Source organism: Typha latifolia, chromosome 7 (genome assembly GCF_019914945.1).
Source record: "Typha latifolia isolate L0001 chromosome 7, TyphaL0001v2, whole genome shotgun sequence".
Lineage (NCBI taxonomy): Eukaryota > Viridiplantae > Streptophyta > Magnoliopsida > Poales > Typhaceae > Typha > Typha latifolia.
Genome location: NC_133092.1, coordinates 10,299,583 through 10,443,761, shown reverse-complemented (window position 1 = coordinate 10,443,761; position 144,179 = coordinate 10,299,583). Strand labels below are relative to the sequence as shown.

At 38.0% G+C, this 144,179-nt stretch overlaps 4 protein-coding genes, 1 long non-coding RNA gene and 1 pseudogene across 9 annotated transcripts; 3 read left to right on the top strand and 3 right to left on the bottom strand.

The window, feature by feature from the left end:
• The first annotated feature begins 5,419 nt into the window (after positions 1-5,419).
• LOC140793006 (uncharacterized) lies at positions 5,420-5,775 on the top strand. Its single transcript, XR_012109858.1, has 2 exons — positions 5,420-5,476; positions 5,588-5,775. It is a non-coding gene; the product is annotated as an uncharacterized lncRNA (long non-coding RNA).
• Positions 5,776-19,108: 13,333 nt separating this feature from the next.
• On the bottom strand, positions 19,109-21,259 carry LOC140792244 (small ribosomal subunit protein eS8-like). Its single transcript, XM_073143110.1, has 5 exons — positions 21,133-21,259; positions 20,981-21,053; positions 20,497-20,833; positions 19,580-19,755; positions 19,109-19,495 (listed from the first exon to the last, which is right to left on the bottom strand). The coding sequence occupies exons 1-5, from the start codon at positions 21,134-21,136 to the stop codon at positions 19,408-19,410; spliced, it is 678 nt and encodes a 225-aa protein (XP_072999211.1). The 5' UTR covers positions 21,137-21,259; the 3' UTR covers positions 19,109-19,407.
• A 23,436-nt stretch (positions 21,260-44,695) lies between these two features.
• On the bottom strand, positions 44,696-48,131 carry LOC140792580 (small ribosomal subunit protein eS8-like; annotated as a pseudogene).
• Positions 48,132-60,780: 12,649 nt separating this feature from the next.
• LOC140792527 (DNA topoisomerase 3-beta) lies at positions 60,781-106,703 on the top strand. 5 transcript variants are annotated; one of them, XM_073143595.1, is made up of 15 exons: positions 60,781-60,937; positions 61,020-61,076; positions 68,993-69,096; positions 71,665-71,753; positions 76,065-76,176; positions 76,891-77,134; positions 78,308-78,470; positions 78,562-78,681; positions 86,474-86,553; positions 88,361-88,639; positions 94,240-94,408; positions 94,565-94,693; positions 94,855-95,067; positions 104,970-105,149; positions 105,783-106,703. In XM_073143595.1, exons 3-15 carry the CDS (start codon positions 69,087-69,089, stop codon positions 106,422-106,424), a joined length of 2,430 nt encoding a protein of 809 aa, XP_072999696.1. In that variant the 5' UTR covers positions 60,781-60,937; positions 61,020-61,076; positions 68,993-69,086; the 3' UTR covers positions 106,425-106,703. The 5 variants fall into 5 exon arrangements, with proteins under 5 accessions (XP_072999696.1, XP_072999695.1, XP_072999694.1 ...); XM_073143594.1 differs by having other exon boundaries at positions 60,791-60,937; positions 71,660-71,753; positions 76,065-76,164; XM_073143593.1 differs by having other exon boundaries at positions 60,791-60,937; positions 71,660-71,753.
• A 21,825-nt stretch (positions 106,704-128,528) lies between these two features.
• LOC140792828 (uncharacterized) lies at positions 128,529-130,081 on the top strand. Its single transcript, XM_073144047.1, has 3 exons — positions 128,529-128,678; positions 129,085-129,358; positions 129,471-130,081. Exons 1-3 carry the CDS (start codon positions 128,529-128,531, stop codon positions 130,079-130,081), a joined length of 1,035 nt encoding a protein of 344 aa, XP_073000148.1.
• A 5,361-nt stretch (positions 130,082-135,442) lies between these two features.
• Positions 135,443-138,891, bottom strand: LOC140792885 (small ribosomal subunit protein eS8). Its single transcript, XM_073144111.1, has 5 exons — positions 138,746-138,891; positions 138,555-138,627; positions 138,073-138,409; positions 135,951-136,126; positions 135,443-135,868 (listed from the first exon to the last, which is right to left on the bottom strand). The coding sequence occupies exons 1-5, from the start codon at positions 138,747-138,749 to the stop codon at positions 135,781-135,783; spliced, it is 678 nt and encodes a 225-aa protein (XP_073000212.1). The 5' UTR covers positions 138,750-138,891; the 3' UTR covers positions 135,443-135,780.
• Positions 138,892-144,179: the final 5,288 nt, after the last annotated feature.

Here is a 144,179-nt window from a genome sequence, read left to right as displayed (position 1 = left end):
CTGTAAACACATAAGAGAGCTTATTAGTATTGTTTGGCGGTGAAAGTAGAGCTCTTTCCAGAAAATATTAAAAACCCACTTCTAAAGTTCCATAGTGAGAAGGAGGAGAGAGAAAATTGACAAGATAAAAAAATAAACATTAGTAATTTTAGGGGTAAATTTGAAATCCTTTTGAATTCGAACTTAGAATTTTTTTTCTTTCTCCTTTGTTGGAGAGTAAACTTAATTGGAAATAAAATAGTGTTTAATTACTATAACAACTAGGGTCTTTGACTAAGTTCAGGGACTAGCCATAAAACTCAAACCAAACACCAACCACATTTTGTTTTACCTTCTCTGCTAATTGGTTCAATTGAGAAGATACCCTTCTGCATCCTGTCATGGTGGCATATCCATCACAATTGTCACTTGATCATAAAAGGCGTGATTGAGTGAGTTGGCATATGTGTTGATGCTGCAACTTGGATGGCCGAATATGAATTTATGAAGCAATTTCAAGTATTTTAACTTTGATGACAAAGTGAATGAAAGCATGGTCGAATGATGCATCATTTCTAAAAGGTTGCTTGATTTATATTTAGCAATTTGTTGCATTGTCAATTTGAGCTTAGCCATGTTAAGTCAGTGGACCCTATTGCTGTTTTGCTTTGCTATGTTGGATTGAGTCCTATGCTTGTTTAGGCTTCTAGATCTTCTTATCTTTAGCTTCTTTATATATAGTTGTAAAGAGCACATATTGACATAGAATAATATTATTATTTTCTCTCTCACTCTCTCTCTCTCTCTCAACCCTTCCTCATTTTGGTGGCAACTATGGGGCAAACCCTAGGCGTCTCCTCCCTCCCTTGCATTGTCAGCTTACCTCAACAACCAATGACCCTCCTATGTTAGAGGTATATCGGTGCCAAATCCCAACATCTCTTTAATTGCATTTTTTTATTACCTATGAAGCACTTAATCATTGTTCTTATGTAAATTTTTCCCTAACAAAATATGTTGGTCGGTTAACTGACATCACACCAAGCTAATGAATTTCTCATGGATGTTTCCTTTTTTATGGTACCCTCTATTACGGTATATGCATATATAACAGCCTTTTACTGCTCTTACAATTAACAAATCCATCATTTCGGTCTCCAAGGTACTTTTGATGAAGAGAGGCATTGCAAAAGACTTTTAAAAGTCATTGAGTTTGAATAGTTCATTGCCATTAAAATATATATGTACTAGCATGGGACCTCACCAACATGTGATCCCTAACTTAAACTTATCAAGTTTATATCCAAGCAATAATAATTTACCAAGATTTATATGCATATATAACATCCTTTTACTGCTCTTAAAATTAGGGGTATAATAATTTCCTACAACCACATATATATATATATATATATATATATATTTAAAGTATTCATAATTGTAATTTCATGGCACACAAATTGATTGCAGCTTGAGTGGCATATGCATATATAACAGCCTTTAACTACTTGTCCAATTAACAACTCCATCTTTCTGGTCTCCTAGGTATTTTATACGAATAAAGACATTGCCGAAGACTTCTAAAAGTCATTGACTTTGAATAGTTCATTGCCATTAAGATATATAGGTACTAGCAGGGAACCCCACCAACATATTATCCATAACTTAAATTTATCAAGTTATATCTAAGCTAGAATAATTTCACCCAAATCTATGTCAACCCAACCCCAAGATTAGAGGAGAGTGGATTCTCTAAATCCTTGAGTGTATAATAATTACGTATTCATAACCGTAATTTCATGGCATGTTATAACTGGATGTATTTTAATTGTTAGCAGAATTCCTAAAATTTGTTGGTAGTTGGTTTGGTTGTTGAAATTCCTATTCTGTAATTGGAGTCTGACAGACTTGTGGATTAATCTCTTTTGAGGTTAATTCTGTTTTAAGTTTCAATGAAACGAGGGCTAGGGCTTGTTTGTAAAAAAACCTATAATTTCATAGCATGCGGATTGGTTGTAGCGTGAGCTGCATATGCATATATATAACAGACTTAAACTATTCGTCCAATTAACAAATCTATCTTTCCAATCTCCAAGGTATTCTAGACGAAGAGAAGTGTTGCTGAAGAATTTTATAAGTCATTGACTTTGAATAGTTTATTGCCATTAAGATATATAGGTACTGGCAGGGAACGCCACCAGCATGTCATCCCTGAACTTAAACTTATCAAGTTCATATCCAAGCCAGAATAATTAAGCCCATATTTATATCAACCCAACCCCAAGATTGGAGGATAGTGGATTCTCTAATTTCTTAGGTGTATAATAATTTCTTACAACCATATATATATATGTCCAGTTAAAGAATTCATAACCATAATTCATGGCACATAGATTGGTTGTAGCTTGAGCGGCATATGCAAATATAATATCTTTTGACTACTCTTCCAATCAACAAATCTATCTTTCCGATCTTTAAGGTATTTTAGATTAAGAGAGGTGTTGCTGAAGACTTTTAAAAATCATTTACTTTGAATAGTTCATTGCCATTAAGATATTCAAGTCAGAATAATTTCGCTCAGATTTTATATCAACCCAACCCCAAGATTGGAGGAGAGTGAATTCTCTAAATCCTCGGGTGTATAATAATTTCCTACAACAATGTATGCATGTCTAGTTAAAGTATTCATAACTGTAATTTTTTGGCACGCGGATTGGTTATAGCCTAAGTGGCATATGCATATATAAAAGCCTTTAATTACTCGTCCAATTAACAAATCTATCTTTCCGGTATCCAAGGTATTTTAGATGAAGAGAGGCATCGACAAAGACTTTTAAAAGTCATTGACTTTGAATAATTCATTGCCATTAAGATATATAAGTACTAGTAGGGGACCCCACCAATATGTCATCCCTAACTTAAACTTATCAAGTTCATACCCAAGCGTGAATAATTTCGCCCAGATTTATATCGACCTAACCGTAAGATTAGTGGAGAGTATATTCTCTAAATCCTTGGGTCTATACTAATTTCCTACAGCCATGCATATATTTCTAGCTAAAGTATCCATAATTGTAATAATGTTATTCGGACTTCACCGAGTCATCTCGAGCATGGATACATCTTATGGGAGTCGTTTCTTATTGTGCTAGTTATTTATTTCATAAAAATAAGGATTTTAAATGCCACGTTCGAACGCGGGAGGGGGGTGCATTCGAACGCCCTTGTGAACGCCTGTAGGCATTCACATCGATAGAGAATGTAATTTCTGCATTCTAACGCGTATACTACGTTTGAACACCCGCGTGAGAATGCATGCATACGTTTGCATCGACAGATAATACAATTTGTGCGTTCGAACACGCAGACCCCATTCGAACGCCCGCATGCGAATGCTTGCATACGTTCGCGTCGGTAAAAAATGTAAAATATGCATTTGAACATGCTTGACCCTGTTCGAACGCGATTGGCGAGAATTCACTATTTTTAGAGTTAATAATTATTATTTTTAGCTTATTTAGTTAGCCTCTTAAGGTGTGGATGACAACAAAAAAGATTAGGATGAATGAATATTGAGTTCTATCCTCTCTTTTATCTCTCTACCTTAATCTCCCTCCCTCTTCATTCAAACCTTAGCCATGTGCCATCTTGACGTCGGTGATCTTCTAACCTCCCTCGTATGTTGAGTCATCCCTCCTCCTTGAGATCTCAGCCCATTCTCCCCCTTCATCCTTATCTCCTAAACTCCACAAACCATCCACCCTCATCTTCAATATCATCTCTAACCTTATCATCACCATCACTTTTTCTTATTTTCGCCCCAATTGTATTCAAAATCTACGAAGGGCGTAAATACTAGAAACATAGATCAGGAAGTTATGAATTGACCACCCCTAGTTTTGTAATATTCCGATTATGATAGAATATCTGGTAAATATTTTCCCTCAGCTGCGTGGGCTACTTTCCTACATCCGATCCAGATCTGGAAGAGGACGTCGGACCATAACACGTGATTCCATGGGATGTGGATTGGTTGTAGCTTGAGCAGCATATGCATATATAGAAGCCTTTAACTTTTCATTCAATTAACAAATTAATCTTTCCAGTCTCCAAGGTATTTTAGATGAAGAGAGGTGTCGCTGGAGACTTTTAGAAGTCATTGACTTTGAATAGTTCATTAGCATTAAGATATATAGTTACTGGCAGGAGATCCCACCAACATGTCATCCATAACTTAAATTTATCAAGTTCATATCCAAGCCAAAATAATTTTACCTAGATTTATATCAACCCAACCTCAAGATTGCACGAGAGTGGATCCTCCAAATCCTCAGGTGTATAATAATTTTTTACAACATGTATATATGTCTAGTTAAAGTATTCATAATCATAATTTTATGACATGCAGATTGGTTATAGTCTGAGCGGCATATGCATATATAACAGCCTTCTACTACTCGTCCAATTAACAAATCTATCTTTTTGGTTTCCAAGGTATTTTAGACAAAGAGATGCATAGTAGAAGACTTTTAGATGTCATTCACTTTGAATAGTTCATTGCCAGTATGATATATAGGTACTGGCATGGGACCCCATCAACATGTCATCCCTAACTTAAACTTATCAAATTCATATCCAAGCAAGAATAATTTTGCCTAGATTTCTATCAACCCAACCCCAAGATTGGAGTAGAGTGGATTTTCTAATTATATTAATTTCCTACAACCATGTATATATGTCTAGTTAAAATATTTATAACCCTAATTCCATGGGACGCAGATTAGTTGTAGCCTAATCAGCATATGCATATATAACAACTTTTAACTTCTTGTCCAATTTACAAATCTATCTTTCCAATCTCCAAGATATTTTAGACGAAGAGAGGCATCGTCGGAGACTTTTAAAAGTTATCGACTTTGAGTAATTCATTGCCATTAAGATATATAAGTATTGTAGGGGATCCCACCAACATATCATCCCTAACTTAAACTTATCAAGTTCATATCCAGGCCAGAATAATTTTGCTCAGTTTTATATCAACCCAACCCCTAAATTAGAGAAGAGTGGATCCTCTAAATTCTTGGGTGTATAATAATTTTCTACAACCATGTATATATGTCGAGTTAAAGTATTCATATTCATAATTTTATGGCACACAGATTGAGTGTAGCCTTAGCGGCATATGGATATATAACAATCTTTAACTACTTGTCTAATTAATAACTCCATCTTTCGGGTCTCCAAGGATTTTAGATGAAGTGAGGCTTTGCTAAGGACCTTTAAAAGTCATTGACTTGAATATTTCTCTGGCGGTAGAATAGGGTATTAGTAAGGATGACAAGTTGAACTACCTTAGTGCCTTTGAATATGTGATCCAAGCCTATATCTATCTATATATACATGTTCGATCAAATTGCATCATTCATATATCCCACGCCACCAAGGGAGAGGCTCTGCGATCGCGATCACCACCACTACCATTGAAATACCGAAGATGGTGAGCTCCTGCCCTCAAAGACAATAACACAAGTGTTTGCTTCGCAACTTATTATGTCTATCTATCCACCTTTGCTGCTATTCTTCATTTCTTCTTCTTGTTGATGTACAGGCAAGAAGAGTCGTCAAGATAGGGCCTTGTGGTGGAATAGGGGGTGGCAAGAGGGATATATATCAAGGTTATTGTCCGCCATGGCGTAGCCATTGATGCTGTCCAATTCATGTATGATTGTAATGGACACTCGGAGTGGAGTGCTTTGTTCGGAGGGATAATGGTAGTCCAACTGAGATATGTAACAACTGCAAACTATAGACATAAATAGATACAAGTCCTACTAATTTATTGGTGGATTCTTTTGTTTCTTGGAATTATGCTTAATAGAAGTGCCTATTTCCTTCTCTCCTTTTTTTTTAAATAGCTCAGTTATATCTTCAAAATGAACACAAAAGTTCCTAAATACTAGGCTTAGCTCTCAATCTCTGCCTCATTTATTTTAAAAATAATAACAATTCTGAAATAGGTATACATCTTTTTTTATTCTTAAAATGATGTCTTTATTTTAAAAATAATTATTTTTATATTCACTTGTATTATACAATAAGAGCGTAATAATTATTTTTAATGTGATATAAAGTGAAATTAATAATTGAGTTAGTACGTGGTATAAATATAATGTTAATAAATAATATTTTTATTTTAGAATAAGATTATTATAATATTTAGCTGTTATTTTCGAGTAAATAATTATATTTTAAAATAAGAAAAAAAATTATTTCTGAAACGAACAGATTATTAAGGGGCTGTTCAGTAAATCGGAACAAGGGATGTATCATAAGTTTCTGGAGTAGAAAAGTAGACTTAATGACACATCAGGATATCTTTTATTTCAATTTTAGTTGGGATAAATATATTATAATATATCACCCAATTATTCTGAAACATAACTAACCACCTGTGGATAATATATTAGAAGTTGGTACTTATATTGCCCAAATTATGGTGAAATAAGTCAAAACCTTTTGTGGCCAAAAATTATAAAATAACCATGAGATGATCAACGCAACCAACAACAACCAAAGCATTTATAATCAATATGATTATTTCGTACCTATATATGCATATTAAAGCAAATTATTTATTATGATCATTTTTAATTCTTATAATCCAATCTTTTCAAAATTACATCTCTCGTTAGGACCCGAATATATATATATATATATATAATTTTTATTTTTTTAAGTGAAATTCATTAAATTAGATTCTTTTTCATTGTGTTGTTGTTTTGTAAGGAACTTAGGCTAATATTTCTGAAGTTATACATTTAGTATTTATAAACTTCAATATGATACTCTTTTTATTTTTCAAAATATGATAATCTTTTTTAATATAAATGACATAATAGCTTTGCCGCTGACTCCACCCGTGCTCTCACATGACTAGGGCTATCAAAAAAACCCGTGGTCTATCTTCATGTCAATGTTTATATGGGTGCTCAAAAAGCCTGTGAGCATAACGCATGTCCATATCCAACCTAATAAAATCATGTCAAAGCTTAAATTCGGATCTGCTTTGAATTCGACCAAACTCAGATTCCCATTAAAGTTGTCCGGTCAAGTCTTATTCAAGCCCGACCTAGTTAGAGTTCGTAGATATTGGCCCGTCTATTTAGGTCTAGCATGTCCATTCTTAATTAGCCACTTGGCCTGACCCATATATGTTAAAATTTACTCTTTTTCTAATTTTCTGTTTTATTTCCTTAAATTCTTGTTTCAATTACTTCAACTCTATACCACTTTCCTTGATGAAAGCACTCAATACGGAAAGCATGCAGCAGTTATTATTATTTTTTTTTCAAATTTTGATTGTTGTTTAACAGATAGAAAAAATAAATTTTCTTTGATAGGCTGTTAGGTAAGATTAGAAAATGGCACATTCCTTTTCTAAAAAAATAATGATGAGGGGTCAATTATGTAATTTGGCCCCTTAGAAAAAATTTATTTTATTTTATTTTTGTTAAGATTTTAAATTAATTGAGATGTTGCCCATCCATTGGGCTAGCCCATTCGTCCGCCCGCAATTGGTTTGCCCAACATCATGGACTGGACCAAGTTAGAGAACCCGGGCACAGTCGAGACTAGTCTGGGGATAGAGTAGACTGGGCCTTGTCTAGACTTGAGCTGATTTGAAACCGGGTATAAAAACTTTTCACCTTTGAAGATACTAAGTTTCTAAATAAAGTCCTAAAAACTTTAAACCCTAAGGCACAATTTCCCAAACCATTGCTTAAGATAAATAATAATGCGAAATAATAATTAGAGAATTAAGTAAAGATGAATACTAAGATATTTTCATAAAAAAACTCAAACCGAGTAAAAAACTACGGATAAACTTAGATCAAACCAATCATTAAAATATTATAGCAGTTTATAAAACTGACTTCTAGACTCTTGTCGATATCCATGACTCTATCTGAACAATCTTGCTCGCTCGAACCTGCGATTCACTTACATCTTGTGAAGGTCTTTCAATCTTTATGATCTATTGAGATTGATCTACCATCTTAATAACTCTTAAGATCAAAACATTTGTTCAATGAAGATGGCGAAAACTCTATATCGATGGAAGTCGATTTTCTTCAATAAAGTCTCTTCAAAGTAATAACTAACAGCTTTTAAGGTTAAGGTATATTAACTCTTATATATTTGTTCAGGAGTCTAAATATATGTCTAACCAAATTTTGTGAAAATTTGCAATCTCGTTTGTACGCAAAAATTCCTATTTGAATGACCTAATTTAAATTTCCTTACCAGTCTTTGTAACTTCAAATGACTGTCAAGTCGTGTTCAAATGCCTAAAAATATTTCTCTATAAATTTGAATGGTTGTCGTTGTGTATTTGAATGATCAAAATTGTGTTTCTATAACATTTGAAAAGCCTTTGAACGACACGACTTAATTTCTTTGAAACTTACAAATTTTCAATCCAAATCTTAAAACCACTTGTATATATGCTCATGTACATAGATAAATATACTTAGAATATTTTGTACATATTTGCTAGAAGTTTAACTATGAAGATATCATAATTAAGCTAGAAAATTTGTAATTATATAGGAATTTGAAAATTGGTTTGAATAAACATCAAATATCTTTCAGGTTCAAGGATTAATTAGAACCAACTCATATGTTTCACAATTCTCTATCTCTATGAATGAGGAAGGACTTACGGTGCATTCGAATAGCCATTCTAGTTCGGACCAAAATATTTTTAGTTTTATTAAACTTGTGCATATGCTCATATAAATAATCTAAAGACAATAACATCAAGAAAGTATTTTAAACACTCATCTAACCTTACATGTATCTAGCCTTACACCAAAATAACTAAAATACCCTCATCATATTTGTTAGAGAAGACATGCAGGTTTTTAAGATAATACTGCTAAATGATCAAAATAGTAGTCATAGCATGACGTTTTTTAAATTTGACAGAAAAATTAACAGTATCACTTTAGTCATAAGTATAAAAACTTATTTGAAACTTATTAAAGTATAAAGAGGTAAAGTACTTTTTAACATAAGTACATGGTATGGTACAATATATTTTTACCCATATTTACGTAAAACGAAGTACATCTTTACGAAAGTGATATTATCATGCACAACTAATGTAATTAAGTTATTTTTCTAAATGCATATTAATCTTGGGCAAGATGAATATTTTCAATCTATAAGTGGCTATCAAAGTGTTTTTGACGGCCAACCCGTCATAAGATCGCTTACAAGCCATATGGTCTTAATAGAGGAGCGAAATTTAATCTTCTTACTAGAGATGGTAAAATTATTGGCCTCCATGCACGATCCAGTAAATATCTCGATGCCATGAGGTTTCAATTTATGGATCACAAATAACTAGACATGTTGTTCGCTAGGCTTAGCAGACGATATACTATCAAATGATGACAAACAAACAATTCAGATATTAAAGTGGTGATTAGAGAGTGGGATAGTGTAGATCTAACGGTACTCGATGTATAGGGTCAGGGCACAATTGTGAGCCGATGGCTCGTGGCTAGCATTAAGATGTGATGCTAACTTGTGGGGGCATTCCACATATGAGGTGCAATGATGATGAGTCGAGGAGTCCTACAAGTAGCATTGAAGTGTAATGCTGACTCATGGTTTTGGTGATGGGTCTATAACTGTTGTCTTTAGTCAAAGTGGGGAGACGATCAGATTATCGAGTGATGGGCATAGTGATTCTACCGCTATAATGCCCTCTTAGGGGCATTGTGTTAGGTGTTTGGGCCTAGTGTAAGAACTAGAAAAAAAATTGGGGGTTGAGAGAGGAGGGTGCACGTGCTCTGCACATGCAACCCCCTCCCCTCTCCCTCTCTGGCACGTGACGAGGTGCAGAGAAGATCTCATCTAATCTAAATCAGATTAGATTTGATTTTCTTTTAATCTATAAATTAAAATCCTAATCCTCTCTCTCTCTCTCTGCTTAACCACCTCAGCCCCTTCTCTCTCTTCTTCCTCCCCTCTTTCGCTTTCTTCTTTCTCACCATCAGAGTCACGCCGTTGAATTGGCCTGCCAGAGCACCGCCAGAGCCAACAGAGACCACCACGTGACTCCTTGGTAAGCCTTCTCCCACTGCTCAAATTTAATTGAAGTTTAATAGGGTAAAACAAAAATACCTAATTTGGGTCCTTCGGCTTCACCAGCAAATCAGGCCGGTCGACGGCTTCGATTCGCTGCCGTTCCATCTGGAAGCGTCTTGTCGTTGGCCTTGTGTCGTGGGCGTTCACCGTTGGAGCCCTCGTGGGTCTGGTCGCCGTGGACCATGAGATCGATCGCCGTTCGTGGGTTCTCCTCCACCTCGAGAGGACGGCAGCACCGTGTGGGCGCTAGGGAGCTAAGGGTGCGGCCGGCAAACCGTCGCCGCGATGGCCGTCGGCGTCTTCCTCTCTCCCTCTCTCTCTCTCTCTCCGGCTTGGAGAAGACAGACTCTGGCAACCTGAGTCTGGCCTTCTCCAATTGGATTCGGGTCGGGTTGGATCCGAATCCAAGGAACCCGACCCGATTCCATTAGTTAATTGGATTGGGCCTTGGGCCCAATCCATTTAAGTGTTGGTTGGGTGGGCTGTGAGCCAATTGCAGCCCAACCCAACTAATATGGGCTTATTTTAGCCTAAATTATTAACTTTTGAGTTAAATTGTAGAAATTTTTTTAATATTTTTTAATTAAAAATGTTATTGTTATTTATTATTAAAGGTGGTGATTTTAGCACGTGAGCTAGGGATTTGTGATTCAGTTGTCTTGCCTAGACTCAGGTGAGTGGGTTCACTCACATATTTATTTTATTATATTTCGTACCTTTGTCAGACCATGTAAATTTTCTGTGTGCAAATTTATTTATTTCATCCGTATGTGCAAAAATTTAATTGTTACATTTTCTGTGTGTATTTAATCATTATACTTAGTGCATCACCATACTTTGTGCAAATATTAAAATTAGAGAAAAGAAAAACGAGACTAGTATTGGTACGACTTAGATAACAGTTTCGGTATAAATCGCTTGCGATTTTCCCTGGTGACTCAAGTCTATCTAGAAGTCTAGGGGAAAGTCCTAAATCAAATCACTGCGGTGACTTTCTCGGGCGACTTTAGTGAGGTTAGGAATAGTCTTAGGATGAATGAAAATTTTCTAGGTGACTCTAACTTCTCTCAATGGTTAGTGGAAAAGACAGAATGTGTTGATCACATAGCGATACCATCTGATGACCCTAACCGGATCAGCTATGAAGAAAAGTCCCGAGCGTCATCTCGAGGTGACTTCTAGTTAATGTGGTTCCATAGGGTTTAGACCCATTGAGACATATAACAGTATAAATATTGAAAAGATGTTACTACATTGAAACTATGCAAGGTTACAAGTTGTGACTCTCTATTGTTATCATTGTCATTATTTAAAGGGCATGTCTAATGCAAATTATTTTGTATACTGTTGCTTTTAGTTTTCTTTTAAATTACTTAGTTTTCAAGTGGATTCCACTCTCTAAGCTATAGTTGTTGGCTCATGAATTCTTTTTTTTTATTCATTATTTATCTCAGGTAATAGTCAGCGGAGCGACTGAGCTAGATATACCCGGACTCCACCTACACTTAGGATTCACCTATTTACTTTTTCGCTCATTTGGATTATTTTTTGCTTTAGATTAGAAGATTTATTTATTTCGTTTGGAGACTCAAAAACAATAACATTGTTTTATACTTATTTGCAATTAGTTTTAAATTTAATAAAGCAAATCTTTATTTCATTTATTTGTTTTGTCATCGTACACGTAGAAAATATTAATAAGGCTTCGTGTATCTCAAGCATATTGAGATGCATGGCCGGTCATGATTCCTATTTCGTGTCGTGACAATGTTGGTATCAGAGCCTAAAATTTTGTCATCCTAAATCACCCTTAGAGTTGTGTGGAGATCCGGTGGTATAAGCTCAAGTTCGTTATGAAAATTTTATTATATTCAGTAAAATTATTCTTATCTCATTTATAAATCTTGAAGGGGCAATATGTATACGCGTCGCCGTCGACGAGGAGCTGCGGCCCATAGTTTATCTCCTTACAAGAGTAAAGAGCAAGAGCCGACTCTTGCTCAAGCGCCAGCTCTTGCACCAACTACTATTCCCAGTTTGGGATCGGTAACTGCTCTTATCCAAGCTCCTACTCCTATCCAGACTTCTACCCCTGCCTAGATTCCCACTCCTGCCTCAGTTCCTGCTACTCATACAATGGCATCAGTGCTACAAACCCTTCTTCAGGCCATTGGAGAACAATCATCGCAGACTCCAGCTACATCAGAGCCAAGGCCCCTTAGTCTAGATAGGGGTACAGTATTTGAAAAAAATTTGAAGGCATCTCTACTTGCCTTTAGAGGGACTACTGATTGGATTGTTTTGATGATCAAAGGGTTGCCTTGACGACCTATATGGTAGCTGATGCATTTTGCATAGTATATTTTTGAGAATCATCGAATCTGTCTCAATCCAGATGTTTGTGATTTGCTGACTCATTATGCCCTTCAAACCTTCTCACACAGTTGTGGCTATAATTCACTCTTCTAATTTTTTATTCTTCATTTTGTTGCTATCGTTCTACTTTTATAAATCAATGACGTAAAAAAAAAATTCAATTGAAATAGCTAAGCATCAAAAATTATAATTAATTTTTTAAAAAGAAAGAAATTTTTGGTGCCCTGAGTAGCTAAAAGAAAGAGACTAACATTTATTTTGCAATATAATTTCAGATTATATTGCATAGCTATATTTATAAATTTTGCAATTATAATTTATAAATTTTACAATTATATTTACAAATTTTATTATTAAACATTAGCGGTAAAAGGAAAAAAATAAAAAATTTAATTGTGTAAAGAATTACGTAAAAATAAATGTGAATTATGTTATTTTTACACAATTCGATATTGGTTATTTTGTCACTAGTTTTTCCTATTGTTGCTAATGTTTAACTTCAAAATTTATAAATACAATAGTAAAATTTATAAATTAACCATAAAATATTTACATATAATTGCGTAGCTAATGCAAAAGTATTCAGTAAAATAAATGTTTGTATTTCTTTTAGCTATCCAAAGCACCAATATTTTCTCTTTTGAAAATGTTGATTTTTTTTTTCTTTGAATACTTTTAGCTCTTTCAATATGAGAAAAATATTATTTCTATTTTTAAAAAGTTATATTAGATAAATGAAAAGTGCTTATAATCACACAATAATTTATTTGCAACACAAATTAAATATTTTTTATAAGAAATGAAGCAATTCGAACTAAGTATATCAACTACGACGTAGATGTGCAAATATTTCTAAATAAATAGAAACTTCCTTAGCAAAGCTTTAGTTACTATCCCAACCACCATTAGAAAAACTAGACAAAAGAAGAGGAAAAGAGAAAGAAGAAGCGAGATAAAAAGAAGAAGAAGAAGCAAAATAGCATAAAGAAGAAAAAAAGAATACGAGTCACTTCTATCTATATTGTGTAAATATAGTGAAGTAAGTTAAATTATTTTTACCTAGAAATTCTAAAACTAATCACGATATGGTAATATATTATAAAATAAAATTTTCAATTAGGAAAAGGGCAGTCAAGTTAATTTGACCATTTTTATCTCTTATCCCAACTATTGCAAACAATTATTATCTTATTTTATATATTTATCCAAACATTTATCTCTCTTTTACTAATCTAACACGGAAGAAATTGATATAAATTTTTTTTTATTCCAAAATAAATCATCATTGTATCCTAGTACCAAATTGTTTTCCTATCCAACAACCAACAAAAAGACCCGTTATTTAGGAATACTATCTTTAACGATAGTAATATTTACCCAACACGATAACCTGGCACAAACCCAGAGGTATTAAGCGTTTGAATAATAAATGAGTTAATTAGCCTAATTTAATTATTAAATGAGTTATGTTCATATCTATTAATTTAATTTGTTTAATCTATTTATGACTCTCACAACTAAAAACCCATTTATGATATAATAATCCGATTATGACTCAAATAACTTATTTATAATACCAAAATGTGTTTATAACCCAAATAAATTTGTTTATACCCAAAATAACATATATAATCATCTAAGTAAACGTCTAATATGTTCGTGTTTAATATTCCAACTCATTTAATGAATCGATGTGCTCCTATTATGTTTGAACTTGGAGTGACAACCCCCATCTAATCCGACCCAACATGAATCCGACACGAATCGACGAGATTAATTACCATCTCTAACTACGATCTTAGGATTTTCAAAGCAAGACGTCAGTAATTAATTACTTAACTAGTAGATATATTATTTCATATGTATTGAAGGCGAAATAGTAATTTACGAGATGAACGCAAACACTTCGAATCTTGTACATTCGAAAGGCCGGAGAGGAGCATCTTCCTCAATTTAAAGCTACCATCTCGGAAAGTTAAAATGAGCTCCGAGAGTTGCATCAAGATTCAAAATCCAAGTAGTTTCTTTTTCTATATATATTCTACGTGAAAGAACCGAAGCAATACGCGTCAACTCCCAGAGACAATCTAGCTTAATCTTGGAGATCTTGCATGCAGCAAATGGTGAGTTCTTGCATGCCTTTCACACGTAGCTAGCTTATCTTGGAGATCGATCGGACAACCTGCCATCAAACTAATCTCCTGACCATTATTATTCAATTAGTTTCTTCCTGCGACTGCGAGAGAGTACGCAGATCATCAAAATGCGCCCTTTACTTTCGCTCTTCCTGCATGCAGGAAATGGGAAAGTAGTTGGCTTCCATGCATACACAATGTGGCGAGTGTATTGAATTAAGCAACTGGCACCTACGACGTGAAGCTATATATATTCTAGTGGTTGATATGCATGCATGCCTACAGTAGTTCAAGTTGCAGTTGATCAATCAACTTGTTTTATGAATAAATCGCTAATTAGTCCTTAATGGAGATGATGTGGAATCTAGTTGTCTAATATCATTTAACAACCCTTTGTATATCTTAAAATTTCCTATATAAACGCCAAGAAACGCCCCAGGAAAAGGAAAACGAAAAGAAAAGTGAAGTGCGAACTATGGATCAATCACCACGTCACCGTTTCCCCACTGACGGATGGCAGCAGGAGGGGAGTAGCTCCAAAGCAAAATTAAACAGAAACCATGTGAATGACTCGTCGCCGTTCCGAGACGCCGCACGCCGCTTGTTCATCTCCATTCCTCTTTACGTGTCTTCTTCCACTGTCTCTATCTCTTCTCCTCGGTAACCGATCCCTCCCACCCACCCACCCCCATGGGCCCCATCCTTGCTTCAGTACAATCGCCACGCACCAATATGCTACGACCTCTTCCAAAATGTTAATTTAATTTGTAGATATGTCGAAATCTTTACCAATCACGCCACGAAACAGATTGTAAGGAGAATCATACAGTCTCGAATGTAGATGATCGCTATCCAAAGTTCTATCTCCCCCTCCCCGCTTCTCTCTATATAAATGCTTCCCTACTTACCGTCTCTCTCAATTCCCCCAAGAAAACAAACCATGGCTTCTTCCTCGACACATACTTCATCACTCCTCCTTCTCCTCACCCTGATCCTCCTCTCTGTCTCGCTCTCCTCCTCCTTCGAGCTCGGTCCTCTCCGCTTCGTCGGCGGCGTAGTAAACGGCGGCGGCGCAGGGAGAAAAGTCGGTGGTCGAACAGATGTGAGGGACGTGGAAACCAACAGGGAGGTCCAAGAACTTGGCCACTTCTGCGTCGAGGAACACAACCGCAACCTCCTCGGCGGCCACGGCGCCAAGGACACCGCCGCCGGCACAGTTTTAACATTCTCGAGGGTCGTGGCGGCGCAGCGGCAGGTGGTCTCTGGGATCAAATACTACCTAAAGATCGCCGCGCGGGAGGAGGACGGAGGGGAGCGGACATTCAACGCCGTCGTCATCGTCAAGCCCTGGATTGAGTCCAAGTCACTTCTCTCCTTCGTCCCCGCCTCGCACAACCTCTAATCCTACCATTGCTTTTTCTTTCTTCCTCTCTACCTTTCTTTTGTATCGCCGTTATGAATGTAAAGAAGATGAGATATGGGAATAATGATGATAATAACACTAAAGGAGGTGGGTGATTTCCATTAAAAATATATAATCTTCGTTTTGTTGAATGTTTTTAGAAGCCATGGAGTAGGGATATAACAAGGATGACATTATCATTATCTTTGAAGCGTGAATTCTCATTTAACTATGGGTATTTTGTGTCTGAATTTTTAAATCTTCGTCTTGTTTTGTTTCTCTTTCGAAAGGAACTGCATGGTTATATGAGACAGTTAAGATCGAAGAAGGCGTCCTTCGGATTAAGATAAATTTTGAAGCTCTTATGATTAATTTGTTTTTGGTGCATGAAGAAATCTTTGAACCATAGTGAATGAGAACGTGACGCAGGCCGGTCGGGTGGTTTGGTTGTAGGGCCGGAAAGAAAATTGATGCGTTAAAACCAGCGAAGTGACGAAAGTGCGAAAGAAAACTCCAACTACATTCATTCTACCCTTAAGACAATCAGTTGTCTAATTGACTTTTCTGTAAATTTCTCTGTAAATATGGTTGACTTTATGATTTTGATAATTGTATGGAGGAGGCCCAGCATTTCAAGAAGCCTAGCTCCATGTTTAGTCTTGTTCGCCATGTTGACCACTTTGAAGGAATTGGAGATCATGAAGTGCTGCGGAAGAAGAGCAGCTTGGTTAGGAGAAAGAGAGGGAGTGTTAAGTACCAGATGTTTTCAAAGATGTGGACTTAAGAAAATTATAGAAAATTTTTATACGAAGATAGTCTCATAAGTTAGAGTTTTAATAAATCTAGTTTCACGAGAATTCAACGACAGAATGATAATTAATCGACGTTGCGGCAGTCGTCGAGGGTGGTGGACGACTAAGAGTGGTGGCAACAGTAAAATAGAGTGGCTACTGCTGGTGGAATGTGGCTAAAGTTTAGAAGATCGGGATGCTTCTATGGCTATGATCTACTATTCCTAGAAAGATAAAGTCAATCTAACAGCTACGGTAAAAAATAAAAAATAAGAACGAAAATAATAACTTGGCTAAACTTAGATTCCTTCAATAATTTCTTCTATAATTATCAATTAGGGCTACATTCTACATATTTATAGAGGTTAACCCTAGACCGACTTTCATTAGGATTTACCTTATTAGCTTATATTAAAGATAAATATAACCTACATATAAATATGACTTAGCTAAATTAGTCTTCCTTATCTTTCTTGTAATATTTTTTCATTCTGCCACACATAGAATCCTAATATGGAGAAACCTTCAATATGAAAAATAAGGTTCGTCGATCTTCTCCAAGTAGTTTTATAATATTTGGATGACTTATGAATATCTGCAGAATATTTTTCTGATTGCACAGAAGTTAACTAAGCTGAACTTAGCTAATTAAATAAATTCTGATCTACTTAGACTCTAACTAAACTACATAATTAGAATAATTAAGATAACTAGACTTGATATATCAGGTCTAGACAAAGTCACAGGATCTTATCATACACCACCTAAAGCAACAATTAGTTACATGTGACGAGGAAAGCAAGAAAGATTAGAGAAAGAGAGAAGGAAAGATGATTACAAATTTATATGGTCCGCCTTCTTTCTCTAATTATCATGCTCATTAGCCACTAAATGAACATAAGTCATGTATTATTTCGAGGTTTGAAAAATTGGGATATGTCTCTAAAAAAAATGATACTTATCGATCGTATCGGTCGCTTGAATCAGATCAGATTTTTTTTAATTACGTAGATTCTAAATATTATTTGTTATAGATTTTTTTAAAAATTTTAGAAAATAAATAAAAAAACTATAGTGTAGTAAAAACTAAAAAGAAAAAGAGACGAGAAAGAAAGGAAGGGAAAGAAAACCAAATAACAGAAAAAAAAAAAAAACTAAGAGACGAGAGAGAGAGGGAAAGAAAACCAAATAATAGAGAAAAAAATAACTATAGTGCAGTAAAAATAAAGAGATAGAGAGTAAGATATTAAAAAACTGAGAAAGAAGTAAATAAATAAAAATAAAAAATTATAAACTGGAGTTTACCGAAGCTATATCTCTCCATAATAAAAACAATAACTATATGATAAGGAGAAATAAAGAGTGAAAAAGAGAAAGTGAGAAGAAAAAGAGAGAATTCGGATCCAGGATCATTATCAGTTTTGGATCCCGCCAACCATGTATTATTCGAAATTGCAAGGGCCAAGACCTCTCTTTTTTCATGTGCTTGGACATCCAGACTAGTTATACCTGGAAGCTAGATGGAAGACCCATCAACCACTAAATCAAGCTTTCTTAATGCAGATTGGAAGGAGGAGAGAAGCATGTGCTTTAAGAAGATTACAATAATAAATCAATAAAAGGAAGAAAGAGATTGTCTACTAGAATAAGAAAGAGATTGTCTACTAGAATAAGTTGATCGCTCATACAGAGAGAGCAACGATGTTCTCTTCCCAGAATCTTATGTTTTCCAGATCAAATCGTTATGTTTCATATTATTTGAAAGATAAATAATACCTGATATGTAAACACAACCATGGGTAGACGATATTATTTCTATTCGACATTAAGTCTATAGGTATGCAATATAATAGTAGTTCAATTGTAGTATCCTGTTTTGTTTATCAATCCCTTGTTTTGGTAAACATTATTGTTTTATTTTTGCAGTGAATTAAATTTTCCTCTTTAATATATATATGCTATTGAAAGTTTTTTTTTTGTACTCAATAAAGATACGAGTCGTTGCTAATATTCAATTAATTCTGACGATTAAATGTCAGTATCTGCAGTAAATATACGAATCTGAACATAGATAAATATGACGATCTTCTGTTATGCCAGCCGGAGTGTTCGTGGCTCGGCTATCAGTAGGAGCATGGGCAATTTCTACATCAACATTATGTTTAACTCCTTTACGATCGAAAGTTCTTTCGTAAAAGGAGCCCTTACAGAAGGAAAAAGACTGAAACATTATAGAAAACCATTGTTGGGCAAACATTTACAAACTCTGAGGAACAAAAATCTGACGTAGAGTAATATATTGATAAATCTACTACAACTTCTTCGTAAAAGACTAATAAAAGATATAGCTCAACATCTTTGTACCCTAAACAGGAGCATTATCTGGAACAACTCAAAACTGACAATTCGCAGAGGAGAACATAACCAATCTAAGTGTTCTTATTACATCGACTAACTAAAGGCGAAATGCATCTCAAAATCTTGAGTCATACAACTTGGCTCTGACTTCTGAGCCCATAAAAAATCATAGATCAGACAATTTTGGACATGACGAACCTGAGTTCACTCAAGCAGCAGCGCCTGCACCACCTTTGCCTTTCTTCCTCTGGATCTTCTTCATATAAAACTCCAGCTCCTTACCTTCCAAGATATATCTGTTCAACAATATCAGAAGAAAAATACAGCAGTCAGTGTGAAATTAAACATAACAGAATAAAGAAAATAGCCATTTTGCTTACCCATCAGATCTTCCACATTGACCCGGACGAGAAGAAATGCAAGCCAACAACCTCCCGGTACCAAACTGCTCTTCAACATGAGAATCAAGATTACGACTCTGCTGGCGCTTCTCCAACTTCCTCGTAACATGGTTGCTCTTCTTTGCTTCCTCTATATTACCATCACCTTCCTGCCCCTGTACAAACAAAACAAGAAGTAGCTATCACCTAGGATGCGCTTCAATGCATACCAAGCAACAAAAACTAACTAAAAGTATTTCCACATAAGTTTAAGAAATAGGCAATTTAGCTTGCCAGTAATAACACTGCCTATGTTTCCTACATGCATATGTTATAGTCGCTTGAGGCTGTTACTTGATGAAGTTCTGCTTTAACAGAGTTAGACAAGAAGCCTATGGTACAAGATACACTGCCTATGTTTCCTCCGGTAAAATATCTTCTCAATGCTGCTTCTAGATCCAGATAAGTATCTTTTGAACCTAAGAAATTGCTTTACCAGCGAAGCATAAGACACTTACCCCAATAATTAGAGATAAATCTGGTCATAGTGGAACATAGTAGAATATAAAAACTCGCATTTGATTCCAAACATTCTTAGGATAAACTTGCTTGAAGAAAATGGAACAAACATTCATATTTTGCAATCGTGTACTTCCATTGTGATTGCACCTTCATCAAAAATTTCTACAGAGGCTCGCTTTTACAAACTATTGAAAACGTATTCATAATGTAAGACCTGGTCAACTTAAAACAATGGCCATACAACAGAAGTGAGGTTATTCTTTTGCATCACTTCCCAAAACACACACTAATAGGAAGCTAATTAAGAGATATATCATAGAAGAAAAATATGAACAAATATGAAATTTTATTATCAAAACAAACACTTTCATAAAGTGTTAGCAAGCAGGAGGTACCTCAGTAGCTTCCTTCTTAGTGGCAGCAGGACCCTTCTTCTTCCTACCAATCTCAACGCCATAGTGCTGGAGGTACCACTGCTTGAAAGGTGCAGCATCCACCTGCACAATGGCACTCTTCACAAGAGTCTGCGTCCTCACAAGCTCATTGTTCGAGGCATTGTACACCACATCAAGGATACGGGTCTTGCGGGTCACGGCTTCGCTTCCCCACGAGTAGTTCCCAGTGTCCAACCTGAGGGCTCTCCATTTCACGTTGCCTCCTCTAACCCTGACCCTCCTAACAGTCTTATTGCTCGATAGTTTCGTGTTCGCAGGCTGCCGACCCATCTCATACCTTCCATAAGCAAGCCCCAAAATCCAAATCAATCAACATCAACACAGCAAGGTTTCAAACTTTCTAATAAAAAACAGCTATGTAGATCGCAATTTTCATATTCTACGATCGGATCTAGGGTTTAGGGACAGAGAGATGAAGGCTTACTTCCTCTTCTTCCTCCAGGCCTTCTTCTTCCCTCCGGTGGCCCGCCTCTTGTGCATGGAGTCTCGAGAGATACCTGCGCGCGAAATAAGAGAACGCCATTGGAGTCGGTTCCGACAAAGAATCGAAGGGGAAAAAACGGGGGTTTTGATTACCCATTTTGCAGACAAGCGGCGGCGAGGCGGGTAGGGATTTCTCTTCCCTGTTGCTCTCCCTCGCGCGCTCCCCTCGTGAGAACCCCTTCAGTAAGAACCCAAAACCCTAAGCCAACCTATATAATTTATAGAGCAATGTATCGAGAGTTTTTTATTTTTACTAAAATACTGCTACAGTTAATTTTCCTTTCCAAACTAGATTGCAAACTATTTTCCAAATTAATACTACAAGGAAATTACTTTCTTGGACAACAACTATAATTCCTCTAATCCTCTAAGTCTCATTTCTAAGTAATTAGCAAAAGTGATTACTTGTCGCTCTAAGAAAAATAGATTTATAAATCATTATATGAGAAAGCGATTCTTTAGAGAGACTTAAACGATCCATCAATTTATTATGTAGCCACACTATGGTCCATAAATCGCTTTTGTAGAATGTGACTCAATAATAGCTTTCTCTAAAGGCCACTTAATGATTGATTTCTCTAAAAGTAACTTAATAAGTTTTCCCAAATAGCAACTTAATAATCACTTTTTTAGAAAGCATTTCTAATACACATATATGCCAAAACCTACAATATAATCTAATATTGTAACATGAAACAAAATGTGTACTAAAAGTTGAGTCACACTAGAAATTGATACTTACAAAATAAAATTTGGATTCAAAGAAAATGACAACTTAATAATCTATGGTCAACTAACAACACATCAACCAATAAAAATTGGGAACTTAACAATATATGAAACTTGCTATTAAACCAAAATAATATTTAGCAAAAAAGTTTAACAAAAGAATACATCATAACACCCTAGATATTTATAATTACAGAGTAAAATTAAAAATAAAAATAAATATCATTGACTATCCTCCTAGTACATAAAAACGAAGGTGTGATGATTTCTTTCTCCTATAAATAATAACTCTTCATGTAAATAGCTCTTATGTCAACTGAAATTAGGGACCTCTATCTTAAAGAGTCTCTATCTCTCGGGATACCTCAATCTCAGAAGGGACATCTAATCCCTCATGTTCTGGTCTAGAAGACTCCTATCATTCTCTTCCTCTACGTCCTCATCCTCGCCCTCTTTTGCAACATTCTATCACTCGTGCATATGGCTCTTGTGTTAGCTGAGATGTGAGGACTCAATCTTATGAGATGTGGTGTCCTCATGAGTTGGAGCTTTAGAATCCTCATGAGCTGAAGCTACAGAATCCTCATGAGCTGAAGCTACAAAGTCCTCATGAGCTGGAGCTACAGCGTCCTCATGAGCAAGATGTGCAAAACGTCGTGACTCATCAATCTTATTTAATTTTGTCATGCATATCTCACACATCTTTGTCATCGTAAGACGCCCCCTAACACTACTCCACATCTGTAGTGCATTCACACCTCTAGTATTAATATCCGTCAAAGTATGAATCTACGAGTAAACCTCAAGTCAAATATACATAATACTATGAATAATAAATTTAGTTGCAAAAAACTATACATAATGTAGTCTCGATGATGCTACCAAATAAATGAAATTTCATTGGGGTCGATCACATAAAGGAGAAAGAAGTCACTGAGTGATCATTCTAAACCACTCCATGTAGAGGTCAGCAAATCCCATCAGTCTAATATGTGGGGCCTTAGTCACTACTGTATCTATCTACTGCTCCCACATATGGATCTATACTGCATGATGTGTCTGCCAGTGATTACTGCTCTTTCCATGCTTATCGACCACATGAGGTGCATCCTCTGTATTACATGTATTGGGATTTGTTGTATGCGACCAAACTGTCACATAACACAATTAGTAAAATACCACTCCACCACATCAAAGCATATGTAAGGAGCTATAGTCTTTCATATGTGACTATCTAATGTACATATTGCAGGTAGAGTAGCCATGACATCATCAATGTATGGCTCCCATTTCATCTGCATTATAATAAAATAATTAGTGAAAAATAAAAGACGTTTACTTTCTATTATTGACTATCAACTACTTGATCATCTCTTTGCTGATCTAATTGATCTCTATAGTATTGCAATACATGTGGTGTCAAATTATGCTCAAAAGTCAAACAACACCATCATTTTGCACCAAGTGGATCTACAAGTAGTGGTGGTACTACGGGTGGCTGGTCATGCTGCTCAATATGATCACCAACTGCTTCAATAGGAGGTGGGAGCCTATCTAATCATCCAACATATAGGTGTTCCTAAACCAAACCTAATTTACTAATATATATATACATATATATATATATATATATATATATATATATATATAGAACAAACAAAATAAATAGAAGTAGATTATACCTATAACAAGGTAAGGAGGCCATCTATCTCTATGTTATGGACCAGATATGGAATGATTCATCCGTAGGATGATTATAAAAATTCTAGAGATAGTCTCATGAGTTAGGGTTCTAATGGCTCTAGTTTCATCTAAATCGGAGGTCGGGATGAAAAGATAAAAATAAAATAGTGAAGATAGGTTAGGGAGGATAGAACGATAATTTTTGACATTATGGCAGTCGTCGGATGGTGGTGGACGAACAAGGGTGGTAGTGGACAGCCGTATAGTAGGATGGCTACTGGAGGTTGGAGGTGATTAGGTTTGGATGCTTGAAAAAGATCTACAGTTATGATTTACTCTTATGAAGATAAAGATAATCTAACGACTAATGTAAAAATGATAAGGACGAAAATAATAACTCGCGAAACTCAGGTTTTTCTCAATGATCCTTATCAACACATGTCCCTATTTATAAGAGTAAAATCCCTAGTGGATCGGATTCATATGCGGATTATCCGATTTATTTGAAATTCAAAACAGAAAGATAAAGCTAAGTAACTAATTTGACTCGACTCGACTTGACTTCACTTAACCCATGTAGTCGGATCGTAACAATCCACCATGCTTCCGACACCTTGTCCTCAAGGTGATTAATCTCTCACGTCCTTGTACTCATACAACTTGTCATGCCAATTAGTGGATTCAGATTCATCTTCCTCGAGTCCTCATAGGAACATGATGTGGGCTGGTTGGCGCTTATGACCGGGGGTGAATCGATCATCATAGTAAAAATATAAGCCTTTTCTTTGGCGCTCTTCCAAGTCGTTGGGTACAAAGTGGCGCATGATCATCTGTCGGTTAAGCTAAGCCATTAGTGTAGGCTGAGTCGGGGCAGATGCCGTCTCTAGTGGGTTGTGGGCTTGGGCCACCTTTCTTCTCTCCTCCTTATGGATCTGGTTTAGTTGATTCAACTTGAACTCCATCAGAACAGCTAAGGAGAAAGCCTCGTCAGAAATAGTGGCCCTCAAAGCCTTGACCTCAGCCTAAATGTCAGGCCTAAGCCCACTAATGAAGGTATTCTTTAGAGCCGAGTCAGACTAGTTAGTGACTCGGTTGCATATCCGCTCGAACTCCTCCCGGTAAGCTCGAACTGTTGTTGACTGAGTCAGTTTAGTCAACATGGCCTGAAAGTCCTCATACTGGGTTGGACCAAATCGAGCACAAATCACATCCACAAAGTCCTGCCAAAACTCAAATGGTCGAGTCCGCTCAGCTGACTGGTACCACCTAATCGCCACGCCCTCTAAATGGAATGAGGCTAGTTGGACCTTCTGGTGGTGGGGCGTGCCATGGTACGTAAAAAACTACTCCACTAAATAAGTTCAATCTAGGGGTCTAGAAAATTCTAGAAAATTAAGCTTGATGGTTCGAGCTTGGATCTCAAAATGTGGTCTGTCATCACAGGCGAAGTGACCTCGGGGTCGAGGCTGGTCTCATGGATCATAGGCCCATGGGTTTGGCTCATGTCGCCCCCGATCTACACGCTAGTTTGACTCAGTCTGATGATGTGGGCCCACCGGTTCATTCCACCATTCATCCTTGAGCTCGGGCTCGTACTCGTGCTCGGGGTCTTATTCATGAGTTCCAAACTAGTTCACATTTGGTAGTCGAACGGTTCGCAAAAATTTAGCCTTGCCTCGAAAATCATACACTTCATCTCCTTCATTCTAATAACTAAACCCTAAGGCTGAATTTGGAATTTGACCTAGGGGCGCCGCCACAAGGTGCATAGGGGGCGGCGGCGGTTGGGTTCAGTCGGGGGCCACTGACAGTCGACGCCTGACTAGTCCTCGTGGCAGCGAAACGGCAGTGAGCGGTGGTAGAGAGCCAAACTCGAGCTCGAGCTCGAGCTGGTGCAGTGGCAGTCCTAATGTGTCGTCTGCCGGTCCACCGGCCCCTGGCGTTTGTGGAAGGGACCAGTGGCCCTACTTCAAGGGAGCAGTGGCAGCGAGAAATCACATCGAAGCCACCCCGACATAGGGGTAGCTTCTCGCTACTTTGGCTATCGGGTTTTGCCACCCGACGGTCGCCGACGGCTACAGCGGCCACCACTAGCCGGCAGTTAGCCCTAGGAAGCCAACCGTGGCCGCCGATGGGCGTGGGAGCATCAGACCCGCGTCCACTAGCTGCAGATTTGCTAGAGCAGGAAGTACCACAGTTGGCAGTCTTCCAGCTGGTGCCGGTGCAAAAGGCAGCCTAGGCTCGGGTGCGAGGGCCTTGTGGAACAGACCAGTCATGGCGGTAGGGGTCGTGAGTGTCTGGATAGCCGCTGGTGGGAAGCTAGAGTTTTCGGCCCTAGCTCCCACTACGGGTGGGGAAGATGTCCCAGCGGTCACTATTGCGGGCGGTTCTGACGGGCAACAGCATCTGGGTTGAGGCCGCGATTTGGGCTAGCTCATCCCCTCCCTCACAGGTTGGTAATGGTGGCTGCGGTTGGCTTTGTTTCGTCATGGCCGATGGTGCTGGCGGTGCAAGGTGGCCGTGCTGAGTAAGGAGGGCTGTTGCTAAGGCCTGAATAGCCTTATCCATCCTCTCGGCGCTCTCCACAATGGATCTAGTGATCTTGTTAGAAAAATCTTTAAAAGTCGCCATTGCCCACGCCGGCGGCTTGCTGTCAACTATTGGTGGTGGTGGCAGGGCCACTAGATCAACTCCCATAGGAACAGAGATAAGATCCTGGTTCTTTTTAAGAATAGATCGTTACATAGATCCTCACGTGCAACCATATGCTCACAATTGCATGAAATTATATTCATAAGTATGATAAAGATTATAATATAAAAAAATAATATGACACATAAAATAGTAAACATGCTAAATATTTACGAAAGTGCAAAATTATTACATTTAAAATAGTGTCTCTGTTTAACTCTTCATTTGTAACATGACAAGATCATCGATTATGGCTTTGCTATTTGTAATGCCCACATGTGATTGCTTGACTCCCTTCCTTTTCATCCATCTCATTATGAATCCTTATCAATTTAGGCTACCCTTATACTAATCTGTTTCATTAATGGATTTAGTAACAAGGTTGGACCATCATACTCGGGCCAATAATCTTAATTGCTAACTGGTGTAAGCTTTGGTCCTCATGTATTCATATATGCTTCCATTTTATATATCTTATCAACAAATTACATCTAGTCAAGTTTAATAGACTTACAAGCAGTAAGTAAATGCATGCAAGGATATCGATATATTGTCATTTTCCACAAGTGCAAGTGTTGTTGCTCAAATTAACTGTTTGGTCATGATCGCCTCTTTCTGTACTTCAAAAGGAACATGCACTAGTAACACTAAAAATACCTTGATAGTGATGAAATCCATGGATAGTGTATAAGCTTGCCATCTCAAGATCTGCACTCATAGCAGCAGTGATATTAGGCGTGAACCATTGGTTAGTTCTTAAATAATCATCTCCTTGTTTGTGCCTCTCATAGAAGTAGTAATCTTAGCGAGAAAATGTTACTTACACCAAGACTGTTATTGGCAAGAATCGAGCATTACGCAATACGTTACTAACCACTTTAAATCATGAGTCCTTTACAATGTCCACCATATCCTCATCAAATGTGGAAGCATGATCATCATTTATTTCTGCACCATGCATAATATCTACTATGTGCGATATCAACTCTACCACTTCATTGACTTGGGCCTACAGTATATTGATCTTCATTACTGTTCAGATGTATTTTTGATTGAAATATCTAAAGGCGCACATTATTAAAACTTGACTAACGTGAACTTGCACAATATTGTTCATGATAATTTAGGGTAACTGGTGCTTCAGATATTAATAGGCTGACGTTGTTAAAACTTAGTTGACTTAGGTTTGCATAATATTGCTCATAAAAGTATTTTTAAGTTTACTAGTGGTTGATATATTACTTGTTTATTAGATTGTGTAAGCAAAGTAGCGAATTTCATCAAACCACCATGTACTCTCTTATTTGGCGTAGACTCTATAAATAATTTCACCAACCACCACTTTGTTCGGACAAATCAAGCAATGCATCCACAATTTTGTCATTAACAATCAACATAGTATTGAATTCATGACCAATGTTGCATATCCTACAATGCAATTCCAAGTTCCATTAACCCCTACTTAGTCCGGTAAATATCGATATTTTATCTAATAACTCTTTATATATTGGCCTTTCTACCACTCTAACGAGTCTTTTTATTCCATCATCATATTTAACACCATTGAGCCCCTTTTTAATTGAGCCACTCTAATAACAAGTGATAGACACTGATTTCGAAATCAAAATATCTGTATGAAAAATAATAAAAAAATCTATCAAATATTTAATTGAAGAACTATGAGGACTTCCTAAAATATCAAAATCTATTAAATAGATGAAATTTGGCTTGGCATAACATATTGATAGTTAGAAATGGAATACATGATCACATGAACAATCCCAAATATAAAATAATTGTCCTATTTTTCTTGTTTTCTTGGAATATTCGGTGCTTTATGCTTATAATTGAAGAGAATGATCCCTAGGTATATGACAATAATGCCAAAAAGTTATGCAAGTGAAAATGAAGATTGTAAATGTAGCTATTAAAATTGTCTAAGGCCTATGCTTACGGACTTTCCTATAAGGCTTCTAAAGTAAACTAGGTATAAATTCTCTATTCACTTACAATGGCCAAAAGAAGAACATACTGTACAAAAAAACAAAAAAAAACATATGGTAAAAAATTTAAAATTGAAGAACATACTGTATAAAATTAAAAGAAAAACATATGGTACAAACTTTAAAATTGAAGAATATATAATATAAGTTTTAGCAATTGAAGAATCTACTTCTTAGGTTAACATTTAATCATAAGTACTAGCAATGGATTTATTTTGGAGACTAATTAGCAATTGAAGAATCCCCTTCTTAGGTTAACATTTAAGCATATTACACTAAGAGAGAGCTTAGATTGAGAGAGAGGGAAAGAATTGCCGCACTACTCATCGGCAATTGGCCGGCGACCCACGGGGACTATGAGATAAAAGGAGATGGCAGTGAGAGAGAGAGAGAGTGAGGTCAAGCGCGCGCGTGCGCGCATGAGAGAGAGAGAGAGAGAGAGAGAGAAATGCCCACTACTCATCGGCAACTAACCAGCAACTCATGGGGATATGAGGAAGAGAGTTGTATCGCTCAAGTATGAGAGGAAGAAAGGGTTGGGAAAATGACTGAGTGTCGTGGGTTGGTTTTTATATAAGTAAAATCGCTCTCTAGGAGAGTGATTGTTAAGTTGCTTTCAAAGAGAGCGATTAATCGCTTTTTCCGAAAGCGATATATTTGGCTGCAAAATAAGGCTATGTGGGACTAAGTTGATTAATCGCTTTTCCATATAGTGATTTATAAATCACTTTTTCATAGAGCGATTTATTAATTGCTTTCACTATTAATTAGAGATGGGACTTGATGATTAGAGGAATAATAGTCGCTGTCCGAAAATGTGATTTTCTTATAGTACTAGTTTAGGAAATAAAATTCACTGTAGCAATATTTTGGTCAAAACTCATGATTTGATTCTAAATAATTAGTTATTAAAAATAATTTTCATCTTATTGGTATACTAAGGGGTATATAAGATATTTTATTTATGTGATTAGATAATACGACTCGACCCATATTGGCTCCACTCGCAACATTGGGTTTATTGGGATGAGCTTATTTTTCTAGTTGATTTTTGTTTGAAGAAATAAAAGGAGTTTTGCCGGGAGACGTTCGAACGCAGGGACCACATTCGAACAGGTTATGTGAATGCCTGCACGCATTCACAAAAACAAAAAACATAAATTGTGCGTTCGAACGCCTAAACACGTTCGCAACGACAAAGAATTGTAATTCTACGTTCGAACGTGATCGGGCGCGTTCTAACGCACCACAACAAAAAATATTGGTTTGTTAGGTCTTCTAACTTATTGATGGGTCCCTAGGGTGAGCCTCTATAAATATGTAGAGGAAACTCTAATTATAGTTAATCTAATAATTGAAAACGATATTGTGTCTTTATCTCCTTCTGTACTTGCTCTAGCCATTGGCGCCCTCTCCCACCTCCTTCCTTCCATCGCCCAAGTCTTTGGTCAGGTTCCTCTAACTTTTAATCCCTTCTGTAACAACTTCTCCCCCTTCATACTAAAGAATTAACCTAGCACTTACCTAGCCATTGAAGGGCTATCAAGCTATGGTTTATCTGACCTTCGACCACTATTCAGTCGATATTTCAAAATCTAACCATCCAAATTCTACGATCTTGGATTCATTGGAAAGCTCTTTTCAAGGCGGCAATATATCCAAATTTCAGGAAGATCCAACGGCTAGATCATCAACAGCTTCCTTCGAGAGTCACATTCTTAATCTAGTCTAGAACTGTTTCAAATCGGATCAAGCCTGTTCATAACACTAGATTAATTAGTATATACTAGAATTTAAGTTTTTTCTTATTGCTTATTTTTATAATTGTTTCTTAAATAATAGTAGAGTATGTGGAGAAATTTATTGATGATTTTTTAGTATTTAAAATTCAACCCAAAATTTAAAAAATAAATTATTTTAATTGGAAACTTTTAGTTTAAATATGGGAACTAGTCTATCCTAATTAAACTCAAATTTATTTATAATCTCACAATAAATAAAAAGAAATTTAAAAATTTTACTTGCCTTGGACTCGGTGGGAGGAGTGCCGACTTCTACCAAATTATTATTTTTTATTTTTTATTAAAAAATGGACAGCTAAGAAAAAGAAATAAAATATAACTAATTTACCCTTACAATTTAAAAAGGGTGATTAGTACTTCCTGTTCATATGATCGGTACGTTAGACTAATTCAATTTAGTATTATTTAATCTCAACCGTTGAATTAGGAGGGAGAATTTAGTAGTTCACCCCCCCAAACACTAGCAGGAGGTGAGGATGTTTCGCTTCGGAGGGCCTCTTCTTCCAAAGCAATTGAACCAGATGATGTCAACCAGCTTGGGAAACATTCGCAGGAAGGGCCGCGGGGGCAATCTTGGGCTTCCATGGTCGCGGAGAAGGAGCGTCAACGGCAGCTGTTGGGGAAGATTCCAAAGGAAATCCTTAAAAAGCTCAAAGCCCAAATGGATGATTGCTTAATGGTGTATGTGATAGTTTTAGCCAAATGTAGGGAGCGATGGAAGTTGTCTTTATTTGGCAAACTCCTAGGACCTTCTATTCCTTTGCCATGGCTAAAATCCATGTTCGCAAAACTCTGGAATGGGATAGATGGATTTGCGGTGTTCAATATGGCCGAGGGGTTCTATGTCTTTCAATTTGAGGAGGAGGAGGATATGCTATATGTACTCACCAATAGCCCTTGGACCTTGAATGGGAGTGCTTAATCTCATTAAATGGCGCAATGACTTCAGACCATCACTAGAGGTCTTCTTGATGGCGCTAGTGTGGATCCAACTGTTGAATCTCTCATAGCAATATTGGGAGTTGGAGTCATTGATATTGATAGCGGCTTACTTCAGCAAGCCACTACGTGTTGATGAGACAACCATCGACCATCCCTGAAACTGTTTTGCCAGAGTGTGTGTAGAAATGGACCCAAGTAAGCCATTGAAACAATGCATTTGGCTCGGGTTGTTCGAATGCGATCGTTCAAACACCTGCACACGTTCGCAACAACAGAGAACTGTAATTCTGCGTTGGAACGCGATCAGGTGCGTTTGAACGCACTACAGTAAAAATTGTTCGTTTGTTAAGGTTTTCTAACTTAGTTGATGGGTTCCTAGGGTGAACCTCTATAAATATGTGGAGGAAATCCTAATTAGAGTTAATCTGATAATTAAAAATGGCATTGTGCCTTTATCTCCTCACATGCTCTAGCCATTAGCGCCCCCACTCATCTCCTTCCTTCCCTCGCCCATGTCTTTAGTTGGTTTCCTCTAACTCCTAATCCCTCTCTTCTACAACAACTTCTCCTCCTTCACACCAAGGAATTAACGTAGCACCTATCTAGCCATTGAAAGACTATCAAGCTAGGGTTTATTTGACCTTCGGTCACTATTCAGTCGATATCTCAAGATCTAACCATCCAAGAGTTGAAAAGCTCTTTTCAAAGGTAGCAACATATCAAGCTAGGGTTGGAAATCTCTTTTCAAAGGTGGCAACATATCATGCTAGGGTTTGAAAGGTCTTTTCAAGGGCAGCAACATATCTAAATTTTAGGAAGATCCAACAGTTAGATCATTCGGAGCTTCCTTCGAAAGTCATGTCATCAATATAGTCTAGAACCGTTACGAATCGGATCAAACCGGTTCATAACAATTGATATCAGAACCAACATTCCTTGGACTGTAATGGCTACCACTAGATCGAAGGCGACAAAGAAAACAAGCGATCAAGGCTTAGAGATGGAACACATGGCTCCGTCAAGATTGTCATCCCCACAGAGTTCGCAAGGATGGATAGAGGGCCCTCCCGATCTCGCGCAAACCCTAGCGCTCATGACACGAACAATATTGGAGATCAAGGCAACCCTTCCTGACATGAACCAAAATCCTCCAAAGCGTACCCTTGAGCATCATCGAAGACAAGAGGATCGTCTCTTACCATGAGATCAGATCCGACGAGGACCGATCCTAAAGGCACCATGGCAACAACGCAATGAACCGCAAGGTCGCCGCAATGATTTACCACCCTTGCACCCAAGGGCACCTATGGCCCCACACCCAGAGCTAGAACCTTGGGAGGAGTGGGAGAAGCCCCATATCAACCAAGGGTCCAACATCATGAGCCATTTCACCGAGAAAGCGAGAACGGACACGACCAAATGCTACAAGCCCGCACCGTTTGAGTCGATTTTCCTAAATTCAGCGGGGGTGACCCATTGGATTGGATTTATAGAGTGGAGCAATTCTTCACCTATCAAGGGACACCTGACCACCAAACGGTGCTTCTGGCCTCATTCCACCTTGAAGACGTAGTAGTGAGATGGTTTTTGTGCATGCCTTCACCACTTGGGAGGAGTTCACCGACGCGCTTTGTGTGCATTTCGAACCCTCCGACTATGAGGACTTCTAAGCCACCTTGATGAAGCAAACCTAAAAGACCTCTGTAAGAGCCTATCAAGAGGAGTTTGTTGAAAGAATTAGCAATCGAGTCCACAATTGGTCGGACTCAGCTCTTAAAAGCACTTTCATCTCTAGGCTTCATTGTGATATCGAAGCAGAAGTCAAGATGACTCATCCCACTACTTTGTTGGAAGCCTTCTCAGCGGCTCAAATAATGGAAGAGAAAATAAAGGAGTAGAAGGTGACACACCGTCCAACATGGAGCACTAGCGACCCTCGCTCTAACCCTAAACCACCGCCGATCTCGGGTGTGGCACGTTCGGGGTGGGTTCGACCAAACCCCAATTGGCCACCCCAACCACGGATAGTCCTGACCCTAGGGGAGAGCCACGGATGATGGGACGACGCCTAACACCAGCGGAGATCGAAGATCGGCGCTTGAAGGGCCTATGCTTTTATTATGACGAGCACTTCACACCAGACCACAAATGCTCCAAACAGCCCGCTGCCATCATGCTCATAGAGGAGATGATCAAGGATGATCCCATTGAAGATTTTAAGGAGCAACAAGAGGAGGAAAGTGGCCAAACTGAAGAAGACAACCCGCTCGAAGTCCAAGCCAAGCTCTTCCTTCACTATTTTGTCGATGATCGACTTCGAAAACTCTTTGGGTCAAAGGTATGAACAAGAAGAATAAAGTCCTAATTCTTATTGATTTAAAAAGCACCCACAATTTTGTGGATTCTCAGACAGTGAGGCATTTGGGATTGGAGTCAAAGCCTTCCAACAGCTGATATGATTCGGACTTCACCGATGTCGTCTCAAGCATGGATACACTTTAGGAATGTCTTTGTTTCTTGTTTTAATGTTTAATTTCCAAGAAAATAAGTTTTCTTTAAGTCGCGTTCGAACGCAGGTGGAGTGCGTTCGAACGCGGTTGTAAACGCGGTTGTGAACGTGGTTGTGAGAGTGTGCATTGTGGGTTGTGAACGCCTGCATCGCGTTCGCAAATCCAGAGAAGAGCAAACTCGGTGCGTTCGAACGCGATCGGGCGCGTTCGAACGCGATCGGGCGCGTTCGAACGCGATCGGGCGCATTCGAACGCGGTCGACGAAATTATATTATTTAGGGTTAATTTTAAATTGTTTGGTTAGGCTCTAAAGAGATGTGGATCGCAACCAGAGAGTAATTATTGAAGAATTGAGTTTTGCCTTGCCTCCTTCGTCTTCTTCGCTCTCGTTCTCTCGATCCCCGGCGACGCCGCTTCTAACCTCACTCGACCGGCCAATCACCCTAGACCCTTAGGGGCGGCCCTCTCCTCACCCTTCATCCAATCTATCCAACACTTGCTATAATCCTTCCATCACCCATAACCATTCCACCACCACTTATTCACCGGTACCACCCCATTAATGTCGATCCACCACCATCCACCATCATCTAGGATCTCGTGCCTCCATCCACGGATTCTGATCAGACCACCCTGATGTTTGTCCACTAATCGGACAATATATCGAGATCCCTACATTCGATTCACCTGAAACTTGATTTTTTAGAAATTTCTCTTCTGGGGCTACAATATATCAAAATTTCACATCGATCCGACAGCGGCATCTTTTGGGATTTTATTACAAAATTTCATGCCAAATCTAACCCAGATCTGAAAATTCAAAAGAGATCGAACCTTAGCCAAAAGGGGAGATCATATCAAGCTGGTATCAAAGCCACCGTTCCTCGGACAAGCGCTTCCTATGACGACAACCAGAGCTATGGCTACACGGCGAGATGATGAAGAAGAGATTCTCCCAATAGAGGAGGGGGAAACGATTGATGGGACTTCCACCCGCGGAACCGCCCGATCTAATCGGAATACGGAAGAACCTAGTGTTCAAGCCGTGTTGGGGTCTCTTTCCGAACAAATGACAATCAACAACCAGATGATGATTGAGATGATGCGAGAATTACGGGCGACAAGGGAAGCCATGGCGAACGGGAATGCACTATCGACCCCACGACGTGAGTCCACTTCCTTGAACCCACCGCCGCCGGTTCAGAATTTGCAACCACAAGAGCCGCTGCTGCCACCACCCTATGGGCAGAGGCAAGCAAGGATGGTTCCACCAGGGCCAGTTGCAGGTGAACCCTTCTGACGAGCGAACCACTATGGAGATCACCTTGGAGATCAAGATCCATGGGCGAGGCAATACAACCCGGAACCACAACGAGTTAATCAAAATCGAAGGAGGAATCATCAACCATTCATTGTGCATCCTCCTCCGGTTAGACAAGGACTTGGACATGATCCGAATGAGACAAACTGCATCCGTGGACAAATCGTGCATCTCGAATTCCCCAAGTTCAAAGGTGGCGATCCAATCGATTAGTTTATAGGGCAAAGCAATTCTTCGCATACCAAGGTACGACGGAAGAATACAAGGTGACGCTTGCGAGCTTCCACCTTGAGGATGCGGCACTTCATTGGTTTCAAGCAGCCAATGCCATTGAGGCTATCAAAACTTGGGCTGACTTTTGCGCCGATATCACATGGTGATTTGGAGCGTCGGAGTATGAAGACTTTGATGCTCTCATCTCAAAGACGGTGCAAAAGACCACCGTTGGGACATACCAAGAATAATTTGAGAGAATAAGTAGCCGATGTCATCCACCATGGACGGATCAGCAACATCGCAGCACCTTCATCTCCAAGCTGCGGGGAGACATATAAGCCGACGTGAGGGCTTTAAGGCCTAGAACTTTAAAGGAGGCTTTCAAAGATGCGATGCTCATGGAAGATAAACATAGGGTCCTGAAGTTACACCTGAAATAGAATTGGACAAGCCAAGGAAGCTGCAATCAAGCTCAACCAATCATAGCGGCGGAAAACATTAACCGGCATACCGAGGACCGCTGCTGCAATGGTGCCTCCTCGAGCACCCCTAAAGCCATCCCAAGATGTGAAGTGCGCACCTAGAGGTCCGGAACGAGCACTCACACCTGCTCAAGTGGAGGAACGAAGAGGCAAAGGCCTATGCTTCCATTGTGATGAGAAGTTTGTACCCGGGCATCGCTGTGCTAAACCGATGGGATCGGTGATGCTAATTGATGGATAGGAGGAGGCTGAGGATGAATTTGTAGATGAAAATGAAGGTGTGGCTGGACATCAAGGAGAAGTAGCTGAGGAGCAACCCGTGGAAGACATGATAGCCGAAATCTCCCTCCACGCCTATTCGGAGACAGCTGCGCCAAAGACTTTGTGAGTGAACGGTATAATCAAGACAACCATAGTGAGAATCTTGATTGACACCGGGTCCACCCACAGCTTCATTGACAAGAGGCTTCTTAGGAAGATTGGGCTTGAGTCGGAACCCATGGAAGGTTCGATGTGACAATTGGAGACGGCACCACATTGCAGGCAGATTTCATTTGTAGAGGTGTGGAGTTGGAGGTGCAAGGCCAATGTTTCACATTGGACCTTTATCCGTTGGCCCTGCGAGGTGCCGACATTGTTTTGGGGACCCAATAGCTTCGAAGCTTGGGGCCCATGACATTTGACTTTACAAACCTCTCCATGACATTTTGGAGGAATGACCAGAGAGTGCTGCTGGATGGAAATCAATAGCTGAAGGAACTTCCAAGCGTAGGGGATGCAAGTGAGCTCGTCTCTTTCTCAGCACCCACTTTTTCTTTTTTTTTAGATCTGCAGAGAGCCAGCGCAAGGGATAGTGAACTGGTCCGACTCATAGAGGAGCTGAAAGAGAAGCGTCAAGCCACCCCGAGCACGAGGAGCGCGGCGGGTTGGTACTCGAGCGATGGCGGATCAAGGTACCCGCAGACGAGGAGCTACAGAGATTATTGATGGCCCACTTCCATGATACCCCTATAGTAGGCCATGAAGGGGTCTTACGTACCTACAAGCGGCTGGCCCAAAACTGTACATGGACAACGACGAAATCGGACCTGAAAAAATATGTGCGTGAATGCCAAACTTGCCAACGAGTCAAATCGGAGACGCTCAAGCCCAGCAGGCTGTTGCAACCACTGCCTATACCAGAGCATATTTGGGAGGACATCTCCATGGATTTCATCGAAGGGCTGCCGGAGGTCCGAGGACAATCGGTGGTGTTTGTTGTGGTGGATAGGCTGAGCAAATATGCTCATTTCATAGCATTATCTCACCTGTTTTCAGCAAAAAAGGTTGCTGAAATTTTTATTCGAAAAGTGGCGTGCTTGCATGGGATGCCTAGGACGATCGTGTCAGACCGGGATCACATCTTCATCAGCGAGTTTTGGTCTGAGTTCTTTAGATTGCAAGGGACTCAAATCAACCTTAGTTCATCTTATCACCCCGAGACGGATGGACAAACCGAGGTGGTGAATTGCGGATTGGAACAATACTTGCGATGCTTTGTGGTGGACCGACCAAAGGATTGGGTCAAATTTCTTCCGTGGGCCGAGTGGTCATACAATATCGCTCATCACTCTAGCATCAGCATGACCCCTTTGAGGCAGTTTATGGGCGCACTCCCCCGGTCTTGCATACCTACGATAGACTCACGGCGGGAGATAGAACCGAGCTCGACTTGGAACTTGCCGATCGAGATCAAACATTGAGACGGCTCAAGATTCACCTAGCAACAGCCCAAAACCGCATGAAGCAAACTCATGACAAAGACCGGCATGAGCAAGAATTTGAGGTGGATCAATGGGTGTTCGTTCCAGCTCAACCGTACCAGTAATCCACATTGAGGCCAATTTTGAACCAAAAGTTGGGTTATAAGTACTATGGTCCATATTGAGTGCTACAACGAATCGGTCCAATAGCTTACCTGTTGGACCTACCTGAAGGAACCAAGATACATCCGGTCTTCCATGTATCAGCATTGAAGGACTAGATCAGGCCTAACCATGTGGTGGGTTCGGCCTTACCCGAACCAATGGAGGAAGATGTCCCCACTGAACCGGTCTGAGTCTTAGGCCACAGGAGAAGATGCCATGGATCCAGATTGGAGACTGAAGTGCTGATTGAGTGGCTGGGCAAACCTACTAATGAGTCTACATGGGAGCTAGAGTCAAATATCATGGATCGCTTCCCAAATTTCAAACCTTGAGGACAAGGCTGCGAAAGCGTGGTGGATTGATACGATTCGGACTTCACCGATGTCATCTCGAGCATGGATATACTTTAGGAGTGGTTTTGTTTCTTGTTTTAATGTTTAATTTATAAGAAAATAAGTTTTATGTAAGCCACGTTCAAACGCGGGTGGAGTGCGTTCGAACGCGGTTGTGAACACGGTTGTGAACGTTGTTGTGAGAGTGTGCATTGTGGGTTGTGAACGCCTGCATCGCGTTCGCAAATCCAGAGAAGTGGGAAACAGGCGCGTTCGATCGCGCGTTCAAACATCTGCATTGCGTTCGCAAATCCAGAGAAGAGCGAACTCGGTGCGTTCAAATGCGATCGAGCGCGTTCAAATGCGATCGAGCGCGTTCGAACGCGGTCGACGAAATTATATTATTTAAGGTTAATTTTGAATTGTTTGGTTAGCCTCTAAAGGGATGTGGATGGCAACCAGAGAGTAATTATTGAAGAATTGAGTTTTGCCTTGCCTCCTTCGTCTTCTTCGCTCTCGTTCTCTCGATCTCCGGCGATGCCGCTTCTAACCTCCCTCGACCGGCCAATGACCCTAGACCCTTAGGGGCGGCCCTCTCCTCCCCCTTCATCCAATCTATCAAACACTTGCCCTAATCCTTCCATCACCCATAACCCTTCCACCACCACTTATTCACCGATGCCACCCTATTAACGCCGGTCCACCACCATCCACCATCATCTAGGATCTCGTGCCTCCATCCACAAATCCTAATCAGACCACCCTAATGTACGTCCACTAATCGAACAATATATCGAGATTCCCACATCTAATTTGCCTAAAACTTAATTTTTGGAAAGCTCTCTTGTGGGGCTACAAAATATAAAAATTTCACATCGATTCAACAATGGCATATTTTGGGATCTTATTACAAAGTTTCATGCTAGATCCAACCCAGATCTGAAAATTCGAAAGAGATCGAACCTTAGCCAAAAGGGGAGATTGTATCAACAGCTTCGATGTGGTTATTAGTGATGGCACCATGTTAAGAATGGAGGGCATATGCTGCAAGGTCTAGCTGCAAATTTAGGGCTATATCTTCCGAATTGATCTATATCCATTGGCTCTACGAGGACAATGGCTTCGAAATCTTGGACCGATCACCTTCAACTTCACCACCAAAGCAATAGAGTTCAGTCATGAAGGCCAACCGATCCAGCTACTACCGCATCAAGCAAGGAAGCTAAGGGAGCACTACAGTCCCTAGAGGGGTTGCCGAAACCTAGGTGTTGCGGGTTTCTCGTGTAACTCATCGAAGGGGCCAAGGATGTGGATGATCCAATGCATTTACCCACTGACCTAAAAGCTATTTTGCAAGAATTTGAAGATGTATTCCAGCAGCCACATAGATTGCCTCCACCTAGGACACAAGACCATCACGTTTAAATCATGCTTGGGGCGGGTCCGGCAAATATGAGGCCATACCGATATCCTTTCATTCAAAAGGAGGCTATAACAAAGATGGTCCAAGAGATGTTGTCCAGCAGGGTGATAAGACCAAGTTGAAGCAACTATTTTTCACTGGTCTTGCTCGTGCGAAAAAAGGACGAATCATGGCGGTTTTGTGTAGACTATCGAGCTCTCAATTCCATCACCATCAAAGACCAGTGTCCCATATCAATGATCAAAGAGTTCGCAAGAAGGTGGTGGGTGGCGATCTTGGGTTTTCATGGTTGCGAAGAAGGAGCATCAACGGCGGTTGTCGGGGAAGACTGCGAAGGAGATCCTTAACAAGCTCAAAGCCCAAATGGATGATTACATAATGGTGGATCCGACAGTTTTAGCCAAATGCAGGGAGCGATGGAAGTTGTCTCTATTTGCCCAATTCCTAGGACCTTCTATCCCTTTGCCATGGCTAAAAACCATGTTGGCAAAGCTCCGAAATGGGATAGATGGATTTGAGTGTCTGATATGACTGAGGGGTTCTAGGTCTTTCGATTTGAGAAGGAGGATATGCTATATATACTCACCAATGGCCCTGGACCTTGAATGGGAGAGTGCTTAATCTCATTAAATGGCGAAATGACTTCAGACGATCTCGCGAGGCCTTCTTGATGGCGTCAGTGTGGACCCAACTACTGAATCTCCCATAGGAATATTGGGAGTTGGAGTCATTAATATTGATAGTGGCTTACTTCGGCAAGCCACTACGTGTCGATGAGACAACCATCGACCATACTCGAAGCCATTTTGCCAGAGTGTATGTAGAAATCGACCTAAGTAAGCCATTGAAACAATGCATTTGGCTCAGCCCTAAGTCCAACAATTTGGAGCAACGAGTAATCTGTGAAGGCATACCCTCTTTCTGCTTCTATTGTGGGAGGTTGGGCCATGCTGAGGTAGCCTACACAGAGAGGCAGGCAAGTGATAATGGGCCAATGGAAGCAGAGCAGGGGAGAAAGGAAGAGCCTAGTGGCAATGGCGAGGCAGTGACACAGTCCACCTATGGACCATGGACGAAAGTGTCAAGGCGGTCTAAGCCCATGGAAGCCAAGATGGCGAGCAGCGAGTCAATTCCACGATAAGCCAAGACAAAGGTACCTCCAGCAAGCAAGGTGAGAACACAAGGTGGGGTTCGAGAAGCTCAATGAGGTGAGACAAAGACGACTTGGAGCCTTTGGCACCTCGGGAGGAGGCACTACGACAAAATATGGAGAAGTGCACAAGCAAATGGGGTCTGCTCAAGATAGAAGATCGATCCCCTTCAAACCAGAGTCGCCTAACTAGAGCTGAAAAAGGAAAAGGAATTCTGAAACATGAGGAGTCACTAGAGGCTAAGGTGGACAAAATGTCACTCTTAGCTCCTTCTAGTGAAAGAGATAGCACTGAGCAACCCCAGACCAAAGTAGTTGTCCTAGCATCCACATCTAAGAGTGCATTAATTGAGGGCGTGAGGCCCAAGGCCAGCAAGAAAGATGTAGGGGTCACTGATCCCTCCGAGGCCATGCAAAGGATCAAGAGTCCAACAGATGGACATCCTAGCAGGAATCAATATGGCACGACTTATGTGGCAACGGTTGATGGGATAACCATCCATATCGGTGATGGGTGCATTCGGCTAGCCAAAAGCTCCTTTGTCAAAACAGTGAAAGCAGCAAAGACAAATTTTAACAAGATTTTCATCCCCTTAGAAATATACCAGAAGGGGATAGTCCAGGATGGGATCACCTCCCTTAGGAAAGGGCCTACACCTGAAATAGTGATGTAGTCTCTGAAGTCTCATGTCAGGGTTGTGGAACAGGTCAAGAGGGGATTGACCTGTGATCCTAAAGAGTCCAAGGAAGACCAGATGGAACAGAATCTACCTAACCCACAAGTCGTTGTTGTGTATGTGGCCGATTCCCAAGTCGCGAAAGCTGCTGGCGAATCTGGGAATGAGGAAATGGATTTGGATAAAGCAATGGGTAGGGGCATGCCTGCCAAACGAGGGAGGAATGCCTAGTGTCCTCCATTCTCTTAGGTGCTTGGTTAACATGAAAGCGGTAATCTGGAACTGCAGAGGGACATGGTTTGGACTTTCTATGCTTGCTAGAAACTCCGGAGGAAAAGTGAGATAGTGGCTAGGGCACTGAGGAGAGCTTGGTCTCATTTTATTTTAGTGTGCCCTGCCCTAGGTGCCTCGGGAGGGGGGGGATGATTGTTTTGTGGAAGGATCTAGTGGACTGGGTGGACATCATGGCAGTATCAAGATATCCTATGCACCTAGTCATCTTACCTAAAAATGGTAAAACTTGGAGGATGTCTATTGTGTATGCTAGCAATGACGTGAATGAGTAGGCTAAGTTGTGGAAAGAGTTAGCCACATCTGCTCCAGCAAACTTGCCATGAGTTGTGGCCGGGGACTTTAATGATTTCCTCTTAACTGAAGAAAAGAAAAGTGTGGCGCAAGTAAGTAATCTTGGATCCTAAAGCTAGGGGATATAGGAACTTTGTGGATAAGGTGGGCCTCGACTTAGGTTTTGCTGGGGTACCATTTACCTAGTGCAACAACCAGTCCGGGGAAGACAGACTTAGGGTACGGCTGGAAGAGGCCTTTTCGTTTTGAGCTTGGGTGGCTGGAGTATGAGTCTTGTAGAAGGATGTTTGAAAAAAATTGGTCTTCGATTAAACCTTGAACTGGCTACTATGCCTTTTACCTATTTAGGTATCGAAATCTCTAGTCATCTTATTCTGGTTATTAGGCTTCGGGATCTTATAGAGAGAGTTTGCCAGAAACTAGCTTGTTGGAAACACAACACACTCTCTCTCTCTAGCAAGGAGAATATCTCTTGTCAAGTTCACGCTCTCATCCATTCCCTACTACTGGATGGGTTCCACTTGTATCCCGAATTCAGTTTTGGATGAGATTGAGAAGATTGCTAGGTCCTTCATTTGGGAGAAGAGTGCAGATCAATGTGGGTTGCACCTCATTAGCTCGGAAATGGTAACAAGCCCAAAGGAGGAAGGCGATTGGGGAGTTTGCTGCCTTCGCACGGCGAAACGCGCTCTTCTCGGCAAGCACGTCTTGAGTCTAATATTAAATTATTTTTGAGTAAATTTAAATTTTTTATTTTTTATTATTATAAAATAAATATTTTTATTATTATTTAAAATCGATGTGTCCTAAAATATAATTACTTAAAATTATTTTTCAATGTAAATACTAAATATTAAAATATATCAAACATGAAATACATCAAACCGGTAGCTATGGAGATGACTTACCAAACTATTAAATATTTATTATTTTTATTATCAAATGTTAATTACTGTTTATATTGTGTAATGTAATTTTATATTTTTAGTTAATAACGTGTAATGCTTATTTTGATATTTATTTCGTGTAATTTAATTTTAATTGTTTAATTAAAAAATTAGTAACTTAAAATTACTTCTGAAATTATTAGATATTAATCTTATTTTAAAGATCTCGATGAGAGTTGTTAACCATATATTTTTTATTAAAATATAATAACACTAAGAGAACCTATTAAGTGATTTAAAATACATAATATAAATATATATTATATTACTATTTTAATAAATATGGACTCTTGAAAGGGATATCTTTTAATCAATTATGACTCTCTTAAATATATTTTACAATCAAACACCCACTTATTCGTATATTGGTCAAAATCTTATATAAGAAAAGTTACGTGATAAGTTATACATAAAATTTTATCATAGACAAAGGATTCAATAAAAATTATGTAGGCTTTTTAAATAAGATTTCTATTATAAGTAATATATGTATTTATAATTATTAATTAAATATAAATTATTGTATAAATTTATTCAAGAATCAAGCGAGGCATTAGAAAATGAGTAACACCTTTTGAAAAAATTGGTTGAGAAACTGACAATAAGAAAATCTCTAAATCATTGATTAAGAATTAAAAGATCTGCCTACCACCTACTTTTATAAGGTAAAATTAGAAAATTATATTTGCAAAGGGACAATGTCAATTTATTATATAATAATTTTTAGATAAAATTATTAATGGTCACTCACAACTTTGCTTCCTCTTAGAAAAAAGTATGGGTCCGTCGCTACTGTACCACTAATTAGACATAAATTTTATATATCTAATCACAAGTTTTTGACCAAACTAATCTTTTTTTATTTTTTTTATCAAAATAAGTTATCTCTTAAACTTATTACCGAATAGAGTCTAATTCACCGTAGTAATTTTTTTCCTTAACTCCTAAAAAATTAAGTTAAAAAAAAAAGTATATACATAAACGCTGATCAATTCAGCATTTTAGGACTATATAAAAATACTGAATTAATTAGCATTTTTACTTAAAGATAAAATATTGATTAGTTAGCATTTTTATTAGGGTTACAGTAAATTAGACTTCATTTGATAATAAATTTAAGGAATAGTTCATTTCAATAAAAATATTAGAATAGGCTTAGTTTGGTTAAAAACTCTCTAATCTCTTGGTGGTATGTCGGGAAAGAGAGAGTAGCTCAATCACACCAAAACTACTATTAGACATATAGAAACCAATCAACCATTTTATTTTTTTCCGTGAGAAGAGTGAGCTACGCCCAGTTAAATACCATCAAAGTCCATTGTTATGAGACGGAATTATGTTTACAATCTCGTACAATTCATACTCTTGTTAGTAATCATTTTTGTTACTAACCATCCCTAAAATTTCTGTCTCAATCAATATCTGTTTAATAGAACACAAGGTTATCTAGATAATTTTACCATCTCTATTATTATCTATAGTTATAGTCCCAATTAAAAGTTTAGAGTTAAAATTATTTTACTTTGTGTAGTTCAAAAAAATCTCAAACTAGTATGTCTACTTATAACTAAAGTGAGACTGTTAATTTTTCTATTAAATTTAATTGAGTATCATGGCTACTTTAATTATTTAGTTGTATTATTTTAAACCTGCATTTCTTCTCTAACAAACAAGATAACGACATTTTAATCATTTTAGCATTATTTAATTAAGTTTAATGAAAAAACTAATAATTTCACTTTAATTATAAATATATGAACTAGTTTGAAATTTTTTAAAGTATAGAGTAAAATAATTTTGACCATAAATGTACGAAGATAAAATATATTTAATCCAAAGTTTAATAGGCTCAGTGATAGGGGTAAAAAAAAGTTCAAAAAGATATACTGATTTTCATTCAAACTGGAAGGTGAAATTTATTTAACAGAACAAAACTTTTATTAAACAAGGAATTTATTATGTTTTTGAACGAACCTAAGGTGCACTTTGTAAATGGTGAAAATCAAAGTTTTAAACGGCAAAGTAAATTCATTGCAAGTTCTTACGTGCTAATACAGATCATGGAAAAAAAAAAATGACCAGCTCTACACTGGTTATTTCTCATAAGAAATCTAAACAACACTTTCCATTCTTTACAAACTGCATGTATTTTTCAAATGCAATGAGGTGCTTCTCATAATGGCACTTGCATAATAAGTCTAAATTTTTAGGACAGGAATAATTCGAGAAGAGTTTATGCAAAACAACTAAGCTCTGTTGTTGAACTGCAGCAAACAATGTCAATTGTATTGTATGACAATTGCATACAGAATAATTTATTGTATGATCTACCAAAACTTCTCTCCCTACATAGAATAGTGAAATGTGCTCAACATCTTCTTACCCTAAACAGAGCATTGTCTAGAAAAGCTCAAAAGTGACAATCCAATCGGATAACATAACTGAGCAAGTGTTTTTACAATGAGAAAAGATAAAATGCATTTTCAAAATCTTTGAGAGACGTATAACTTGGTTCTCAACTTCCAATCTTAGAAAAAAATTATAGATCAGACAACTTTGAACATGACGACAACTTTAACTTGTCCCAAGTTCACTCAAGCAGCAGCACCCGAACCACCTTTGCCTTTCTTCCTCTGAATCTTTTTCATATAAAACTCCAGCTCCTTACCTTCCAAGATATATCTGTTCGGCAATATCAGAAGAGAAATACAGCAGTCAGTGTGAAATTAACACAAGGGAAAAAGAAAATAGCCATTTTGCTTACCCATCAGATCTTCCACATTGACCCGGACGAGAAGAAATGCAAGCCAACAATCTCCCGTACCAAACTGCTCTTCAACATGAGAATCAAGATTACGACCCTGCTGGCGCTTCTCCAACTTCCTTGTAACATGGTTGCTCTTCTTTGCTTCATCTACAGTACCATCACCTTCCTGCCCCTGTACAAACAAAATAAGAAGTAGCTATCACCTAGGATGCGCTTCAATGCATACCAAACAACAAAAATTAAATAAAGGTATTTCCACATAAGTTTAATTAAAGGCAGTTTAGTATGCCAGTAAGAACACTGCCTATGTTTCCTACATGCATATGTTATAGTCGCTTGAGGCTGTTACTTGATGAAGTTCTGCTTTAACAGAGTTAGGCAAAAAGCCTATGATACAAGAAACACTGCCTATGTTTCCTCCAGTAAAATATCTTCTCAATGCTTCTTCTAGATCCAGATAAGTATCTTTTGATTTCAAACATTAGTAGAATACAAATGATTGCATTGATTTCAAACATCCTTAGGATAAACTTGCTTGAAAAAAATGGAACAAACATTCATATTTTAAAATCATGTCCTTCAATTGTGATTGTACCTCCATCAAAATTTCTACTCTTTTACAAACTATCAAAAAAGTATTCATAATGTAAGGCCGGGCCAACTTAAATAGCAACTGAATGGAGTATATTAGAACAATGACCAAACAACAGAAGTGAGGTTATTCTTTTGCATCACTTCCTAATTAACAACTTATTGTTCTTTCTTCTTCCACTAATGGGAAGCTAATTAAGAGATATATCATAAAAGAAAAAATATTTTGGATACTAAATGAAAGAAACAAAAGGGAAAAACCAAAAAAAGAAGAGACCGGTTAATAAAAATGGAATTTTATTATCAAAACTAAACACTTCCTTAAAGGATTCTTAACAAGTAGAAGCTACCAAAAAATGAACCTATGCCTGACACAAAAAGAAACTAATACTAACAGTTCAATGTCAATTATGAAGCAACAAGTTAAAAATAAGGTTCGAAAAATCGAGATCGGGATCGGGATTAGGATCGGCCTTCCGGGAAAACGATATGTATTGGCCAGATCGGCTTGGCTGTATCAGTTGTCCGGATCGAATTGGATTTTTTTAATTACAAAAAATTTTAAATATTTTTTTAAAATGCAAGAAAATTTTTAAAATTTAAAAAACATGACAAAAAAAAAGAAAATAATAATTATTTACATATGAGCCCTAAAAATTAAACAAAAGTACTAATTGACATTGTAGCTGCTGGTCTCTCCCCCTCTCTCTTTGTAGCTACTGGTTGTTGCTGTCAGCAGCAGCCGGTAGCGGCAGCTGCTGCTACAGGGCCAAAACTAGCCAATCGACTTGTTTCAGCCCGGATCAGGATCGACTATGTATCGGCCAAAATTGGGAACTATGATAAACACGAATACAACTTGTTTATTAGCCAAGTTATATGGGTCATAAATAAGTTATTGAATAGCACAAATTATTCAAATTTATATAAGTTATTTGAGTTATAAACTAACTTCTTCGAGTTATAAAATGAGTTTTTTGTATTATAAATAGATTAGTAAGTTAATAATTGAGTTAGTCAGATTTTAAATGGGTTAGTCAAATCATAATGGAGTTATTGAGTCATAAAACATGTTATCAAATCATAAACGAGTTATCGAGTCATAAACAGATTGGTACGTCAGGTCATAAGCAGTTGAGGTAAAAAATATGAACACGACCCTTTTAATAATCGAGTTAAACAGATTGTCTCATTTGCGACTCAAACCTGATTAGACTAAATGCAAACCTATTTAAAAGTTGAGATATTATATCAAGTTACTGGATCAGGTCAACTTTTGACCCCCCTAGTACCAACTACTTATCAATCTTTAGCCACAACAATGCATAACACCTCATCAAATATTAAGAGAATGTGTTCAATTCCAACTAATAAAATAGCGTACAATTATACTAGAAGACAAGGTAAAGTTGAACTACACTTAAAAAAATAAATCTAAGAAAAAATAGACAATAGTTATGAGACAGGTTATATGCAATAAATACATCCAAAATTTGGGAAAATATCGCAAGGAATCAAGCATGAGGTACCTCAGTAGCATCCTTCTTGGTGACAGCAACAGCAGGACCCTTCTTCTTCCTACCAATCTCAACGCCATAGTGCTGGAGATACCACTGCTTGAAAGGTGCAGCATCCACCTGCACAATGGCACTCTTCACAAGAGTCTGCGTCCTCACAAGCTCATTGTTCGAGGCATTGTACACCACATCAAGGATACGGGTTTTGCGGGTCACAGCTTCGCTTCCCCAGGAGTAGTTCCCAGTGTCCAACCTGAGGGCTCTCCATTTCACGTTGCCTCCTCTAACCCTGACCCTTCTAACAGTCTTGTTGCTCGACAGCTTCGTGTTCGCCGGCTGCCGACCCATCTCATACCTTCCATAAACAAGCCCCAAAATCCAAATCAATCAACATCACCATAGCAAAGTTTCAAACTTTCTAATAAAAAACAGCTACAGATCGCAATGTTCATATTCTACGATCGGATCTAGGGTTTAGGGACAGATAAATGAAGGCTTACTTCCTCTTCTTCCTCCAGGCCTTCTTCTTCCCTCCGGTGGCCCGCCTCTTGTGCATGGAGTCTCGAGAGATACCTGCGCGCGAAATAAGAGGACGCCATTGGAGTCTGTTCCGACAAAGAATCGAAGGGATCTATAGGTTTTAATCCGATAAACGGGTGATCGAAGGGGGAGAAACGAGGGTTTTGCTTACCCATTGTGGCAGACAAGCAGCGGCGCGGCGGGTAGGTATTTCTCTTCTCTGTTGCTCTCCCTCGCGCGCTCCCCTCCTGAGAAAATACGAAACAAAAAAACCCTAATCCTAACTATAAAAGGTGGCCAACTAGGAGCCTTTGTATCGAGAGAAGGGTATTATATATCATCCGGTAATTATAAACCCTCCACGTCACCGTGCCCCAAGATCCGACCAAGTCCATTGATACTTAGGATGGATCTGGGCTAGGGCTGTCAAAAGTGGGCTCGGCTCGATTAGACTCGATACTTATATACATATATATATATATATATATATATATATGTTCACATAGATTATTAGAATTTTTATATTAATTATTTATTTGTATCATTGTATATTTGTATGAGCTAATTTTACCTTATAGCATTTATATTTTTTAAATATTTGGCTTTTCAAATTTTTTTTTATTAATATCGACCTTCAACCGTTAAACTTAAATAAGCACATCTAGCTATGAGTCCAACTCACTCAAGCTCGGTTTTGTTTACACTCCCTAGATCTAGCCCATGGGGATAGCCAAGAAGAGCTCCATCTATAAAAAATAAAAATTTGAGGGTTTTCTTTTGCGTGCGAACTTTCAAAAAAAAATTTAGTGACTTATATGGCCCCCTCTAAAACTGACATTTCATATAACCTTTTATATGTTAATATGTATAAATAACCTCGTAGTTGCATTTTAAGTTAAGTCTTATATGATTTAATTAAATATGACAAAATTATCCTTAACTAAGTGAAATACTTAAAATTTAGAATAAAGATATTTTTATCTTTTTGTATTAAAACTTTAAGAAATATTCACACAAAAAGAAAGAATTTTAAAAATTATACATAAAAAAATGGTGTGTTTTCAAAAGTATAAATACAAATATCAATTTAGAGGAGCATACAAATAAATAAAAGATTCTTAAAAATATATATGCGAAAAAATATCTTACTTTTTTTTTGTTGTTTATTAGTTTGAAATCCCCCTATTATTTGGATAAATTATTTTTGTGAAAATTATCTATTGCAGCTCGAACTACTGTGTTATAACTACTTTAGGTTATGTTCACTACTAGAACCTATTGAATTAGACTATGGCACATATTTCTTTTTCTTCACTTTGTGAACTTGAGTAAATAACGAATGATCATATTTCTATTTTGGTCAGCGGGTTAGGAATTTATGAAATTTTGTGATTGCGAAGGCTGACAATCAAATTTGTAGTATTTTGAAAACCTTAATGAGAATTAGATTATTTTGGAAAGGAAAAGATATGGAAAGAGTATTTACTATTGAGGCCAAAATCCTTAGCATGGCCAACACGTATTAGCAAATAATTTATCTCTTTTGATTAGACCCACTCTTTTAGATTTGATAGCCTTGGTCCACACTAATCGATCAATTGATTTGAAAAATGGCTTAGGCATTACGATTGGAAGTTAACAATTGGAATTAGTGAGGGCTTCTCCATTAATCTGGAATATTATTTAATTGCCATATAGCCCTCATTCCTCTTGAAGGGCTAAAGAAGTTTGCTGAGCTAGCTAGAGAGGTTTAATTATGCCTCTTCAGTGACTCTTATTATAGTTAAGTTAGTCTCCCGTCGCCGATTTCTCAAGGCTTTTCCGACCACCGGGGACGATGTGTCCCCTCTCTCTTAGATCGATCGCATTCCCCTCCTGTCATGGGAGCTTGAGCAACCGTCTAATGAGGCTCTTATGGCTCATTGGGTTGTTTTAGCAAACGTTGCCGCCGGGCACCTTGGCTTGTTGATCATTGGTCCTTGTCGACTTCCTCGTTATGCTTGATTCAAACTTTCCTTATTGTTTCCCTCGGCTCTCCATCGAGCAGCTCTTCCTCGCCATCGGCAACCATCTCCTCCCTTAGTGAGTTTGCTGTCGAGTGAGAGAGGAGGAGGTGAGTGTGAGTTGGCTGGGGTGCAGCCTAGCCTAGCTCGAGTTGGGTTGGGTTGCAACCTATCCCAAGTGGAATCTTGGCTAGATTAGATTTTGGGCCTGTCTTTGGGTTAGTGTAGGTGGGTTAGGTTGGGTGCGGCCCAGCCCAGTTCTAGTGGGTGGGCTAGGTGCGGCTTTTAGGCCTAGTTGCCTCGGGGCTTCGGGCCCATTCTTAAGGGATGTGTGCTTAGCCTTGAGCTGGTCCAAACAGATTAGTAGCACTTCAATTATTTAAATTTATGTTAATCATCTTATTCATTATTATTGTCAATTGAGCTTTAAGTATTGATCACCTTTGGAAAGTAGTCTAGTTAGCCATAATAATTGTGATATTAATAAAATGAGGCAGTGGCATGTGAGTATTTCTATGAATTTGCTTTTAATGGGAATTTAATTATAATTAAAATTTGGTAAATATATTAGAGGTGCTTTTATATTCAATAAAGTAAGTTAATTGAATGTAGTCTATTCTTTTTAATTTAAATAGACAATAATGGGTGAAGCGGTAAATGTAATGATAATCACATTAGTGAACCCTAATAGTGTGTCAAATCATTGTAATCAATATACTAACTCTATCGGATAAATAAATATAAGAAAATCCTAGGTGGACCTACTCATACAAGTATTTGTGGTTAGTAGGATTATTAATTAACTAGTGAAAGATGTGTTTATGTTGCTACTTTAATTATTAAGGTAAATCCAGTACTATGCGAGGACTATCCCGTGGCATAGTTGGAGTGAGTTTACTTAGAAGTGATATCAAGCAAGTAAATTCTCCGTAGTCTAAGAATAGTATAATATTGATATGATGTTGACTTTGATATGCAAATCATATGTGTGCAAATAATTTATTTGTTGTTCAACATTATCATATTTACTTATTGCTTCATGGTTATTTATGGATTGTTGGTGCATATTCAAGTATGATAACTTTGATGTATATGATATTTGATTAATGATGTGATCATTGCATTACTTGTATGTATTACCACATAGTTAAGTCCGAACTAGACAATACCCCTCACTAACTCAATCCGGGGTTAAAGGTAGAGTTCATTGTATGGTGCCTATAAGATAAATGGTCTACACTTGAGCTCATTAGCTTGAGTGGCATTCAGGCGATCACACTGCCCTGTCAGATATTAGACACTGGTGATATGAAACTATGATTGGGAGGTAGGGGTCTTAGACCTAGTGGTACCCGATAACGCAATGTCATGGCGTCCATTGATGAGCTGAGGGTTCTTGACTATCCCACTATGGGCGGTGATGATTGTAGAGAGGGAGATATGGGCTTACAATTGGGGTCATTAGTCTGTTGGCCACAAACAACCAGTCATATACAGCGTCGCCATACATATACGAGCGATAGTATCACAAGATGTCTATCCTTCCTCAATGTATGAGATGATTGGTGAGCATGTGTTTATTATGTGGTGGATAGCTCGATGAGCATATCATAATGATTTATGGCTTTGTGGGAGCATGAGAGTAAAGATCTGATAGCTTAAACGATCCATATTATATATTCTCCTATTATTATATGTGAGTTATAGATATGAACATGATAAATATGTTGCATGGATGCATTATTATGGTTATATTACCCATGCATATTTTGTGACATCTTTTCTTACACTACTTTTAGACTATAGAGGTGCATACTTGTTGGGCTTTGTGCTCACCACCTTTTGTGGAAATATTTTCAAATTAGTTGATGACCCTGAGCTCGCAAGGAGCTGGTGAAAAGTTGTTCATAGTCTCTTTTATCTATTTCACTGTGGTACACAGGTATTTACCCTATTTAAGTTGTATGGATATATATATTTTGTGACTTATTATGGCTTGTGGTATTTTGTGTTTGTTTTGTTGTATTATTTGTAAAAATATGGGGGTCTTTATCTTATTATTGTGTAGAAATTTGACCAACAGGTCATGAGGGTTCCAGCCACATGGGAGGCACGTGTATTTGATGGCGGGGTTTCAGTTGTTTCATATTAGAATTAAAGTTTTGTTCTCAAGTAAAAATGGTAGGCGGATTAGAGAAATTGTTTGATAAAAGATCTTCATATTGGATTCTAAGGTTGTTTTTCAAAATTGGAAATTGATGAACGCCTTTTGAACGCCTGCACCAGGTTCGCATCGACAGAGAACGCCTTTTGTGCGTTCGAACGCGATCGGGCACGTTCGAACGTGATCGATGGGAGAGCACTAGAATTAGGGTTAATAATTATTATTTTGGCTTGTTATCTAGCCTCTATAAATGTGCGGATGGCAGCCAAATTAGAATGCGATTGGAATATTGGTTTCTTGCCTCCTCTATCCTCTCTCTACCCTAAACTCCCTCCTCCTTCTTCACTAACCTACAATCTCTACCGTTAGCAAGGTTTCTCTTAACTTCTAATCTCTCTCGTCTATCAAGTCCTCCCCCTTTCTTGGGATCTCGACCACTTCTTTCCCTTCGTCTTTATCCTTTAAACTATATCAACCATCCACCCTCATCTTCATTATCATTCCTAACCCTAACATTCACTCCACCTATTACCACCACCTTCATCCTGACTATATTGTATTTTTGTCTTAGTTGCAGTTTGAACCTGCTAAGAGCATAAATACGAAAAGCGTAGATTAGGAAGTTATGGATCGATTAATCTTAGTTTCGTAATTTTCTGACTACGAAAAAATATTTGGTGAATATTTTTCTTTGATAGTATGATGATGACATATAGAGCTGACATTGATGACCGAGATGTTGAGAAATGCATATGATTTTATCATCATTTAATTATCTGATTATCGAGTGATCAATATACATCATATATGATTATATTTGATATCATAGCATGGTCATGGTCGGCATGCATCATGTGTCGTATTTGAGAGAAAGGTGTGATGATAGTATGATATGGAGATTTGTTTATTCATTGTCGAGGATTATATATACTTTTATCGATCATGGCATGTTATCTACTTTTCATTTATATTACTGAGGATACATTATATATTCATTTATGATATGATGCTCTTTCTGATTCATATTATCCAATACATGATTTACTCTCTATTTGACATTACTGATTCGGGATAAGGTCTCATTGAGCCTTTTACTTATTACACTCTTTATTTTTTTCTAACCCCCCTCAGATATGTAGTATGTGATAACGACTTGAGATATCTTGAGAAGATATCTTAGAACGATGATGAGGTGAGCTATAGATGATAGTTTATATAGAAATTGAGTTATACTTGTATTTGATATTTGTACTCTTTTGCATTAGACGATGATTTGTATAATACAGGGCGAATCATAGTGTACTCTTGTATTAGTTATTTTAGTTGTATCTTGATGGTTTATTGTGGCCTGTGTGGGTCCTACTAGATTACGTAGTGGTCTAGTGTATATTATTGTGAACTTAAATATTCATATGTTAACAGGTTTATTTAGTTAATAGTATGATTTATTTGGTGATTGATTACGTGATCATGGATAGGTTAGCATATTTTATTTGATGATATCATGATTATATATGCACAGGAGAGTATATGTGCTCGCCCGACTTGTCGCGTGCGCCGCGCGTGCTGTGTGGGCACGTGGGCGTGCACGTGCTCGTGTCGGGCGGGGGCGTTACATACATACTCATGCTACAGATCATCTCGATATAAAGTTATAATAGTATAGTCATGTCTAATCATCTCTATATATATCATCAACATATTCATATCCAATATTAGTCTACTCACATGAATGATAAAATATGCTCGACTGAAATTATCTCTAGATAATATTATATAATCATGTTGGAGGCCAAACATGCATACACATAATTATATAATATATCATAATTTGATATAGGCATCTAGGGGATAAAATTACTCATAGTCGGATTATAAGACATGAATCACGTATCGCTCACATCCGTTAACGAGAGTCAACTCATCACTAGTAAAATCAACGGGGTATCAAATAAGAGGGTTTGAGATCTGAAAATATTTAAGTAATATGATCTTAGCCGTTTATCCGATTTAGAATTCACTAGTGTAAAATATAATAAAGTATTAGGTTTTATTAAATAACTCAGTTTACATATATATATATATAATTATGATAATCTTATTCTAATTATATATTAGGCATATAATAGTTAATCTCTTTAAGCATAAAAGAATTAGATATACAATAATATAATTAAAAATATATGTAAATACAATAACTAAGTACGATTCAATTATTTTGAAACTACTACTCTTACTAACTAGTAACTAGTTATACAAAAAATAATTATTATCCATTTATATAAAAATAATTATCATAGCTTAGTATTTCATTTAATACAAAACAGTATATAATAATAAAATGCTAAAATAGTTATATACAATATAAACATGAATATTAGATTATTATTAATATATCTATAGATATTAATTTAATAACAATGTATAGCTATAGCTATCTTTATATACGAATACTAACAATTATAATTAATAAATTATTATACTAATTATACTTAGCTAAAATTATATTAGTGAGTGTCAATTATCAAAATAATTAATTACCTAAATAAACTAATTTACGTAATATTAGAAAATAATTATATAATTAATAGAAAAAGAAAAGAAGAATAGAAAATTAATAATAATAAAAATTCTCTTTGCTATAGTGCTGGGCTCGACCCAACAACAAGAGGAGTAGGAGAAACCGAGAAAGGAGAAGAAGAAAGGAAGAAGAAAAGAAAGAAAGAAAGGAAGGAAGGAAGGAAGAAGAAGAGGAGAAAGAGGAGAAAGAGGAGAAAGAGGAGGGGAGGGAGGAGAGCCGGGTCGACGGGGAGAGGCTCGGCTACTGCTGGCTAGCCAAATGCTGGCCTCTTGTCGGCGGCTCGATTTCGGCAAACCCGAGAGAGAAAGAGAGAGAAATAGATATAGATAGATAGAGAGAGAAGGAGGAGGCTCACTAGTGTCAATGTCGACGGCATCGATGGCGGTAGTAGCAGCAGCAGCTGCTGTCGGCGCCGACGGGGAGGAGGAAAAAGAGAGAGAAGAGAGAAAGAGACCGAGAGGAGAAAAGATAAAAAAGAGAGATTTAAAGGGAGAGAGAAAGGAAAAGGTAGTGAGGGGGTGCTAGAGGTGGTTGTGATGGCGGCGGGGCCCACCACACTGGGGCACGTGGCACCCTCAGTGCATGCCAGCGCCCACTCATTCTTGTCACGAGGCCAGCCATAGTGTGGCCGGCCATGTCGTGCTATTTTTTTTAAAGCTTGGTTGTTATATATTGGATTCCCAACTCAAGAGCACGTTTATTGGCAGCCTTAGGCGGGACATTCAAGCTGAAGTGAAGGCTGCTTGACCAACCACATTGCTTGAGTCTTTTGCCATAGCTCAATTGATGGAAGAGAAGCTTCAGGAGCTTCAGTTGGTAGCAAAAGAGGCCTCGAGCACCACGGAGTTTAGAGGAGTGCCTCAACAAACTATAGCCACACATCATGTGTCGACGACTCCACAAGGACAACAGGTGTAAGACTGCTCCCATGATTACAATCAGAGGTGAGGCTACCTCCTCGAGCTACCATGAGAAGATTTATTTAAGCCCAAGTTGAAAAAAGAAGAGCTAAATGGTTGTGCTTTTATTGTGATGAACGATTTACTCCCAAGCGTAAATGTGCCCAACTGGCGGCCATGGTGATGACAAAGTGGAGGATGTGAAGGATGATGAAGTAGTGGAGGATGAATTAGTTGGATTTGGTGGAAGACCATGAGGCCTTAAAGTGCAGCGAGGAGGTCCATGCCGAGATCTCCATGCATGCCTACACCAACGCCAATGCACCAAAGACGCTTCAGGTCGACGACACCGTAAAGAATGAAATAGTGAATATCCTCATCGACACCAAGAGCACCCACAACTTCATGGATGAATGTGTTGTAAAAAAGATAGGAATGATTACAAATGCTACCTCTAGATTCAATGTAGCACTTGGAGACGGCACAACACTCCGAGCGAACGGTGTATGTCGAGGGGTTCTTTTGAAGATTCAAGATAATTTTTTCACCTTGAATCTTTACCCCTTAGCCTTATGAGGGGCTGACATTGTATTGGGGATCCAATGGATGGAAAGTTTGGGGTTAGTGACCTTTGACTTTTTAGAAATGTGAATTGATTTCAAGTGAAGTAGCAAACGAGTGCGATTAGACAGAATTTGACCATAACTTGGAGCCCAACTTTAGTCGATGGTGGGGCTGCGGCTGCCAATGGTTGTTTGCCATAGCCTTCTTATACAACTAATCCAAAGCTAAGTGGACCATACAAAGTAAGAAGAAGTACCCGTTGATTTGTCCAGCTTGTTGAAGGAATTCAACGAGGTGTTTGAAGAATCATGTGGCATGTTATTGGCTCAACCCCAAGACCACCGCATTGAGATTACTCCTAGAGCTGAGCCGGCTAATATATGACCATACCGGTATCTATTTGTACAAAAGGAGGAGATCACAAGGCTTGTTAAGGAGATGTTGGACAATAGAATCATCCAATAGAGCTAGAGCTCGTACTCATCAACAGTGCTCCTAGTGTGGAAGAAGGACGACACATGGTGATTTTGTATAGACTACCATGCACTCAATGCCATCACGGTGAAGGATAGGTCATTGAATAACTCTTGGGTGAGCTTTCGAGGGCCTTTTACTTCTGCAAGTTAGATCTACGAGCCGGCTACCACCAAATCTAAGTGAGACCCGAGGATGTGTACAAGACAACATTTCGCACATATGACGGACATTGTGAGTTTAAGGTCATGCCTTTTGAACTCACTAATGCTCTCTCCACCTTCCAAGGATTGATGAACAACATCTTTAGGATGTTATTAAGGCGGTATGTATTTGTCTTCTTTGACGACATCCTTGTGTACAATCGCTTATGGAATGAGCATCTTGTCTACCTTCGCGAAGTGTTGTAGATTTTGAAAGACAATGGTCTGAAAGTGAAGGAGTCCAAGTGTTTATGGGGTGAGAGTGGAGTATCTCAACCACATCATATCAGCGACAGGAGTGGAAGTTGATCCCTCCAAGGTACGAAACATGGTGCAATGGCAGGTTCCAAAGACACTGAAAGAATTGCGAGGTTTTTTTGGATTGATGGGCTATTACCGTCGATTTGTTGCCAACTATTGTAAGATCGCTGCCCCCTTGACATCACTACTAAAGAAGGGGGAGTTCTAGTGGACTGAGGTAGTAACAAAGACATTTGAAGAATTGAAAAAGCAATAATCGCGGCGCCGATTTTAGCACAACCTAATTTCACTAAACTTTTTGTGCTGGAATGCGATGCGTCAAAGGTTGGAATTGGAGCTATCCTCATGTAAGAAAGGAGGCCGGTGGCATATATGAGCAAGACGTTGTTGATGAATAACCAAATGATGTTTACATATGAGCGAGAGATACTAGCCATTATCCATGTTGTCACTAAATGGAGACCATATCTTATCAGGCAGCGACTTATAGTGCGTATTGACCATCAAAATCTTTCCTACTTCCTTGGACAACAGATACACACTCTGACACAACAGCGGTGGGTAACAAAGTTGCTGGGCTACAACTACGAATTAGTGTACAAGAAGGAAACTGAGAATCAGGTCATTGATATGCTATCGCGGCAACCCGAACCGACCGATCTATCCATGATTTTGATCCCGATTTTCCCTTCAATTTTAGAGATTAGAGCTGCATGTTTAGAAGATCTAGAGATAAAGGAACTCATGAAGAAAGTAGAGGAAGAACCAGCAAGCTATTCTAGGTTAGAAGTAAAGGACAGTCTACTGCTAGACCAAGGGTGAGTGCGGGTACTAGCTAAATCTGAATTGCTAGTGACACTAATTCGCCACTTCCATAATACTCCTATGGTGGGGCATGAAGGAAAATTCAAGATCTATGAGAGGTTAACACAAAATTATGCATGAGCAGGAGTGAGGGTAGATGTGTTGTCCTATGTCAGAGCTTGTGAAATTTGTCAACGCGCTAAGGCAGACTCGATGAAACCGACAGGGCTGCTGCAACCCCTCCCCATTCTGGATCAAATTTGAGAAGATATAGCAATGGATTTTATTGAAGGACTTCCATAGGTCAGAAGAGATACCGTGATAATAGTGGTGGTCGACAAGTTGACGAAAAGTGCACCACCTCGACGCCGGTTACTCCTAATCCCTCTCGACTATCGGGTCCTCCCTCCTCCTTGGGATCTTGACCACCTTCTCCCCCCTCATCCTTCTCCCAACAACACCTTGTGTCACCAAATACATCACCATTATCATCACCCTCATCACCCTCATCACCATCACCCGTCATCTTCACCTTCCATCGTTACATTACCCTTTTCTTTCCTATTTGTAGTCAAAATCTACGAAGAGCGTGAATATCAAAAACGTAGGTCAGGAAGATCCCAACTAGTTTCGTAATTCTTTTACTATGGGAGAATATTTTCCTCCAACTGTGTGGATTGCTTCCCTGCATTTGAGCTTGATCGGGTAACGGACGCTTAGTTCATATCAGAGGCAACATGGCGTAGACCCCCACGCACCCCATGGGCACCCAAACTCGGTAACCATAGCAAGAGTACAAGTAGGTGGAGCTCCTGGACCAGTTGGAAATGACCCAAAGTCGCCGACCGACGAGTTCCTTTAGTGAAGGTGAAATAGAGAGAGATAGTAAATGAAAATCAAATAATTACATGAGCTAAGAATGGTTTTGGGGGGCCTGGATTAGCTCGGTTCAGCTCCAGTGCTCGAGCTTCGTGCGCTCCGACGTCAACGGCTCTAGAGAAGAAATAGGGAGAAAGTGAAGGTGGAGTGAAGAGGGAGGAGGGAGGATGAATAGCAGTGACTAGGAATAAAAAAAATAGGGGGGGGATTAGCTAGGGTAACGCACGTGATCGACGCATGTGTCACATTTTTTTTCTTCCTAGGTGTTACATGCAACATCGGATAATTACTAATCTATTCAATTTTAGCCATGAGTTAATTATCATCGTGGAATGAATATTGAGTTTAGCTAATTTATTATTATTGCCTTTATCTTTTATCATAGCCATTAGATTGCTTTTATCTTCGTAGGAGTATATATTAACCATAAAACATAACCAACCTTCCACACCTTACCCACTATCTTTCTCTATGAGCCACCCTATTTTACGGTCGTCCACCACCATCTTTGGCCATCCGCCACTCTCCAACGATTGCCGCAACGTCAGATAATTACCAATATGTTCAATTTTGACCTTTCTCCACTATTCGATTATATCCTTTCACTCCGACCACAAAATCACGTTAAACAAAATCCATTAGATCCCTAACTCGTGAGGCTATTACCTATTAAAATATCATAATTTTCATACAGATAGACCGATCCAGATCTAATTCGTATCATCGTGGTAGAGAAGGCCATCGTTTTTGGAACTAGATCTAAATAGATCGATATGTTTCTTCACCCACCTCGATCATGTTGGACTATAGTTATGTCGAATAGCTATGACTAATGTAATAGTCTTATGGCCCCGTTCACTTTAGCTGTTCGTTGGTCATAGAGCTCTTCATGATGAGTAATTTCTCTCGGTTGAACTAATGGACTTGTTGTTACGACAATTGGTGACGCTTTATGGGCCAACTTCGGGGTCATCATCCGCTTTGATGATCCTTATCGGTTATCATTTTCTGAGCATTAATAGGTGAGTTGTGAGAACATGAAAGTTTGGTAGAATTTGAGAGAGAGGAGATAGTGGATGAGATCGAGAATTCCATTATCTTTTATAGAGAGAGAGTTGACATGATATGAGAGATGACTGTAGTCAAATCGAAGGGTAAAATATTAATTATATAAGAATATGTATAAAATTTTAATTGGATGAATAATGTTTATATTCTAAAATATGACTATAATGATATTTAGGGCTATGGTTTATAAACTTTTTTTTGAACCCAAAGGTTAACTCATCTCTAGTCTCCATGACTCCACATGTCGCTCCACCTCGACGGCTCCTCCACATTTCAGCATGCCACTCCATTAGAGACCCCTTTGGGGAGACTCTGAAGAGCGAGGTCGGGTCGTACTCAGTCCGATTTATCTCGGGCAGGGTTAGACATGATCAAATGGCCCAGCCCGCCCGTGCCCGACCCGGTTTGGACCGGGCTAAGCCCGGCCCGGACCCGGTTTAGGCCCAGCCCGGCCCGGACCCGGTTTAGGCCCAGCCCGGCCCGAGCCCGAACAACCCATGGGCGGCACGGGCCAGCTCTTTGCCCGCCCGACCCGGCCCGAAAGCCCGCCCGTTTGGCCCGCAACTAAGCCCGCCCATCTGCTACAGTACTTTGCCCGTCTGCTACAGTAATTTACCACTGCTACGGTAAAAATATTTTGGTATTATACCATTTTGCATTATTTTAAGCACACATTTAAAAAAATTTAATTTATTTTAATTTTTTTTAAAATGGAGGAATATAAATATATATTTTTTAAAATAAGCTAATAGTTAAAAAATTCTAAAAATAGCTAAAATATGGGTTGGGCCAAGTGATTGGTGGGTCAGGCCGGCCCGCGGCCCGACCGGTTAGCCCGATCTCTCACGGGCCAACGGGCGGTAACGGGCTAGACTATTCTAGCCCGGCCCGAGTGATTGGTGGGTCGGGCCATGGACAAATACTTAAGCCCGGTTGGCCCGAAGAGCCCGGCCCGAACCCGGCTCGGCCCGCTCGATGATCATGTCTAGGCAGGGTTTGTGCCAGGTGATTTTGCTCTTCTTTAGTTTATTAGGAGTGAAAAAAATAAAATAAAACAAATAATAATACTGAGAGTTTCGGTGACGTTGCGCTTCTCTGCGATTCTGATTCCATAATACCCATCGTTGCCCCCCAAATCTCGCTCTTCCTTGCCGCCTCTCAAACTGGGTTCTGTTTCGCCATGGCACCGCCCAAAGTCCTGATGGTAAAAAGAGAGGGTTTTTGAATCCTGCTACTCTAATATTCACTCTGTGTTTTGGGCTTATGCATCTCCTTCCCCGTTGCAGGTGGCCGAGAAGCCCAGCATCGCTCTCTCCATCGCATCCGCTCTTTCCGGCGGCCGGGTGAGTGCGCTTTCTTTCGTCTTCCTTCCGTCCGATTCCAATTCTGCTCCCATAGAAAAATATAATGTTTGATGGTTTTGGGTTTGTCTTGGAAATTTCAGTTTTAATGTCTTTTAATTCATTTCAATATTCAAAGATAATAAAGAAAGAAAATTCTAACAGATTGCTGTAGCTTCGGCAGCTCTACTGAAGCTGTAGTCGGGTGATGCAAGATAACAGAAGTTTGCAAAATTCTCTAAGAAAAAAAATTGGAAAATATTTCATTGAAATACTAACATACCTGGGGCTACCTGTGACACTCAATCCTTACCGGATGCCAGAAAAACTCTGATGATCTTGCTCTGATAGGTTTTTCTCAGGATGGAGAAGGAGGGGTAGTGAGAAAGATAGGTGCTGACCCTTGGCCCCTGTGATATCTAGTACATTTCAGTCAAAAAAATCAGATATGCGCCAAAATGGATATTAAATATGAGTTTTTCAACTAACAGATTGAACCAATTGCAACTAACTTTTGAAGCCGTTTTTCCGGTTTTGCAATAGCGTCCAAAATTGACATGGTTTCAATCTGATGAACTATGCAGAAACCATGTTCTTTTTCAATTTCGAGCCACATTTGGAGGAAACAAGTTGGTTTTGGTTGAATTTTGAAAACATGTGTCTACCTTGAGAGTTTTAAGAGAAGTGATTAGTACATTAAGGGATACATTTTAGAAATAAATTAGGGCCCAATTGTAAGTCCTGATTATGAACATAACATAGTGTTTTACATAGTTAGAGTCCTACTGGGATTTCTAATACAAATCTAGTATGAATGCAATGTTTTGGAGAACAATTGACCAAAACAAGTAACTAAAGTAAAATATAGTAAGTAATAACTGATAAGAAGTTAATTGATTAAAGGATCACTACTAGATGGAAGGAGAGAAAATCACTCAGATAAGGCAGTAGCTTCCTTAACTCTCAAACATGTACGTTGATAGTAGAAAGGCATAAAATATGGTGTAAGAAAAGATTTTAGAGTTTATGTTTACCAATAAATGGAATAGTAGTGCTTTTACTTTGAAACCATGTCCTCATCTTCACGTTCGGGTACCCAAAGATTCTCTTTCACTACTGGAATTTTCTAGACAGCAATGAAAAAGTAGAGATTGAAGAAGGAGAGAGGTTTAAAGAGGAAGTAGAAGAGATTAGAGAAGAATCTTAAGATAGAGTAGAAGAAAGGGAGAGAAAGAAAGAGAGAGAGAAGAAGAAGAAGACTGCAGGAGAAAAAATAAGAGATTTCAAATAAATCTTGTTCCCCATCGTTTTTTGTTTCTCATGCAATAACCCTTAAATAGGTTAACAACTTTGATTCTAGCTGATTCTAATAGGAACTTATTTCCTAATAGGACTCTAATTGATCATCTTACTTAAATTGACTAACTTAATTTAGGTAATAAATCAATATGGACATTCCCCACATATAAACTTACCATAATTATTAATTGAGATTCTAATAGGAATTCATTTTCTAATAGGATCCTAATTGATTAAGTCTTACCTAAATTGACTAACCCAGGTAATAACTCAATGCTGACATCTCCCGCATATAAGCTTATCATATCTATCAATTGACTAATTCAATTGATTATTTAAATTAAAAATTAACTCAACAAATTAAATGTGAAAATAAATTGAGCCTAATTAGATTAATTAGACCAAAATTGGACTCAAGCAACTTTATTTTGGTCAAATTGAAGATGATGTCCACATCAATTTCTAATTGGTATCCCTAACTAGTTTTCTTTGATGTGTCTCATAACAAGAAGCATTCTGATAAACTGATGCAGAAAAATATATGGAAATACATAAATCCACGCCTATGGAGAGCGAATATAGGAAGACATCTTAAGTCTTTTTTCAGCCTCCAACTAGGAGGGAAGAAGAATTATATTTAGACTTATTTATAAAACAAAATGTTCTTCAAACCATGGAACCCAATTTCGGCTGATCTCGAAGTCGATTGGCCGTATTGACTGATCATGCTCAATACAGGTGTGGGTGGTTAGATATGGGTTGGATCCTACCTGTATTCGACCTCCCCGGTCCACCTTTCTCTTTCTCTTTTATCTTTCTCATTTTCTACTCTCCCACCAAATCCATTGATGTCCAAGCAGATGATGTCGATGTTCGGCGATATGCCCCAACAAAGACTCAACGATCTAGACCTCCGACAATCTCTAGTAAGTTTTTTGTTTTTGTTTCTTTCTTCTCTCTCTCTCTCTCTATTTCTTCCTATCTTTCTCCTGGCAGGCTTCAGTGAGCCTCCTCCCTACTCTTTCTCTCTCTCTCTCCCTCCTAGTATTGCAGCAAAAAAAATCTGCTGCAGTAACAGTCAGAGAGGGAGGAAGAGAGAGGAAAAGAGGGAAAGAGAGAAAGAGAGGGAGGATGAGAGAGAAAGAGGGAGTTGTAGTTTGCGGGCTTGCGGTAGTGAGAGGGAGAGGAAATGAGAGAGAAAGAGAGAGGAAATGGAGGGAAAAGGAAGGAGATTGTGGTCTGCAGCAGTAAGATGGAGAGAGAAGAAGAGGGAGAGAAAGAGAGTAGGGGGAAAGAGAAGGGAGAGAAAGGAAATGGAGAGAAATTGAAAGAGAGATTGTCAGTTGCGGCAAGAAGAGGGAAAGGGAAGAAAAGGGAGAGAAAGAGAGAGGGGGAAGAGAAGAGAGAGGGGGAAGAGAAGAGAGAGAAGAAATAGAGGAAAAAAAGAGTTGTGGGCTGTGATAGTAAGAGGAGAGGGAAGAAGAGAGAAAAATGGAGAGAAGAGAAGAAAAATAAGAGAGAGAGAAGAAATGGAGGAAAAAATATAGAGTTATGGGCTGCGGTAGAAAGAGAGAGGGAAGAAGAGGGAGAGAGAGAGTGAGGAAGAGAAGGGAGAGAGAAAGTAATAAAAAAATTAAAATTATAAATTTTTTTTGCCTTGTGGCAACAAGAGAGAAAGGAAGATTGATAGGATTTTATTTTTTAGGGATTTTTATAAATCACACTCTACATTTTATCTATTTTGTGATTCACACCCCAATTTTTAGAATTTTATAACCCGATCTTTTATTTTTTCCTGTAATTCTCATTTAACAACCTGACATTATATTAATTAACTAACATCGACCAAATCACTAAAATACTCCCACCATCTTTTATTTTCTATATCCTTTCACCATCTTCCCTACCTATCTCTTCTACTATTGCCATCATTGTCGTCACCGTCGCTACCTTTTCTTATCTTTCCCCCTCTCCCTCCTCCTCATTCTCCTCTTCTTCTTCTTCTTCTTCTTCTTCTTTGGGAAGAGAAAAAGAGTACAAAGAAGACTGGGTAATTTAGGTATTTATAATTATTATGTATATTATAATGAAATATTTTTTTCTAGTACCGTCTTGAATTAACCTAGAATTTTAAATGAGAATTATAAGGGAAAAATGAGGGATCAGATTACAAAATCCTTAAATACGGGTGTGAATCACAAAATATGTAAAATATAGGGCATGATTTATAAAAATCCTATTTTTAAATTTTTTAAAATTTAAATTATTTTATCTTTCATTTTGATCTTTGTTTAGGTTTATTTATATTGAAATTTGAAATAGCTCCAAAAGAAAAGTCACATGATACCGACATTGTATGACAGCTTTGCAACACTTTTGGGCAAGATAAAAAATATGTCAAATACAATTGATGTGGAAAAAATGGGTGACGATGTTAGTTGTTTGAAAGAATATTTGGCTGGAAGGCAGAAAAATGTAACATGTTACATTAAAGTTGTTGTAGAATTTAGAAAATAGATGTTGACTCATCTAATAAGTATAAAAAAGAAAAAATAATTTATATAATAAAAATGGTTTGTGAAGAATTGATGTATAACCTTAAAGATATTGATGATAATAGTAGTGAGCAGAGTGGGAATGATGATGATGAGGGATAGATGATGCATAACCCTGAAGATATTAATGATGATAGCAGTGAGCAGAGTGAGAAGGATGATAATGAGAGACAGATGGGGAAGGTAATGAAAGAGAGCAGAAATGTGCATAGAGAAGAGGAAGAGATGACAAGAAGCAGTAGTGATAGTTTTTAAAGACCTATATCAGTTTATATATAAGGAGAAAGAGAATATGGGGGCAGCGGTTTCACTCCTAAGACTCCTGATGTTATAACATAATATGAAAATGTTAGACCAATAAATACATATCTTTAAAAATTAAAAGGTCAAACATAGACTAGTATTAAAAGAATTAAAAATACAAAGAAGCATATTGATAAGGCTATCTCTAAAATTTTTTTTTATGATCATATTTCTTTCAATGTAGCTAATAAACCTTAATATCACACTATGATGGATACTATAATTAGTAGGGCTTGGCATTTCTTTTACTAATTCAAATGATATTGTTACTAAATATCTTGAGTTACATATAAATGAGCTTCGAACATACATTAAGACATTTAAGAAGTATTAGGATAAATTTAGTTGTATATTGATGTGTGATGGGTGGATTAAACAAAATAGAAGAAATATAATTAATTTCTTGGTGTACTCGGGCATGATAATAATATTTTTGAAGTCTATGAATGCTACTGCTCATTTTAAAAACGAAGATTATATTTGTTAGTTGATGGATAAGATAATAATAGAAATAGGTGAAAAAAGAGTAATTCAAGTGGTTACTGATAATTGGGCCAATGATAAGGCTGTTGGAAAATTACTTATGATGAAGAGACATCATATATATTGGAGATCATGTGCTGTACATTGTATTGATCTCATGTTAGTGGATATTGCCAAAAAGCTTGAAATTTATATGGTCGTACATGATGGTTAGACGTTGACGAACTTTATATACAACCATAATAGGATTCTTAATTTATTAGGAAGATAACCGGTGATAGAGAGATCATCATACCTGGCTTCATTAGATTTACCACTCAATAGCATTAAAGAGCATTATGCGCTATAATGATGATATTATGTAACTAGTTATGTCATAGACAATATTTCAAAACTTGTTATTACGATCGGGATAAGTTGTCCGAAAAAATAATTTTTATAATATCGGTTGTATCAGCCACTCGTATCGGATTAGACTATTTTTTAATTATATAAAATTTTAAATATTATTTAAAAATGTAAGAAATTTTCTAAAAATTTAGAAAAAATAATTAAAAAATAATAAAATAAAAATTAATCACATATGAAGTATAAAAACTTAAATTTATATTAACTTATTCGAAAGTTAAAACTTTGATAAATCCCGAATTAGCTCTCATAAATTCCTGTGATCTTCATCATCATGATTATGATAAGTATGTAAATATTAATGTTTATGACCTAATGCCCCAAAAAGTGATTGCATCATAGTCATATCATATGGATCTTGTTGTGTCTGAGAAAGATAATAATCACTATATAGATCTTATGTCTAAGGATATTGAGGGTCACTAATATTTATCAAATAATAAATACTCAATGCACCATAATCATAGAAAGCGATATTCTCATGATGATGCTGCTGATATATATGTAAATACTTAATTTCTTTGTCTTCAATCTCTATGCCTCCTTGAGATCTCTCAACAAATGTAGAAGAGACGATTTCACCAACAAGTGTATCATTAGGATCGTTAGGGTTATTATTGATGGCATGTGTACTATCTTTTGCTATTGAATAACTCATATTGACCTCTTCCTTTATTGTGGTCTTCCCCAATACTTCATCTAACCATGCGTTATTTCTATCATCTAATAATTTATTATCTAATTCTTTGATCCATGGAGTTAAGATGTCTTATTCATCAAAAACATACTTTAAATCAATCAATTATTTTATTTTCTTCCTTACTTTTTAAATTTCTCTTTTTCAATTTTATATTATAATGATAAAAAACTAACTTCTTAAATCTTTCCATTGTCAATTGATTACGTTTTTTGATGTGGATTAAAGAGAAAGTAGTTCAGTTTTTTTCACACTGTGATGAAGAAATAATTTAACTTAAAATCTTCTTTATTATTGATGCTAAATTTGGTGCATTCTCCTATTTATAAATAAACCACCATTTAGCTGAAGTGTTATGAGATATAGCTGTAATAATTTTAGCAGTACGAAATTGTTTAGGTCTCAATTTATATCTCTCCATCTGAAATATATTATTATATACATTTGATAAGAAGCTGATTATGTTGAAAGTTAAAATTTGAAACAAATAATAATTATGTTGAAAGTTAAAACTTAAAACAAATAATAGTAAAATTATTTAATTGAATAACCTACCTTTCTATTGCAAGGAATTTGTTTATAAATGTCGGTTTTAACTTGCTGATTACCTTTTTAACTCCTAATAAGACTTTAGTATTATTGTTGACATTTGTAGAGAATTGAAATTTTGGATTAAGATAATATCTTATAGAAATTTAAATTTGTAAGCATTCAAATTTTTAAATATTCATAAATAAAATTAAATTAGTAAATAAGAGCATGCCATCTAACAGCGTGTATATCTCTACATAGTTTTTTGTTTCATCTAGAATCAATCTATCTTTCACCACTCTCTGTAACTTTTACCCATATTTTTTATTAATTCTTTTGCTATGCTTATAGCCTCATATAAGAAATTCGTATCAAACTTGTCATCATTGTCCACAATACTTGATCCCGATTAGGCAAGTTTCAGCTGAAACAAACCAAATCGGGAGAGAGAAAGGGAGAAAAGGGGGGAGGGATAACAATAAAGAAAGGAAGAAAGAGAAGAAGAGAGAGAGAGAGAGAGAGAGAGAGAGAGAGAGAGAGAGAGAGATGAGATTGCGTGGGGTGGGGTAGGGGGTGGGTGGGGAAGGGGGAGAGGTCTTGAGGGTTCGGATTTTTTTTTGTGAGGTGAGAGTGAGAGAAAATAGAGATGAGATTGGAGAGAGAGAGTTAGAAAAAAGTTTATTTATGTGATAGGGGGAACGGAAGAGAGGACGAGCGCGTGAGTGGTAGGAAGAGAGAGAGAGAGATTGGGATTAAAAAAATATTATTATTTTTAAGTTTTAGATTTTATATATGAATAACTATATTTCTATATTATTATTATTTTTTCTAAAACTTGTACTATTTTTCTATATTCTAAAACTTGTACTATTTTTCAGATGGCCTATTCCAATCCCGATCCGATACTTGAGACCTTAATTTGAACATCAACTTGAGGCAACATTTGCTAGAACTTGTGCTTGAGCACCACCTTTATCCATATGCTTGAGGCCACAAATTTACCTGCTAACATGAGAAATGTAAAATGACAATAGACTTTTAGGCATATTTTTGTTGCATATTTTGCTGCATAAGTTAGTTTATTCTTAGTTGTCTTCCGCATGTTCCCTGCATAGATGAGACTATTTTATTACATCCTGAGTCAGTGCTTTAGATAAAGGGTGTGGAGTTCATCTACTGAATAGCAGTAGTCCAGAACATCCTCTTATATTCAAGTCTTCCAAGTGAATATGCTATGGGCACCTCTTTCAATAGGAAACATCATTGTATGTAAACTGGCTCCTGCCAGAGGAATGTTGCACAATCTTTTATACTTTATTCCACCCTCAGAAGTGCACACCCAATTTCCTAGAATTGATGCATCTACTTCTCACAGTATTTAACAAAACAAACTCATCAAATTCTTAAGATGGTATGTTTGTCATATATCTCTTATTATTTAGAAAGCCACCTCCAGCCTCTTTTGGTACATCTACTCTTGCACTTTCATCTGCATAAACTTTTCTAGCTTCGGTGAGATTTTCTCAATTTCTCCACTCAATTTGTTATTTAGATCTGTTCTTTTTAACATCTACAAGTAAGTTTAATGTTACATTTATTCTTGCTAATTGTTTGTAGTCCATGCTCATCTTAACATGATTCAGATGTCTACACGGAGGGGCAGTACTGATGTCCATGAGTTTGAGGGAATGTTTCGGGGATCTCATGCATATTTTAAAGTGACATCTGTTATTGGACATGTCTTCAGGTTGCCATCTTATCTTTGACTTTAACTATAAGCATTCTTTTGCATAAAATGTCATCTTCTCATCTGAATGTTGTCGATCTTGCCTTGCTTTTCCTTCTTCATAACCTTTTTAACTCTGCATATTCACGTGATGTTTCAAGATAGTGCAAGAAAGTTGCTGTTATGCAGCGTTATTTCAATTTTTAAGTTTGTTTATTCTACTCCTAAGGCTGATATGGATGTAAAGTACTTCTAGATCATTACTAGTTGATATATGCTCTTGATTTGGACTGTGCTCAGAGAAAAGGAAGTATCTCTACTTTGTCATAGTTGGTAGCATATCAGCACTGTTGACTATCTAAAAACCAATTTGTATTGGAAAAAAATAATGGAAAGAAGACAAGAATCGTAATAATGCCACATTGTCTCTGCATTGGTTTTGTCTCTCCCATTCTTGCCCAAACTCCCATAAATCTGCCTTGTCATCACTTTGCTCTGCTACATGTGTTGCGCTGCCATGCCCTTTAAATAGATGTCTGTTCCTGCCACAATGCCGCATTGTGGCTCTTCCATTCTGATATGTGACCCATCCCTCTATTATTGTTCCCAAACCTTCTTTCCTAGCTCTTTCTTTCTTTCTTGTACTTCTCTTGGTTTTCACTTGCTTGTAGGGATTTACATTTTTCATTATTTGGATTCAAAAAGACTGATGATGGGATTTCTCTTGGCTTTTGAGGCAGCTCGAAATAAAATTTTCAAACTGGCATGACTAGATATATAAGAAAGATACAAAATAACCAATCAAATAGTGGGGGAAAAAAAATCAGAACTGTAGAGATTGTAGGGGATAAAGAAAACATGGAATTCACTACAAAAGAAATAAAAAGGAAGTAGGAGAAGAGGGACGAGAAGGGAAGTGGAATAAATATGGAACCCTTTACAAAATTATTATTTATCTGATCACCATCTTTGTTTTTCGGAATTCTCATCACCTTTATTTATAGAGATTAGGAGATTGCATCAAATCATAAATTGTTCTTATTCAGATTTTTCTTAAACTAACATATAACTAAACTAAGACTCTTTTAACTTAAAAAATAATCAAATCCTAACAAGCTTACCTCTAGATTTTTAGGAGTTTTAATCAAATTGAACAGTCTGAAATCATATCTAATTTTTTTTAAAATGAAAATATATTGATAAATAAACATAAATAAAAATTTAATTCTCATCATTCGTTTTCACTGTGCAAATCTTGTCTTGAGATTATCTTCACAATCTGCATCTTGAAAACTTTTTTCACAAGATATTTTGATCATTATGCACTCAGTCTTAATATTTGAAAACTAGATATTCTTTATGATTGAATCAGATCTAAATTTGCTTTGGTACCAAATTGATGTGGCCTAGGGACGAGGAAACTAATCAATACAGAAAAAGATAAGGGGGTACCTGGATCTACCCTAAAGGAGAAAAGATAGGATTTCTGTTAATCTCTGTATCTGCCTCCAAGTACCATTGTCATAGTAGCATGGTTCAATAGATAGACAAGATAAAAGATAACCTATCGAACCTTGAGAGAAAGAAAATCAAACCCACAAAGATTGTGGGGGATAGATGAAGTATGGAATCTACTACAAAAGAGAGAAAAAAGAAGAGTAAAATGGAAAGAAGGACAAATGTAGAATCCTCGGCAAAAGTATTATTTCTCAGATTTCCATCTTTCTTCAGAATTCCCTTCACCTCTCTACATAGAGATGAGATTACATCAAATCATAAATTGATCTTATTAAGCTCTTTCCTAATCTAATATATAACTAAACTATGACTTTTTAACTTAAAAGGTAATCAAATCTATCAGTAATTTTTTTAATAATAATTTTAAAATTTTTTTCTCCCGTGGATACAAATTTTTTTTTTTTTTCAGTGTTATTTTTTGTGAGCCTTGGTGAAAGAGGATTTTATAATAAAAACTTATATATTTTTTTGGAAGAGAAAGAGAGAAAAAGAAAGGAGAGAGAAGAAAGAGAATATTGATAAGATATTAAAATGATAGATTTAAATCATGTCAATGGTAGAATTAAAATCATCAATTTAAATTTATATTAGAAATTTTATTTTATTCTTATTTTATTTATTGGGGACTGAATTTGATTAGGTAAAAAAAGGTTAAAAAAGTGTTTGTTTACTGAACTTGGCTAGGGATTCCTAACTAAGTTTCAGGGAACCCTCCCCTAACTCAAAACAAAAAAGGCCTTACCTTCGGCTTTGATGACCTTAGATTCTATAATCATTTAATATTTTACAGCAACTTTGTAGGCTAATGCCTTATTATGGACCCAGACATCAAGCCTTATGCCTTTCCCATATTATAGGATAGGCTATGCTAAACATACTATATACATCCCTCCTTCACCACTCCAAATCTTTTCACCGCTCACTAACACAGGAAAAAAGAAAAATGAAAAAGAAAATATATATCCTTTGTTACTGTAAATGTATGTGCATGTATTTATGGGTATGCATTAATTTGTCGTGGTTGGAAATCTTATCTTCTTATCAGCTTCATATTATTATCTTGTAGTGTAGATTTTCCGCCTACATATCAGAATTGGGAAGCAACTGATCCTGTGGATCTATTTGAGGCCCCTATTTTGAAGTCAGAATGCAACCCGAAGGTAATGTCTCCTTACACTTATGAAAATTACATTGGTGTTGAAGTTGTTAAGGTATCCCTTTTGACAATAGACTAATTGCCATGCTAATGTACCTTTAGGCTCAAATATTCACAATAGGATATGAACATACATAGAAGTGCAACTTGGGACCTCCTAAGCATGGATACTTATGTGGGTTAGGGATAAAGTATATGAGACGATATAAATGCACTTAGACAACAAAAACAAAGATAAGATATGCTAATTATTTGTGAACTTATCTATGTATATGACTTTTATGCATGCATGCTTCAGTGAAATTATACACTTATGTATAAATGTATTTTATTTAATTATAACGTCATTGATTTTGTTGTTATTAGTCCAGATTGGAGAGTGCCCAGTGTGACTGTGGAGAACCTTGTTTTGTATAGATCTCCAATGTAGCAAATACATCTCTGCTGAAGCACATTGGTCTTTACCTAAATGTCAAGATGTTAGAAAATGTAGGCAGATGCACATAGAAGTGTACAGTAAGGTATACCAGTCCACATGATAGAACACTTTTAATCTGTTTTGAGGAAGGTTGATGGGGGAACAAGCCATAGTTATTTGACACATCTATTGTCTTCTGGAACATTATCTTTCAGCGGCAATACACTAAAATGCTTGCTTTGCATGTAGTTTAGTTCTTATGATGGCTATGAAGACTGACCTATATAAAATCCAAACAGCTAAGAAGGCTACACAAGAACAAAAGGTTGACATTGGTAGGTGGCTTGTTGAGCATGTTGCAGTAAACAAGTATGAGGGGATTTCTCTCAATATCTCTCTCAATTTGAAGATCCAGGATTTGAATTGATGTCCTTTCATTGATTCCTCTCTTTGCATCCAATTCTTCAAGACCCAACAATCTTCGAGAGGGTGGTGTACGTATCGGTGAGAGGGGCAGTAGTTAGGGTGTGGCTCTTGACCTTCATGCTACAGTAGAGGCATCTTGGGAAGGGTTTAGTGTATACTTTTCATAAATCCACCCTAAAATTGCTGGATCTATGGAAAGTTGAAATAACTCCAGTTATAAGTGTATTTCTACCTCAATCATGGTAAACCCATTCCTATTTCACTTAATTTTCAGAATTTTCTTGAATTGTTTTAATTTTGGAGGAAAAACCAAATTCCTCCCAAATTGCACTAATTTAAAGTCTATTTTTCATATACCTTTTATAAGTCTATATGTACCACTGCCCACAATACAGTGTCAAAATCCCATCAAAACATTAATTACTCTGTGCCCACTTGCATAGTCATTCTTGCCTAGTGACATATGGGCCTACGGGAGTACTTTGGCATGCCCTTGTACCACATGCTATGCACTCATCAGTGCAAGAAACATCCTTCAATTATGCACTCAGCCCTCTTGTCATCTTCTCATAATGACGAAGACTGACAATACTTTTGCTTGTTTCATAATGTTATGTTGTCTTGTAACTTTTCCTATTGTTCTTAACCTTTTGTTTAGTTTATATATTTCCTGGTACTGTTTAGAATATTTTTGAAACTTTCTTTATTGGAAGAAGGCTGAAACTGATACCATGGAAACTAGATACGGCATGGCTGAAATGTTTTGTTTTTTTTTCATAGAAATTTTGATACTCTCCCATGCCAAACATGTTGACTTACGGAATTCAGTGCTGGCCCAATTCTGACAAATATAGTGACCCATGTCAAATCAGCACATTTTATCCAAGGGGAAGCCTTTTCGTGTCGGACATGTCAACTGACATATAACCTGATGGCTAATATCACGACTCGAAATAGGAATCATGACCGGCCATGCATCTCAATATACTTGAGATACACGAAGCCTTATCAATACTTTCTACGTGTATGATGGCAAAATAAATAAATAAATAAAATGAAAATCTGCTTTATTAAATTTAAAACTAATCGCAATAAACAGAAAACAATGTTACTGTTTTGTTGTCTTTAAACTAAATAAATAAAACTTCTATTCTATAGCATAATATCTAATATAGCGAAAAAGTAAATAGGTGAATCCTAAGTGGAGGTGGAGTCCGGGTACATCTCGCTCAGTCGCCCCACTGACTATTATCTAAAATAGATAAACAAATACAAAAAAAACATAGAATCCATGAGCCAACAACTATAGCTCAGTGAGTGGAATCTACTCGAAAACCAAATAAATTTTAAATCATATTAATGCTGAATAAATTAAACTAAGAGCAACAATATCCATAACAGTATGCAATAGGTATGCTCTCTAAATAATAACAAAGATAACAATAGAGAGTCACAACTTGTAACCTTGCACGTTTTCAACATATTAACATTTTTTCAATATTTATACTATCATATGTCTCAATGGGTCTAAACCCTATGGATCCATATCAACTAGAAGTCACCTCGAGATGACGCTCGGGACTTTTTTTCATAGCTGATCCGGTTAGGGTCATCAGATGGTATCACCCTGTGATCAACACACTCTGTCTTTTCCTCTAACCGTTGAGAGAAGTTAGAGTCACCTAGAAAATTTTCTTATTCATCCGGACTGTTCCCTAACCCCGCCAGAGTCACCTAAGAAAGTCACCGCAGTGATCTAATTTAGAATTTTCCCCTGGGCTTCCAGATAGACTTGAGTCACCACGGAAAATCACAAGCGATTTATACCGGGACTGTTCTCTAAGTCGTACCAATATTAATTTCATTTTTCTTTTCACAAATTTTAATATTTGCATGAAGTATGGTGATGCACTGAGTATAATAATTAAATGCACATAGAAAATATAACAATTAAATTTTCGCACGTACGGATGAAATAAATAGATTTGCACACAGAAATTGGAACAATTAAATTTTTACACGTAAGGGTGAAATAAATAATTTGCACACAGAAAATTTACATGGTCTGGCAAAGATACGGAATATAATAAAATAAATATGTGAGTGAACCTACTCACCTGAGTCTAGATAAAACAACCGAAATCTTAAATCTTTAGCTCATGTACTAAAATCACCACCTTTAATAATAAATAATAATCAAAATTTTAATTTTAATAATATTAATATTTTTAAAATTTAAAAATTAAAAAGAACTAAAATGTGTTTAATTACCCATTGGGTTGGGTTGGGCTAATGCTGGCCTGGCCCAAATAAAAAAGAACTAATCGAGCTGGGCCAAGGCCCAGCCAAAAAGAAACTAATCGGGCTGGGCCAAGACCTAGCCAGATAGGAAATGGATTGGGCTGAGGTTTAGCCCACAGCCCATCCAATTTAATTGGTTCGGGTCGGGTTTGTGGATCGAAATCCAAACCCGAACCCGAACCCGCATTCAAAAGAAAAAGGGGTGGCTTGGGTTTAACCCGAGCCAACAAACCTCCTTTTTCTTCTTTTCTCCCTTCTCGCGTCCGACGCGAGGGAGGGAAGGATTGAGAGAGAGAGTGGCCGTCGGTGACTTTGCCGAAGTCACCGACGGCGGGTCACGACCGACTCCCTCTCTCTCTCTATCTCTCACTCTCTTTGTTGGCCTCACGAGGTGGAGGAGGACACACCACCGACGGCCGACGCCGAGGTTGACGTCGACTGGAGCCACGAGGGCTCTTCCAGAAGGCATCCATGGCGCAAGGCTAACGACTTGGAGCTCTCGAGCACAAGCAGCAGCAGCCCGAAGCCGTCGGCCGGCGAGAGTTGTTGGCGAAGCCGAAATGTCCAATTTAAGTATTTTCGATTTACCTTTTTAAATTTAAATTAAACTAGAGGGATGAGAGAGGGCTCACTGGGGAGGAGTGTGGTGGTCCCAAATTCCTCCGGTGATGCTCCGACGATCCGATTCCACAACGACGACTCCGACGGTGAGAAAAGAAAGAAAACGAAGGAGGAGAAGAAGGCTGGGGGGGGTTTGAGGAGAGAGAGATGATTAGGGTTTAATTTATAGATTATAAGAGGATCAAATTTAATCCGATTCGGATTAGATGAAATCCCCCTTTTTCTGCACCTCGTCGCGTGCCGGAGAGGGAGAGCACGTGCAGCCCCTCCCCTCTCAACCCCCAATTAATTTTTTTTTCTGGTTCTGACAGCTAACTTGTAGTCTCCCATCTGAATTATCAGAAGAATCAATATTTTATAGTTATTTGTTGGTAAATATTAAAACTCTATGTTTATTTGAGCGATTTGGCATGTTAAGTGAACATTGTTGATAACATGATTGCATATGCTTCTCAACTTTTAGGTGTCATTTGCACCCAATAGATTATTCTGCTTAATATTCATTGCACTTAATTTGAGATGAAATGCTGACAAGATTATATGTGAAAGGCTCATATCCATAGACATCTATCTCAAGAAGCTCGAGGATGTGCCTACTTGGTACTATGGTTGGATTGTGATCGTGAAGGTGAAAATATATGCTATGAAGGTACATTTCATGGTATCTTCCCAGAATGATGACAAACCTGCATACTTTTATGACTAATTTTATTTGATAATACTGAAGTGAAATTAGACTAATAAGGTTCCATAAATCAAATTATTTTTATCTTTCCGGTGGTTTAGGCTGTAAAGAGTAAAGAATACTAACTATAGGTATCTAGCTAAAATTGCTATATCCCAACATGGTATTCATCTCTTCTTGAAAAGTTCACTTTGAGTGTCCTGAAATTTTTTTACTTTTCAATTAACCAGTGAGGTTTTCAAAAATATATTGTAGACTGATTGAAATATCAGTGCTTACCTTTCAGTATGATGGAAAGTATTTTGGTTTCTTTTGAGCATATATTTTTCATAGATACAAGATTGGGAAAAGGTTTACTCAAATAGATTGATGTTCATTCTTTTTAAAATAACATTTCACAACATAGGTAGATCGTTGAGAACATCGGTCTAGGATGAACTTATATAGTTTCGATGGGTCTGCTGATGAAACTGAACATGAAAAATAGTAAAATAGTAAAAATATTGAAATGCTCATCAAGGTTAATCTGTTCTTAGGCAATCTTGAGTAGCAAAAATATCAAACCTAGCGTTAATTTTACCTGTTCTCTTCTCTAATATTTAAGCAACAAAATACTTTGGTCCTTTAGATCTTGGGAATCTTTTTGGTAAGATGAACAGAAAGTTGAAACTAAGCAACTCTATTTTCCAGTTATTGAATGTACTGGAATTCATGAGGCTGAGTCTGGGAGAAGAATTTACCGTGCCAGATTTTCATCTGTTACTGAGAAGGATATATTCAGTGCCATGGACAACCTTGTTATGCCCAACAAAGATGAATCATTATCTGTAGATGCACGTCAAGAGATTGACCTGAAGGTAGGAGTAGCATTTACTCGTTTTCAGACCCGCTATTTTCAAGGAAAGTATGGGAACCTTGATTCCAGGGTTATTTCGTGAGTTCTCATATCCCTCTGCTCTGGCAATGTTTATGCCATTTTTCGTCTTCAGTTACCTAATAGTCTTTCTAGCACCTCGTTTGAAAAGATACCAAATTTATGCTCTACTTTAGTATGTTACAGACTTGTCCAATGTTTTCTTTGTTTGTTATTATCCTGTTAAACACCTTTTTTCTTATGTTGTCTGTTCGACTCAATGCAAATTGAATGATTAGTGTTTTCTGAAATCGAAGTCTAAATTGCTGGTTGAAATTCTCTTTTTCCATTTTGTTATTTTTCTTTAATCATGAGATTGTAGGGACCTACAATGAAATTAAAATCTTTTTTATTAATTTGTCTTAACCTAAAGAGACTTCTCCTATGTGGGTTTGCTGACGAGTTTCAGAATTTGATTGAAGCAAAATTGGTTTAGCTGTCTGGTAGGGTATTTCTTAGTTGCTCAGACCCTCAGTGTTATGGTTGTTTGGAAATAGTTTGTTTCAGTTCAAAAAGCAAGGAGATGATATCCTATCCTTTAGAAGACCACCCAGACAAGTTCACCTTTCTAATACCACCTAGATACCTTTTGAATTGTTACTTTATTTTGTTATTTTCTCTTATTTGGGGAGACCAAGTAATTTCAAGACTCATTTTTTCATTTCTGTGAAAAGAAATTGAAATGCCTAAATCATATGAAATACTCTCTACCTCTTTAATGATAGCTGTTAATTGTCATTATTTTATATGACTTGCACTTTGGTTCCTCTTTTTATAATCATAATTTTGGTGGAATTATTGAGATCCTAGTTTTTTTTTGTTACTGAAGCTTATTTACTGGGAGGACTCTTTTTTTCTTCTCTTTTTTGTTATCTGTTGTTAAATCCTTGTTAATTAAGTGTTGTACGCTTCTTAGCTATATTTTCCTTCCAAATCTCCTTTTCTTTTTCTTGAAGTTCTCCTTTCTAAAAGATAGTCTTTGGTTTTAAGGCTTTAGCTATATTTTCCTTCCACATCTCCTTTTCTTTTTCTTGAGCTCCTTTCTGAAAGATAGCCTTTGGTTTTAAGCCTTTATCCATCACGTCTGTGGTTATATTTTAGACTTAACCTATTTAAGTTCTTAACCAAGATGCTGTCCTGTGATGTTAATATTCCATATTTGAGGTCTTAACATATACTCTATTCGATGTTCAGCTATGGTCCATGTCAAACACCTACTCTTGGATTTTGTGTGCAACGCTACTTGCAAATTACCACATTTAAACCTGAAAAATTCTGGTCATTGAATCCTTATTTTATTAAAGATGGCTATGAAATACAGCTGGAATGGGACCGCAATAGAGTCTTCGATGTTGATGTAAGATTCTGTCCTGTTGGTGCCTTTCATATCCCTTTTATAGTTTATCTTTAAATGTTTTGCCAAGTTTTCTCTTTCTGCCAAATTGCAGGTTGCCACAATGTTCCAAAAAATGATTGTTGCTGATGGAACTTTAAAAGTAACAGATATATCAACTAAAGAGGAGTGCAAAAGCCGCCCTTATGGCCTTAATACAGTTAACATGCTTAAGGTATCACTAGCAACATTATTCTTTACCTAAACTACACTATTTAAATTTTGTTATTTGGGTTGGATTCCTTTCCATATAATGATAGATTCCCTTCGTTTGGCAGAGTTATATCTTCTTAGTTGTTACATTTGTTATTCTTTTCTTAACACATTCTTCTTTTATGGTCTGTGTGATCTAATTAAACTGAATGGATACTATCTTGAATGTGGCATTTAAAGAGTTTATTTTCTCTCTCTCCTTTGATGATAGCTTATTTTATTGGGTTTGATAGCAAGAGAGGTTCTCATGTGCAATTCAGAACACACTTCCTCAATGGAACATTAACTGATTCATCACCTGGCCTCTGGTTAATTTATCATCAAGAAATAGCAACTGAATATGATTTAAAGAATAAATTCTTAACAGAACAGGTATGAATTTACATGAGAAATCCTAGAATATGTGAATTTTTTTGAGCTATACCAAGTCCAAATTCTTTAGGATTGAGAGACTTCAAGATTGATTTAGAAGGTTGAGTTACTAATGTATTGTTCTAATACCAAACTCTTGCAAGACAACTAGGTCTATACAAGTTGATGTAAGAGCATAAATATGATACGAGTTTGATGCTAGACAGGTGTAGGGAAGGGATCGGATTGGAAAAAAAAAGGTTTAGGACAAAAAATAGAGACCAAAATAATAAGTAAGCTTTTTAAAGGTTCCAAAACTCAATATCAGGATCGAGATTAGCCGCTCGGGAAATAGTACGTATCGACCACTTGTATTGGATTAGACTATTTTTTAATTACATAAAATTCTAAATATTACTTAAAAATAAAGAATTTTTTTAAAAAAATTTAGAAAAATAGATAAGAAAATAAAAATTATTCACATATAAAGCTAAAAAACTTAATTAATATATTAACTTACTTAAAAGTCAAAACTTTGATAAATATCGAGCTAACTCATAAATTCTTAGTCTTCATAATCATAATTAACATAAGTTTATAAGTAATGATGCTTATGTTTTGATGCTCTAAAAAGTGATTGTATCATACTAGTTATATCATATAGATTTTGTTGTGTCTGAGAAAGATAATAACCAGCATATAGATTTCGTGACGACTCTAAACAATAAATACTTGATGCGCATCTTCAGTTTCTCTGTTTTCAATTCTCATACCTTCTTGACTTTTTTCAGAAGGAACGATCTTACCAATAAGTGCATCATTAGGATCATTAGGGTTATCACTAGTACTGATTGGTACTATCTCTTACTGCTGAATGACTCATACTAGCATCTGCTCTTGTTATGGTCTCCCTTAATATCTTATCTAATAATCTGTCATTTATTTCTCTAATTTATGGAGTCAAGGGGTCTTCTTAATAAGAAATATGATCAATCAACTATTCATTTTCTACTTTCTTAAATTTCTCTTAATCTCATATTATAATGTCAGAAAATTAATTTCTTCAATCTTTTCATTATTAATTGGATGTATGTTTTGGTGTGGATTAAGGAGAAAGTAGTCAAATTTCTTTCACGTTATGTTGAAGACACATTTTGACTTAATTTTTTATTTATTATTGATGTCAAATTTGGTATCTCTTTCCATTTATAAATAGACCACCATCCAACTAAAGTTTTAGAGATATAACTATAGTAATTTTAGCAAAACTAAATTGCTCAACTTTCAATTTCTTGCCATTTGAAATATACATACATTTTACAAGAAATTGATTATGTTGAAAGTTAAAATTTAAAACAAATAATAATAAAATTATTTAATTGAATCGTAACTCATTTTTCTATCACAAATGATTTGTTTATGAATGTCGGGCTCTAGCCTACTGATTATGTTATCAACTCCTAACAAGACTTTAGCATTATTATAGACATTTGTAGAGAATTAAAATTTTAGATTAAAAAATATTCTATAGAAATTTAAAATTTAAAATTTGTAAGTATTTAAATTTTCAAATATTTATAAATAAAAATAATTAGTAAATTAAAAGTATGCCTACTAGCAGCATGTTTATCTCTATGTAGTTGTTTGTTTTATCTGTTATCAATCATCTTCCACTTCCTATAACTTTTGCCCAAATTTTCTTATTAATTTTTTTGCTATGTTTGTTGCCTCATATAAAAAATTCATCTCGGACTTGTTGTCACTATTTACAAGTAGTAATACTTTGCCAATAAGCGAAAATACTATGGTGGCAATTGCAATACTATACCAAAATGTATTTTTAAGAGTTATGTTTTTCAAAGTTTTACTTAAAGTTTTTCTTAAAGTTTTATATTTATGTTTCATATTCTTAGTTTTTATAGACCATTCATGTGATGTAAATATTCGCATAATGTCATCTTTGTAGTCCATGATGTTCTTTAATTCTAAAAAAATGACTGACAAATCTAATGGGATTGGATTTGATGATCACCCTACCACTACTGATCTGTGTAAGTAAATTAAGAACCTAAATATGGTGGTATATAAAATTTGTCAAATTCTAACATTCGTGTATGACCATGTCAATTTATGCTTTTTGGTAATATCCTCTAACATAAGACCAATACAGTGTGCAACATATGACGTCCAATATAAATGATATTTCTTCATCATAAATAATTTTTTAGTAAACTTATAATTGATTACATTATTAGTAACCACTTGGACTGCTCTGTTTTTACCTATTTTTTCTACCGCCTCATCCATCAACTAATAAATATAATTTGCACTTTTGAAATGAGTAGTATTATCCACATACTTTAAAAATATAAAAATATTATTCTCATGCCCGAGTATACTAAGAAATTAATTATATTTCTTATATTTTGTGTCATCTATTCTCACACATCAGTGTACAACCAATTCATCCTAATACCATTTAAATATTTCAATATAAGTCTGAAGCTCATATACCTCTGACTCTAGATATTTTGTAGCTATATTATTTGAACTACAAGGCGGAATACTATATACCCTACTGATTGTATAGCATTTATCATAGTGTTGTAATGAGGACTATCAACTACATTGAAAGGAATATGATTGTAAAAGAAAAACTTAGAGATAGCTCTACTAATGTGATTCTTTGCATTTTTAATTTCTTTGAGAGCCGTCTTGATCGTAGTGTCAAGATTTGATTTTGGAATCATGATCGGCCATGTACTTCAATACACTTGAGATACACGAAGTCTTAACTAATACTTTTTTAAGTCCAGAATAACAAGAATTTAATAATGAATATCAATTGCAATAAATATAATCAAACAATAAAGAAAGTAACTAAATATCATCTTCAATGTATCTCTAATGAACTAAAATAATAGATGGTTTAGAATATAATGTCTAATATAACTAAGGAATAAAATATTAAAATCCTAATTAGAGGTAAGGATCCCGATACATCTCGCTCAATCGTCATGTTGATCAGTATCTAAAATATTAGAAAATGGATCCCATAAGCCAACAATATAGCTCAGTGAGTGAAATTTACTCAAAAGTCTAAATAAATCTAAAATTCGTAGACATAACTTTAGATAAATCCAAGTCCAACGATATTTAACGACAATTTCACTAAGCATGCTTATATCAACAATAATAATATAACATAAATAATAACAATGAAAGTCATATATTATAACATGCTTGGTATCAAGAAATTGAATTTTTCTTCATATTAATTATGCTATATGTCTCAATTGAGTTAATGTCGTGTAGATTCATATCAACTAGAAATTATCTTAAGATGAGCTCATGTCTTTTTCTCATAGCTGATATGGTTAGAATCACCAAGAGATCTTACTATATGATAAAAGTATCATATCTCTTCCTCTAAAGATCACTAGGAGGTGTCACTATGTGATAAACGTATCTCGTCTCTTCCATTAACCGTTTAGAGAGATTAGAGTCAACTTAAGAAGTCTTTGGATCTAATCCGAGATTGGTTTTTAACCCCGCCAGAGTCATCTAAGAAAGTTACTTCAGTGATCTAAAATAGGACTCTCATAGACATCCAGATAGATTTGAGTTATCACATAAAGTCACAAGCGATTTATATTGAAACTATCCTCTAAGTCATACCAAATATCATCTATGTTTTTCCACTAATATTTATGATCATAAAAATTGTTATTTGCACGAAGTATAGAAAAACAATAAGTAACATATTTTGCACAGAAATATAATAATCAATTTGTACACAGAAATATGATATTGAATTTGTATATAGAAAGATACGTGATCATGTAAAAAGTATAAAATACACAACAGATAAAAATATGAGTGAACCTATTCACCTAAGTCTAAGTGAAGCAATTGAAATATCTAGTTCATATGTTAAAATCAACATCTTTAATGATAAATAAATAACATATTTTTAATTTAACCAATATTATAATTTCTAAAATTTAGAACTAATTAGATTATTCAAATGGGCTAGATTAAGCCCAAATGGTTGGGCTAAGCTTTAGTTGGCCTGCAGCCCAACGCCCAAACCTAATAACCAACGGGCTGGGTTGTGGGTTAGCTTGTAGCCACCAAAACCCAATAAATGGTTTGGGCTTAAGGACCAAACCCACTAATATTTGTGGATTGGGCTGCGGGTTAGTCGGGTTGTACCCATGACTTATTAATTTTAGGTGGGGTCTTTTGGATGAGAAATCCAGACTCAAACTTGAAATTAAATTAGATTGGCTTGCGTTGAGCTCGAGCCTGACCTTATCTTCCTAATCAAGGAGATCAATGAGAGAGAAAGAGAGAGAGAGTGAAAGAGAGGGAGAGACTATTAGTAATCACCGCCGTCGATGGTCCACTAGTCGCGCTGCAAGTTCCTTGCCACCCTCACAGCCACACCGACCACACAAGGTGAACTGAGAAGCCGTTGAAGACAATCAATAGCCCTATTCAATGGCTGGCAGCAATTGAATCAATTTCTACAACAAATTGAGCTAGGAGGGCTCAAAAGAAATGCACCCACGACATGAGGCCAACGCCTTGAACAACCGGTGCATGAGTGACAATGACTCGAAGCCATCGATCGGCTCGATTTATTGACGAAGCCGCAACACCAAAAATTTTAGGTATTTATGATCTAACCTATTAAACTTTAATTAATTACATGCGGTGGGAGAGCACTCACTGGCGAGCTGAGTTATGTTCTTTGATTGCTTTGGCGGTGCTTCAACGCTCTAATTTAGCTAGAAGGATAGAAGAAAGAGAGAGAGAGATAGCAGTGTCTGGAAGAAAAGAATAGGGTTAGGATTTTTGATTTATATGGTAGGTTTTGAATCTAATTTGGAAACCTACGAGTTGGCCGAGAAACTCGCAGCCATCTCCTTGTTGTGTAATAGGCGAGTAAAGAAGGGGGTCGCACGTGCAATGCATTTGAGCAATTTTACTTTTCAAGTTTTTACAAGCAAGGTTCCCAGTTTTGGCAGATCCCAAGTGGGATCGGCCTAAATGGATTGGGATCGGCGTGTTGGCTGGTTTTGGTTGGGGTATCGGCTGTTTCGGTCGATCCCGTTTGAAACTAGCAAGAACGAGTGGGATCCAACCCGGACCCCATCCCCCCACCTGCCTCTCTTTCTCTATTTTCTCTATTTTCCTTCTTTCTCTCTTTTTCTCTTTCTCTTTTTTTCTTCTTTCTCACTTCTTCCATCGGTGACCAAGTAGATCTCTAGCGACCACGACCTCCGGCGACATTCTCTAACAAAGATTCGATGACCTTGGATGAGTTTTTTTTATTATTTTTTTCAGTTTTTAATTTCTCATTCCCTCTCTCTTTCTCTTCCTACATTGAGTAGATCCGACGACCTCTACTATTGTTGCTGCGGTGAACTAGCAGCACTAGTTGCTGAGAGCCTAAGAGAGAGAGGGAAAGGGAGAGAGAGAAAGGGAGAGAGAGAAAGGGAGAGAGAGAGGGGGAAGAAGTAAAGAAAAAATATGAACCTTGTTTATGTGAGTAATTTTTGAGTAACTTTTGAATTTTATTTAGTGGGAGAGAAAGAGGGAGCTCAATATCCATCAAAATTTTGAATTTTAAGTAAGTTAATAATTTTTTAGTTTTTAGGCTTCATATGTAAGTAATTTTTATTTTCTTATTTTCCTCTCATTTTTTCTAAATTTTTAGAAATTTTTTTGCATTTTTAAATAATATTTAGAATTTTACGTAACTAAAAAATAGTCCAGTCCAATCCTATACGAGCAGCTGATACGGCCTATACTACCGATACGGTCGATACATATCGTTTTTCCAGACAGTCGATACCGATCTTGATATTAGGAATCTTGCTTACATATAGTCTATATACGACCTTTTTTTATCTAAAGATATATATATATATATATATATATATATATATATCTATTGATTTAATATTTTTAGACTCCGCTGTAAAACCAAGAGTTTACAAGTAAAATTGCTGCCCTCATATTCACTTTCTCCCTGTATGTGAAATGATTTAGATCTTTAAAAGTTACAACCACTACTTTTTATCTTTATGCATATTTCTGCTCTTTTTTAGCTTCTCATTTGTCTCTCCTCGTAGTTCTGCCCACTTTGCTCACTGCTATCATCATCAATGTGTACAAGGTTATGCATCAATCCTTCATGAACAATTGACTCTTTTTGTTGTGTAGTTTGCTTATTTTTTTTTTTTTTTGTGCCTATTAGATGAATCAGCATTTGTTTTTTAATTTTCATAGCCACTTGAGTGCAAGTCATTACATTTCTTATTTTCCAGCCAAATGTTCTTTCAAACAGCTAACACCTCGACTTATTTTTTTTCCACACTAATTGCATTTGATACATTTTTTATCTTGCTCAATAGTATTGTAATGTTGCTATCCGATGTCGATATGATGTGACTTCTGTTAGAGCTATTTTAATTTTCACTATAAGTAAACTAAACCTAAATCAAAATAAAATATAAAATAATGTAAAATTTAAAAAAATAAAACCCTCTCTCAAGATATTTTTCTGATCTATTCCTTCTCTTGCCCTCTCTATCTCTCTTCCTCTCTCTCAAATTATTTACTATGGAAAAGAATATTTCTAAATTTTTTAATTATTTTCTCCATTTCTTCTCTCCCTTCACTTCTCCCTCTCTTCTTCCCTCTCCCTCTTACTGACCCTTTCTCTCTCTCTTCCTCCCCCTTTCTCTCTCTCTTCCTCTTTTTCTCTCTTTCCCTCTCTTGCTTTTCCTATTGCTGCAGTAAATTTCCTGATAGGGGAGAGAGAGGGAAAGAGATAGAAGAAAGAAAAACTGAAAAAGAAAACAAAAAAACAAAAAAAAAACTCAACTTAAGGTTGCCGGAGGTTAAGGTCATCAGGTCTTGGTCGGAGAACATCGCAAGAAGTCGAGATCGCCGAAGATCTACTCGATTACCTATGGTGGAATCGTGGAAGAGGTGACAAAGATGAGAGAGAGAGAGAGAGAGAGAGAGAGAGAGAGAGAGAGAGAGAGAGAGAGTGGGAGGGACCTGGGTCTGATCTGACTCGAAATGGATTAAGCCGATACCCCAGCTAACGCCGGGATTGGCCGAAACTGGAATCCATGCAATTAGGACGATGATTTTAGTACAATTAGATTATCAGTAGTTAATGATGTCTGCTTTACATGTCAGGACATTTGAATTGAAATCAAAGTACTATCCTTCCCTTAAAAAAGTGCACTACTCCATTGTCAGCGTACAAGAAAGCAGATTCCCTTTTAGCTGAATACCTTGCAGTTAAGTGATTTATTTATCCATCAAATCAACTGTGAAATTCAAAGCTTTTGTCTCATCCTTCTTCTATTTTTTCCTAGGTTGCATCAAGTGCGCTAGGCTTTGGACCTCAAATGGCCATGCAGTTGGCAGAGCGGCTATATACTCAGGGATTTATCAGGTCTTCCATAATACTATACTACAGACATCAACTAACAATTTTTTCCTATCTTCACAAAGATACTTATTATTTGTTATAAGAGAGTTTGAACTCTTAGATCTTGAAATAACTAAGCCACCATTATCTTAAGTCCTTGAAATTTGTCAAAATGACGACATACTCAGAGTGAGTAGGTCAGCATAGAATATTACACGGGAGAGATTTTTATCTATGCTTGACTTTCATTGTAGAACTATTTGTAGTACTTGTGTTAACTGTTGAGATTGTAAAATAATTACAAACATGGATTGAAGTTTCGGCCAATCCTGATCCGTATCGCCAAAACGGATTGGCCGACATGGCTGATTTGGCCGATCTCCGATCTGAGTCGTCTGAAACTCTTTGGAAAACATTATCACTGAGTATATCTCTAAATGCTTGGCTCCCTCATACGAATGAAGCTGATGAAATTGAGTCCTTTGTGCAGTAACTTACATTGGTTTTGATGCAGAGAATTGTCAAGACTGTAGTCTCAAATTTGTTGAGTATCAGATCATAGGAATTAAAGAAAAAGAGGTAAAAAAGTAAGAAGTATCTTAATTCTGAAAGCCTGATCTTAACTGCCTTGCCTCAGGTCCTATTCAAATATTTATTGGCTATTCTAAAACTAGCCTAATTTAGAAAAATACGAGTATTCCAGAATTGAATATTTTTGGGCAAAACCAATGACTCCTTAATATATGAAACACCAATCATTATGCTAGTCCAAACAGAATCAGATTCTGACATCTATAAAGAAAGTTACTTCCATAAATATCGGTGGAACTATTTGGAGGGTGCAAACAGTTTACTTTGGTAGAAGGCCTTCAATTATGCTGATCATAGGTTGTGATAACTTTTGTTTCTCAACATGTTTTCCTTCAGCTTACCAGGTTTCATCCAACTCTGATTGTGCACTTTCTGCATTACATTTCTTCTATTCCATCACCAACTGTTAATCCCATTCAATTTTAAAAAAGAGAACACCATAATCAGATGATTTCTTCTGGCATTTCAGATATATATACTATACCACAAATAACCAATTAAAGATTATGTAGGATACATTTAGTGTAAAGCTTAAGTCATCATGCTCTATTTGGGTCAAGCTACAATTAAACAATTACTTGATCTTCACTAATATTACTAAATCACTTTACATGTGTGTTCAAGGTCTCACAAAGTGAGGTCCCCTGGGGAGCTTTTCTAGTCAAATGTATCATAATTATATAGAAGGTATAACCAGAATCCTCTTGTATGGTTTACCTGCAATCAAGACTCTGTCTATGAGATTATTAGTCAATATATGAATGCATTCTTTTTAAGTGTTTTATTTTAAAGTATATTATAACAGAATGAGTGCTACAATTTGAATTCAGATAGTAATGCCCCTCTTGCAAGTATATAATCAATTAGTAGGTGATAAGATGGGAGGGAATGAACTTCTGTGGCATGGGTTGCTTATATTGCATGGTATGATATTTATTTTTCCCTACATATATTAGATGCCATTAGGATACAAATCTATATACTTCTAGTTAATTTATTTATTCCAAATCCGAGGTGTATCCTATCCTGTTTCTTTAGAATCTGCCAATCACCATATCTATATGGAATTGTATCTGTATCCATGATTTGTTGATTTCTTGTCAATTTGTCATATGCATGTTTGTTGTTACAGTATTTTAACGTAATCCTACAACTGTCTAAATGGGTTGCTTCATTTGTTACTGATATTATCATAATCCATTGAACATTCTAACACATTTGAATTTTTTTGTATAACCAGTTATCCACGGACAGAGAGCACAGCATACCCTCCATCATTTGATTTTAAAAGTGCACTTGGAGCACAACTTAATAATCCTGTATGGGGTAGTGATGTCAGAGCACTACTAGCTGATGGGTTCCATAAACCAAGGCATGGATCAGATGCTGGGGACCATCCTCCTATTACTCCTGTGAAATCTGCATCAGAAGATATGTTGGGAAACGACGCTTGGAAGTTGTACCAATACATCTGCCAACATTTTATTGGCAGTGTCAGTCCTGATTGCAAGTATATGAGGTAATATTATTCTCATTTTTGTGTCAATAGCTTGCTTTCTATATGAAGTTGTACCAAACCGTTTATCTTTCTACATATGACTTGAATACTTTGGAATTTGCCCTATACTCTATGTAATGAGGATCAGTTCATGGACTTAATGCCATCTTTTTGGTGACATTGAACAGAATGGGATGTTGCACATCCTTTAAGAGGTTTTAGTCCATGAGATGCCGTAATAACAACTTAGAACTTTTTCTACATGTATCTTGCAATATTTCATCAATTTGGTGCAACAGATCTTTATCTTCTGAGCATTATCTGGAATATGTTTTCTAAAAGCATGCTACCATCAACTTTTCTTCATCTCCCTTTAACTTTCTTTTCTTTCTTCTCACTGGGATTAGGGTTAGATCTACCTTTCATATCCTCTTCTCCTTTCCCCCTTGCCAGAGCTTTGAGAAAAAACTTCTTTTTACTCTCACTCCCTTTCAGTACTGAATCCTTCCCTTCTACTCCCCAAAATCTCATCCACACCTGGAAATGAGGAGGTGGTAATTTTAATTCTCTGACCTAGATCCATTTATCCTGCTCGACCAGAATCATGAAAGAATGGTGAGATTCTGATTTTGAACTTCCTGCCTCATCCCTTCCCAAAATCATCCAAATCAACCCCCTAAATCACCTTAACCCTATTCTTAACCAGATTCAAAGCCCTAGGATCTTGGTTCAAAGGCTGGGAGGATGAAGGATGAGACGACGAGGAAAGAGATGATGACAAGGTGAGAGACGATGATGAGGAAGAAACCGCCATCATGTCTGTTCTCGAGTTTGACTATTCGAAAATATATGGAACTTGTTGCTTTTCTTTTATGACCATTGTTTGTTCTAACGTTTACATTAGTTTAATCCACCATGATGGCTCTGCATTTCCTGATACACATTATAGCTTGATATTAAAAGCCAGTCTGTAAAAAGAATCCTAAAATACTCACCACACAATTCAGATCCTCCATTGTCCTCCTTAAATACATTTCAATAACAACAGGTATAAATCTGTCAGTTTTGGAGTCATTTGGAAAGTTTACATAGTTTATAGCATGGATTTTGAGTGCTGCCTGCATCTGTCTAGGCCAGGTAGCACAGCTCATGTCAGTAAGAAATGCCTCCAATACAAAGAAGAAGATAGGAAAGAGGAGATGTGGTGAACAAAGACATAGGAGTAGACTGAGGCAAGCAGTTGGATGGAGAGTAGGTAGAAGAGGGAGGGAGAAGATAGATATAAGAGGAGATGGATTGGTGGATACAATTTAGTTGGGCATGAGGGAGAAGATGTTGTGCTGTTCAGATTGGATCGAATAGCCTAAGCACGAGCAACGTGCATTGGAACCCATTTAGGTTCCAGTGTGAGTCATGCAACACAATATAACCCGTTATGAAATGGTATATATGTAATAAGACCATTCCTGTGTAGCTCATATATTACTAGTATATTCCTATCCTTAAGGGATGTTGGAAGTGATAATGTTTTGATACTAGTGGTCGCGAATCATCTTTGCTTAAAGATTTCATTATTTGTTATTCATACTTCTTTTTTTTTTTTTTAAAATCTTTCATGGCAGCTACCATGGCAGATTCACCTTCCAAATGCCACATTATTTCTGTGGCAGTGGAAAACAAGGATTGGAATATGGTGGCAGCCATGGCAGATTATGACAGCTGACATGACTAATGCAAAGCTATTATAGCAACTTCATGTTTCTTTTTGCCTCTCCTCGCTGTCCTTTCTTTTCTCTTTTTTGTCGCTGCTGTGATTGTCAAACAGAGCTGCCTTCCAACTATCTATTTCCTTTTGTGACTTTTTAGTTTATGTGAATATATATTCTTATTTTTCTGCCATTGTTTCTATTTTTTTAGGATTTTTCCTGGATTTTATAAGATATTTTGGAATCATAAGTAATTAAAAAAAATTGTCCTAAACAACTGATGCAATAATTAATACATTGGCCAGTACAACAGAAACAAATGTTTTTTCTTGTAAGGGCAAGTTGCGAGTTGGATCCAACTTTTGATCCGACCCAAATCCAACTCAAGGCATCAATAATTGATCGCCCGAGTGTTCCTGTGACTCATACTCACTTTCTCTTTTTTCCCCCTTGTTCTCTCCACTTTGCGCCTCCTTTCAAGCATCGTACTTTTTCGGCTATCTATGTTGCAAAGGTGTTGTCAGGCCATCTCTATTGTGTTCCATCTCTCCTTGTTTCATTTTGTGGTTTTTCTGACTACCTCCTTGTTTTTCTTTCTTGTTATCTGGCTTATGCCAGTAATCCTTTTTCGAGTTTTTAAGATATTCTTGAAACATGTCTTTTAGAATTTTAAGTAATTAAAGAATAATCTGAAACCCAAATGGCTGATATGTGCTTGTCTTTTCTGGTGACTGATACTGATTACTTCTTTAAAATGCTATTACTATGATGTTTGTTGGTTATGATGGATAAAAAGTGATTGAGAAGGTCCGGAGCTCTGAATTTCTTTGAGTTGAGTAGGAAGTTCTGCTGCATAGGCAACCAGATTTGTAGTACTGGAACATAATTATTCCACTTCCGTCCATGACACTTTCCATGGCATGGATTTGTTTGATACAAGTTATGAGGCCGCTTGCTTTCCCATCTGCCACAACCATTGTCGGAGGAGAGGAAGATTTGGTTCAACGAGTAGAATGGAGCAGTGCCAGAGAGCAGTCCTCTTTAGAGTAGGTTATTGGCTTCTTTGGAATAATTGAAGACAAAGAAACTTCCATTTTACATGACAACAGACCATCATTTCATCAACGATCTCTACTGTTTGGAATTTACTGCAATTGCCATAATGGCAGCCAATGATTGGCTGCCAATTTTTCAGTTTAGTTGCTGCATTGTTATGCAGCCATTTGAAGGCTGCCATGTGCCCTTACTGCAGAAAATTCCTGCAATCAAGTCTGTAGATGGTCTTCTCTCTCTTTAGATGGTGTAAGATACACAGAAGATGAAGAAGCCACTTCAGAAGAGGGAGCAGGTGTCTCAACAGGTGAAAGATAAAGTGGCAAGTATCATCCATGTAGGCATGATTATTTATGATTTTTTTAATCCCAACAGACCTATGAAATTGGACTAGTTGAGCCCCTTTTTTAATTGCAACCGCCTCCTATTCAACTGAGGTGATCTGCTCTGGTTCAATTAACTTATGATCTGAATTCTTTATCAACAGCCTAATTACAGGAGAGCCCTAAATCTTCTAAAATAAGCACTCTTTATATGCTGTTTTATTCATTTGCCAATTTTAACTTCAAAGCATATCAACATTACCACTTAGAACCTTGAATTTGAGGTATCTAAATTTTAAACTACTACTGACCATAAAATTGTTGAAAATATAGTGAACAACAGATCAAATAAAAGCTCATACTTTCTGAAATTGCAGAAAGCCCTCTCACAGCATAAAATACTATTGAATGGTTGAATACTTCTTGTATAGAAATGTTTATGTTTGAAAGGACACTTGACGGAGGAGTATAAAGGCCAACAATATATTATAGATGAGAGAATTGATACTTGGTAGTTAGTCTCCAGTAAGTGTTAAATTTATTTAGGTTATTTTCTACTTTTAATAATTTATTTTGCATATATACATGTTTTTTTCATAAACTTTTGTATTTGACTCTGTATTAGGCTCACTTTAAGGCCTTTTGGGTCAATAAATTAGTATTTGGTTAGGTTATATATATTTATTTGCATATATACAGGTAGGGTACTAAGGTCTCTTTTGCCCTCCAACTAGGAATTTGAGTTTGTTCAGGGTTTTTTAATTTACCCTTTATTAAAACACAGGATTAAGATCTTTATAACAACGGCAATGGTTTCAAGGAGATAATGTAACGAGACTTTCTCTTCTTCCAAGCTTCAATGGCTATGAAGCCAACTCTTTGGTGTGATTCTGATGAGCCAGTGTTGATAATTATCCTCTTCCTCTAATATATTCTTACTACCTTTTCTTCTCTTTTTCTCTTTGTTTTTCTGCATGCACTGATTTCTTGCAAACTAATCCCTAGTCCGCAACTGGTTATCTAACATACTTGTTGTTTCTCTTCTTTCACTGTAGAAAACCAAGAAAGAATTACTTGTGGACTAGTAGTGTAGCAATCTGTACGACTTACAATGGCTGATGCCTTCTTTTTAGTAATATTTTTGGACTTACCAAGCAAATTATTGGACATGCGGCCTACACATCATCTCACTCAATCAAAATCACCATTGGCAGAATAATGGTTTGGATTACAATGGTAGACTTCAGTACTTTAGAGCAATGTTCTAAAAATCGGTATCGGGATCGGGATCGACTGTCCGGAAAAACGATATGTATCGGCTGTATCGGCCGCCTGTATCAGATCGGACTATTTTAATTAAATAAAATTCTAAATATTATTAAAAATGTTGAGAAATTTTTAAAAATTTTAAAAAAATTATAAGAAAATAAGAAATAATAATTACTCACATATAAAGCAATGTTTAGAGCAATGTTCCAAAAATCGGTATCGGGATTGGGATCGGCTGTCCGGAAAAACGATATGTATCGGCTGTATTGGCCGCCTGTATCAGATCGGACTATTTTAATTAAATAAAATTCTAAATATTATTAAAAATGTTGAGAAATTTTTAAAAATTTTAAAAAAATTATAAGAAAATAAGAAATAATAATTACTCACAGATAAAGCCTAAAAAGTAAAAATCTCTTTTCCTTCCTCTCTTCTTTCCTATCCCTCTAACTGTTAGTCTAAAGTATCCATTATCTCCCACACTCATTTTTTTCTATCTTTTTCTCTCTTTCTCACCCTCTTTTTTTTTATCTTTCCCTCTCCCTCACTCTCTCTTCCTTTTTCCCTCTCTTTCTCTCTCATACCCTCTTTTTTTTTTAATCTTTTCCTCTCCCTTACTCTCTTTTCCTTTTTCCCTCTCTCTCTCTCATACCCTCTTTTTTTTTTAATCTTTCCCTCTCCCTCACTCTCTCTTCCTTTTTCCCTCTCTTTCTCATACCCTTTTTTTTAATCTTTCCCTCTCCCTCACTCTTTCTTCCTTTTTCCCTCACTCTCTCTTCTTTTTTCCCTCTCTCTCTCTCATACCCTTTTTTTTTAAATCTTTTCCTCTCCCTCACTCTCTCTTCCTTTTTCCCTCTCTCTTTCCTTTTCTCTCCCTCACTCTCTCTCTCTTCCTTTTTCTCTCTCTCTCTCTCCCTCTCTCTCTCTCTAGCTGCTGCTGACAGCAGCAGCTGCAGCTAGGCTAGCAGCAGACAGTTGCCTGCTGCAGCCGCCTGCAGCAGGTAGTTGTCTGCTGCTGCTGCTGCAGGTGGCTGCTTGTACAGGCCGGATCGGGATTGACCAAAACTGGAATCCTTGGTTTAGAGGGTTATCCTATAAACTTTTGTCCTTGAGGGGGTCAATGTGAATAGGATATAGTTTGGTGATAAAAGTGTAATTTTACCCCAAACAAGAGAGTAGTAAATATCATATGTTTTCATTGTGTTTCCCAAGATGGACTATGTATTTTATGTTCCTTGACAATGAAGCCTTGTCTTTATGGCTATTACAGGAGTAAAGTTGAATTTACAACTGGTGGGGAGATATTCCACTGTGTTGGACATCATGTTACAGCTAAAGGATTTACATCTATCATGCCATGGTTGGCAGTTACTGAGAAGAGTCTTCCACAGTTCAAAAAGGGTGAGAAAATCAGTATTCTGAAAGTTGACCTTTATGAGGTATAATGTTACACTTAACTATATTTGTCTTTACTATTGTTATTGTGTTTCATTATCAGCATCAAGTTCTCTGAATATGCAAAATAAATGTTCATTTCTTAGTTATTTGGTGATATAAACTTGTTATATATTCCTGAACTCTTTATTCATCCACAGGGAAGCACCACACCTCCAGATTATCTTAGTGAGAGTGAATTGATTTCACTCATGGAAAAGAATGGGATAGGCACAGATGCTTCCATTGCTGTACACATAAACAACATCTGTGAGCGTAACTATGTGCAGGTCTTTTCAATCCTTATTCCTTGTAAATGCTAAATCTCTTGCTTCTTTTATAAGGACCTATCTTAACCATTACTACGACAGCTATAAGATTGATGCTTGAGCCATTTGGCTGGTCGAATGTCCTCAGAACACTTAATTTTAGTTTCTTGTGTTGTTTAAAGGTGAATTCTGGGAGGAGGTTAGTTCCAACAGCATTGGGAACAACCTTGATAAGAGGATACCAGTGTATTGACCCTGACCTCTGCTTGCCTGACATCCGCAGTTTTATTGAGCAGCAAATCACTTTGATTGCTGAAGGCAAAGTTGATCATGTTCATGTCGTGCAACATGTTCTTCAGCAATTTATGAAAAAGTATTCATATTTCGTTAAAAAGGTAACATTTTCAGGTCAAGCAAGTGACTCCTTTGATAACATGATTATCTATTTTTTCGATGGCTATTTGATCGAGTGTAGATTTAAGGATCTTTACACGATATTATTTGGGTACTCAGCTATTATCCACTCTTTGTTATTATACTTATTCAAGTAAACTTCCTTAGTCTGACCTTTCTACAATTAGCTTGAAACTTTCATCCAAATAAGTGAATAAGCTCCCAAAGGTGCATTTATGATGTGAATCGGGTCTGATCGGATCGACTCATAAGAAAATTAGGCTCGATGGATTGAGTCTATTTATCTTTTACTTAATTTGTAATGTAAACTCTTAAGGCAAGTCTAGTTAAGTTATATAAGTTCTTAAAGTAAATCTAATCAAGTCATGCAAGCCCTTAAGGCGGTTCTAATTAAATCAAATAAGTCTTAAGACAAGTCCAATTATGCCTCTTTCCTCCTCCTTTTTCTGCTCACTCATAGGGGTCCGGACCCCCACAAAAGGGGAGGGAGTCGACTAAACATCTCAGCCATTGGTGGGAATTTTGCCCGCATCTGATCCCCAATTCTTGTTCACCCAAGATGATGGAATTGGGTGAATTGTGAACTATATAAGACTTTAAGACATTCTAATTCGAGTCATGTAAAGCCTTTAGGGCTAGTTCTGGTAGGACTTATGTACGCGACCTCTATATAAGAGGGGTTGGACTTCTTTGTTTAATCATCCAAGTATTAAAAAATTATTTTAGGTTTGAGTTTATCTTAAGAGTAAGAGTGAGATAATCTAGAAGTGGAAGCATATTAATCTCTCTCTACCGTACTCCATCTTAAGAGTAAGAGTGAGATAGACTCCCTCATTGCGGATCAACTCTAATCGGCCTGTAATAATTTGGTATTAGAGCTGTCGTTATCCTCAGACCAGATGACAACCACACGACGAATGACAGCAAGAGTAACTTGGGAGACTTTCACAGTCAAGGGTCCATCGTCAACAGCGACTGGCCCATTACCCTATAACACAAGTCCACCGCTGAAACCTCCCACCCCACCACCGTTGATAACCCAGCTAGAGGTTTTGTAGAGCTTGCTGTCAATACAAGTGTCCATGGTAGAGATGGTGTCTGCTATTTGCAAACTTTGTAACGAACAAACACCACTAGCACAAACAGAGAGGCACATGGCAGAACTATTTTCAACGGCGCATGCCGCAGCTCCCGAATTGAAGAGGACGACGTAGGATTTGGGGTGAACCCATCCCTTGGGCGTGCACACCAATGGCTGAGCTCATTAGGGTTAGGATCATGAGATGGAGTTCGGCGTACTGAAACTCCACCCCATCCAACGACTAGGGCTTAGTCTAACCCGACAGCGCCAAGGGCTTGGACCGAGCCACCCGCAGTTAGGGTTTTGGCCCAAAATAGAGCAGAGTAGACCCTAGCATAAACAACCTACACTAAGACCTGGGCTTGAGCGACTCGTGGCTAGAGATTTGCCTAAATCACTTGTAGCTAGGCATGCAGTGGTTCGAACCATTGGACCGTGGAGCTGATGCCACAGTGGGGTCCCCCTCCATGTGGCAGAAGAGACTCATGTGGGGAACGAGGACATGCAATACATGAAGACGGGCTATTTGCAGGGGCTCAAGTCTAGATCATATGACTCGAGTTTCGCAAGTTTGCGAGAGGTAACCCACTAGACTAACTCTATCAAGTAGATTAGTTCTGCCCCTACCAAGAGACTCCAGACCACTAGAAGGTCTTAACAACCTCGTTCCACTTGGAAGAAGTTGTGATCAAATAGTTCCAAGCAGCATAACGGACTCAACCTTATATACTCTGTTCAGTTTGATTGAGTATAAAAACTTCTAAGCAATTCTGACTAAGCTAACTCAACAGACTACGGTCCGAACTTATCGGGAGGAATTTGAGAGGATTAGTAATAGAGTTTATGGATGTATGGACTCTGCCGTCAAAAGCACCTTCATCTCTGAACTCTAATAGGGCATTCAAGCTATGGTGAAGGCTACCTATCCACGATCTTGATTAGAGGCTTTCTCCATTGCATGGATAATGGAAGATAAGCTAAGGGAGCATTGGAACACGTTGCACAATAGCTAGATAGAACCAGAGGAGACAGAGACACCTGCTAGCCACTCCCAGACACTCTAGTCACGCCAACTAGGCTGCCGCAGTTACCTAAGAATCACCTCGCTCTAAGGCCTTTTCTAGAAGAGAGAGGATCTCTAAGGGCCCCCATATGACTGACTTATTCCAACCCAAGTGGAAGATCGAAGGGTTAAGAGGCTATGCTTCCATTGTGATGAAAAGTATACACTAGGGCACAAATGTGTCCAACTGGTGGCAATGGTGATGCTTATGGAGAAAGCGAGTGGAGTTGAAAATAAAGGACCAAAGGAGGCCGATCCACCTTAGGAGAAGATAGAACTGAGGGATGCCACCTCCACTAGCAAATCCACTCAAAGACCGCTTCCATAGTTCTCATTTTAGGGACAAAGTAAAAGGAAGCATAGTGGATTGATGCCAACCGGGTCTGATTGGATCAACTCATGGGGATATTGTACTCGATGGATCGAGTCTGTTTATCTTTTAATTAAGTTATAATGTAAGTTTAATTAAGTCATATGAGCCTTTAAGATAAGTCTAGTTAAATCATGTAAGTCCTTAAGACAAGTTTAGTTAAGTTAAGTAAGCCCTTAAGACAAGTCTAATTAAGTCATGTAAGTCCTTATGACAAATCCTATTAAAATAAGTATAGTTAAGTCAAGTAAGTTTAAAATAAGTCTAATTAAGTTATGTAAGTCTTTAAGGCAAATCTTAATTCGAGTCATGTAAAGCTTTTAGTGCTAGTTTTAGTTAGACTTATTGTACGTGACCTCTATATAAGAGGGGGTTGTGCTCCTTTGTTTAATCATTCAAATATTAAAAAATAATTTTAGTTTTGAGTATATCTTAGGAGTAAGAGTAAGATAATTTAAAAGTAGAAGTATCCTTCACCACCACCATCATCCTTCTTACAATCGAGAACCACCACCTTCTATCCCCTCCATCAACTATCATTCATCCTAACCAAAGCGTAAACTCTCTTGTTGCAGATTGACTTTAATCAGTCAGCAACAATTTATATCTGAATGATTATTAGAAAGTGCCTATTCTTACTTTTGTTACTCTTTGTGGTTCTCTTTGTTGTCTTGTTCCTATTTCACACTTCCATTCTAATGTCCATAAACTGAAGTATGAAAGTGTTATATATCACTTCTTCAATTGCTTAAGGAATTCTTTAGAACATTGATCATATACAAGAGACAATGTGCTCTTGTAAGTTCTTTAACAAAAGCATTAAATATAGTTACTTTACATAATATTTCCTTGGGTTGTTCTTATTGAAACAATGATTTCATTTCAACACAATGTAGTTTTATGATGATATATCAAAGTAATCACTGAATAATTCTATTTGTGCAAATGGTTATAGTAGAATATAAAATAGAAAAATCATTATTTTTTACCAGCTTAAGTTTTTAGAGTAATTGGTAAGTTAACATAGTATCAGAGCCAAATAATGCTCTCTCTCCTCTTCAGTTCCTTCTCCAATTGGACAACTCCTTCATGGGAGGTGGCGTGCTAAATTATGATATACATTATTGGTCTATTACCTATCAACTTAAGCTTTTGGGTCAAGTGGTTATCTAACATAGTATTAAAACTTAGTTTTCTAGAAGTCTAGAGTTCAAACCTTGCTTAGCCTCATTTAATTCCTATTTTCTGTTATCCATTCTTATGCGGTATAAAAGGTCACACATTTTATTTGTTCATGTGTGATATACAGGGCCCAGCATGTGAGCGGGTGTGTTAAAGGTGTGATATGGATTGTTCTTTCGTTGCCTAACATCTTAAACTTTTTAGTCATTTTGTCATCTAACATGATATTAGAGAAGAGGTTTCGAGTTCGAATCCTATTAGGCCTATCTGTTTTATTAAATATAAAACCTTCGCTCTTTTAAGTCAAAATCCACTTCTTGGGCCTCTCGCAATGTCTCAAGCCTAGAAATGAGGGAGAGTGTTAGAATATAAAATATAAAATATAAAATTATTGTTCTCTAACTACTTAGTTTTTAAAATAATTAGTGGGTTAACTGATTTAACAATTGTGACCTCATTCATGTATGTATAGTCAGTTCTGGGTACTAAGACACATTGTTAGGGTCAAAATAAGATAACTATTTGATCTTTTCCAATTAATTGGTTTTGCCTATTTTAAGGTGTACTGCATTTCCCAATACATATGACCATATAAAACAGGTACCTTCATCACCTTGTATAGGTACAAGCTGCATAATACTGCAATGGAATCATTTGAGTCTTAGGTTAAAACTGTTCCAACTAAAATCTGTTAGTATAATTAAATAATTGATCGTTGTGCATCTGAAATGCCTCTATTTCTCTCTGGGATACTTCCATCAGTATTTATTTTCTACCTATTTCGTCTACACATTCAAATAAGTATACCGAAATGTAAATTACATATGTGCCTGCATTTGAGACTTCATATATGCTCTATAAGAATTCCTTGGTTGTATGTATACTGCAGTAACCTTTCAGAACATTGTCTACACAGCATAATCTTAAACTCTTAGTAAACTCTCCACTACAGTGTATACCAAAAAGCCTATTACACCTTCAATCCCCATTCTTTTGGCTTTCTTTGTTCTCTTTCTTTCCTTGGACATCTCACAAGAACAATTCTCATCTAGTAGGAGATGGACTCGATTTTGCAAGAACTTGATCTTGGTTGTCCTACATCAATAGCTATTTGGTCTAACATTCTATTAGTATGAGCTAAATAGTTGAAAAACTCAAACCTCCAAATACAAGTGTATACCGCGTGGGTAAATCTCCCCACACGGTGCATCACGTAACCTGTCAGTAATATATTTCCACAAGGCACATAGAAATATAGGTTCATACTATAAATGATCAAGCAAAATATGAGTCCAAATACAAGTTCCACAGGCCACAACAAGCCTTCAAAGATAGACGTCCAAAATACAATTCCAATCATAATACCCTTGCAGGGGCTCAATACAACTAATATAAATATAGATAACTCTCAATGAAGTAAAGGCAGCTACTCCTCGCTACCCACATTTGCTTTTCCTAACTCTGAAATAATACCACCAAGAGGTGGTGAGCACACAGCCCAGCAAATAAAATCAATACAATCTATAATAGTGAAATAGCAAGTGCATATTCCAATGCATGTCTATAGTTGCTAACAATAAAATAAGCTTGTTTAAATGACTTACAATGAGTTACTAAATCAATGCAAACGATATAGACTACATGGTACTGTCCTTAAACGTACCAACTCCTAATCATATCAGAATAAGTTTACATAAGTATAAAGTTTGATATAATCCTTTATTTATACAAATCTCAATCATAGCATTTACATGTTATGCTTAGAAGTAAAAATAGTAGTTTTCCTCATATTCACACAGGTCAAGGAGGGTTAGTCATCATCTGCTCACCAAGGCATTAATCATGATTTATCATCGTATGCTCATTGAGCCATTTACTACATAATTTAGATATTCTCCTAAAAGTCAACCATCACGTAATCATCCATCATCTCATATATCGAGGAGGGATATATACACATCTAGCGATAATATCACCCAAACATGCATAGCGACGCTGCATGTGATCGGTTGTCTATAGCGATTAGACTAAGGACCCCGGTCGTAGGCCATATCTCACTATCTCTAAATCATCACTGCCCTCAACGGAATAATCAAGAGCCCTCAGCTCATTAGTAGATGCCATGATCTTGTGTCGTCAGGTACATCTATATATCTTCGCCTCACAATCATATTCTTACTATCATCATAATCTATTTCTGACTTTGCAGTGTAATTACCTGAATGCCAACTCAGGCTAACGACCTCAGGTGTAGGCCGCTAATAGTATAATCCATATACGATACACTTTACCCTTAACCTCGGGCTTAGCGAGTAGAGGGCATTGCCTTGTTAAAATGCGACTAACTAATGATAGGTGGAAGTGGTGCAGTGTCTGTTAATGTATAAGTCATGTCATAGTCATCATGGTCATTACATTCTACATTCACTACAGATATTTATACAAGAGTTTCTCATATCAGAATATATGTCGATCATAATTACACTAATGCATGTGCTAACATTAACATTCTCATAACATCATGAAGAGTATATTATGAATAACTGCACATATCAGGATACATAATAGTTACACTAAATGCATGTGCTAACATTAACATTCTTACAATATCATGAAAAGTATACTATCCAACTGCACATGCTAGGATACATAATAGTTATACTAAATGCATGCACTAACACTATCATTCTTATAACATCATGAAGAGTATAATATCAGCAACTATATTGTACTAGACTCATATAAACTCTACTCACCTGGGGATTTCCACAGTACTTAAATTCCCCTTAACTAGTTGGCTCCTCCAGGATCTCAAAATCCTCCTCGCGCGGTGTCGATCCTAACAATTCACGCAAGTAAAGTCATACGTAAGGTTAGTGAATTAATAGAATTAATTACCCTATTAGAGAATTTAGGTTTAGGCATATCACATGAGTCAAGGGTTCCCTAGGGTTAAGTTCCATATCATTCTAAAATTCACACTATTTAGGTAATAAGAATTTATCCTTACGGGAGCGGTTAGGGTAATTAATATGGTGAGGATAGAAAAATAGGGCTTATAGGGTCCAAATAACCCCATTAGGCCTAGGCTGGGCTTTAAGTTTAGCCCAACCCACCACAGGTGCCCAAGAGATGTGCTAGATTGGGCTCGGGCCCCAAATCAGCAGTACAAGGTTTTGTGGGTTGCGGCGGTTCAGCCCTCACACCAAATGGCTTTGGTGGGCTATAGTCCAACTGCAGTCTGACTGCAGCCCACCCAACAGTGGGGTCGTGGGCTGCGGTCTGATCCCCCCATCATCTCTTTCGGAAGGAGATAGAGGAGGAAGGCGCGGCCACCACCGAGGCCGATGGTGCTAGTGGCGCAGCCACGAGGCTAGGGGAAGGAAGGGCGGTCGGAAAGCGGGAAGAAAAGGAAAAAGAGAGGAAGAGGACTCGAGCTCGACAGCAAAGGAACATAGCCCGAGGCCGCTGGCCATGGAGTCCCCCCCCCTCCCCCCGTACCAGAGCCCTCAGACTTGACGGTTAGACGCGAAGTCGCCAGAAACTTCGGTGAAGGCGAGGTGAAGGGGTTGATTACCAAAATTAAACGAGGGGTTTAGGGGCTTACTGAGAGGGTTCTAGGACTTGGGTGGGTCAGCTCCGGGTCCAGGGCTTCGTCGGCTCTGGTGTCGGCAGCACGAGAGAAGGAGAGGGAGAGAGAGATGGTGGGGAGTAGGCTCGGCGCGTGCGTCCCAGCTTACTCCCCACCTCATGTGTGTTGGTGTAGAATAGTTCTATATCACATCTCATGTGTGTTGGTGTACTACAACAGCTAAGTTACCTTTCAGGCTTTAGTTTCAAGTTTTTGCTAGTAATAAAGTTTACTTTAATTGAAGTATATCTAATAAGTTGCATCACTAGAATTGTAACTAAAAACATGATTATAATGGAGGTTTCTTTTAGCAAAACTGATATGTTTTACATTAAAAAATTGAATACTAAACTCTCCTTTTTCATATACTTCAAGTTAACCGTCACGACCCGAAATAGGAATCATGACCGACCATGCACCTCAATATGCTTGAGATACACGAAGTCTTATTAATATTTTCTAAGTGTACGATGGCAAAAATAAATAAATGATCTGCTTCATTAAATTTAACTAATTGCAATAATTATAAAACAATGTCATTGCTTTATGAGTCTCTAAACGAAATAAATTTAACTTCTAATCTAAAGCATAAGATCCAAAAGAGCGGAAAAGTAAATAGGTGGATCCTAAGTGGAGGTGGAGTCTGGGTATGTCTCGCTCAGTCGCCACGTTGACTATTACCTGAGATAGATAAATAAATAAAAGAAAACAAATCCATGAGCTAACAACTATAGCGCAGTGAGTGGAATCCACTCGAAAACCAAATAAATTCTAAATTATATTAATGTTTGAATAAAATTAAACTAAATCAACAATATTCATAACAATTTGCAATAGGCATGCTCCTTAAATAATGAAAACGATAACAATAGTGAGTCAACTTGTAACCTTGTACAGTTTCAATATATTAACATCTTTCTAATATTTATATTGTCATATGCCTCAATTGGTCTATACCCTGTGGATTCACATCAACTAGAAGTCACCTCGAGATGACGCTCAGAATTTTTCTTCATAGCTGATCAGGTTAGGGTCATCAGATGGTATCACTATGTGATCTAACATACTTTGTCTTTTCCACTAACCGTTGAGAGAAGTTAGAGTCACCTAGGAAATTTCTCATTTATCTTAAGATTGTTTTCTAACCCCGCTAGAGTCACCTAAGAAAGTCACCGCAGTGATCGATTTAAGACTTTCCTCTTGGACTTCTAGATAGATTTGAGTCACCACAGAAAATCGTAAGCAATTTATACTGAGACTGTTATCTAAGTCGTACTAATATTAGTCTCCTTTTTCTTTTCACTAAAATTTAATATTTGCACAAGTTATGACGATGTACTGAGTATAATGATTAAATGTACACATAAAATATAATAATTAAATTTGCACGTAAGGATGAAATAAATAATTTTTTGCACACAGAAAATCACATGGTCTGACAAATGTACGAAATATAATAAAAGTAAATATGTGAGTGAACCCACTCACCTGAGTCTAAATTAGATAATTGAAATTTCTAGTCTCTAGTCCACGTGCTGAAAATCATCACCTTTAAACAATAAATAATAAATAAAAAAAAATTTGAATAATATCAATATTTCTAAAATTTAAGAAAAAAATTAAAAAGAACTAAAATGGGTTAAATTACCCATTGGATTGGGCTAGGCTACTGCTGGCCCGGCCCACTTCAAAAAAATTAATTAATCTTGGCCCAGCCAAATTAAGTGGATTGGGGTACGGGCTAACCCGCAGCCCACCCACTTAAGTGGTTTGGGTCGGGTCTTTGGATCCGAAATCCAAACCCGAACCCGAACCCGAGCCCCACCCAAAACCTTTTCTTCTCGCGACCGATGCGAGGAAGAGAAGAGTTGAGGGAGAGAGTGACCACCGGCGGCGGTTCGACGACCACCCTCAAGTCTCTCTACTCTCTCTCTCTTTCTCTACTTCGTCGTCCTCACGAGGTGGAGGAGAACCCACCACAGACAGCCGACTCCAAAGCCGAAGATGACTGGAGCCATGAGGGCTTTCGCAGAAGGCAACCATGGCGCAAGGCCAATGACTTGGAGTTCTCGAGCACGAGCAGCAGCAACCCGAAGCCGCCGGTCACCTTGATTTGCCGATGAAGCCGAGAAACCCAAATTTATGTATTTCTAATTTACTCCATTAAATTAAAATTAAACTAGAGGGATGAGAGAGGGCTTACCAAGGAGTCACATGGTGGTCTCCAATGGCTCCAGCGGCACTCTGGCAGGCCAATTCTACTTCGTGACTCCGACGGTGAGAAAGAAGAAAGCGAAGGAGGAGAGGAAGAAGAGAGAAGAAGGCTGAGGGGGATTAAGGGGAGAGAAAAATTTTAAGGTTTAATTTATAGAGCAAAGATCCCAAATCTGAATTAGATTTGGATTCGGCGAGATTTTCTCCGACTGCCTCGTCATGTGCCGGAGAGGGAGAGAGGAGGGGATTGCACGTGCACCCTCCTCTCTCAACTTTTTTTTTTTTTTTTCTGGTTCTTACATTGACTATTCAGTTCTTTAAAGTGAAATTCCCATTTTGCAGATTGACAACATGGATGCACTTTTTGAAGCACAGTTCTCACCTTTAGCAGACTCAGGGCGTCTGCTGAGCAAATGTGGAAAATGTACTAGGTACATGAAATATATTTCCACTCAGCCTATGAGGTTATACTGTATAACATGTGAGGAGGTGTACTACCTCCCTCAGAATGGTTCGATCAAGGTAAAGCTTGCCAATTATACAAATCTAGTCTGTTTCATTCATAGTCATCTATAATAATCGTAAGAGCTGCTACTGTCACTTCTCATCTTTATGATTCAGTATGCTTACAATCTATGTCATTCTACTTTCTTTTGTCTTATTTATGCAACAAAATTTAGATAACATCATTTAGCTCAGGACCTTGCTGATTTACTTGGAGAGTATTAAGGCCAAGGATATATTATGACCATGGAGATTGATCTTAACAGGTCATATGACAATACAAACTGCTAGCTTGGTTAATGTTTTTGAGGCATTAGGATTTTCTTTCCAGCTATCTTAGGTTCATAGAGAAAATCATATGCTAGCGTTACATTCTGCAATTGGCTCTGATAGCTGGCGCATGAGTGCCTGCCTGACTCATAAGAACAGTTTTTTTTTCCTTAAATCTATGCTGTCACTTCCATTACCTTTCAAACACAACATTTAGCATGTTACACACTATTTACTTGCTTCCACATTTTCATAATGGCAGTAATGTTGGTGTGCTCATCTCAAGAGAAAATATCTGCTTCTTGAGTTTAAGGTGTCTTCCTACTGCCAGGCTTTTTACTCCATTCTGCTCCTTGGACTGATGAACATGCTTTTTCTCAGCTTTACAAGGAACTCGTGTGCCCTCTTGATGGCTTTGAATTGTTGCTCTTCTCGTTGGCTGGTCCAGATGGAAAATCATTCCCGCTTTGCCCTTTTTGCTACAATAGTCCTCCATTTGAAGGGATTGACAAGCTCTTTGGCACACTTCAAGTTGGAAATTCTGGTAAGATAGGAAAAGGGGCTGGCATGCCATGTTTCCTTTGCCCTCACCCCACATGTCGGCATTCCTTGATAACCCAAGGAGTATGTGCCTGCCCTGAGTGCAGTGGAACATTAGTTCTTGATCCTGTAAGTGCACCCAAATGGAGGTTATACTGCAACATGTGCAACTGCCTTGTCTCCCTTCCAGAGGGGGCTCATCGTATCTCGACCACTGGAAAGAGGTGCCCTGAGTGTGACTCAACAATAATTGAGGTTGACTTCAACAAGAAGAGCACACCCCTCAAAGATGGAGCTACTTTGCATGTCGGTTGTATCTTGTGTGACGATTTATTGCACTCCCTAGTGGAAATGAAGCATGGCAGGTCCTTTTTTAGGCGTGGAAGAGGAAGAGGCCGAGGTCGAGGAAGAGGAAGGAGCAGGGGTAGGGGAAGGAGTGGTCTAAAGAACGAGGACCCAAAGATGAGTTTTCGAGATTTTTAAGCAAAGGACAAGTTCACAAAGTTCACTTATCCACTATTGTGCTTCTTGCTTAGTCATGTGATGCTGTCCTCCGGAATTTTAGAGTAACTTTTTACATTTGTTATTCATGGAACACTGTGGAATCCTGCGTTTGTTTTATTTAGACTCTATTTCTACCCTTATTGAACAGAAATGAGAAAAGTTGACATAGGAAAGTGCATACTGTGAACTGTGAAGCAATTCTATGCTACGCCCCATGTTAAGCAAAAGCTAATATCACAACTATTACTAGCCTGTTTATATTTTTTTCCTAGACTGATAATGAGCACATCTGCTTATTTGTTTGCCCGATACAGATCCTGGAAGAGTTATTTGGACACCGGTGCACTGGAACTGCAATATTTGCTAGCAGTAAGGAATGTTCTTTATGAGATTTTATGGTTTAATTTGCAACATGCTACTGACCTAAATAGCCATATTTTCTTTTGTGCATGTGGGAACTTGTGTCCTAAGGTAAACCAAGCAGTTTTCTGTATTTTATTTATTTATTTTTTAATTTATTTATCAAAATAGATTGCCTTCAAATTTAACTACTAAAAAGAGTCTATTTTACTATAGTCCTAGGTAAAATGTTTAACTGTTCAACGTTTTACTAAAAATACTAATAATATCTGTGTTTTTTTAAATAAAATGCTAATCTTATTAGTATTTTTGTTGAAACACTTTAGATAATGCTTCATATCCCTTAACCAAGGAAGCTCTGTAGCGCAACGGCTTGGAGCAGGTCTTGATGGCATTTGATTCAGAGCAATTGTTCTGTAACGTACATGGCTTAAAGCCTAATTAGGCAGGTTACTATATTGGCTAAAAGTTGGTGGAGCCTAAGTGCTTCTGTATGTAGATTAGTTGGTTCTTTATTTAGCCCATATGTAGTCTTTGAGCTCATGAATAATACAAAATGCTAGTTACGGCGCAGTATCTCTCATGTCTTGGCCTTAATGAGGTTCTTGTCAATGAGGATTTCATATCTCTCTCTCTCTCTCCACACAATGTACAGCACCGAAATCTATGGAATTGGAGTCATGGTGGATTCTTATCTTTGGTGTTATTCCATAGGCATAGGGACCAATATGATACTTTTGTTTGGTGTGTAGACTGTAGACTTGGAGTAGGGTAGGATAAGGCCTTCCAATATGATATTAGTTTTTGGACCTACACCCAAAGGTGGCATGATAAAATCTTCAGCTTTCCCTTCAATTATTTTCCGACCATCTTTCTTTCTCAGTGATATGGTTTATTAGTGTCTCTTCTAGATGCCCCCCTTTTGGGCATGATATTTATGCTCTCTATGATGTTTGATAATTTGTTTGATATTTGATAATTTAATTAAAATTCAAAAGATGAAATAAAATGGGATTTGATCACATAGCCAACTAATTTTTAAAATTAATGAAATATTTTTCATTTCATCAGGTGCTTTTAGATTATATTTAATCAAAATATTTTTGTGGATTAAATCCTAGCAATTCACAAGTCCAACCAAAAATGATCATATAAGCAAAATGGAGGGTGTTTTTGGTTAATTTTCTAAATAAAATAATAATAATAAAGTAATCAAATTAATTTGCCAATGGGATAGTGCTCAAATAATTAAAGCAGCTTATATTAAATGAATATACCTAATTCAGATCAACAACGACACCGATTTAATAGGGACATTAAGTTCTTAACCAAATCAATTTATCAAAAATAGTCAAAAAGACAAGCGTTATCTTTCCCAGAAGAGCTACAAAATATTAATCAATTCTGTAATTGCCTTAGAAAATATATGCACGTAGTATTAAGAATATGCCTTTCTACAAAACTCAGGAGCTTTTGCATTTTAATTAAAATTTTCGATCTAGTATATAAAATTGAGAGTATATATATTTTTATAATTGATGCACATTTTATTATTGCACATAATCTATATATACAATGCACAGTAAAATTTATTGTTACAAATACAATTAAATTGTAAAAGCTCACATAAAACTCTCCTTATAATATTTGCTAAAGGCCCTGGACCACCTTATACTCGGCTAAAAGGTCAGATAGCTTCCAACATTTCTTAGGCAGTTTAGCATATCTTGGGATTGGGTAAAGCCTATCGGCCCAAATAGTTTCCTTAAGTCATTTGGTTATAAATTATTGAGTATACAAATAGAGTACGATGATACAGAGAGATAGCCCTCGATACAAATTCTACACTTGTTAGAACAGACAAATCGTCTTTATTTTCTTAGGAGTAGATTTAAGTTAGAAACTCAAATTCTACCTTCAAACCATAGCCACCATCATCTCCAGCAGCCACCCTACAATATGGCCGTCCACCACCACCCTTGGCCGTCTGCAACTCTCTGACGACTACCGCAACGTCGGATATTTACCATTTTGCTCTATTCTGACATTGTTCCACTATTTTAATTATATCTTTTCAACCAGACATCCGATTGACATAAAATTAGAGCTATTAGAATACTATCTCATGAAGCTAAATAATGGCATAAATAAGTACCCATGCACAACTAGGAGCATTTGAGGTAGGATGACAACTCGATAAATAGGTCTCTCAATTCACCAATTTTTTTTTTCTCTCTGAATCCTTGATGAGCTTTCTTACGGCAGGTACTCATATTTACCGGATCGAAGACGGTGATTGACAATTAATTTTTTGTCTTGTTCAAGATGTTATTTAATATAACGACATCTCTTTATGCATCTAAAAGAAGAATAATAGAAGTATAGATAGGGTTGAGAATCAGTCAAATTAAATCCAACTCAATTTGACTCCATATCCAAATTTTGTTGGCTATGGATTGAGATTTTTTTTATCCATCTTAATATCCAGATCTCTATCTGTATTCAAATAATCTATATAGGTATAGATATGGGTTGAACAATAAAATCTGGATAAATATCCGCTTAACATTTATATTAAAATATTAAAATTAGTGATATAAAGACTTTAACATACTTCTATATGAATATCTAATCTATTTTTTAGCAATTCACAATTAAATTTACATATAACTGGTTTGCATGAATATAAATATTAGAAGTAAAGAAGTAATGAATTGCATGAATATAATTGCGAATTGTATAAATATAACTACAAATTGTGTAAAATTACTACAAATTTGATAGGTAACGGAACGATCTTTTCAAGATTTGAATTGATTGCAGGAAGTAGTTCGTGCAATCGAGATAAAATATTCACCAAATATTATACCGTAGTTGGAAAATTACAAAACTAAGGTTGATTGATCTTTAACTTCCTGATCTACATTTTCTTATATTTGTGCCCTTCGTAGATTCGAACTGCAACTAGGATGAAAATACAATATAGTGGTGGTGAGTGTGGTGGTGACGGGTGGAGTAGATGATAGGGTTATGGATGATAATGGAGATGATGGTGGATGGTTGATGTAGTTTAAGGGATAAAGATGAAGGGGGAGAAGTGGTTAAGATCCCGAGGAGGGAGGACTCGACAAACGAGGAAGATTAGAAGATAGATGAGACCTTGCCAATGGTAGAGGTGGTTTGTTGGTGAAGAAGGAGGGAGATTAGGGTAGAGAGACTAGAGAAATGATAGAGGAGAGTAGAAACCAATATTCATTCATCATAATGATTTTGGCTACCATCCACACCTTTATAGAGGCTAGCTAATAAGTCAAAATAATAATTATTAACTCTAATTCTAATGGACTCTCGCCGATCGCATTCGAACGCACAAAAGATATTCTTTGTGGATGCGAATTGATGCAGGCATTCGCACTCGGGTGTTCGAACGCACTCAACGGTGTTTGAATGCACATTTCGCATTTTCTATTTTTGCAAACTAATGCAGGCGTTCGCAAAGACATTCGAACGCGCCCCCCTTCTGCGTTTGAATACAACCTACATAAAGTTTTTTTTGAAATTAAATAACTAATGTAATAAAAAAAGACTCTAACAAGCTATATCAAAATTATAATCAGAAAAAAGAAGCTAGATGAGGAGTAGAGAGATACTACCTTCAAGCTGTCATATTTGTTTGTCTCATAGTGATGATTAGGCACTCCTACTCAGTTGAATGATACCTTGAGCAAGCATTTTCATCACCATCTTGCTGATCTCCTCCTTCTGGATATGAGGGTAGCAGTAGGGTCAAACATTGACTAGTTCGGCCCTCGGAACCATGCAGATCGAGTGGTCATGCCCCACAACCCTGTGGCTCCTTGAACACTTCGACAAACTCTAATGCCAGATTCATGTGCGACATTTGCATCAAGAAGACTCGACCCCGCTGCATGGAAGACCGATTAAAGACTGCAAACTAGCATCGGCTTGCTATTGCAACTGGTCTCCCGCCAATCGAATTTGTGAAGTTGAAAATCACAACTCCCAAGCTCTTGAGCCATTGAATCCTCAAAATGATGTCAACACGATGCAAGGCTATCGAATACAAGTGGATGGTGAAAACCTACCCTTGATTCTTCAACTCGACACAACCACATATTGTACTGGCCCTCAAGGTGTTATCGTCCCCAATATTCACCTCAAACCCTCCCATGGGTTCCGACTCGAGCCCAATCTTTCGCAGCAACCTTTTGTCAATAAAATTGTGAGTTTAACTAGTGTTGATCTTGAACCACCGTTCGCTTCACCATACTGCTCACATGCAATGTCTTAGGCATTGCAATCCCCGAGTATGCATGGAGTGGGATCTCGGCCACCATTTCCTCCATATTCTCCTCCTCAGCCACCTTGACATCTTCCTCGGCCTTAGTACTCTCCTCAGTAGCATGGGTACTCACATCTTCGTCCAAGCCATTGATGAGCATTACCGATCCTATCAGTTTTGCACAATGATGCCCCGAAGTAAATTTTTCAACGCAACTAAAACACAACCCCTCCTCCCTTCTTTCTTTTATTTGTGTAGGTGTCAAGGCTCAACTCGAGGATCATGGAGGCAACTTCACATCACTGGAGGGCCTCAAGGGTGGCTGTGGTGCCATGGCTGCGGTTGCAACCCTTGGCTAACTCATTGTACTTCCTACCACTAGGCTTAGTCTTGGTGGAGGTCATTCGTCTCGAGTCGTCCAACTAGGTCTAGAATAAATCTTCATGGCTCGGTGCTTCTCCTCCATTAGCATTGCATCCTCAAATGATTCCTTCAACATGCGCGGTCGGAGAGAACACAAGTTGTTTTGGATTTCAGTTTGCAACTCGCAGATGAAGGTGCTCCATAGTTGTTAGTTGGTCCATCGGGGTTGACACTGACTACTCACCCTCTTGAACTCCTCACAAAATGCCCCAATGGTCGTCTTTTGAATGGTCTCCAAGAGGAGGGCATCGAAGTCCACATTATCGACATATCAAAGCATCTCATGAGCTCAGTGCAGAAATATTCCCACCATTCGAGCTTGCCTTGGGCGTTGGTTGACCAGAACCAATGCAAGGCCATTCCTCCAAGTGGAAGCTTGCTAGTAGCACCTTTTCCTCTTCCAGCATCCTTGATAGAGGTAGAGTTGCTCCACTTGGTTGATCCAATCGATCAAATCCCCTCCTTTAAACCATGGGTACTCCAAGCATAGGATCCTTGCCCAAACTCCATTGTCACGATACGAATCATGTCCACCACTAGGTTGGAGAGGAGAAGGGTGCACCATGACTAGTCAGTAGTCTCTTCAACAATGATCATCTTCCATCAATGGTGGGGGATCATCTTGGTCATGCGATAGGTCAAAGCTGACAAGAGGCTCCCCATTAAAGTGGCCTATCTATTGTGGCTTGACCACTATTGGTCCATGCAAGACCGGTCCTATTGGTCTTAGCCTTGGTGACGGTGTGATTAGTGGCTCCCTATGCTAGGGTGGTGGAGCCGGTGGTGGCGTGAACACTAGGGTCGGGGCGATCTGCATTGAGAGCTCTGTCGCGCATTCTCTAGCCTCCCTCGGTGCCATGATCTCCTTTAGCATATCCATGATCATCTAGTTAGTCATGGAGATTTGCTCGACAAGGTTGCCGAGTTGGACATGGATTGAAGGTGGCTCGATATTAGGGTTCCAATAGCCCCTAACTTTCGAAGTCTCTACTACCGCCAAGTTGGTCTCATTAGATACACGCCTCGTTGGCATAGCTTTGGTCATCGTCATGGAGGTAGAAGCTCGCCAAGGATAGTCTGGTTTTGATACTAGAAATTGATATAATCATGTTCAGGTATCTAGCTTGGCTTAGCCGAAGCTTAGGTTGGGTAGAAGAATGGTGGTGCAGTCTACTTGTGGAGCGGTGATGGTAGTGATGGTTAGCTAAAAATGGTGGTGGGTAATGGATGGTAATGAGGGTGATAAGGGCGGTGGAATAGTAATTGGTAAAATAAAGAAGTGGGAGAAGGTGACTGGCCTTAAGGGACTAGGGGGTACGGTCAGACCGAAGGAGGTAGAGGATGGCAGCACAAGGTCGACCATAGGAGAAAGGAGCTAGAGTTGAGAGAGAGATTGAGAGGGAGAGTGTAATAACCCAAGCCCAAGTAAAAAAAAATTGCACTGCATGGCACGACAGCTCGTGCCAAGCAGTGGCAGCGGTGATGGGCGCCACGCGCCCCAAGCGCCGGCCCGGCCAACCTGGCCGAGCCAGCTGGCGCGGTGAGCCCCTGCCGCCGCCGCCGCAGCCCCCTCCCAACCGTTTCTCTCTTTGTCGGCTTTCTCTCGGATCGCCGGAGGGTAGAGCCGTCGGCGAGAGGCCGGCCACTGAGTGGCCACCAGCGGCTGCACCCCTCCCCCATGGCCCAACCTTCTTCTTCTTCTTTCTTCTTCTTCTCATTCTTCTTCTTCTTCTCTTTCTTCTTCCTCTCCTCCTCCTTCTTCCCTTCTCTCCCTGGCTGCACTCTGCAAGGGGTGCTGGGCTCGGCCCAGTGCCCTGGCTGCACTCTGCAAGGGGTGCGGGGCTCAGCCCAGTGCCCTTGCAGCGCCAGGCGCTGGGCTCCGCCCAGCGCCTTGCTGTGCATGGTGCTAGGCTAAGCCCAGCACTATATACATTTATATATTTTATATATATATATATATATAATTGTATCATAGTTAGTATATGATTCTAATTATATCATGTTTAGCAAAATACCTGCAATATAAATTATTATGTTAATCCTAAGTAGGTAATAGTAATTATTAGAGTTATGTACGTATATTCTTACATAATTAATTACAGTAACTTAATTCTTATTTTCTTAATTATCAAAGAGAATAATAGACAGATAAAATATATTTTAAATACACAATTAAATAAAATAATTATGATTAATAAATAACAAAAACAAATATAGAAATGAAGAGTAAGAGTACATAATTACAATAAGAAACTATCCTTTTGTCGGGTTAATTTTAATTAATAGACTGACTGACATATTTGTTATAAATATTATATATTTATGTTATATAAATATAACATAAATATTTATGTACATGCATGTTTTGGCATCTAGCATGATTATATGATTTTATCTAGAAATAATTATAGTCGAGCATATTTTATCATGCATTCGATTATGCTGATTTGGGATATGAGTACATTAGTGATATATATAGAGATTATTAGAGATGATTCTACTGTTATGATTATTTACCGAGTTGATCTGTAACATGAGTATGCATGTAATAGATTAGCATGAGTATGCATGTGTTGACGATATAGTTGGAGACTACATTGCATCATTTTCTCTTGATTCCTATTCCACCTAAATTCTTGTTATGCATTGACTTGTTACCGTATTGGATATATGCATTTGCTCTGTCATTTAGAAGGAAAGCATTAAATATGATTGATAGGATAGTTGATAAAAAGCGTGAGGATATCCGAGTGGGCGCGGGGGTCAGGGCGTGCCTGGAGATGATTGATCGCTCGACATAGTCGCGATCCTGTTGGCCTTACGTCTAAGGTCGTTAGTCTGTGTGCGCAGCAGACATTCAGACGCATGTCGTTCGCCAGGGCATATGTGGCGAGTTATCCTCACGAGATTTCTATCAACTATGTGGGTGCCCGGTCTGGATGGATGTTGATACCCTAGCGGGTGGCGGGGTATGGTTATATTAGAGATACTCTTACGGGTGGCGGAGTATGCTCTGAGCCTTTGGACATGATGTTGAGACCGGGTATCGGGTATTGACTGTGCACAGTGGTCTAGTATGATGATATTATACCGAGATGTCGGTGATGATCATGATGTTGAGAAATGCATATGATTTTATTATTATTTGACATACATGATTATTGAGTGGTCAATATACATCACATATGATTGCATTTGATATTATAGCATTGTCATGGTCGGCATGCATCATATATCATATTTGAGAGAGAGTTAGGAGGATCATATGACGTGGTGACCTGTTTATTCATTGTCGAGGATTATGTATTCTTATCAATTATGACATGTTATCTATATTTCATTTATGCATTATTGATGACACATTCATTTACTCATTCATGACATGATACTCTTTCTGATTCATATTATCCAGTACTTGATTTACTCTCTGTTTGGCATCACTGATTCGGGGTAAGGTCTATTCACTGAGCCTTTAGCTCATGACTCTCTTATTTTTCTCATTTCCAAAAACCCAAGTGAACGAGAGGAGCAGGATACTCCCTTAGAGGTCTTGCCGGTGAGTGTGGAGTAGAGTGGGGTTAGTGTTATATGCCAGATGAGTTATCTTATCCGATGTACTAGTGGACATCGTCCAAAGTGTATCTGTATCCTTGTCTTATATTTTAGCAGGTGACATTGTACTTGTATAATTATGTATATACTACTGTTGTGTAGATATAGTTGTGAAAAGCTCTTGATGATGTGTTGTGGCCTGTGTAGGACCCATGTATGGTTATTTGTATGCTGTTGACAGTGAGACTTGAGTTATTTTTAATTTAGAGGTTGTGGATAAAATTATGATGTTGCTACAGGTTTATTTGATTGTTAGTATATAACTAAATAGTCAGGTGCTACGCACATGCCATGTGGGCTCGTGCCATGCACGTGTTTAGAGTTGGGTGTCACATTTTAGAGTGGTATCGGAGCTTAGGTTTGTTAAGTATCCGGCATATCATCAAGAGATTTTGTACATTGTCACCTTGAGTCTAGGAAAATGCTGCGGTCTTAGGGTTACGCAAGAGATAAATTTTAGAATTTTGCTTGATTACTAATTAGTTGATGAATTTGATCATTTCTACGGAAAGATGCCACCCCGTCGTAGAGGTTCACAGTCTAGGGTGATCTCCACAGCTGAGGCCCCTACTGAGACCCCAGAAGTTCCTCCATCTGTAGAGGAGCGTGATCCTATTTCACGCCTCCTGGACAGTCAAGAAAGACTTATTGAGGAAATCCTTCAAGGTAGAGGAGCCGGCATATCGCGAGAGAGCTCGAGCCGCCTCCTACAAATGGGCATCACCTTAAATAAGTTTATGCAGTTAAACCCCTCGATTTACAGTGGAGGTGTTGATCCACTGGAGGCTAGTGGATGGTTATCAGACATAGAGAAAATGCTAGATACTTTAGGATGTAATGATTAGCAGAAAGTAGCCTTTGCTGCCTTTATGCTCCGAGGTGAGGCAGAACAATGGTGGAAAGCTGTAGAAAGACTGATAAAATCAAGGATAGGGGACGCTGTCATCACTTGGGAATTATTTCTGGATGCCTTTGATCAAAAGCATTTTCCAGCTTGGAGGAAAGAAAAGATGGAAGAAGAATTTTTGCATTTACGTCAGGGTACTATGACGGTGGCAAAGTACGAGGTCAAATTTAATGCTTTAGCCCGTTTTGTACCCCACCAAGTTCCGAATGAAGCAGCAAGAACTCGACGCTTCAAGCATGGGCTGAATTATGCTATACGTCAGAGCTTGGAGGTAGCAGGCCTCATCCCTTATGCTGATACAGTAGAGAGGGCTATGGCACTAGAGGGGGTAATTCAGGAGAAGAGGGCTATGGAAGCTCGGCGATCTAGGACATAGTCTGGGTGAGGCGGAAGTTCTTGGGTTCCTTCTGCAAGCCAGAGCCTACCGCATTCGCAGTCACAGCGTCGCCTTCCCTACCATCCTTATCGGGGAAGTTCTAGCACTGGTTCATATGCTAACCGATCTGATTCACGGGGATCTGGAGGACTTAGCCAAGCAGTGTCTCAAGTTAGTTTGACTGGACCGCCTTCCATTGGTAGAGGGGGTGGATCTACTGGAGGTCAGACTACTTGGAGAAGTCACTACATTGGGTGTGGCAAGTTTGGTCACCATCTTCGAGATTGCCCTAACCCACGTTTGTGCTTTGAGTGTGGACGGCCTGGTCATATCCGTCGTGACTGTCCGCGCGCTGCCACCGCCCCGATTTCCGCCGTTGCAGCATCTTCTAGAACTGCACCTCTTGGGATTTCTGCTACAGCTGGCCGAGGTAGAGGAGTTGTTGGAGCAGGTTCCTCTCAGCCTAGGCGAAAGTCTAGAGGTGGCTGGATCTTCGCTATGATGGAGCACGACGCTTTGGCATCCAATGATGTGGCCACAGGTACTCTGAATTTATTTTCTCATACAGTAAGAGTTTTATTTGATCCGGGTGCCACACATTCCTTTATTTCAAGTTCTTTTGCTTGCCATGCTGATATGCTAATGAAACCTTTAGAGGATATTCTGTTGATTGCCACACCAGTAGGAGAGACAGTTGTTATTGATTCGGCTTATAAATCTTGCACAGTTAGTTTTGGTGATAGAGAGTTCAAAGTAGATCTTTTGCCACTAGAGCTGACAGATTTTGATGTTATCTTGGGGATGGATTGGTTAGCTGCATATCATGCCAACATAGATTGCTATAGAAAGGAAATTGTGATGAATTTAGCTGATGGAGCAGAATATAGAATTAAGGGCAATAAATCCAGTAACCCTATGAAGATAATCTCTGCATTTGAAGCTTGTAGGTTACTAAAGAAAAGATGTACATGTGTCTTAGCTAGTCTGTCAGGGGATACTAATAAACAGATTAAATTAGAAGATGTTCGAGTTGTTAGAGAGTTTCCTGATGTTTTCCCAGATGATCTCCCCGGATTACCCCCGGACAGGGAAGTAAACTTTTCAATTGATTTAGCTCCTGATACTTCACCTATTTCTAAAGCTCCCTATAGAATGGCACCAATAGAATTGAAGGAACTTAACGTACAGTTGGAAGAACTATTACTGAAAGGCTTCATAAGACCTAGTGTCCCTCCTTGGGGAGCACCTGCTCTTTTTGTTAAGAAGAAGGATGGGACACTCGGGATGTGTATAGTCTATAGACAACTGAATCAAGTGACAATAAAAAATAAATATCCTCTACCTCGCATTGATGATCTGTTTGATCAGTTAAAGGGAGCTAGAGTATTCTCTAAAATAGACTTGAGGACTGGTTACCATCAGTTAAAAATCCGTGAGGAGGATATTTCCAAAACTGCTTTTCGTACTAGATACGGACATTATGAGTTTTTGGTCATGCCATTTGGATTGACAAATGCTCCAGCTGTTTTCATGGACCTGATGAATAGAGTTTTCCAACCTTATTTGGATTAGTTTGTAATAGTTTTTATTGATGATATACTAATATATTCAGCTAATGAGGAACAACATGAGTATCACTTGAGGTTAATTCTCCAGATCTTGAGAGAAAAGAAGTTATTTGCCAAATTTTCAAAATGTGAGTTCTGGCTAGATCAGGTGGTCTTCATTGGTGATTATGCTGATTTGGGATATGAGTACATTGGCGATATATATAGAGATTATTCGAGATGATTCTACTGTTATGATTATTTACCGAGTTGATCTGTAGCATGAGTATGCATGTAATAGATTAGCATGAGTATGCATGTGTTGACGATATAGTTGGAGACTACATTGCATCATTTTCTCTTGATTCCTATTCCACCTAAATTCCTGTTATGCATTGACTTGTTATCTTATTGGATATATGCATTTGCTCTGTCATTTAGAAGGAAAGCATGAAATATGATTGATAGGATAGTTGATAAAAAGCGTGAGGATACCCGAGTGGGCGCGAGGGTCAGGGCGTGCCTGGAGATGATTGATCGCTCGACATAGTCGCGATCCTGTTGGCCTTACGTTTGAGGTCGTTAGTCTGTGTGCGCAGCATACATTCAGACACATGTCGTTCGCCAGGGCATATGTGGCGAGTTATCCTCACGAGGTTTCTATCAACTATGTGGGTGCCTGATCTGGATGGATGTTGATACCCTAGCGGGTGGCGGGGTATGGTTATATTAGAGATACTCTTGCGGGTGGCGGAGTATGCTCTAAGCCTTTGGACATGATGTTGAGACCGGATACCGGGTATTGACTGTGCAGAGCGGTCTAGTATGATGATATTATACCGAGATGTCGGTGATGATCGTGATGTTGAGAAATGCATATGATTTCATTATTACCTAACATACCTGATTATTGAGTGGTCAATATACATCACATATGATTGCATTTGATATCACAGCATTGTCATGGTCGGCATGCATCATATATCATATTTGAGAGAGAGTTATGAGGATCATATGACGTGGTGACCTGTTTATTCATTGTCGAGGATTATGTATTCTTATCAGTTATGACATGTTATCTATATTTCATTTATGTATTATTGATGACACATTCATTTACTCATTCATGACATGATACTCTTTCTGATTCATATTATCCAGTACTTGATTTACTCTCTGTTTGGCATCACTGATTCGGGGTAAGGTCTATTCACTGAGCCTTTAACTTATGACTCTCTTATTTTTCTCATTTCCAAAAACCCAGGTGAACGAGAGGAGCAGGATACTCCCTTAGAGGTCTTGCCGGTGAGTGTGGAGTAGAGTGGGATTAGTGTTATATGCCAGATAAGTTATCTTATCCGATGTACTAGTGGACATCGTCCAAAGTGTATTTGTATCCTTGTCTTATATTTTAGCAGGTAACATTGTACTTGTATAATTATGTATATACTATTATTGTGTAGATATAGTTGTGAAAAACTCTTGATGATGTGTTGTGGCCTATGTATGACCCATGTAGGGTTATTTGTATGCGTTTGACAGTGAGACTTGAGTTATTCTTAATTTAGAGGTTGTGGATAAAATTATGATGTTGCTATAGGTTTATTTGATTGTTAGTATCTAACTAAATAGTCAGGTGCTACGCACGTGCCGTGTGGGCTCGTGCCATGCACGAGTTTAGAGTTAGGTGTCACAGAGAGTTAGTTCAAGAGATAATTCCAATATTCTATAATGAAATCCAGTGCGCACCACTATGCTTTATAGGTGGCTATCGGTCTCTAACTAGTTTGGCTAACCCAACTGACTAAATCAAGTTGACTTAAACTAAATAGCAATCAACTAAAACATACGACTAAAGTGCAATTATAATAATCAAATGCAAAATGAAAGATAATTGGGATCTAATCCCGTCGGGTCCTGTTGCGAGGTGGTTTGGTCAAGCCGAAACTATATCAACCATTTTCTCATCATCTATAGTCTTGTTGGTTTTAAAGACACTCGAAGGAGTCACCTGGCAAGTGGCACTAGAGTCTATCCACTAACCTTCGTCTACATTGACCATCATAAGTTTAGTGATCATAACAACCTTGTCATCCTCGACGATATTGGCCTTCTCTTTCTCCGTTGGTTGTTTGCCCCTGCAGTTGCAGCATTGTCTTACAAAATACCCAACTTTACCCCACACATAGCAAGAACCCTTCTTTTTTCTATTTTTCTTCATAAAGTCCTTATTCTTGAACTTAGAAAAAATCTTACGTTTGTTATGATGCTTTTTTTTTCTATTTTTCTTCACATTTGAAATAGAATTGGACAAGCTTAGGAAGCCGCAATCAAGCTCAACCAACCATAGCGGCAGAAAATATTAACCGGCGTACTAAGGACAGCTACTGCAATGGTGCCTCCTCAAGCACCCCTAAAGCCATCCGAAGATGTGAAGTACGCACCTAGAGGTCTGGGACGAGCACCCACACCTGCTCAAGTGGAGGAATGAAGAGGCAAAGGCCTATGCTTTCGTTGTGATGAGAAGTTTGTACCCGGGCATCGCTGCCCTAAACCGATGGGATCGGTGATGCTAATCGATGGATTGGAGGAGGCTGAGGATGAATTTGCAGATGAAAATGAAGGTGTGGCTGGACATCAAGGAGAAGTAGCTGAGGAGCAACCCGTGGAGGACATGATAGCCGAAATCTCCCTCTACACCTATTCAGAGACAGCTACGCCAAAGACTTTGCGAGTGAACGGTATAAACAAGACAACCATAGTGAGAATCTTGATCGACACCGGGTCCACCCACAACTCCATTGACAAGAGACTTCTTAGGAGGATTGGGCTTGAGTCGGAACCCATGGAAGGGTTCGATGTGACGATTGGAGACGGCACCACATTGCGGGCAGATTTCATTTGTAGAGGTGTGGAGTTGGAGGTGCAAGGTCAATGTTTCACATTGGACCTTTATCCATTGGCCTTGCGAGGTGCCGACATTGTTTTGGGGACCCAATGGCTTCGAAGCTTGAGGCCCGTGACATTTGACTTTACAAACCTCTCCATGACATTTTGGAGGAATGACCAGAGAGTGCTGCTGGATGGAAATCAACAACTGAAGGAACTTCCAAGCGTAGGGGATGCAAGTGAGCTCGTCTCTTTCTCAGCACCCACTTTTTCTTTTTTTTCAGATCTGCGGAGAGCCAGCGCAGGGGATAGTGAACTGGTCCGACTCATGGAGGAGTTGAAAGAGAACCCATCAAGCCACCCCGAGCACGAGGAGCGCGGTGGGTTGGTACTCGAGCGCTGGCGGATCAAGGTACCCGCAGACGAGGAGCTACAGAGATTATTGATGGCCCACTTCCATGATACCCCTATAGTAGGCCATGAAGGGGTCTTACATACCTACAAGCGGCTGGCCCAAAACTATACATGGACAACGACGAAATCGAACGTGAAGAAATATGTGCGTGAATGCCAAACCTGCCAACGAGTCAAATCGGAGACGCTCAAGCCCAGCGGGCTGTTGCAACCACTGCCTATACTAGAGCATATTTGGGAGGACATCTCCATGGACTTCATCGAAGGGCTACCGGAGGTCCGAGGACAATTGGTGTTGTTTGTTGTGGTGGATAGGCTGAGCAAATGTGTTCATTTCATAGCATTGTCTCACCCGTTTTCAGCAAAAAAAGGTTGCTGAAATTTTTGTTCGGAAAGTGGCGTGCTTGCATGGGATGCCTAGGACGATCGTGTCAGACCGGGATTGCATCTTCATCAGCGAGTTTTGGTCCGAGTTCTTTAGATTGCAAGGGACTCAAATCAACCTTAGTTCATCTTATCACCCCGAGATGGATGGACAAACCGAGGTGGTGAATCGCTGACTGGAACAATACTTGTGATGCTTTGTGGTGGAACGACCAAAGGATTGGGTCAAATTCCTTCCATGGGCCGAGTGGTCATACAATATCGCTCATCACTCTAGCATCGGCATGACCCCTTTGAGGCAGTTTATAGGCGCACTCCTCCGGTCTTGCATACCTACGATAGACTCACGGCGGGAGATAAAACCGAGCTCGACTTGGAACTTGCCGATCGAGATCAAACATTGAGATGGCTCAAGATTCACCTAGCAACAGCCCAAAACCGCATGAAGCAAACTCATGACAAAGGCCGGCGTGAGCAAGAATTTGAGGTGGATCAATGGGTGTTCGTTCCAGCTCAACCGTACCGGTAATCCACGTTGAGGCCAATTTTGAACCAAAAGTTGGGTTATAAGTACTATGGTCCATATTGAGTGCTACAACGAATCGGTCCAATAGCTTACCTGTTGGACCTACCTGAAGGAATCAGGATACATCCGGTCTTCCATGTATCGGCATTGAAGGCCCAGATCAGGCCTAACCATGTGGTGGGTTCGGCCTTACTCAAACCAATAGAGGAAGATGTCCCCACTGAACCAGTCTGAGTCTTAGGCCACAGGAGAAGACGCCATGGATCCAGATTGGAGACTGAAGTGCTGATTGAGTGGCTAGGCAAACCTACTAATGAGTCTACATGGGAGCTAGAGTCAAATATCATGGATCGCTTCCCAAATTTCAAACCTTGAGGACAAGGTTGCGGAAGCGTGGTGGATTGATACGATTCGGACTTCACCGATGTCGTCTCGAGCATGGATATACTTTAGGAGTGTCTTTGTTTCTTGTTTTAATGTTTAATTTCTAAGAAAATAATTTTTATGTAAGTCGCGTTCAAACGCGGGTGGAGTGCGTTCGAACGCGGTTGTGAACACGATTGTGAACGTGGTTGTGAGAGTGTGCATTGTGGGTTGTGAACGCCTACATCGCGTTCGCAAATCCAAAGAAGTGGGAAGCAGGCGCGTTCGATCGTGCGTTCGAACGTCTACATCGCGTTCGCAAATCCAGAGAAGAGCGAACTCGGTGTGTTCAAATGCGATCGAGCGCGTTTGAATGCGGTCGATGAAATTATATTGTTTAAGGTCAATTTTGAATTGTTTGGTTAGCCTCTAAAGGGATGTGGATGGCAACCAGAGGGTAATTATTGAAGAATTGAGTTTTGCCTTGCCTCCTTCGTCTTCTTCGCTCTCGTTCTCTCGATCTCCGGCGACGCCGCTTCTAACCTCCCTCGACCGGCCAATCACCCTAGACCCTTAGGGGCGACCCTCTCCTCCCCATTCATCCAATCTATCAAACACTTGCCCTAATCCTTCCATCACGCATAACCCTTCCACCACCACTTATTTACCGATGCCACCCCATTAACGCCGATCCACCACCATCCACCATCATCTAGGATCTCGTGCCTCCATCCACGGATCCTGATCAGACCACCCTGATGTACGTCCACTAATCAGACAATATATCGAGATTCCCACATCCGATTTGCCTAAAACTTAATTTTTTGGAAAGCTCTCTTATGGGTCTACAAAATATAAAATTTTCACGTCGATTCGACAATGGCATATTTTGGGATCTTATTACAAAGTTTTGTGCTAGATCCAACCTAGATCTGAAAATTCAAAAGAGATCGAACCTTAGCCAAAAGGGGAGATCGTATCAACAACATCGATGTGGTTATTGGTGATGGCACCATGTTAAGAATGGAGGGCATATGCTGCAAGGTCTACCTGCAAATTTAGGGCTATATCTTCCGAATTGATCTATATCCATTGGCTCTACGAGGACAATGGCTTCGAAATCTTGGACCGACCACCTTCAACTTCACCACCATAGCGATAGAGTTCAGTCATGAAGGCCAACCGATCCAGCTACTAGCCGCATCAAGCAAGGAAGCTAAGGGAGCACTACAGTCCCTAAAGGGGTTGCCGAAACCTAGGTGCCGCGGGTTTCTCGTGTAACTCATCGAAGGGGCCAAGGATGTGGACGATCCAATGCATTTACCCACTGACCTAAAAGCTATTTTGCAAGAATTTGAAGATGTATTCCAGCAGCCACATAGATTGCCTCCACCTAGGACACAAGACCATCACGTTTAAATCATGCTTGGGGCGGGTCCGGCAAATATGAGGCCATACTGATATCCCTTCATTCAAAAGGAGGCTATAACAAAGATGGTCCAAGAGATGTTGTCCAGCGAGGTGATAAGACCAAGTTGAAGCATCTATTTTTCACCGGTCTTGCTCGTGCGAAAAAAGGACGAATCATGGCGGTTTTGTGTAGACTATCGAGCTCTCAATTCCATCACCATCAAAGACCAGTGTCCCATATCAATGATCAAAGAGTTCGCAAGAAGGTGGTGGGTGGCGATCTTGGGTTTTCATGGTTGCGAAGAAGGAGCATCAACGGCGGTTGTCGGGGAAGACTGCGAAGGAGATCCTTAACAAGCTCAAAGCCTAAATGGATGATTGCATAATGGTGGATCCGACAGTTTTAGCCAAATGCAGGGAGCGATGGAAGTTGTCTCTATTTGCCCAATTCCTAGGACCTTCTATCCCTTTGCCATGGCTAAAAACCATGTTGGCAAAGCTCCGAAATGGGATAGATGGATTTGAGTGTCCGATATGACTGAGGGGTTCTAGGTCTTTCGATTTGAGAAGGAGGATATGCTATATATACTCACCAATGGCCCTGGACCTTGAATGGGAGAGTGCTTAATCTCATTAAATGGCGAAATGACTTTAGATGATCGCCAGAGGCCTTCTTGATGGTGTCAGTGTGGACCCAACTGCCGAATCTCCCATAGGAATATTGGGAGTTGGAGTCATTAATATTGATAGTGGCTTACTCGAAGCCATTTTGCCAGAGTGTATGTAGAAATCAACCTAAGTAAGCCATTGAAACAATGCATTTGGCTCAACCCTAAGTCCAACAATTTGGAGCAACGAGTAATCTGTGAAGGCATACCCTCTTTCTGCTTCCATTGTGGGAGGTTGGGCCATGCTGAGGTAGCCTACACAGAGAGGCAGGCAAGTGATCATAGATCAGGAAATCCTAATAGGCCAATGGAAGCAGAGCGGGCGAGAAAGGAAGAGCCTAGTGGCAATGGCGAGGCAGCGACACAATCCACCTATGGACCATGGACGAAAGTGTCAAGGCGGTTTAAGCCCATGGAAGCCAAGATGGTGGGGAGCGAGTCAATTCCACGATAAGCCAAGACAAAGGTGCCTTCATCAAGCAAGGTGAGAACACAAGGTGGGGTTCGAGAAGCTCAGTGAGGTGAGACAAAGATGACCCGGAGCCTTAGGCACCTCGGGAGGAGGCACTACGGCAAAACATGGAGAAGTGCACAAGCAAATGGGGTCTGCTCAAGATAGAAGATCGATCCCCTTCAAACCAGAGTCGCCTAACTAGAGCTGAAAAAGGAAAAGGAATTCTGAAACATGAGGAGTCACTAGAGGCTAAGGTGGACAAAATGTCACTCTTAGCTCCTTCTAGTGAAAGAGATAGCGCTGAGCGACCCCAGACCAAAGTAGTTGTCCTAGCATCCACATCTAAGAGTGCATTAATTGAGGGCGTGAGGCCCAAGGCTAGCAAGAAAGATGTAGGGGTCACTGATCCCTCCGAGGCCATGCAAAGGATCAAGAGTCCAACAGATGGACATCCTAGTAGGAATCAATATGGCACGACTTATGTGGCAACGGTTGATGGGATAACCATACATATCGGTGATGGGTGCATTCGGCTAGCCAAAAGCTCCTTTGTTAAAACAGTGAAAGCAGCAAAGACAAATTTTAACAAGATTTTCATCCCCTCATAAATATACCAGAATGGGATAGTCCAGGATGGGATCACCTCCCTTAGGAAAGGGCCTACACCTAAAATAGTGACGTAGTCTCTGAAGTCTCATGTCAGGGTTGTGGAACAGGTCAAGAGGGGATTGACCTGTGATCCTAAAGAGTCCAAGGAAGACTAGATGGAACAGGATCTACCTAACCCACAAGTCGTTGTTGTGTATGTGGCCGATTCCCAAGTCGCGAAAGCTGCTGGCGAATCTGGGAATGAGGAAATGGATTTGGATAAAGCAATGGGTAGGGGCATGCCTGCTGCCAAACAAGGGAGGAATGCATAGTGTCCTCCATTCTCTTAGGTGCTTGGTTAACATGAAAGCGGTAATCTGGAACTGCAGAGGGACATGGTTTGGACTTTCTATGCTTGCTAGAAACTCCGGAGGAAAAGTGAGATAGTGGCTAGGGCACTAGGGAGAGCTTGGTCTCATTTTATTTTAGTGTGCCCTGCCCTAGGTGCCTCGGGAGGGGGGGGATGATTGTTTTGTGGAAGGATCTAGTGGACTGGGTGGACATCATGGCAGTATCAAGATATGCTGTGCACCTAGTCATCTTACCTAAAAATGGTAAAACTTGGAGGATGTCTATTGTGTATGCTAGCAATGACGTGAATGAGTAGGCTAAGCTGTGGAAAGAGTTAGCCACATCTGCTCCAGCAAACTTGCCATGAGTTGTGGCCGAGGACTTTAATGATTTCCTCTTAGCTGAAGAAAAGAAAAGTGTGGCGCAAGTAAGTAATATTGGATCCTAAAGCTAGGGGATATAGGAACTTTGTGGATAAGGTGGGCCTATGCGACTTAGGTTTTGCTGGGGTACCATTTACTTGGTGCAACAACCAGTCCGGGGAAGACAGAGTTGGGGTACGGTTGGAACGAGTACTTGCCAACCCACCTTGGCTCAATAGGTTTTAGTAGAGTCATGTCCGTCACCTGGACCGCTCTACTTCTGAGCATGCCCCACTTCTCCTTGTAGGTGATGAGGGTTGGTCAAAGGGGAAGAGGCCTTTTCGTTTTGAGCTTGGGTGGCTGGAGTATGAGTCTTGTAGAAGGATGTTTGAAAAAAATTGGTCTTCGGCAACTAGGGATCATACCAAGAAGGCCTTTTCTCACAAAGTTCTCAATCTACATAAGGAGCTTCGGAACTGGAGTAGATGCTACGTGGGAGATGTGGAGAAGAGGTTAGGCGAGGTTCAGCACTCCATCGCTGATCTGGAGGAGCTGGACGCGACCTTGGGGTTGGATAGAGATAAAGAACAACAACTGAGTCTCTACAATCTTTAGAGTGCTCTTAGCCGGCAAGCAAACATCAAATGGCTTCAACGATCACGCTTGAGATGGGTTCTAGATGGTGACAAAAATATGCGCTTCTACCACCTAACTGCTTTGTTTAGACGTAGGAGGAACCGTATCTCGGGCATTCTAGACTCGACGGAGGTGTGGATAGAGGATCCGGAGGTGATACTCAATGCCTTCAAAATCACTACAGGGAGCTTTGGGGACCACAGGTGCAACTCAATGAGGAGTTTGATAGGTGGGAGGAGATCAAAAGACATGCTGTTAGGTTTTTATTTGTTGGCAATTGTATACAAAATATTCTAAGTATATTTTTTCATGTATATGAGCTTTACACAAGTTTAGAATATCTCTGGTTTGAAGAATTGCAAGATTATTGGAGAAAAGCCGTCGAGTTCACACCGCGTTCACAAACGCGTTCGAACGCGGGCACTGCGTTCACACAGACCGAGAGCCGCGTTCACAAACTCGTTCGAACGCGGGCACTGCGTTCACACAGACCGAGAGCCGCGTTCACAAACACGTTCAAACGCGGGCACTGCGTTCACATAGACCGAGAGCCGCGTTCACAAACGCGTTCGAACGCGGGCACTGCGTTCACACAGACCGAGAGCCGCGTTCACAAACGCGTTCGAATGCGGGCACTGCGTTCACACAGACCGAGAGCAGCGTTCACAAACGCGTTCGAACGCAACCTGAAGAATTCAAGCTGTTGCGTTCGAACGCACTTGGGCCCGTTCGAACGCACCTGAGATCAAGTAAGGCCGTTCGAACGCACACGGGCCGCATTCGAACGCACCTATGAAGTTTGCAATTTATTGGATTTTTGTGAGTACGAATATAACTTGGATTTGGCTCTATCTTGGAGATGATATATAAGGATAGTGTTGCCCTAACTTGAGAGGGTTGAAGAAGATTATTCAAGGTGACTTTTTAGAGGCTACATCGGTTCTTCAACTTTCAAGGCTCTTCTCATCTACAACTCTTAATCCTTCGTCTTAAGGGCTATCGAGACGAAAGATCAATCTCGAGGGTTACTGAGATTGGACTTCAATCACGAGAAGCAGTGAATCGTGGGTTCTAGCGAGCAAGACTGAGAGGAACAAAGTCGTTTGGATCGACGGGTTATTTTGTGAGTCAGTCTTGTAACTGCTACTATTCTAGTGATTGGTTTTGATCCGAGTTTGGATCAGTGGTTTTTTTCCCGTTTGGGTTTTTCCACGTTAAAATCTTGGCGTACATCTCTGCTTTCGTTTTTAATATTTCGTCCAATGTTTAATTAAGCAAACGAAAAATATCATTGCCTAGTGTTTAGATACATACGTGTGTCTAGGGGTTATTTCACATGCAGACCATTGATGACATGGAAACAGAGCAGCTTACTGCACCCATCACTAAGGAGGAAATCAAAGTGGCAATGTGGAGCTTGCCGCGCGACAAGGTGCCGGGTCTGAATAGTCTCCAAGTAGAGGTGTACATCAAGTTTTGGAATATCATGGGCAAATAGTTGTGTGAAGCGATGGCCAAATTCTTTGAGCAGGGCTTTCTTCCCTCACAGTGGGGGAAAACTTATATAACATTAATCCTGAAGGAGTTTCCGGTCTCAGTTAAGGACTATCGACCCATCGCTTTCTACGATGTGGTGTACAAAGTTATATCGAGAATATTGGTCAGCTAGTTGAAACCGTTGCTACCTAAGTTAGTCGGGGTAGAACAAGCGACTTTTGTCACCAGTCGATCAATCCAAGATAACACCCTAGCTGCACAAGAAATAATTCACTCCATGGTGAATAACCGTCGAAGCCCTCCATTGAAGATGATTAAGATGGACATGAAGAAGGCATATGATCGGGTGTCGTGGAAGGCGGTGCTTCGAATGCTTGAGTTGATGAAGTATCCATCTAAATGGAGAAAGTAGATCGACGCCTACCTGCAATCTCCCAGCTTCGGCATCCTCATCAATGGCGGCCCGACGGAGTGGATTAAGCCTCATCAGGGGCTGAGGCAAGGCGACCCTATTTCTCCTTATCTCTTCATTCTCTGCTCGCAGCTCTTAACTACAATCCTCAACACAGGTTATGGAGGGGCAGCTTGAAGGGTATAGGTATGTCGAAGGCCATGTCTCTCACCTACTTTACGCGAATGATTTGCTGTTGGTAGCTAGAGTGAACCTGGCTAACGTGGAGGTGCTTACTGAGGCCATGGAGCTATATACGATACTTACCAACCAGAAGATTAGCAAAGATAAGTCAGTAGTGTTCCTACTGCCTTGGCTTGAAGAAGAGACGAAGAACTATTTAAGAACTCGATTAAACCTTGAACTGGCTACTATGCCTTTTACCTATTTAGGTATTGAAATCTCTAGTCATCTTATTCTGGTTATTGGGCTTCAGGATCTTATAGAGAGAGTTTGCCAGAAACTAGCTTGTTGGAAACACAACACTCTCTCTCTCTCTAGCAGGGAGAATATCTCTTGTCAAGTTCACGCTCTCATCCATTCCCTACTACTGGATGGGTTCCACCTGTATCTCGAACTCAGTTTTGGATGAGATTGAAAAGATTGCTAGGTCCTTCATTTGGGAGAAGAGTGCAGATCAATGTGGGTTGCACCTCATTAGCTGGGAAATGGTAACAAGCCCAAAGGAGGAAGGCGATTGGGGAGTTTGCTGCCTTCGCACGGCGAAACGCGCTCTTCTCGGCAAGCACGTCTTGAGCGTGCTTAGAGGACGGAACACTCCTTGGGTGGGCATGGTCCGGTCAAAATATGGTTCTCTAGATCCTTGGAATGCTAAGCCAAGCCCGTCCTATTCCTGGCTTTGGAGAGCACTGTGCCAGACCGCTTCTATGTTGAAGGCGAGATTTCAACAATGTACCAGCAATATAGAAGACACTAAGTTGTTAAGGGAGGCCTGGTGTTCGTCGATCCCGTTGGGTCTTCAATCTTGCATGGTTAATGTAGAAAACTTCCACATGAATTCAAGGGTGACTGAGATCATGCAAAGTGGTATGTGGGACATGCATAAATTGAGGAGTGGTTTTAGCAACACAGTGGAAGAAGTAGAGGACAGCTAGGTGTGGGCCCATGCTCCATGTGGAGAGGCCAGGTCCAGTTCCATATATGCATTCCTAGGCTTGCGGAGGGGAGCTAGCGAGGTTGGGCAACATTATAGAAGCTACCAGTTGCCCCTAGGGTGTGAGCCTTCATATGGAAGACCTTTTGGAATCGAGTACCAACTAGAGAACTCCTATACAAGATTAAATATGGACCGAATGACCCCTACAGCATGTGTGGGCACTTCGACAAGACCACAACCCACCTATTTTTCTGCTGCAAGTTTGCCTTGGAAGTGTGGGAGGAGATAGCTGATCTTCTAAACTTTAAAGGAGACCTAGGGGCAAGGTTCGACCATGAGTGGATTATGGCGGCTTGGATGAAAGAAGAGTTAAGGAATACTCAAGTTAAGTTATCATAGCAGCGGGGATTTGAGGTATATGGAAAGCGAGAAATGCCAAAGTTTTTCAAAATGGCAGCATGTCAGCGAAGGATGTGGCTAGAAGGGATTGGTTTCTGGTAGAGGAATATCTACAGCAGAGAGTGGAAAAGAGAATATACACCACAGTAAGGTGGAAGCCTCCACCAGCTAGTTAGATTAAGATCAACACAGATGGATCCTTCAAGGAAGGTGACAGTCAAGGTGGTGCGGGTTTTGTCACTAGGGATGCAAAGGGGATGCTTCTCCTAGCTGCAGTGGAACCCACCATCAAAGAATCCCCAATCTATTGTGAAATATGGGCTGTTCCTATGGGTTTGCAGGTCGCTCGAGGTAGATGGAACTAGATCATGATGGAGTTGGATAGTGAGGCTCTGATCAAAGTGCTTGAAAGTGAGGAACCCGGTCCGTGGAGAATTAGGGGTTTCGTGGACACATGCTAGACTTTAATATCTAGTTTTTCAAATGTTAAATTTGTTCATACCTATAGGGAAGGGAATCAAGTGGCGGACTGGGTAGCCAATTTTGGTAGAAAGGCAACCCAGTATGTTTGTTGGGGAGGGGACAACCCTATCCCATCTCATCTTGAGGTTTTGATCAATTCGGACAGAAATTGTATCACCAGGACAACCGATGTAAACTTTAGCTGATTTCAGCTCCTTAAATCAAAAACAAAAAAAAATTATAAAAGGTCGCACACTTGGAGCCCTTGTTTTGGGAGAAGGGTAGACATGTCAATGGAAAATTACAAACCCTCTGCATTAGTATATGTTTTAATTTCTTATTATATTTTTAATTATCTAAAATTCAATCTATATTATCTTAGATATATTATAAATTCTAAAATTCAATCCATTACAAACCCTCCTCCATCTCCATCACCCTATTGTTGTCGCCCTTACCACCACCACCCTATTGGCCTTAACCAATCGATCTTGCTGAGAGCTAGTCCAACATAGTTATGGTATTAATTAAAAGGGACCATAACAGGGTCTCTCCCTCTATCCTTCATATGGACTAACAACTATAAGAAATCATTGATCTTAATTTTGTGAGAAAAAAAATCCTTCTCACATTGTGGTTGCACCATGCAGCCGGAAAATTATCTGACCCCAATAGTTATTGGTTTGAATTTTATAAGGCTTATTGGGATATATTGCATCACAAAATTGGATTATCCTTGAGGCTTTTCCAGCTTCAAGGCATCCAACCTGCTTAGTAGACTCAAACCCTTGTTGCTTTAATTATCAAGCATACCCACAATATGTAATGTGTCTATAGACTTACCTCTGACAAGATAGCCTTTGTTACTAATAGATGCATACCGAATAACACGATCTGAATCTAAGAGATCATGCTTCTATGGAGAGAAGATAGGGGGCAACTCCTTATTTGCTTATTAATTATGACATGGAAAAAGTTTATGACCGCCCTCATTATAAAGTTATCACTGAGGTTATGCATACTATTTGGTTTCTTAATTATTAGATTTCATAGTATTTATGATTGTATTTTTTCTTCATATTTGCCTTCTAGGATTAATAGATCTATTTCGTCTTAGATTAGGATTAGTTATGGTATTTGTCAAAAGGCACTCTCTCCACTTGTTTATTTATCTTGTGCTTTAAAAAAAAATTTGTCTTTTCCTTTTAAACGAGCAATTGATGCTTAGCAATCTTGATTGTTTTTAGGCTCTGCCATAGCAGGCAGAGCAATGCTCTTCCTAAGCCGAGATTTCTATAGATGAATATCCCAAAGGCATCTGATTCATCCTCTCATTTGGGGTCCATTAATTAGATTTTTTTGGTATATTTTTTAATAATGGTAGGATCTATAAATATAATCTTCTAAAAATCAAACAACTATTATAATATTATTACAATGGAAAAAAAAAATGAAAAGATGCTTGATAGCTTCATAGTTTAAAAGTTTTAGATAAGATGAATTCTTGTTAATGGATAAAACTAGTAGAACTAATGATTAATGCATTTAATTAGATAATTAGGTAATTATTAAAAGTCATATTGTTTTAATTTTGTGATAACTAATGATTATGTATTTCTAAAGAGAATACACTTAATATGAATAAAAGTTGATGAGCTTTTTATGGAACTAACACTCAAGATTTACATTTTATTGGCACTGTCTTTTGACAAAAATAGATATATAAACTTAGTGGTGTTGGATTTGTGCATAAGAATAACTCTAATTGGACTCCAAATTGTGCTCCAACCGAGCCTCCATTGCTAGTTCCAAATTTGGAGCTCCACCAAAAATATAGAGCCCGACTTCATTTTTTTTTTAATTTTTTTTACAAATTCCAATTTTGCCCAATAAGTATTTTATTTAACGATTTTAATTTTATTTGTATTCTTTATTACATAATCTAATTAGTTAAATTGAGTATATAATTAGTTTTACTAATTAGTTTTTAATAAAAATAGTACTATCTTATCGAGACCTTTAAAATGGGTCTAATATTAAATTATTTTTGAGTAAATTTAAATTTTTAATTTTTTATTATTATAAAATAAATATTTTTATTATTATTTAAAATCGATGTGTCCTAAAATATAATTACTTAAAATTATTTTTCAATGTAAATACTAAATATTAAAATATATCAAACATGAAATACATCAAACCGGTAGCTATGGAGATGACTTACCAAACTATTAAATATTTATTATTTTTATTATCAAATGTTAATTACTGTTTATATTGTGTAATGTAATTTTATATTTTTAGTTAATAACGTGTAATGCTTATTTTGATATTTATTTCGTGTAATTTAATTTTAATTGTTTAATTAAAAAATTAGTAACTTAAAATTACTTCTGAAATTATTAGATATTAATCTTATTTTAAAGATCTCGATGAGAGAGTTGTTAACCATATATTTTTTATTAAAATATAATAACACTAAGAGAACCTATTAAGTGATTTAAAATACATAATATAAATATATATTATATTACTATTTTAATAAATATGGACTCTTGAAAGGGATATCTTTTAATCAATTATGACTCTCTTAAATATATTTTACAATCAAACACCCACTTATTCGTATATTGGTCAAAATCTTATATAAGAAAAGTTATGTGATAAGTTATACATAAAATTTTATCATAGACAAAGGATTCAATAAAAATTATGTAGGCTTTTTAAATAAGATTTTTATTATAAGTAATATATGTATTTATAATTATTAATTAAATATAAATTATTGTATAAATTTATTCAAGAATCAAACGAGGCATTAGAAAATGAGTAACACCTTTTGAAAAAATTGGTTGAGAAACTGACAATAAGAAAATCTCTAAATCATTGATTAAGAATTAAAAGATCTGCCTACCACCTACTTTTATAAGGTAAAATTAGAAAATTATATTTGCAAAGGGACAATGTCAACTTATTATATAATAATTTTTAGATAAAATTATTAATAGTCACTCACAACTTTGCTTCCTCTTAGAAAAAAGTATGGGTCCGTCGCTACTGTACCACTAATTAGACATAAATTTTATATATCTAATCACAAGTTTTTGACCAAACTAATCTTTTTTTATTTTTTTTATCAAAATAAGTTATCTCTTAAACTTATTACCGAATAGAGTCTAATTCACCGTAGTAATTTTTTTCCTTAACTCCTAAAAAATTAAGTTAAAAAAAAAGTATATACATAAACGCGGATCAATTCAGCATTTTAGGACTATATAAAAATACTGAATTAATTAGCATTTTTACTTAAAGATAAAATATTGATTAGTTAGCATTTTTATTAGGGTTACAGTAAATTAGACTTCATTTGATAATAAATTTAAGGAATAGTTCATTTCAATAAAAATATTAGAACAGGCTTAGTTTGGTTAAAAACTCTCTAATCTCTTGGTGGTATGTCGGGAAAGAGAGAGTAGCTCAATCACACCAAAACTACTATTAGACATATAGAAACCAATCAACCATTTTATTTTTTTCCGTGAGAAGAATGAGCTACGCCCAGTTAAATACCATCAAAGTCCTTTACAATCTCGTACAATTCATACTCTTGTTAGTAATCATTTTTGTTACTAACCATCCCTAAAATTTCTGTCTCAATCAATATCTGTTTAATAGAACACAAGGTTATCTAGATAATTTTACCATCTCTATTATTATCTATAGTTATAGTCCCAATTAAAAGTTTAGAGTTAAAATTATTTTACTTTGTGTAGTTCAAAAAAATCTCAAACTAGTATGTCTACTTATAACTAAAGTGAGACTGTTAATTTTTCTATTAAATTTAATTGAGTATCATGGCTACTTTAATTATTTAGTTGTATTATTTTAAACCTGCATTTCTTCTCTAACAAACAAGATAACGACATTTTAATCATTTTAGCATTATTTAATTAAGTTTAATAAAAAAACTAATAATTTTACTTTAATTATAAATATATGAACTAGTTTGAAATTTTTTAAAGTATAGAGTAAAATAATTTTGACCATGAATGTACGAAGATAAAATATATTTAATCCAAAGTTTAATAGGCTCAGTGATAGGGGTAAAAAAAAGTTCAAAAAGATATACTGATTTTCATTCAAACTGGAAGGTGAAATTTATTTAACAGAACAAAACTTTTATTAAACAAGGAATTTATTATGTTTTTGAACGAACCTAAGGTGCACTTTGTAAATGGTGAAAATCAAAGTTTTAAACGGCAAAGTAAATTCATTGCAAGTTCTTACGTGCTAATACAGATCATGGAAAAAAAAAAATGACCAGCTCTACACTGGTTATTTCTCATAAGAAATCTAAACAACACTTTCCATTCTTTACAAACTGCATGTATTTTTCAAATGCAATGAGGTGCTTCTCATAATGGCACTTGCATAATAAGTCTAAATTTTTAGGACAGGAATAATTCGAGAAGAGTTTATGCAAAACAACTAAGCTCTGTTGTTGAACTGCAGCAAACAATGTCAATTGTATTGTATGACAATTGCATACAGAATAATTTATTGTATGATCTACCAAAACTTCTCTCCCTACATAGAATAGTGAAATGTGCTCAACATCTTCTTACCCTAAACAGAGCATTGTCTAGAAAAGCTCAAAAGTGACAATCCAATCGGATAACATAACTGAGCAAGTGTTTTTACAATGAGAAAAGATAAAATGCATTTTCAAAATCTTTGAGAGACGTATAACTTGGTTCTCAACTTCCAATCTTAGAAAAAAATTATAGATCAGACAACTTTGAACATGACGACAACTTTAACTTGTCCCAAGTTCACTCAAGCAGCAGCACCCGAACCACCTTTGCCTTTCTTCCTCTGAATCTTTTTCATATAAAACTCCAGCTCCTTACCTTCCAAGATATATCTGTTCGGCAATATCAGAAGAGAAATACAGCAGTCAGTGTGAAATTAACACAAGGGAAAAAGAAAATAGCCATTTTGCTTACCCATCAGATCTTCCACATTGACCCGGACGAGAAGAAATGCAAGCCAACAATCTCCCCGTACCAAACTGCTCTTCAACATGAGAATCAAGATTACGACCCTGCTGGCGCTTCTCCAACTTCCTTGTAACATGGTTGCTCTTCTTTGCTTCATCTACAGTACCATCACCTTCCTGCCCCTGTACAAACAAAATAAGAAGTAGCTATCACCTAGGATGCGCTTCAATGCATACCAAACAACAAAAATTAAATAAAGGTATTTCCACATAAGTTTAATTAAAGGCAGTTTAGTATGCCAGTAAGAACACTGCCTATGTTTCCTACATGCATATGTTATAGTCGCTTGAGGCTGTTACTTGATGAAGTTCTGCTTTAACAGAGTTAGGCAAAAAGCCTATGATACAAGAAACACTGCCTATGTTTCCTCCAGTAAAATATCTTCTCAATGCTTCTTCTAGATCCAGATAAGTATCTTTTGATTTCAAACATTAGTAGAATACAAATGATTGCATTGATTTCAAACATCCTTAGGATAAACTTGCTTGAAAAAAATGGAACAAACATTCATATTTTAAAATCATGTCCTTCAATTGTGATTGTACCTCCATCAAAATTTCTACTCTTTTACAAACTATCAAAAAAGTATTCATAATGTAAGACCGGGCCAACTTAAATAGCAACTGAATGGAGTATATTAGAACAATGACCAAACAACAGAAGTGAGGTTATTCTTTTGCATCACTTCCTAATTAACAACTTATTGTTCTTTCTTCTTCCACTAATGGGAAGCTAATTAAGAGATATATCATAAAAGAAAAAATATTTTGGATACTAAATGAAAGAAACAAAAGGGAAAAACCAAAAAAAGAAGAGACCGGTTAATAAAAATGGAATTTTATTATCAAAACTAAACACTTCCTTAAAGGATTCTTAACAAGTAGAAGCTACCAAAAAATGAACCTATGCCTGACACAAAAAGAAACTAATACTAACAGTTCAATGTCAATTATGAAGCAACAAGTTAAAAATAAGGTTCGAAAAATCGAGATCGGGATCGGGATTAGGATCGGCCTTCCGGGAAAACGATATGTATTGGCCGATCGGCTTGGTCAGATCGGTTCCGGATCGAATTGGATTTTTTTAATTACAAAAAATTCTAAATATTTTTTTAAAATGCAAGAAAATTTTAAAAATTTAAAAAACATGACAAAAAAAAAGAAAATAATAATTATTTACATATGAGCCCTAAAAATTAAACAAAAGTACTAATTGACATTGTAGCTGCTGGTCTCTCCCCCTCTCTCTTTGTAGCTACTGGTTGTTGCTGTCAGCAGCAGCCGGTAGCAGCAGCTGCTGCTACAAAGCCAAAACTAGCCAATCTGACTTGTTTCAGCCCGGATCAGGATCGACTATGTATCGGCCAAAATTGGGAACTATGATAAACACGAATACAACTTGTTTATTAGCCAAGTTATATGGGTCATAAATAAGTTATTGAATAGCACAAATTATTCAAATTTATATAAGTTATTTGAGTTATAAACTAACTTCTTCGAGTTATAAAATGAGTTTTTTGTATTATAAATAGATTAGTAAGTTAATAATTGAGTTAGTCAGATTTTAAATGGGTTAGTCAAATCATAATGGAGTTATTGAGTCATAAAACATGTTATCAAATCATAAACGAGTTATCGAGTCATAAACAGATTGGTACGTCAGGTCATAAGCAGTTGAGGTAAAAAACATGAACACGACCCTTTTAATAATCGAGTTAAACAGATTGTCTCATTTGCGACTCAAACCTGATTAGACTAAATGCAAACCTATTTAAAAGTTGAGATATTATATCGAGTTACTGGATCGGGTCAACTTTTGACCCCCCTAGTACCAACTACTTATCAATCTTTAGCCACAACAATGCATAACACCTCATCAAATATTAAGAGAATGTGTTCAATTCCAACTAATAAAATAGCGTACAATTATACTAGAAGACAAGGTAAAGTTGAACTACACTTAAAAAAATAAATCTAAGAAAAAATAGACAATAGTTATGAGACAGGTTATATGCAATAAATACATCCAAAATTTGGGAAAATATCGCAAGGAATCAAGCATGAGGTACCTCAGTAGCATCCTTCTTGGTGACAGCAGGACCCTTCTTCTTCCTACCAATCTCAACGCCATAGTGCTGGAGATACCACTGCTTGAAAGGAGCAGCATCCACCTGCACAATGGCACTCTTCACAAGAGTCTGCGTCCTCACAAGCTCATTGTTAGAGGCATTGTACACCACATCAAGGATACGGGTTTTGCGGGTCACAGCTTCGCTTCCCCAGGAGTAGTTCCCAGTGTCCAACCTGAGGGCTCTCCATTTCACGTTGCCTCCTCTAACCCTGACCCTCCTAACAGTCTTGTTGCTCGACAGCTTCGTGTTCGCCGGCTGCCGACCCATCTCATACCTTCCATAAACAAGCCCCAAAATCCAAATCAATCAACATCACCATAGCAAAGTTTCAAACTTTCTAATAAAAAACAGCTACAGATCGCAATGTTCATATTCTACGATCGGATCTAGGGTTTAGGGACAGATAAATGAAGGCTTACTTCCTCTTCTTCCTCCAGGCCTTCTTCTTCCCTCCGGTGGCCCGCCTCTTGTGCATGGAGTCTCGAGAGATACCTGCGCGCGAAATAAGAGGACGCCATTGGAGTCTGTTCCGACAAAGAATCGAAGGGATCTATAGGTTTTAATCCGATAAACGGGTGATCGAAGGGGGAGAAACGAGGGTTTTGCTTACCCATTGTGGCAGACAAGCAGCGGCGCGGCGGGTAGGTATTTCTCTTCTCTGTTGCTCTCCCTCGCGCGCTCCCCTCCTGAGAAAATACGAAACAAAAAAACCCTAATCCTAACTATAAAAGGTGGCCAACTAGGAGCCTTTGTATCGAGAGAAGGGTATTATATATCATCCGGTAATTATAAACCCTCCACGTCACCGTGCCCCAAGATCCGACCAAGTCCATTGATACTTAGGATGGATCTGGGCTAGGGCTGTCAAAAGTGGGCTCGGCTGGATTAGACTCGATACTTATATATATATATATGTATTATATGTTCAAATAGATTATTAGAATTTTTATATTAATTATTTATTTGTATCACTGTATATTTGTATGAGCTAATTTTACCTTATAGCATTTATATTTTTTAAATATTTGGCTTTTCAGATTTTTTTATTATTAATATCGGCCTTCAATCCATTAAATTTAAATAAGCACATCGAGCTATGAGTCCAACTCACTCAAGCTCGGTTTTGTTTACACTCCCTAGATCTAGCTCATAGGGATAGCCAAGAAGAGCTCCATCTATAAAAAAAAAATTTGAGGGTTTTCTTTTGCGTGTAAACTTTCAAAAAAAATTTAGTGACTTATATGGCCCCCTCTAAAATTGACATTTCGTATAACCTTTTATATGTTAATATGTATAAATAACCTCGTAGTTGCATTTTAAGTTAAGTCTTATATGATTTAATTAAATATGACAAAATTATCCTTAACTAAGTGAAATACTTAAAATTTAGAATAAAGATATTTTTATCTTTTTGTATTAAAACTTTAAGAAATATTCACACAAAAAGAAAGAATTTTAAAAATTATACATAAAAAATGGTGTGTTTTCAAAAGTATAAATACAAATATCAATTTACAGGAGCATACAAATAAATAAGAGATTCTTAAAGATATATATGCGAAAAAATATCTTACTTTTTTTGTTGTTTATTAGTTTGAAATCCCCCTATTATTTGGATAAATTATTTGTGTGAAAATTATCTATTGCAGCTCGAACTACTGTGTTATAACTACTTTAGGTTATGTTCACTACTAGAACCTATTGAATTAGACTATGGCACATATTTCTTTTTCTTCACTTTGTGAACTTGAGTAAATAACGAATGATCATATTTCTATTTTGGTCAGCTGGTTAGGAATTTATGAAATTTTGTGATTGCGAAGGCTAGCAATCAAATTTGTAGTATTTTGAAAACCTTAATGAGAATTAGATTATTTTGGAATGGAAAAGATATGGAAGGAGTATTTACTATTGAGGCCAAAATCCTTGGCATGGCCAACATGTATTAGCAAATAATTTATCTCTTTTGATGGGACCCACTCTTTTAGATTTGATAGCCTCAGTCCACACTAATCGATCAATTGATTTGAAAAATGGCTTAGGCATTACGATTGGAAGTTAACAATTGGAATTAGTGAGGGCTTCTCCATTAATCTGGAATATTACTTAACTGCCATATAGCCCTCATTCCTCTTGAAGGGCTAAAGAAGTTTGCTGAGCTAGCTAGAGAGGTTTAATTATGCCTCTTCAGTGACTCTTATTATAGTTAAGTTAGTCTCCCGTCGTCGATTTCTCAAGGCTTTTCCGACCACCGGGGACGATGTGTCCCCTCTCTCTTAGATCGATTGCATTTCCTTCCTATCATGGGAGCTTGAGCAACCGTCTAATGGGGCTCTTATGGCTCATTGGGTTGTTTTAGCAAACGTCGTCGCCGGCCACCTTGGCTTGTTAATCATTGGTCCTTGTCGACTTCCTCGTTATGCTTGATTCAAACATTCCTTATTGTTTCCCTCGGCTCTCCACCGAGCAGCTCTTCCTCGCCATCGACAACCATCTCCTCCCTTGGTGAGTTTGCTGTCGAGTGAGAGAGGAGGAGGTGAGTGTGAGCTGGCTGGGGTGCAGCCTAGCCCAGCTCGAGTTGGGTTGGGTTGCAACCTAGCCCAAGTGGAGTCTTGGCTAGATTAGATTTTGGGCCAATCTTTGGGTTAGTGTAGGTGGGTTGGGCTGGGTGTGGCCCAGCCCAGTTCTAGTGGGTGGGCTAGGTGCGGCTTTTAGGCCTAGTTGCCTCGGGGCTTCGGGCCTATTCTTAGGGGATGTGTGCTTAGCCTTGAGCTGGTCCAAACAGATTATAGCACTTTAATTATTTAAATTTATGTTAATCATCTTATTCATTATTATTGTCAATTGAGCTTTAAGTATTGATCACCTTTAGAAAGTAGTCTAGTTAGCCATAATAATTGTGATATTAATAAAATGAGGCAGTGGCATGTGAGTATTTCTATGAATTTGCTTTAATGGGAATTTAATTATAATTAGAGTTTGGTAAATATATTAGAGGTGCTTTTATATTCAATAAAGTAAGTTAATTGAATGTAGTCTATTCTTTTTAATTTAAATAGACAATAATGAGTGAAGCGGTAAATGTAATGATAATCACATTAGTGAACCTTAATAGTGTGTCAAATCATTGTAATGTGGACCTACCCATACAAGTATTTGATGTTAGTAGGATTATTAATTAACTAGTGAAAGGTGTATTTATGTTGCTACTTTAATTATCAAGGTAGATCTAGTACTCTGTGACGACTATCCCGTGGCATAGTTGGAGTGGGTTTACTTGGAAGTGATATCAAGCAAGTAAATCCTCCGTAGTCTAAGAATAGTGTGCAAATAATTTATGATGTTGACTTTGATATGCAAATCATATGTGTGCAAATAATTTATTTACTGTTCAACATTATTATATTTACTTATTGCTTCATGGTTATTTATGGATTATTGGTGCATATTTGAGTATGATAACTTTGATGTATATGATATTTGATTGATGATATGATCATTGCATTACTTGTATGTATTACCACATAGTTAAGTCCGAACTAGACAGTGTCCCTCACTAACTCAACCCGGGGTTAAGGGTAGAGTTCATTGTATGGTGCCTATAAGATAAATGGTCTACACTTGAGTTCATAAGTTTGAGAGGCATTCAGGTGATCACACTGCCCTGTCAGATACTAGACACTGGTGATATGAAACTATGATTGGGAGGTAGGGGTCTTAGACCTAGCGGTGCCTGATAACGCAATGTCATGGCGTCCATTGATGAGCTGAGGGTTCTTGACTATCCCACTGTGGGCGATGATGATTGTAGAGAGGGAGATTGGTGAGCATGTGTTTATTATGCAGCGTCGCCATACATGTACGAGCGATAGTATCGCAAGATGTCTATCCTTTCTCAATGTATGAGATGATTGGTGAGCATGTGTTTATTATGTGGTGGATAGCTCGATGAGCATATCATGATGATTTATGGCTCTGTGGGAGCATGAGAGTAAAGATCTGATAGCTCAAATGATGCATATCATATATTCCCTTATTATTATATGTGAGTTATAGATATGAACATAATAGACATGTTGCATGGATGCATTATTATGATTATGTTATTACACATGCATATTTTGTGACATCTTTTCTTACACTACTTTTAGACTGTAGAGGTGTATACTTGTTGGCCTTTGTGCTCACCACCTTTTGTGGAAATATTTTTAGATTAGTTGATGACCCTGAGTTCGCAAGGAGCTGGTGAAAAGTTGTTCATAGTCTCTTTTATCTATTTCACTGTGGTACACAGGTATTTACCCTATTTAAGTTGTATGGATATATATTTTGTGACTTATTATGGCTTATGGTATTTTGTGTTTGTTTTGTTGTATTATTTGTAGAAATGTGGGGTCTTTATCTTGTTATTGTGTAGAAATTTGACCAACAGGTCACGTGGGTTCCACCCACATGGGAGGCAGGTGTATTTGATGGCGGGGTTTCAGTTGTTTCATATTAGAATTAAAGTTTTGTTCTCAAGTAAAAATGGTAGGCGGATTAGAGAAATGTTTGATAAAAGATCTTCATATTGGATTCTAAGGTTGTTTTTCAAAATTGGAAATTGATGAAACTATTTTTCTCAAGCCATACAAAGTAGACGCTATGCTATCCTTAAGTAGCTTGAGATGAATTAAAAATTCAATATCATATTCAAGGTTTTGATGCACTTAATTAGAGTCATTTCTTATTGCATTAGTTATTTATTTTTATTAAAATAAATTTTTTATAGGTCGTGTTCGAACGCGGTTGAGGGCACGTTCGAATGCCTTTGTGAACACGTGCATTAGGTTGGCAAAAATAAAGAATGTGAAATGCGCGTTCGAACGTGGTCAGGTGCGTTCAAACGCCGCATTCGAACACGGTCGAGCGCGTTTGAACGCTGCATTCGAACACGGTCGGGGGCGTTCGAATGCCGCATTTGAACGCCTGCACCAGGTTCGCATCGGTAGAGAACACATTTTGTGCGTTCGAACGCGATCGGGCGCGTTTGAACGTGATCGGCGGGAAAGCACTAGAATTAGGGTTAATAATTATTATTTTGGCTTGCAGGCTAGCCTCTATAAAGGTGCGGATAGCAGCCAAAATCAGAATGCGATTGGAATATTAGTTTCTTGCCTCCTCTATCCTTTCTCTACTCTAAACTCCCTCCTCCTTCTTCACTAACCTACCATCTCTACCGTTAGCAAGGTTTCTCCTAACTTCTAATCTCTCTCGTCTATCAAGTCCTCCCCCTTTCTTGGGATCTCGACCACTTCTTCCCCTTCGTCTTTATCCTTTAAACTATATCAATCATCCACCCTCATCTTCATTATCATTCCTAACCCTAACATCCACTCCACATATCACCACCACCTTCATCCTGACTATATCATGTTTTTGTCTTAGTTTCACTTTGAATCTGCTAAGAGCATAAATACGAAAAGCGTAGATTAGGAAGTTATGGATCAATCAATCTTAGTTTCATAATTTTTTGACTACGAAACAATATTTGGTGAATATTTTTCTTCGATAGTATGATGATGACATATAGAACTGACATTGATGACTGAGATGTTGAGAAATGCATATGATTTTATCATCATTTAATTACCTGATTATCGAGTGATCAATATACATCATATATGTTGTATTTGATATCGTAGCATGGTCATGGTCGACATGCATGAGAGAAAGGTGTGATGATAGTATGACATGGAGATTTGTTTATTCATTATCGAGGATTATATACTTTTATCAATCATGACATGTTATCTACTTTTCATTTATATTACTGAGGGTATATTTATATATTCATTTATGATATGATGCTCTTTCTGATTCACATTATCCAATACATGATTTACTCTCTGTTTGACATCACTGATTCAGGATAAAGTCTCATTGAGCCTTTTACTCATTACTCTCTTTATTTCTTTTCTAACCCCCCTCAGATATATAGTACGTGATAGCGACTTGGGATATCTTGAGAAGATATTTTAGAGCGATGATGAGGTGAGCTATAG

What these genes read in the sequence shown, in the direction of transcription:
- LOC140792244 (XM_073143110.1), bottom strand. An exon ending in CTAAGAAGGAAGCTACTGAG is followed by an intron (nt 19,756 to 20,496) that starts GTACCTCCTGCT and finishes TTGTTTGTACAG; the next exon opens with GGGCAGGAAGGTGATGGTAA. An exon ending in CAATGTGGAAGATCTGATGG is followed by an intron (nt 19,496 to 19,579) that starts GTAAGCAAAATG and finishes ATTGTTGAACAG; the next exon opens with ATATATCTTGGAAGGTAAGG.
- LOC140792527 (XM_073143593.1), top strand. Translation starts at nt 60,914, where the DNA reads ATGGCACCGCCCAAAGTCCTGATG. An exon ending in TGAAAGTTGACCTTTATGAG is followed by an intron (nt 94,409 to 94,564) that starts GTATAATGTTAC and finishes ATTCATCCACAG; the next exon opens with GGAAGCACCACACCTCCAGA. An exon ending in ATTCATATTTCGTTAAAAAG is followed by an intron (nt 95,068 to 104,969) that starts GTAACATTTTCA and finishes CCCATTTTGCAG; the next exon opens with ATTGACAACATGGATGCACT.
- LOC140792828 (XM_073144047.1), top strand. Translation starts at nt 128,529, where the DNA reads ATGGCCAAATTCTTTGAGCAGGGCTTTCTTCCCTCACAGTGGGGGAAA. An exon ending in AAGTTATATCGAGAATATTG is followed by an intron (nt 128,679 to 129,084) that starts GTCAGCTAGTTG and finishes TCCTCAACACAG; the next exon opens with GTTATGGAGGGGCAGCTTGA. An exon ending in TATGCCTTTTACCTATTTAG is followed by an intron (nt 129,359 to 129,470) that starts GTATTGAAATCT and finishes TCTCTCTAGCAG; the next exon opens with GGAGAATATCTCTTGTCAAG.
- LOC140792885 (XM_073144111.1), bottom strand. An exon ending in GCCTGGAGGAAGAAGAGGAA is followed by an intron (nt 138,410 to 138,554) that starts GTAAGCCTTCAT and finishes TGTTTATGGAAG; the next exon opens with GTATGAGATGGGTCGGCAGC. An exon ending in CAATGTGGAAGATCTGATGG is followed by an intron (nt 135,869 to 135,950) that starts GTAAGCAAAATG and finishes ATTGCCGAACAG; the next exon opens with ATATATCTTGGAAGGTAAGG.